General features: G+C 42.5%; 7 protein-coding genes across 8 annotated transcripts in view; 4 read left to right on the top strand and 3 right to left on the bottom strand.

Moving 5' to 3' along the window:
- LOC138971130 (arylsulfatase J-like) overlaps positions 1-344 on the top strand; it is a 12,971-nt gene extending 12,627 nt beyond the window's left edge. For both annotated transcript variants that reach the window (XM_070343758.1, XM_070343759.1), the window contains exon 14: positions 1-344. This exon is cut by the window's left edge and continues 368 nt beyond it. The gene's annotated coding sequence lies outside the window, so the exon portion shown is untranslated.
- A 20,998-nt stretch (positions 345-21,342) lies between these two features.
- On the bottom strand, positions 21,343-50,623 carry LOC138971129 (PAX-interacting protein 1-like). Its single transcript, XM_070343757.1, has 21 exons — positions 50,469-50,623; positions 48,610-48,747; positions 46,751-46,794; positions 46,225-46,285; positions 45,620-45,733; positions 44,720-44,908; positions 44,015-44,147; positions 41,036-41,620; positions 39,633-40,165; positions 39,013-39,172; positions 37,443-37,630; positions 36,772-36,909; positions 36,021-36,142; positions 35,501-35,685; positions 34,954-35,089; positions 33,924-34,017; positions 31,185-31,353; positions 29,730-29,830; positions 28,620-28,754; positions 25,325-25,400; positions 21,343-24,024 (listed from the first exon to the last, which is right to left on the bottom strand). Exons 1-21 carry the CDS (start codon positions 50,568-50,570, stop codon positions 23,930-23,932), a joined length of 3,498 nt encoding a protein of 1,165 aa, XP_070199858.1. The 5' UTR covers positions 50,571-50,623; the 3' UTR covers positions 21,343-23,929.
- A 2,477-nt stretch (positions 50,624-53,100) lies between these two features.
- Positions 53,101-60,382, top strand: LOC138971128 (DDB1- and CUL4-associated factor 7). The gene is made up of 9 exons (XM_070343756.1): positions 53,101-53,138; positions 55,281-55,448; positions 55,923-56,024; positions 56,504-56,602; positions 57,403-57,516; positions 58,064-58,196; positions 58,716-58,867; positions 59,629-59,746; positions 60,181-60,382. The coding sequence occupies exons 2-9, from the start codon at positions 55,299-55,301 to the stop codon at positions 60,351-60,353; spliced, it is 1,041 nt and encodes a 346-aa protein (XP_070199857.1). The 5' UTR covers positions 53,101-53,138; positions 55,281-55,298; the 3' UTR covers positions 60,354-60,382.
- Positions 60,383-68,553: 8,171 nt separating this feature from the next.
- Positions 68,554-83,372, bottom strand: LOC138971139 (MYG1 exonuclease-like). Its single transcript, XM_070343770.1, has 8 exons — positions 83,258-83,372; positions 82,110-82,310; positions 80,783-80,878; positions 78,763-78,993; positions 77,403-77,481; positions 76,449-76,571; positions 69,611-69,792; positions 68,554-68,825 (listed from the first exon to the last, which is right to left on the bottom strand). The coding sequence occupies exons 1-8, from the start codon at positions 83,263-83,265 to the stop codon at positions 68,648-68,650; spliced, it is 1,098 nt and encodes a 365-aa protein (XP_070199871.1). The 5' UTR covers positions 83,266-83,372; the 3' UTR covers positions 68,554-68,647.
- A 227-nt stretch (positions 83,373-83,599) lies between these two features.
- LOC138971136 (uncharacterized) lies at positions 83,600-102,450 on the top strand. Its single transcript, XM_070343767.1, has 9 exons — positions 83,600-83,715; positions 89,263-90,977; positions 92,374-92,653; positions 94,592-94,675; positions 95,296-95,494; positions 96,099-96,350; positions 97,754-97,893; positions 99,016-99,205; positions 100,520-102,450. Exons 2-9 carry the CDS (start codon positions 89,288-89,290, stop codon positions 101,171-101,173), a joined length of 3,489 nt encoding a protein of 1,162 aa, XP_070199868.1. The 5' UTR covers positions 83,600-83,715; positions 89,263-89,287; the 3' UTR covers positions 101,174-102,450.
- Positions 83,725-89,249, top strand: LOC138971137 (piggyBac transposable element-derived protein 4-like). Its single transcript, XM_070343768.1, has 2 exons — positions 83,725-86,375; positions 87,094-89,249. The coding sequence occupies exons 1-2, from the start codon at positions 85,963-85,965 to the stop codon at positions 88,520-88,522; spliced, it is 1,842 nt and encodes a 613-aa protein (XP_070199869.1). The 5' UTR covers positions 83,725-85,962; the 3' UTR covers positions 88,523-89,249.
- Positions 102,451-108,223: 5,773 nt separating the features above from the next.
- LOC138970332 (uncharacterized) overlaps positions 108,224-112,500 on the bottom strand; it is a 21,090-nt gene continuing 16,813 nt past the window's right edge. The window contains exon 5 of the mRNA XM_070342806.1: positions 108,224-108,440. Coding sequence (XP_070198907.1) covers positions 108,391-108,440 — 50 coding nt within the window. The 3' untranslated portion in view covers positions 108,224-108,390. The remainder of the gene's footprint in view (positions 108,441-112,500) is intronic.

The following is a 112,500-nucleotide window of genomic DNA, read 5'->3' as shown; positions in this document are numbered from 1 at the left end:
ATTAATGTCATTATAGTATAGAGCAGCCCAACAACATTGTGTTATGAGGTGCGTCAGCTACAGTAAAGACACAAAATGAACAGCCTGCCTGGGTGCTCTCTATTACTAAACACTGAGATTGCATTTATTAATTTTTTTTAGTTCAACTAAAACCTTTCTAAGAATAATTCACCAGCAAATTCCAACTTACCACCACAGCAAGCAGTCAGGATGTTGATTTTTGGAATGTGACCATATGGTGGGATGGTCCTTTGCCATGTAAAAAGCCTGGCCAGACTTGAGCTGCTGTGTGTCCATCCAAACACAGAGAGACTGCTAATTTTCCAAAAATCCTAAATAAAAATTTTAAAAAACTGAGAAAGGTAAGTATATTTAGAACGTTCACTTTTTGAGATAAATAAGGCCAAACAAAAATATATGTTGGTTTAGGGAAACCCGACCAACACTATTTTTTCCCCGCCGACCCTACAAATTTCTTTTCATTTCTCAAAAAAACTCAAATCTTTTGGCACATTTGGCGAACCATACCGAGACTAAGGGAAGTAACCTTCTTTAAAATCGACTAAATTAAAATTTTGAAAAAAGAAGAAAAAAGAAAAGAAAGAAAAGCCGACCTACCGACCCTATCTTTTTTGGTCACGTTACCCTAAACCAACATTTATTTTTGTTTGGCCTAAAACAACAAGATATTCCAAAAAATATGTTTTGGGTCCGATCTCTGGCAAGGAGATGCCGTCGTTGCCAGAGATCGGACACAAAACATAATCAGATAAGTTTGTGTCATTAATTTCATTTGTCTCATAATTATTTGTTTATCTGTTCGCCATGGAGACCAATGGGTCGATGTTCTTGTGAATGTCTTGTTTCGTCCAAAAATAAAAACGTTCTCAATACTTACGTTCCTTGCTGTTTTTGAGAGAGAGAGGGAGAGAGAATTGAATTTTGAAATTTATTTTACGAGGGTGACAGAATAAGCAATGTATACATGCTTTTTTTCATCCGGCCCTCGTCCATTGAGGGGTAACAACTTCCACACACACACACACACACACACGTGTCAATGCATTTTTTTGAAGGTCTGTAAATATCTCAACATTTAAAACAACAACAACAACGATGACGACGACAACAACAACAACAAAAACAACGATTCTCACGGTAAATACCTCAACAATGGCAACAACGACAGCACACAAACAAACAAGTCGCGTAAGGCGAAATTACTACATTTAGTCAAGCTGTGGAGCTCACACAATGAAACTGAACGCACTGCATTTTTTCACAATGACCGTAGTCCGCCGCTTGTGCATAACGGAGTGAAACTGACGAGCCTGTTCAGCGCGGTAGTGGTTTCGCTGTGCTGCTTAGCACGCTTTTCTGTACCTCTCTTCGTTTTAACTTTCTGAGCGTGTTTTTAATCCAAACATATCATATCTGTATGTTTTTGGAATCAGGAACCGACAAGGAATAAGATGAAATTGTTTTTAAATCGATTTCGAAAATTTAATTTTGATCATAATTTGTATATTTTTAATTTTCAGAGCTTGTTTTAAATCCAAATATAACATATTTATATGTTTTTGGAATCAGGAAATGATGTAGAATAAGATGAACGTAAATTTGGATCGTTTTATATAAAAACAAAATTTATTACAATTTTCAGATTTTTAATGACCAAAGTCATTAATTAATTTTTAAGCCACCAAGCTGAAATGCAATACCGAAGTCCGGCCTTTGTCGAAGATTGCTTTACAAAAATTTCAATCAATTTGATTGAAAAATGAGGGTGTGACAGTGCCGCCTTAACTTTTACAAAAAGCCGGATATGACGTCATCAAAAGTATTTATCGAAAAAAAGAAAAAAACATCCGGGGATATCATTCCCAGGAACTCTCATGTCAAATTTCATAAAGATCGGTCCAGTAGTTTGGTCTGAATCGCTCTACACACACACACACGCACAGACAGACAGACACACACACACACACACACACACACACACACACACACACACACACACACACACACACACACACACACACACACACATACACCACGACCCTCGTCTCGATTCCCCCTCTATGTTAAAAAATTTAGTTAAAACTTGACTAAATGTAAAAACGAAAGAAAAAAATACGCGCCCGAACTGGGATTCGAACCACGTACTCTCCAGATCCACCTAGCTTCGCTTCATCCAAGAATGAAGACAGAAAGCCCATTGCTATTACCTCCCATATGGTCTGGGTGGCCGAGTGGTAACGCACTTGCGCTCGGAAGCGAGAGGTTGCGAGTTCGACCCTGTGTCAGGGCGTTAGCTATTTTCTCCCCCCTTTCCTAACCTAGGTGGTGGGTTCAAGTGCTAGTCTTTCGGATGAGACGATAAACCGAGGTCCCTTCGTGTACACTACATTGGGGTATGCACGTTAAAGATCCCACGATTGACAAAAGGGTATTTCCTGGCAAAATTGTATAGGCGTAGATAAAAATGTCCACCAAAATACCCGTGTGACCTGGAATAATAGGCCGTGAAAGGTGGATGCAGCGCCTAAAGGCAGTCGATCTACTGGCCGATGTGAATGCGTGATATATTGTGTAAAAAATTCCATCTCACACGGCATTATTAATAAATAGGTAACATGCGCCTTGAGTCGCCTTGTGTGGTGAGATACGTGCGCGATATAAATCCTCGTAAATAAAAAATAAATAAAAAAAAATAGTTGATTTGCACAAAATGAAACCTTAGCTGTTTGCGGATAAAAATGGGAAGCGGATTGCGTCAGGGGAAGATTGTGTCGCCACAGGTTAATTCCATTGGAAGTTTCGAGAAAACGAAGAATCCCCACGACTGAGCCGTACCACAGTCGACTAAGAAGAATAGCGCCTTATGAACGCCAGCCTATTGATCATTTTGCTGTGACCTTGACACAAGGTGGTCCGCTGCGGCAAACACATTCGCCGTCCAATACTGCAATAGTTGTATCAGAGACTGTAGAGAGGCACAGTGCTTGCTGACGAGCGAGCCAAGAAAATGTTCCCTCTTTATCTATGCTCCGCTGGCTGCAAAACCCCTCCGCGCGGACTGGGTGTTTTCAGACACATCGGACTACGTCTATCCTTGGCACAAAGGGTCAAAAATCCAAAAAATAAGCCCTTACAAAAATAAGGCCTTATTTTTGAAAATAGGCCCATATATTTGAAAATAAGCCCTTATTTCTAAAATAAGGCCTTATTTTCCATGATTAAGGCCTTAAATCTTTAAGCCCTTAACAAAATATGGGCATAAAAAAATAAGCCCTTATTTAAAAATAAGGCCTTACGAAAAATAAGGCCTTATTTCTGTAAGGCCTTAATAAAAATAAGGGCATAAAAAATAAGGACATAAAGAATAAGGGCATAAAAAAATAAGGGCATAAAAAAATAAGGGCTTAAAAAAATAAGGCCTTATTTTTTTGACCAATCAATGAAGCTGAATAGAAGTCGACTGCGCCGCACATGCGCAGAGATCTCATAACATACATGACGAATGGGTTCAGTGATCGTGATGAACTTTTGAGAAGAATTTGTGCTGAATTTGGAAATTGCGAGAGAATTGGGGTTTCCGATGAGGTGTATGCGCGCTCAAGGTAAGCATTGTTTACAGGAAATGACTGTTTCATTTATATCAGTGTAACATCTTGATCGCTTTCGAATGTCCGGATGCGCAGTAGCGATGCGCAGAAAAATAAGGGCATATTTTTTTTAAGGGCTTATTATTTTATGCCCTTATTTTTTATGCCCTTATTTTTTTAAGGTCATAACAGAAATAAGGCCTTATTTCAGTAAGGCCTTAACAGAAATAAGGCCTTATTTCATTAATAATATGCCCTTATTTCCTTATGGCTGTAAATATTTAAGGGCTTATTTTAGAAAATAAGGCCTTATTTTAAAAATAAGGGCTTATTTTCAAAAATATGGGCATATTTTCAAAAATATGGGCATATTTTCAAAAATAAGGCCTTACTTTTTTAAGGGCTTATTTTTTGGATTTTTGACCCTTTGTGCCAAGGATAGTAGACGTAGGACGTGCAGCCTACGAACGAGGTGCCTGGGACACACTGTTAACGGCAAACCCAATCGCCGCCCAAACATTGAATGGGTGTTTTGTGACAAGGCGTAAGGCTAGCTGAGAGAACAGGCACAACACTTACTTTTTATTTTTTATTTTTTTTATTTCTTTTGCATGAAGTCACTGTTGATGATGGCTGATCTCGGGTTTGCAGTGTTGACTTTATTCAATGTATGCCGAAAGATTGACTCAATGCGGTTGACACACACACACACACACACACACACACCTACTCACACACACACACACACACACATAAACACACACACACACACCGTCACACACACAGAGACGCACACGCACACACACACACACACACACACACATAAACACACACACACACCGTCACACACACACACACACAGACGCACACGCACACACACACACACACACACACACATACACACACACACACACACCGTCACACACACACACACACACACACACACACACACATAAACACACACACACACCGTCACACACACACAAACGGGAGAGGGTGGGGCAGGGGAAGGGTCTTTTTGCAGTAAACACCCAAACAGTACTGGCTTGGTCAGGGTTTTTTTTGTATGTCAGTTTCCTTCCCCTTTGTTTTTTTAAATGTCTAGTCAAGTTATTAACGAATTTGATTTGAGGGGACGGGATTTCTCATGTCAGCCATAAAACAATGAAAACACTTTTCGACGACAATTTCTTAGTCCACTCGCGACTCATTTCAATGAACAGTAATTCTTATGACAATGTTTTATACTACCAAGGCAGCCATTATCCGTGTTGGTGGGGCCGCTATGCATGGTAGACACAATGTGTACAAGAAAGGCATGCTGGCACATCTCTAGCACTGGAAAGGTCGAAAAAATGCAAATCCGGCCACCCTTCCCCAATTAGTCCTACCTGGATTCGAACCATGAACCTCAAGTTTCGCTGTACGGTTGGTGGAACTATAACCACTGCACTTACGTACACACCAAACAAACAATACAACATATACTAGAAACTGCAACAAAGATAAAACATATTTTGATATGATGTTAATTAAAAGCAAAAACTCATTGAGAGACGGATAGCGCCAGGGGATTCTGTACACATCCGTGTACGGTTTTTCCAAGTGAGAGAAATGTTTCATTAAACGAAGTATCCCCACGGCAAGGCCGTTCCCACTCAACCGGCGAGACTTCTAACACTATAAACCTCCTTCCTTGTGGTGCAATACTACCGGGCTATGTTTAGAATATAATCATGGCTATATCGAGATTTGAGTTGTCCTTATAATCGATAGCGGCTTATCTCTCTCTCTATCTCTCTCTCTCTCTCTCTCTCTCTCTCTCTCACTCTAGCTCTTTGTACTCGCATCAAACCTATCATATTGACGTAAAGCTAAACATCCGGTTATCTCGAGTTTTCTCCGTAATACATGTCCGTGGGTTTTTCAATGTTCGGTTATTTCCGTGGCTTCGTGCGGAAAGGGAACCGTCGTCTGCAATCAACGACATGGACCATTCTGGTACTTGTTGCTGACAAAAACATGATTTTAACACAGAATTTAATGTCAGAATAGCTATATAAACGCTATTGTGTTTTCATCGTAGCAATAGGGTCCGATATTTAGACTCGAACAAGTATCGAACTCGTCTTCGACTCGTCGGCATTATACTTGTCTCGTCTAAATATCGGGCCCTATTGCTACGCTGAAAACACAATAGCTGTTAATATTAGCGTGATTTAATCTAAAGAATGACACTTCAAATGCTGTCAGGTAATACTCTCTTTATCTGAAAAAAATACCGAAAAGCGAGTTTTGTCGGTGGGTGCGTAACGGAACAGCAAGGCACCGCCCATCGTCTGAGTGTGCAATGCCGACCGCTCACTTGAAATCTAAATGATCAAAGTTCGGAAAAATCAAGTGAAATTGTGCTACTCGCTTTACATCAAATGTATCTTTACGTCATTTCCCATACATCTGGAGTCGGTTCTAAATCTGTCGCTCTCTGTTCAACGAGAAAAAGCGAAGCAGCCGAAACGCATGTTCAACATCATGGTTTATCTTGTGAGATTGTTGTGTGTCAAAGGCATTTGACCTGTGAATAGCCTATTCATCACGTCAGGTGTGTTACTCTGATTGGCTGACTCAGGTCACGAGAATTCTTTGACTGACAGGCATAATCAGGTAGAAGCGCTCAAGTTCCCATTGTGGCTGTTCTGTCTAATTCGCGGGGTTGCTTCGAAATTTCTTTTGGTCGAATTAAATGGTAATAAAACCGTTATTTCTAACATGCTGACTGTTTGCAAATGATAACAGACATGTCTCACAAACGATATCAGCATTCGCCTAAAAGGCTCATGCTTGATATCTTTTTTCTCGACATGTCTTGTTATCATTTGCTAACAGTCAGCATATTAGAAATAACTCATAATAAATGTGCCCTTAAAGACAAAATAACAAAGCGGCGGACGATATTAAAAATTCATAATATTTAAACCAATCAAAATAACAACAATAACAACAACTACAACAAAAACTATATCAACATAAGCACAGAAACACACACAAATGGAGTATTGCAATCATACAGAGAGAGACAGGAGGGGGAGAGAGAAAAAGAGAGGGAGTGAAAGAGAAAGAGTGAGAGATAGAAAGATAGAGAGAGACAGAGAGAGAGAAAGAGAGACAGAGAGAGAGATAGAGAGAGAAAGAGAGAGAAAGAGAGAGAGACTTAGACTTAGACTTAGACTTAGAACATTTTATTCACATAAAGGGTAGACATTTTAGGCCATAGGCTTAATCTTACAATGTGCCCTTTACATTCACACAAACACATATTCACGCGTGCGCCCGACTAGAATCATAGAAACATCAAGCATACAGTAATAATAAATGAGAAAAGTAGTAGAAAATACATGAATGGAACATCAATAAAGCAATTACAGAATGGAACATAGAGAGAGAGAGAGAGAGAGAGAACAGAGAGAGAGAGAGAGAGAAAGATATAGAGAGAGATATATATAGAGAGAGAGATGGAGAGAGAGAGATGGAGAGAGAGAGAGAGAAAGAGGGAGATGGAGAGAGAGAGAAAGAGAGAGAGAGAGAAAGAGAGAGAGAGAGAGAGAGAGAGAGAGAGAGAGAGAGAGAGAGAGAGAGAGAGAGAGAGAGAGAGAGAGAGAGAGAGAGAGAGAGAGAGAGAGAGAGATGGAGAGAATGCATTCACTACAGATCAGTTTAATGTTCTGAAAAAATATCATTAATCATACAATCGTAACAAAAACGTTTGCTATCTAATATAAATCTGTGAATCTGATCAAACATCGATATGCTTCATCTAGGGACAAACAAATGTTATTTCATCGTAATCTGGCAAAACGTTCATAGTTGGGAATTCTTATACAATCGATAGGAGGGTATAACAAGTCGCGTAAGGCGAAAATACAATATTTAGTCAAGTAGCTGTCGAACTCACAGAATGAAACTGAACGCAATGCCATTTTTCAGCAAGACCGTATACTCGTAGCATCGTCAGTCCACCGCTCATGGTAAAGGCAGTGAAATTGACAAGAAGAGCGGGGTAGTAGTTGCGCTAAGAAGGATAGCACGCTTTTCTGTACCTCTCTTTGTTTTAACTTTCTGAGCGTGTTTTTAATCCAAACATATCATATCTATATGTTTTTGGAATCAGGAACCGACAAGGAATAAGATGAAAGTGTTTTTAAATTGATTTCGACAATTTAATTTTGATAATAATTTTTATATATTTAATTTTCAGAGCTTGTTTTTAATCCGAATATAACATATTTATATGTTTTTGGAATCAGCAAATGATGGAGAATAAGATAAACGTAAATTTGGATCGTTTTATAAATTTTTATTTTTTTTTACAATTTTCAGATTTTTAATGACCAAAGTCATTAATTAATTTTTAAGCCACCAAGCTGAAATGCAATACCGAAGTCCGGGCTTTGTCGAAGATTACTTGACCAAAATTTCAACCAATTTGGTTGAAAAATGAGGGCGTGACAGTGCCGCCTCAACTTTCACGAAAAGCCGGATATGACGTCATCAAAGACATTTATCAAAAAAATGAAAAAAACGTTCGGGGATTTCATACCCAGGAACTCTCATGTCAAATTTCATAAAGATCGGTCCAGTAGTTTAGTCTGAATCGCTCTACACACACACACACACACACAGACACACAGACACACACACACACACCCGCACATACACCACGACCCTCGTTTCGATTCCCCCTCGATGTTAAAATATTTAGTCAAAACTTGACTAAATATAAAAAATGCGGACCTTACTAAAATGTGCTACCTTGATACCTTATCCGTGTTTTGAATACAACCTTTTGATGCAGTTTACTACAAAGAACTTGCGTCAAAATGGTGGCACGTTTCGTCTGCCAAAAACTCCACAAAGCAAATATACTATGGTCTTCCCCGATCTCTGAACAAAACATTCTATGAGCTAATTTCGAGATTTAGTGGTTGCCAGTTTTGACAGGTTTATAAACTAAGGAAGGCAGCTATATTGCTTGACTCGGCTTCCCTGATTTTGTGTACGAGGTAGGATCTAAACAAAATGATCAATCCGCTTTCATGAATACCTCAGTTCACTATAATCATAACAAGTCGCGTGAGGCGAAATTACTACATTTAGTCAAGCTGTCTAACTCACAGAATGAAACTGAACGCACTGCATTTTTTCACGAAGACAGGACAGGCTCGTCAATCCCTGCGAGAAGAAAATCGCTCACTTTTCACGTGTTAAACGAAGTAAAAGCGACAAGTCAGAATAGCACGGTAGCGTATTGCGCTGAGCAGGAAAGCGCGCTTTTCTGTATTCTTTTTAATTTTCTGAGCATGTTTTGAATAAAACATATCCTATATATATGTTTTTTTGAATCAGAAAATGATAAAGGATCAGATAAAATAATTTTTGAATCGATTTCTGAAATTTTAACCGTAGTACTAATTAACATATTTTCGTTAATTGTGATCACATTTTAAGTGTAAACATGACATATGTATATATTTTCGGAGTCAGAATTTGATGAAGAATACGATGCAATCAATTTTGACTCTGTTTGCAAAAAATTGATTTTAATGACAACTTTAATGAGCAAACTCATTAATTAAATTTTAAGCCTTCAAGCTGAAATACAATACTAAAGTCCGGGCTTCGTCGAAGATTACTTTACCAAACTTTCAACACAATTGGTTGGTTAATGAGAGCGTGACAGTGCCGCCTCAACTGACACGCGCGCGCATGCACCCACGCACGCACTCACACACACACACACACACACACATAAACAAAAACACACACACACCACACACACACACCGGCACACACGCATACACACACACACACACATACACATACACTCTCTCTCTCTTTCTTTCAGTCTCTCACTGTGTCTCCAGTCTGTCTGTCTGTCTCTCTCTTTCTTTCAGTCTCTCTCTGTCTCTCTGTCTGTCTCTCTCTCTCTTTCTTTCAGTCTCTCTCTGTCTCTCTGTCTGTCTGTCTCTCTTTTTTCTTTCAGTCTCTCTCTGTCTCTCTGTCTGTCTCTCTCTCTCTCTCTTTCTTTCAGTCTCTCTCTGTCTCTCTGTCTGTCTCTCTCTCTCTCTCTTTCTTTCAGTCTCTCTGTGTCTGTCTTCTTTGTACGGCTTTAAACAAACGTCCAGTAACATTGAAAAGACACAAACACTCAATTAAACAATCAAAAACCAAACAGTAATCAAACAAAGAAAAGAGGGAAACAATATATGATAATCATTTCGAGAGAAAAAATGTGCCCACAGGACTGGAGATGATAATCATAATTTTAACTGTACTTGTCTCGTATGACAAAAAGAAGGGGAAAAGTTGTGTCGGGTGTGTTTGTGTGTGTGTGTATTTGTGTGTGCATTTGGTGGTGAGTTCTTGTGAAAAACCAGTTTTTGATGAATAAAGCGCTTTGAACTTCGGATAAGGCGCTATATAAATAAAGAGAATAATAAAATAAATGAATACGTTTAACAGTGCAGACACATGCAGTGTTTCAGAACACTCGCAGCAGAAGTTTTTATCTCCCTATTGGGGTTTTTTTCCGCGCTCTACCTAGATTCCAGGGCGCGCGCGCGTTAAAAATTGTTCTTGATATTACAAATTCGATTTTAGATAACCGACCTAGATAATACCTGCACTTGATATTCGGGTTAAATATTACTTTAAACATATGCAGCAAAACTAAGTTTTTTTTTGCACACAATGATCCCTTCAAAGTAGGTATTACAAATTTGTGCATTTGAAACTCATCTTTGTTCTTTAAATTTATTGCAAACCTTTTTTTTTATCTGGACATGCCTTCTGTATTCTAATCGTGTCCGCGATACTCTCTGTCGATTTGTACAAGAGAGATTACTCCATCCTTGTGGTCAGTCTTTGTAACTCATGGTTCAAACCTTTGGCTACTGTACAGTCCCCGGCGGCGAAAGAAACGCAACTCATTCGCGCCCGCTGTTGCGAGTGATTTTTCGTCATTTTCAAATTGTCGTAAAATATGAACCAGATAAGATAAATCAAAAAGAAAAACAGATTCGTAGAGGATAATTTACTGGCTGTACGACAAATGCATAGTATTTAATCATTTTTATCGTTTACTTGTTCATAAATTGTGTTAAACAGGGTAGGGTTCAAGCGAATCGTGATTGCAGGCAAACGTGTCCCTTCAACATGCTGAGAAAATCGTAAAAATGCAAAATAAATTACAAAAAAATAACAGTTTTGGAGGAAATTCATTTCTCAACAGCACCATTTAATTAGAATTATTCGCCAAAGCGTATAAGACTAAAATAAATGAGCAAAGATCACTTAGACAGTGTTAAAAAGGGTTGTTTGGCAAAAGCTTATTCGCACGGAATCGACGTGATGATTTCTTTAAAAACAACAGGTGTTATTTGTGGCCAAGTGTCTGATCTACTCGATCAAACTATAACTAGAAACAAAAAAGTGCGGATTTTTAAATATATTTTTTTTTACATCGATCGATTAGCGATAGTGATTCGTATGGAAATACTAGTGAAGCCAAACGCAAATGAAGCCCTCCCTCAACACATATTTACACACACATGCACACAAATACACACACGCATATGCATACACACACACAGACACGCACATTCATACATACAGAAAAACGAAAAGACAGATAAACGAACATAGTCGCGATGTGCAGGAGCGCTACGCAGTGCTAAAATGGACACCAACTGTCACTTTGATGATCGCTGTCCCAAGCAGTTTGTCTGTCACTATTTCTCCAAAGTTATATTTCTCACATTTAAAACAACGGACACAGACACACTGAAAGACACACGCACACACAAACACTCATGCACGCACGCACAAACATACACGGACAGACGCACGGACACACATGCACACGTCGGCCCGCCCGCCTGAAGGCACAACCACAACTCACACACACGCTTGATAGTATTTTCATACGAATCACTATCGCTATTCAATCGATGTAAAAAAAAAAAAACATTTTAAAAACCACACTTTTTTGTTTCTAGTTATAGTTTGATCGTGTAGATCAGACACTTGGTCGCAAATAACACCTGGTTTTTTTTAAAGAAATCATCACGTCGATTCCGTGCGAATAAGCTTTTGCCAAACAACTCTTTTTAACACTGTCTAAGTGATCTTTGCTCATTTATTTTAGTCTTATACGCTTTGGCGAATAATTCTAATTAAATGGTGCTGTTGAGAAATGAATTTCCTCCAAAAATATTATTTTTTTGTAATTTATTTTGCATTTTTTACGATTTTCTCAGCATGTTGAAGAGACACGTTTGCCTGCAATCACGACTCGCTTGACCCCTACCCTGTTTAACACAATTTATGAACAAGTAAACGATAAAAACGATTAAATACTATGCACTTGTCGTACAGCCAGTAAATTATCCTCTACGAATCTGTTTTTCTTTTTGATTTATCTTATCTGGTTCATATTTTACGACAATTTGAAAATGACGAAAAATCACTCGCAACAGCGGGCGCGAATGAGTTGCGTTTCTTTTGCCGGGGACTGTACGCTGTTAGTTAGTGACCGCCAGTGACCAACAAGATACAGGCGATCACAGCACAGGCGATCCACCCAGCGTCAGTATCAGTATTTTTAGCGCAGTTGTTGTGCCACGCTTTGTTCCTAAGGCAATTGACGATGTTCGGAAATACCTCTGTCAGGATTTCCAAGCATTGTTGACGAGTTACGGCTCTGCTTTAGAGACCCAGCCAATAACACGCGCTTGACCAGTAAATTTCAACAATCGAATAACTGACTACGAGGATTCCTTCGCAGGAACCTCAAGATAGGAGCAGTCCACACCAAGGAGCTGGCCTACAAGTCCCTTGTGCGACCTTTGCTGGAGTACGCATGCACGGCCTGGGACCCCTCCTCACAGAAGAACATCGCCAAGATCGAAGCCGTCCAGCGCAGGGCAGCGCGCTACGTTCTCCACCGACATCGCAACACCTCAAGTGTCGGAGAGATGCTGCAGACCCTTCAGTGGCCCTCTCTTGAGCAACGCAGACGGACGTCCAGACTGTGCATGCTGTACAAGATCACCAACAACCTCGTCATGGTCAACTGCGACGAGCTCAAACACCTCCCATGCAGAACAAGAAGAAGCTCAAGAACCAACACCAGAGCCTTCAACACTGAGGATCCCAAGCAAGACCGATGCCAGACTGAACAGCTTCCTCCCAAGAACCATCAGGGAGTGGAACGAGCTTCCGGAGGACGTTGTCAGCGCGGTGACAGCAGCCGCCTTCACTTCCAGAGCATCCCACCACCACCTGCACCTGTAAACAAAACCCCAACTAACCCTAGGCCACCAGTAAGTAGGGTCGATGATGAAGGCCAGGGCAGTACCGGTAAGGGTTTAACCCCTGCAACCGCTACGGCCGCCGGCTTGGTCTAGCCCGAGACTTGAAAATGCTGTGTGGTCTGCCCTTCTCCTGCAAGATTAGTATTTTCTTTCTTTTCTTTCTTTCGTTCTTCTTTGTATTTTATTTTTTATTTTTTTACAAAAAATTTTAAATCTTTTCCTCGCAACCCTCCAAAGCGCCATTAATAGTCAGAACGTTGACCCTGGGCGTCTAATGGAAGAAGAAGAAGAAGAAGAGGTGTATTGTACAGAGATAATGATGATGCCTTTTTCTTTCGGAATCTGCACATAGGAACTACGATTCACTGGCGATGGCCTGCAGTAATAGCTGAGCACACGTGTTTCCCAAATTCACGTGACCTCAAGCGAAACTCATGTGTTTTCATCAGCAAAACACGTCGTCGGCGGCGATCTCTCGGAACAAACGGTCATTGCCTCAACAAATTGTAAACTCCGATGTGTCTAATTTTTTTTTAAAGAAAAGGGGTCATATGAAGCGGACAATGCACCACATACACATCGGAGTGAGATATTAGCTGCGATTGCTGGGCAGTTTTACGCTGGCTAACTTGGTTTTTCTGTCCCCAGAACCAGTGTCTATTTAGGACATGACGTGGTTATATGCTAAGATGGACGGTATTAACTGGTCGACCACGTGTTAATGGCTGGGTCACTGAAGCAGCGGGGACGCACCTCTTCCACAAGGCTTGAAAATCCTGACAAGAGTTATTTTTTCCCGAAAACGTCTATCTAAGGTCAGAGATGGCACGACAATTTTTTCTCCGAAAAAGGTGTTTTGTTTTCTCAGCATTTTCAGGTACTTTGAACACCATAGAAACATTGTGCGATGTAATGTTGTCATTGTCAACCTTTTTCTTGCAGAAAAACGATCATTTTCAAAGTGTTTTATCAACATCTCACATCATTTTGAAAACTTCGTCAAATGGACATTCCAGTCTCTGCGATGAAGGTGGCAGTGCGCCGCAGGTCCTCCAGACTGCCGTAGAGTTTTCTGGCCACTGGGGTGGGGTCTGGCCAGCTCCTCTTCCTGTTGGTTTTGTTGAAATCGGCGATCTGTAAGCACCGTCGCGGGACAGCGACCACCATCAGGCACTGCCGTAGAACGACAGGCATTCAACACGGCCGTGCGGAGAGCTATCACCAGCAGGCCGTTTCGCAACAAAGTCGTTCCAGAACGTTTTACCGTCGCGCCAATGAAACGCGGTTCTCACGGCGGGCGCTGTGAAGCGCCCTGCGGCGGCTCTGTAAGCTAGTACACTGGAAAACAAAAATGGTGGCCGTAGTGTTTGGGTTTCTTTTCGACGACGAAACGTTCTTTAATATGGCGGTTCTAGTGCATGAACAGCAATAATTTAGGGATGTTGAACAAGTATTTCAATTCTACACTATATACTCGTCATAAAAAAACTTTACAGATGCGTTTGAGGGCAGATCTTTCTGATGAGGCCGTTTATCGTAAAACCAATTATATGACTGGAAAGGCCGTTTATTCCCCTAACTTATTCAGAGAAAAAGAGTGAGTTTACATGACGTAGTGTCGATACAGTGGTACCTACAACACAGACACCCCCCAAAATCAACGATTCGCAAAATCAAGGTTCCCGCGTTGACATTGAGTCTCACCCAGTCACATTATTCTGACACCGGTGTAACACGAAATTTTTACTCCACGAAAAATTTACTCCGGAGTAAATATTTCGTACGAAATTCTTACTCCGAGTACACTTTTCGTACGAGAAAAGAACTCCCCAAGGCACGAAAAAATTACTCCCTCCACGAAATTTTTACTCCCCATTTTTTTTACTTCCAGTAAAAATTTCGTACGCAAAAATGGGATGCGGGCGAAGGGATAATGCCAATAAGTGATCTCGCACACACAAATGTCGCGCTACCCTCCTTCCACCCCTTCCACCACCAAAACTAACAGGGGACAAGGGAGTAAAAATGTCGTACACCTGGCATGGGAAGTTAAATTGCTTGTGTTGGGGTGAAGTAATTTATTCGTTATTTATTCGTCAGGGGAGTAACATTTTTGTACGAAATGTTTACTCGGAACTCACCTGTCTTGGGGAGTAATTTTCTCGTGTAATGGGGGAGTGCTTTTTTCGTGAAGGGAGTAACTTTTTCGTACGAAATGTTTACTCCGGAGTAAAAATCTCGTGGGAGTAATTTTCTCGTGTTACACCGGACCAACCAGTCCTAGCACTAACCCCATAATGCCAGACGCCAGGCGGAGCAGCCACTAGATTGTCAATTTTGAGTAAAGTCTTAGGTATGACCCGGCCGGGGTTCGAACCGCCCCACGACCGTCCCGACTCACGGGGCGGACGCCTTACCATTAGGCCAACCGTGCCGGTCTATGTGCGTATGAGTGTGTGTTTTGTGTGTATGAGATTTGTGTGAGTCAATGTGTGTGTGGGTGTGCCTGCGTGCGGCATGCGTGCGTATGTGCATGTGTGTGTGTGTGTGGGTGTGGGTGTGTGTGTGTTTGGGTGTGTATCCGTTTGTATAAGAGAGAGAGAGAGAGAGAGTGGGTGGATGTGTGTATGTGCGTGTGCGTAAGTGTATGTGTGTGTGTGTGGAGGCTGCTAAAACGACACATGTTTAGCATGTCCTCAGACAGAACTTGTGACAATCAAATCTGCATCCAAATCAGTCAGTTTTGTTCACATATCTTGTCTAACATGGACGCTATGGCATGCTGAGCGGTGTAGGTGTCAATCCTCTCAGCAGGCATATAAGGCAGTTTTTGAAGCCGTTTTAGGGGGTAATGAGACAAAAAATGGTACATTTGAGTAACTCGCTAACGCATTGCCTTCAAACTTTTGGAGATTTGTGCTAACACATGTTGTAATAAAGTACATACAGAATGTCCAGTTTGATTGATTGGTTGATTGATTTTGCAGACACACAGTCAAGCGTGTAATTTCTCTTTTAGAGATGAATAAAGATTATTGTATTGTATTGTATTGTATTGTATTGTATTCCTCAGACACTCACAGGCTATTTTCAAAGAGACAGAACGCGCTTTTTCGTTTTCAAGTTTATTTCTCATGTAAATCACTCGCATGCATACCTCTGCATACACACTTACATGCACACGCACACATTCTATCGTGATAGTATCGAACCCCTTCCACACTACCATAAGTGCAGATGGCTGATACCACCTAAACACGCATACATCAAAAGCCGTGAGGGCGTAACGCTCGAAAATGGGTTGCTAGGAACACGGTTTTTCAGCTTCCCCTTCAATCAAAGGCGTAATAAGACCTGTTAAGACAGAAGGCCTATGCATTCTCTCTTTCCTTTTTTTTAAAGCATGCTTTGAGCTTCGATGTGCTCCGTCAGCTTGCTGATGGTGCATACTCGGGTTGAGGTACAGCAGGCAGTTGTATACTGTTTGTGACCATTTTGTCAGGTAGTGATATTCGTAGCACAACTTGTTGCTTGTGGTGTATGTCGCGGTGCCCTTAATTCTACGAAGGACGCCACCTTGGCGGCAGAACTTGGTTTTAAACCAAAGCTGACATTCTTGGGCAGAAACTTTGGTGCTCTGAGTTCGGGGCACCCTGTTGTCAATCTTCTGGCCCCAGAAATCCATACGTGACCACAGGTTCGTTGTCTGCAGTTCACAAGATGAGCCGCTTGTTCCTGCCGAGCCGCGGGTACTCGCGTCAGCCAGCAGGAGTACAAGTACTGGCACAAATGCAGTCCTGTGCGGTCGTCCTTCTGTCATTTCTACGTTTCTATACATTGTTATTTTTTAATTGTATCTCTTTTGGGTTTTGTTGTTGTCAAGTTCTAGTTTTACTTTAATATAATTATGTTTAAATACTTGTTTAAATATGTTTTGTCTGTTTGTTTTGAAATCGGTAATCTGTAAGCAACTTTGTGGGGCTGCTACCACTACAACAGAGGCCCAAACTAAGTTTCAGCCTACGAATGCAGCTTTGGTGCACAAACAAGTACTACCGCCGTGGTGACGAGCCCAGAGCCCAGAGTGTAAAGCGCTCTGGGCTCGTCACCACGAGGTTTACGCGCTATATAAGTAATCGTTATTATTATTATTATTATTATTCCTGGGACCAGCCGGCTACTTCAATACCAGGTACTGAGATGCGAGAAAGAACGTCAGAAGTCACTAGAGGATAACCGTGTGTGTATCTAAGATACCGCTTTTATAATAATGAGAAGTCAGCGTGGGGTCCGATGATATGTTTGATTAAAATGTGCATGCTCTTTCATACTACTGTTTGTTCTTCTTCGTCAGTTCCCAGGAGGTTAGAATGTCCGCTATCCGCTTTAATGACCCTAGCAGCTAGGGTAGCAGCTATAAGGGGTTGAAGATGGGAGACGAATACTAATGCAGTAATGATTTTTGAGTTACAAGGGTTAACACCAATGATGTTGGAACCAAGCTCGATCAACTTAAACTTTGCCTTTGCTGCGGCGCTCTTCGTGTCACCCATTCTAGTTGGGACCAAGCTCGACAAAAGTTAACCGTGCCTCTGACCTGCGGTGCTTTCCCACTTACGCCACTTACCCCCCTACGGCGATTAGGGAAATAATGCATATATAAACTTCATCAAAATTGTTGCAGTATTTTCTGAGTGTTTATGTTTATGTTTGCTAATGTTACATTTGTTTGTTTGTATGTTTGGTGAAGTTTTTTTAATTTGTTATGTTTCAGTTACATAACACGGATCTCGATTTTTCATTTAAGGAATGAAACCGCCCACCTGTGTGACGTCATCACTTCGTGCGCTTCTCGCGAGTTACTCTCGTGTTCTTTCGGTTTTGCACAGTCGATTGCAGTTAACTTCTGAAGTTTACAAACATTTCAGTCGTTGATTGCTTTTGGGGGTAATGTTGAACTATATGCATTAAATGATGCCTGTATGCAAACTTCTTTACTGATCGTGTTGTGAATAAATGGAACAATTTGCCACCCAACATTGTGTCGGGAGCAGGTGTCACGATTTCATCTTTCGCCTGTGTACATATTTCCCCCTCGACATATGATATACTCAAGACTGAAATGTTGTTTCCTGGTAAAATTAAGAAGTGAAATTATTTATGGACGAAAAGCATGTCAGTTTCTTGCATGTGAAGAAAATTGGTGGTAAAATGTAATAGATTTCACCCCCAAAATCGAATTCTTTTAAAACGTGTACTGAGTGGTTACGTCCCTTGAGTAAGAAGGAAAACATTTTAGGATGAATCAAATTTCTAAGTTAAATAAAACAAATTGGTTGGACAAAGTTGGCCCCATGAATGTAAGGTACACAAGGTCGCTCATCAGTACTATCGAAGGGTGGTTTTTTGTTCAGTGTAGAGTTTATACTAGATCAACGAGGCCGAGAAGCGAAATATCAACACGGCGAAAGATGAAAACGTCACACGTGTCCTAAAAACGTTCAATAACTTACTTGACAAGCACTGGAGACAATTTATGTTCTCTACAAAACTGATCGATTGCAGTTACTTGTCTAATGTGTTCATTCTGTTTGACAATAAAGTGGTTGATATTGTTATAGTTCACTTTAACCTTCACCGAGAGAAAAAAATGGACGGATATCATAGTTAAAATGTGTTGCCGCGTGACAGTATGTCCGTTTCAGTACAACCTAGAGGATTGATGCTTTTGGATTAGAACGCAACTAAATGCTTCTGTATTTTCTGTGAGAGCTCAACATGATATATATATATACTAGAGGAATACCCGGCTTCGCCGGGGTGAATCGCGAGACAGACAGACAGCGTGGCGGTTCACCACAATCACCTTTGAAGGCGAAGTCCTGTCAAACGGGATTGAGAATTTTAGAGCTTATTTCTTAGCCCTACATTATCTGTTGTGGCTTCTCAAATGCCAGAACTTACAGACAGACAAAAGCCGCTATAGACCCCATCACAAACAGAACTCTAAAATCCACAGGTGTTGCTCACACACACACACACAAACACACAGAGAAGCCGTATATATATATGTATATGTATATCTATAAATATATAGAGATAGGTGACAGTGTATTTTTCGCGTGGCTATAAATTGATTCGACCTTTTCACTTTGACAGTAAGAACAACTTACGGGTGCAAGGGAAGCGTTCTGGACAGCGCAGTGACATTCTAAAAATAGTAACGTAGAAACGGGACTATGGATTGAAGCCACACGAAGGAAGGGAGATAAACGCAAAACACTGGAGAAGATAAGGAAGAGTTACTGGGAATGGTGAAATGAACAGAAAAACCAAAATCGGTTCAGCGCTGCGCGCATACAGACAGACAAAAGCCGCTAGACCCCATCACAAACAGAACTCTAAAATCCACAGGTGTTGCTCACACACACACACAAACACACACACACACAGAGAAGCCGTATATATATATATGTATATGTATATCTATAAATATATAGAGATAGGTGACAGTGTATTTTTCGCGTGGCTATAAATTGATTCGACCTTTTCACTTTGACAGTAAGAACAACTTACGGGTGCAAGGGAAGCGTTCTGGACAGCGCAGTGACATTCTAAAAATAGTAACGTAGAAACGGGAATATGGATTGAAGCCACACGAAGGAAGGGAGATAAACGCAAAACACTGGAGAAGATAAGGAAGAGTTACTGGGAATGGTGAAATGAACAGTAAAACCAAAATCGGCTGAAAGCATGTGTTGAAATATCTCATCGATGATATTGTGTCCGGGGTGTAGCTGAATACGGTGTCCAAATTTGAAAAAGATCCACCGAGAACTTTGGCTTTGGCGTGTCGGTATGGGGGCCCGGGTTGCTGAGGTGGAACCAAAATCGGTTCAGCGCTGCGCGCTGAGAGCACGTGTTGAAATATCGACCAGGTTGTGTCCTGTCCCGGGTGTACCTGAATATGCCCACCAAATTTGAAGCAGATCTATCGAGAACTTTGGCCATGCATCGCGCACACACACACACACAGACAGACAGACACTAGTCGTATATATATATATAGATATATATAGAGAGAGAGAGAGAAATGGATGGAGAGAGTAACACACATGTACACACACACCAGTGCTTCATTTTACATTGTTTGCAGCCGTTTACTGCTGTCTAGTGTATCCGCTCCCTAAGTCACCCACAGTCGTTGAATCGTAAAGTTCTTGACCCAGTAATGTGAAGGTTAAACAGACCTGGGAACCCATACGATTTCGCCGTACTCTGTACGTATGATTGTCGAGAATACGATCAGTACGGTCAGTGGGAAAAAAATACGATGAGAAAAATTCCTAGACTACTTTTATTCACAAGCCCATCTTGAAGCCGATCCAGTATTTTGACACATGATTACAGTTTTTGTCAGTAAAAATTGAAAAAAGGATTTGTTTTAAATGTACACAAGAATTTAACGGTTCGTCGGAAAGTGCAGTGAGCCTGTCAAACAGTTGAAGTTGACGGATTTCTTTCGTCCTGTGTGAATTCATAAACACTGCAATGGATTTTAAACACTGCAATGGATTTTAATCTTTTTTGTGGGGAATTAAAGTATACAACAAAATAATGAACTGTAGCAGACGACAAAACTGCCGACTCGGACTGAACCGTGTACTTCGTCCGCCGCGCACTATGGAGGCTTTTTGTTTTAGGTATGGCACTGTTTTATCTTCTTTATCTTGCTTTTAAAAAAAAAGTGATCAGTTTGATCATTTTCGTTATCGCAAAAAAATATTGGTCCCTTTCATTTCGTGTAAAGCGATCTCGACTGTGTATAGGTAAACTTAATTAACGATGTGGCGGACGCGTGTGAAGCATGTTTGAATCATGGATGTTCAAATGCTGTGTGGAGTACGCTCATTTTTCTGAAAATACACCAAGTTTGTTTGAGAATACTTAGTGCAAAACAGGGGTTCCCAGGTCTGGTTAAAGGTGCATGCAGTTTTTTTCCCCCCCCATTCATTTACCCATCTTGGTTTTACCGAGTCTTCATTTCAGAACTTTTATTGTCAATATGTTCCAGAATTCAGATTTAAAAGCAAAACTTGATTCATGCCTGTTTTCATCATGTGACAGCATCCTATAATGGCTAGCATGCTGTTGTCTCCCTTTGACCAGTTCATTGTATCTACGGTACCTATGTACCATCGGGGTTCAATGTTTGGTTCAGTCATGCGCACTGATACTTCCGTACAGAGAGCCTGCCATGTGGTCACCGAATAAACCGTTGCACCTCACCCTTCTTGTGTCCGTTGGTTTTGTCCGCATAACAACCCCGAGACATTACATTTGGCAAAAAGAGAACACACATCCCTGTTTCACACCAAATTTATTCAATCAAATTGAAAGTAAAATAAAAATGGTGGGGTTTAAACGTCTCTTCATGTATACTTATCATGGAACATTGTCATCCATAATAATAATTAAAACAAGAAGAGCAAACGCTCGATCGAGTCACTTTCGCAGTTCTGAATATTATATGAGGCATCAGATGGACAGGAAGAAATTGCTATTCACAACACAATGAGTCACGTTCACATAAAATTTGAGCCCGGTCACTTTTATAGTTTCCGAGAAAAGCCCAACGTTAAGTTGTGTGTTGCCGAACAGAAAAGGCTAGTTATCTCCCTTGTTTTTCTGATAACGTTCGTAAAAGGCTACAGATGTAAATACTTTGATGTAAAGAATAATCCTACAAAGTTTCAATCACATCCGATGAACTTTGTCAAAGATATAAAATGTCTAATTTTTCCTTTGACGCTGACCTGTGACCTTGAAAAAGGTCAAAGGTCAACGAAACCATCGTTAAAGTGTAGAGGTCATTGGAGGTCACGACTAAACAAAATATGAGCCCGATCGCTTTGATAGTTTCCGAGAAAAGTCCAACGTTAAGGTGGTGTCTACGGACGGCCGGCCGGCCGGACAGACTAACACTGACCGATTACATAGAGTCACTTTTTCTCAAGTGACTCAAAAATGATTTCAGCTGACACAAATGCTCCCCAAAACATTCTTTATATAAACACACACACATGCAAGCAAATAAGTAATTATGGAAAGTGTTAAAAAAAAGAGAGGTCAATACATCACTTAAAACATAAATCTAAACTAAAATGGCATAAAGACGTGAGCCACCCACATTTACTGTGATATCCTCATGTTTTGTCATCTTCCAGTAATATACATGTATATTTCTTGTCATAAAACTTTGTGGAAGACTTTCAGTTTAGAGTCTGGGTTCTAGCTTTCTCTCCATTTTTTTCTAATTAAAACATAAACTGATAGACAGTCAAAATAGAGAATGAAAATCCGGTCTTACCATAAGCAAAACATGAACACATGTGGTTAATACTTTTTTAATGAATACAGAGTGAGGGAAGGTTAAGAACAACGATGAATACTCTAATTTGTACAAATGTACATGTATTTACAGATAATGGATTGTGAAATCTCCATTTTTAGTGAAACTACGAATAGTGAGCGAAGCTGTGGTTTGAACCTAACAAGTAGTGCTGATATTGAATAATCATTAGCGCTGATATTGACTAACCTTCAGTGCTGATATTGACTAATAAAACCTCAAAAACCCTTTAAAATGTAGTTTGAAATGTACAGACATTTTTTACTTTACATAAAAATCTGATGTCTGATTTAGTTATGAATGCTTAGTGTTCACACACACACACACCACACATGTTCAACTTCAAGTCCATCTCATAAGAATAACCATCCACCAATGTGCTATGTGAACAAATTTAAGCAGACTATTTTTGTTGTTTTACCCAACTTTCACATACATGTCAGCATACTGTATCGCTAAGAAACGGTTGAATGATTCCTGTTATTTTAAAGCACCTCATTTTGGGGAATACCTTGACCTGTTGTGAAAGAGAAAAATCTTGACACATACACAACTTTATTAAGTAGGTATTTCTCTCTGACACTGTTTAAAATGTGTCTACGACTGTAGCTAACTGACTTGTCACCTTGTCACCGTTAGGGTTTAATGTGTGGGTTGACTGACTCTTACATTGAAACAAAAATCAATCTGAAGGGGGGGGGGGGGGGGGTAGGGGTTAAGTCACAAGGGTCAAAACAAGATGGAAAAGTAGTGAGAACATCCATGTCTTTTTTCAAATTCCTGGATCAAGATGTTCTTTTTTGTTCTCTAATTTTGCTTAGCTAGTCACTCAATATAGCAATAATTTTGCAATAAACCAAATCAAAAACCAAACTTAAAAAATATTTATCATGCAGGCTCTGGACACAGGAATATAAAGACCATGGTGGAAACCCATGCAATTGTGACACTAATTTTCACCATATGGAAAACAAAGGCAAACAAGAAGTATTTGTACACATGCTAACCGTCTTGAAAAGACTCACACAAAAAAAAGGGTGGGGCATATCTGTTTGTCCTTTCTTTATTTGGTGTTTAACGTCGTTTTCAACCACGAAGGTTATATCGCGACGGGGAAAGAGGGGAGATGGGATAGAGCCACTTGTCAATTGTTTTTTGTTCACAAAAGCATATCTGTTTGTGAAGCACACCTTTTAACCATTGTAAAACTTGAAAAGGAAACTAAAACCTAGACTCTATTCTGTCCTAATCAACCATTTCAATATAAATCCAAAAATTGCACACAAGCTCTCCTTTTCTCAAAAAGGGAACACAAATAAAATCTGACTTTTTTCTTCTTCTTAAAATTCATGCATCATTGCATCCGGTTACCAAATCTCTCCTCTCCTCAATGCAGAAGTACACGTAAAATTCAATCCACATCTTAAAATTCATGCAACACTGCATTATGTTACACATCCACACAGTTTCTGGTCTGGAGATGGAAGCGCTGCTGATTTGTCTTTTTCAAATATGTCATAAAATGTGCGAACAATGCCCTACACTGCATGAAGCCTGTAATCCAGACGATACATTTGCCAGTCCAGTTCTTGTCTCAGCACTCCAGTCAGGGCCATTTCTGCACTGTACACATCTGGTGAAAAGGAGAAGTGTTATTAATCAACCACTCAATCAATTATTTCATCTGCCAATCTATCAATCAATCAATTACTTCATCTGTCAATTTATCAATCAATCAATTACTTTATCTGTCAATCAATCAATCAGTTACTATGGCAATGGGCGGGGATGTAGCTCAGTCGGTAGCGCGCTGGATTTGTATCCAGTTGGCCGCTGTCAGCGTGAGTTCGTCCCCACGTTCGGCGAGAGATTTATTTCTCAGAGTCAACTTTGTGTGCAGACTCTCCTCGGTGTCCGAACACCCCCGTGTGTACACGCAAGCACAAGACCAAGTGCGCACGAAAAAGATCCTGTAATCCATGTCAGAGTTCGGTGGGTTATAGAAACACGAAAATACCCAGCATGCTTCCTCCGAAAGTGGCGTATGGCTGCCTAAATGGCGGGGTAAAAACGGTCATACACGTAAAAGCCGTGGGAGTTTCACCCAATGAACGAACAAACAAACAAACCAACTATGGCAATCTATCAGTCAGTAAAATAGTAACATGAAAACAGGAATAAAATCCTGTATTATTTCTTCCACAGTTGCAAAACGCACATGCAAGCAGCATGGTTTCTTCTTTTACAGCTCTGCACATGTCCGTTTTAATTCAAGGATCCAACTGTCAGAGTTTTGTTGTTGTAAACTAGCGTTATCACTAAAACAGTTTCTGCTGGTGTACTTGACGTTCCCATTTATTCTGTTTCTGAACAACCACTACAATTCTTGGAGACTTCTTCTTCTTCTCCTACGTTCATAGGCTGAAAACCCCACGTGCTCTCGTGTGTTTTGCACGAGTGGATTTTTACGTGTTTTTAGTTTTACCCTGCCATTTAGGCAGCCATATGACGATTTCAGGGGATGCATGCTTGGTATTTGCATGTTTCTATAGCCCATCGTCTATAACGGTTATTAACCCATTGAACTCTGACATAGATTACTCCTCCGAAAACGGCGTATGGCTGCCTAAATGGCGGGGTAAAAAACGGTCATACACGTAAAATTCCACTCGTGCAAAAAACACGAGTGTACGTGGGAGTTTCAGCCCACGAACGCAGAAGAAGAAGACATAGATTACAGGATCTTTTCTGTGCGCACTTGATCTTGTGCTTGCGTGTACACATGAAGAGGGAACGGGCACTAGCAGGTCTGCACAAAGCCACCAGGTGCAGCCAGGATTCGAACACTCAACCTGCCACAAGGGAGGCCTACGTCTTATCCACTAGGCCATTTGGCCCGTCCACTATTGCAGACAAAAATAGTTAAGACTTACCAATTTTCTGTGCCATCAAGTCTCTGCAGAGGTGGAGATCATTGGGACAGGTGATCACAACGAAAGTTGACCTTCCCTGGAATAAACAACATGACAATTTCATATTCTACCTCTTTCTCTCTCACTCTTATGCAGCAAGAAACAAACATACTAAAGACTTCTGGTACTAAGAAATTTGCCTCCAGTTCCCAAATTAAAAAGGTGTATTGTTCTCATGAATGGGTTGTGATTTCCAATGTTACACTTAAGAGGTCTGAGCTATTCAAAGCATTGAAAAGATAAAAAAAACAAGTCGCGTAAGGCGAAAATACAACATTTAGTCAAGTAGCTGTCGAACTCACAGAATGAAACGGAACGCAATGCAATTTTTCAGCAAGACCGTATACTCGTAGCATCGTCAGTCCACCGCTCATGGCAAAGGCAGTGAAATTGACAAGAAGAGCGGTTTAGTAGTTGCGCTGAGAAGGATAGCACGCTTTTCTGTACCTCTCTTCGTTTTAACTTCCTGAGCGTGTTTTTAATCCAAACATATCATATCTATATGTTTTTGGAATCAGGAACCGACAAGGAATAAGATGATTTTTTGATAATAATTTTTATATTTTTAATTTTCAGAGCTTGTTTTTAATCCAAATATAACATATTTATATGTTTTTGGAATCAGAAAATGATGGAGAATAAGATGATTGTAAATTTGAATCGTTTTATAAAAAAAATATTTTTTTTTACAATTTTCCGATTTGTAATGACCAAAGTCATTAATTAATTTTTAAGCCACCAAGCTGAAATGCAATACCGAAGTCCGGGCTTCGTCGAAGACTACTTGACGAAAATTTCAACCAATTTGGTTGAAAAATGAGAGCGTGACAGTGCCGCCTCAACTTTCACGAAAAGCCGGATATGACGTCATCAAAGACATTTATCAAAAAAAGGAAAAAAACATTCGGGGATATCAATTCCAGAAACTCTCATGGAAAATTTCATAAAGATCGGTCCAGTAGTTTAGTCTGAATCGCTCTACACACACACACACAGACAGACACACACACACACACACACACACACACACACACACACACACGCACGCACATACACCACGACCCTCGTCTCGATTCCCCCTCTACGTTAAAACATTTAGTCAAAACTTGACTAAATGTAAAAAGACCATTCAAATGGTATGGTGGCTGTATTCAAAGCTCACAGTTTGCCCAAATCATGACTTTTTGAAGGTAGCAAATGAAATGGATTTGAGTTTATCTTCGTCACATGTTTTCTGCTCTTGTGTGATTTTACATGGCCTCCTTTTTTATCCCAGCGAAGCTGGAGGTATCCCGTGAACGCTATACTGTAATCGACTTGAGAAATGTGCATACCGAATAATACATGATAAAGAAGGATTCTTTGTGCCCGGCTACGTGCTACAGGTGGAGATGGAAGTTCACCAAAAATTGGGACCATACTAACAAAAATACGGTGGGTGCAATAGTCGCCCCCATTTTTTCAGCAAACGCCACCCAAGGCCGTTTTGGACGGGTAGAAATTCCGTAGTTTCCAAGTCTATGGATAAAGCTCGCGTAAGAAGAATACGTCACGGTCGAAAGTCTTTGACGTCAATTAATGCATCATGACGTCATGCCTCCCTGAAGTCTTTCTCTCTCGCGCAGTGTGTGTGAGTTTGTGTTCATTTTGTGCACATGTGTTAGTGTTACTGTTTGTGTGTGTGTGTGTGTGTGTGTGTGTGTGTGTGTGTGTGTGTGTGTGTGTGCGCGCACGCGTGCATGAGTCTGTACTCGTATGTGTGTGGTACGGTGTGTGTGTATTTGTGTGTGTGTGTGTGTGTGTGTGTGTGTGTGTGTGTGTGTGCGCACGCGTGCATGAGTCTGTACTCGTGTGTGTGTGTGTGTGTGTAAATGTGTGTGTGGGTATAAGTGTATGTGTGTGCGTGTATGTGTGTTTGTTTGTAAAGGTGTGTATGTCCGTCTGTCCATATGTGCGTATGGGTGTGTGTTTTGTGTGTATGAAGTTTTTTGTGAGAGTGAGTGAGTGCGTGTTAGTGAGTGTGTGTATGTGTGTCTGTGTGACTTGGGGTGTGTGTGTGTGTGCGTGGGTGTGGGTGTGTGTGTGTGTGTTTGAGAGAGAGAGAGAGTGTGTGTGAATGTGTGTGTGTATGTTTGTGTGTCAGTGTATGAGTGCGTATAATTTGTTTGTAAAGGTGTGTGTGTGTCCGACTGTCTATGTGCGTATTTGTTGGTGCGTATGTACAGTGTGAGTGTGTGTGTGTGTGTGTGTGTGTGTCTGTTTGTATAAGAGAGAAAGAGAGAGAGAGAGAGAGTGGGTGGGTGTGTGTATGTGTGTGTGTGCGTAAGTGTATGTGTGTGTGTATGTGTGTTTGTTTGTAAAGGTGTTTATGTCCGTCTGTCTATATGTGCGTATGGGGGTGTGTTTTGTGTGTATGAAGTGTGTGTGAGAGAGTGAGTGCGTGTGAGTGAGTGTGTATGTGTGTGTGTACGTGTGTGACTTGGGGTGTGTGTGTGTGTGTGTGTGTGTGCGTGTGTGTGTGTGTGTCAGTGTGTGTGTGTGTTCGTGTGTGTGTGTGTTTGAGAGAGAGAAAGAGAGAGTAAGAGAGAGGTTTGTCTTTCGCTGGGGTATGCAGTGCCTTGGCGTTGCACATCTACTTAATTTATTTATTATTTTTTAGAACTACATGTAGTTACAGTTTAGAGATTCCTTCCTTCCCATGGAAACCTTCAGGTAACCCATTACCAATACATCTAGGTTTTCACATGTGCTCACGGTATCCACCTCACCAAAACTTTGAATCACTATGGAAAGTTACTTTGAGGAGGAAGGTGGCTTTATCGCCACCAGGGATGTTGCAAGAATTTATTTTCTGACAAATGTTTTGCAGAAAAGCCATAAAAGTTTCAGCAATTTTCAGAAAATAGACCAATCACTAGCGAGGAGTCTGTCGGAAACACGTGGACCAAAGCAAGTGTTTTTAACAGACATCTTGCTAGTGATTGGTCCATCCTTTGTTTGTTCTGAGGTTTTGCAAGAACAGGTCACTCTCCCACAACCAATACAAATCCGACAGAGTTATGTTCGGAATTTGTCTCTTAAGACAGATCTTTAATAACAGCTTTCTCCCACCATGAAAAAGTTTGGCAGCTGTGCCAAAATGAGGAGAAATTGTCTGCATGTTTAAACCAGTCTGCGTTTTTCCGCCTGCTGACACTAAACGACATCCCTGCCCAACTGTGGTAGTTGCCAGCATTCCTTTGAAACCATGTCTCACCTTGCTGTCTCTCATTTTGGACGTGGTTTTGGCGGACGGGCGTCGCTTCAAGACGGCTCCCCCGGCACTCTCTATGACTTTCTTCAGCTCCTCCACAGGGGGCGTGACACCAGGAGTGATGTAGAATATCAACCCCTGAAACACGGATTGTAAAACGTAACTTGAGGGCTTCTCCCCACAGTTCAACCCTTTGAGACTAGAGAAACGATTTCTAGCTTCTGGTTGTGAAAAATGAGATCATACGAATGTCATGCTTATATGTTTGTGGAGACTTTTGATTACTTTCTTCAGCACCACTGCTTATGAGCCATGATTTCACACACACACAGAGTTGCACATAGAGACAGTCTCTTTGTTCTCTTAATTAATATTACCGTGCATTTATCATGGGCATGGCAGACATGTCTTATGACGCAGAACTCACATTCTTTCAAAATGCACGAACATATCCCCTGGCACACAACCACATTTTAAATAAGAAATCATGGAAGTCAATTGCCTACGTTGGCTTGCTTAGAAACTAAGATACGCTGAGGGTGAACTTATTGAGAGAAAAAAAACCCACCCAATCTTCCTGGCCACGGCTGTTCACAGGGCTTCATTTCTGCTACTTTAGCTGCAGGCTATTTTTGGCACCCATCCTTTCCCTACTGCAGAGGTAACACAGCAGCTAGCAGCTCTCTCGGTGCTATGCACTGGGCAGGCCAATTTTCCAGTATAACGCGCAAGCAGTTGTGTTTAACTGGCAAGCGAGCTTAACGGTGTGCTGGCTGCAGCTGTTGGTAGCCAAACTATTCTCCAAACTATTCTCTCTGCTGGGCTATTTTAACTCAACTAAAACACAAGCTAGAAACAGCCGTGTGGCACAAGAATCTTAAACAAATGAGGCAGTGCGTTATTTAGAGGTCAAATAAACTAAGGGAAGCAAGCGGTCTCAATGCATACGACATGTGTAATGGAGTAAGCGAGAGTTATACGGAACCATTCTCCTGGCACCTGAGAGAATAACAAGCATTGAAATGAACAAGCGACTTTAATCCGCAAGTCAAGCACACTTATTCTGGAAAGCAGGTAAATGGTTCTGTCTGAGAGGCAGGTGAAGGGACTTACCTGGAAAATGGGGGAAGTCTTTGCCTTCTGAAGACTTTCCTGAAGGTTGCATCCAACCTCACGCTCTCCTGCTTCGTCTTTCAGCTGGTATTTCTCCTCCTCTGAAAACATGCAGTGAAAGAAATTATGTTTATTTTTAGGATTGATTGTCAAGAGCAAAACCTATTGTGTCTGAATTTTGTTGAACTTTTACTCTTGCATACAGTGCAATTTTTCTCAGTATATTTATTACTAGATGAATACCCGCTTCGCCGGATAACCGTCTTCGCCGGGAAGAAGTAGAGCCGAATACCCGGCTGCGCCGGGGACCCGGCTTTGCCAGGTTCGCCGGGATGAAAGCGTTGTGGACAGTGACCTTCTAAAAATAGTAACGGGAATATGGATTGAGCGTTGTGGACAGTGACCTAAAAATAGTAACGGGAATATGGATTGATGCCACACGAAGGAAGGGAGATAAATGCTGAAAACACTGGAGAAGATAAGGAAGAGTTACTGGGAATGGATCTGGGAAGATGAACAGAAAAACCAAAATCGGTTCAGCGCTGCGCGCTGAGAGCACGTGTTCAAAATTCTCATCGACCAGGTTGTGTCCGGGGTCTACCTGAATATGCCCACCAAATTTGAAGCAGATCCATCGAGAACTTTGGCCGTGCATCGCGAACACACACACACACAGACAGACACAAGCCGTATATATATATAGATTAACAACATTAGAAAGAAAGAAAGCAAGGAAGGAAACAGCAGAGGGACTGATTAAAAACTCTCTTTCTAGACAGGCGGTCGCTGTTTAAGGTGAATCATATGGAAAAAACAACTCATTGACGATCATTTGGGGTGGTCATTATCAAGAAGTGGTCGCAAGAGCAGATTTGCTGTACTGTGGTTTCAAGCCACACCCCCCCCCCCCCCCCCCACCCCCCTAATTTAAGACTTCCTCCTTTTTAAGACCTTGTTTTAATGATTTTTTGGGTCATAACCTCTGCAAATTTACCTCCATTTTAAGAAACCCTCCTTTCAAAGATAGCCCTGAAAGTCCAACAAATGGTGTACTCGCCTTTGGCTAGTAATTCTGAAAATTTACTTGCCAGAGAGCAAACTTTACTAGCCAAACCAATAAATTGTTTCCACAACTTTACTCGCATTTGGCGAGTAGATGAACATTTCTACTCGCCAGTTACATGTTTCTACTCGCCATGGTGAGTAAAATACTCGCCACTTTCAGCCCTGAAAGACCTCAGTTTCTTAGATTTTAGGTCTTAAAAGAGTAATACCACTATAATCACCAGGCATGGGAACTGGGAAGTGTGAAATAGTCTGAAAATGACCTTTAATGAAATAGTGATTAAATTCGAGGACTGTTTCTCAAAATTTGTTCCCCGGACCACAAAAAAAAGTCTGATTTCAGAAAAAAGTCTGAAGATTCTCATGAGTGATTCACTAGCCGAAACTGACCCAGAAAGCGTCCCTGTAAGGACGACTCCTCCAGCCACTCCTTGGTAATGATGTGGCCGCAGACGTTGATGGCGTGGAAGAACTTGATGGTGCGCGTCAGTTTCTGGGCCACCAGGTGGCTGCAGTGCGCCGGGTTTTCCGTCACCCGCCCTCCCAGCTTCTCCGCAATCTGACAATCAAATGTTTCATCATACATATTGTTTTGATAAATTATTACAAATGTACTAATAAATAATGGTATTTCACCAGCTTTTCTTTGTTTTTGTGTATGTGGTGGTGGTGGTGGGTGGGTGGGGTTGGAGGTAAATCTGAGGAGCTGTCCAATTCAGATTTGCAAGCACCGCTAAAACAATTAGAATGAAATCTCAGAAAATGTAAGAATCAACAAAACAAAGCAAAATTGTAATAAGTCATGTCTTATGACTACTAGCTCTAAACTATTCTGTTGTCCGTCTGTTTGTTCACTGACTATTTCTTGTCTACTTGCACACCTGTCTGCCTCGCCATTTCTCTGTTTGTTCTCTATTTTCTGTTTACTTTCACACCTGTCTAACTGACCATTTCCATGTTTGTTCTCTATTTTCTGTTTACTTTCACACCTGTCTAACTGACCATTTCCATGTTTAATCTCTATTTTCTGTTTACTTTCACACCTGTCTAACTGACCATTTCCATGTTTTATCTCTATTTTCTGTTTACTTTCACACCTGTCTAACTGACCATTTCCATGTTTGTTCTCTATTTTCTGTTTACTTTCACACCTGTCTAACTGACCATTTCCATGTTTAATCTCTATTTTCTGTTTATTTTCACACCTGTCTAACTGACCATTTCCATGTTTAATCTCTATTTTCTGTTTACTTTCACACCTGTCAAACTGACCATTTCCATGTTTAATCTCTATTTTCTGTTTACTTTCACACCTGTCTAACTGACCATTTCCATGTTTGTTCTCTATTTTCTGTTTACTTTCACATCTGTCTAACTGACCATTTCCATGTTTAATCTCTATTTTCTGTTTACTTTCACACCTGTCTAACTGACCATTTCCATGTTTAATCTCTATTTTTTGTTTACTTTCACACCTGTCTAACTGACCATTTCCATGTTTAATCTCTATTTTCTGTTTACTTTCACACCTGTCTAACTGACCATTTCCATGTTTAATCTCTATTTTCTGTTTACTTTCACACCTGTCTAACTGACCATTTCCATGTTTAATCTCTATTTTCTGTTTACTTTCACACCTGTCTAACTGACCATTTCCATGTTTAATCTCTATTTTCTGTTTACTTTCACACCTGTCTAACTGACCATTTCCATGTTTAATCTCTATTTTCTGTTTACTTTCACACCTGTCTAACCGACCATTTCCATGTTTGTTCTCTATTTTCTGTTTACTTTCACACCTGTCTAATTGACCATTTCCATGTTTAATCTCTATTTTCTGTTTACTTTCACACCTGTCTAACTGACCATTTCCATGTTTGTTCTCTATTTTCTGTTTACTTTCACACCTGTCTAACTGACCATTTCCATGTTTAATCTCTATTTTCTGTTTACTTTCACACCTGTCTAACTGACCACTTCCATGTTTAATCTCTATTTTCTGTTTACTTTCACACCTGTCTAACTGACCATTTCCATGTTTAATCTCTATTTTCTGTTTACTTTCACACCTGTCTAACTGACCATTTCCATGTTTAATCTCTATTTTCTGTTTACTTTCACACCTGTCTAACTGACCATTTCCATGTTTAATCTCTATTTTCTGTTTACTTTCACACCTGTCTAACTGACCATTTCCATGTTTGTTCTCTATTTTCTGTTTACTTTCACACCTGTCTAACTGACCATTTCCATGTTTAATCTCTATTTTCTGTTTACTTTCACACCTGTCTAACTGACCATTTCCATGTTTGTTCTCTATTTTCTGTTTACTTTCACACCTGTCTAACTGACCATTTCCATGTTTAATCTCTATTTTCTGTTTACTTTCACACCTGTCTAACTGACCACTTCCATGTTTAATCTCTATTTTCTGTTTACTTTCACACCTGTCTAACTGACCATTTCCATGTTAAATCTCTATTTTCTGTTTACTTTCACACCTGTCTAACTGACCATTTCCATGTTTAATCTCTATTTTCTGTTTACTTTCACACCTGTCTAACTGACCATTTCCATGTTTAATCTCTATTTTCTGTTTACTTTCACACCTGTCTAACTGACCATTTCCATGTTAAATCTCTATTTTCTGTTTACTTTCACACCTGTCTAACTGACCATTTCCATGTTTGTTCTCTATTTTCTGTTTACTTTCACATCTGTCTAACTGACCACTTCCATGTTTAATCTCTATTTTCTGTTTATTTTCACACCTGTCCAACTGACCATTTCCATGTTTGTTCTCTATTTTCTGTTTACTTTCACACCTGTCTAACTGACCATTTCCATGTTTGTTCTCTATTTTCTGTTTACTTTCACACCTGTCTAACTGAACATTTCCATGTTTAATCTCTATGTTCTGTTTACTTTCACACCTGTCTAACTGACCCTTTCCATGTTTAATCTCTATTTTCTGTTTATTTTCAAACCTATCTAACTGACCATTTCCATGTTTAATCTCTATTTTCTGTTGAATTGCACACCTGCCTCACTGACCATTTGTCTGTTTGTTTGTATAGCCACATTAAAACTGTTAAGTTTTACAGCGAGAGAAAATCAAACTGAACTGACTGCAGTGAGACGCTTGACCACAGTGCGAGGATAGCCGGTGAAAATGATGCAGGGAAGAGAGCTGTCGGTCGGAGGTGGACTCTCTTCTTCCACCCTGTAATATAGAAAACAGAACTCATTTTCACACAAAAAGATGACTTTTCTTGCCAACTACCAGGCATGACATTTTGAAATTGGAACAGCAAAAGAGAAAAATAACTAACAGACAAAAATCTGACAACGTTCCCCACTCTCCCCCAAGGCTTAGTTTAATAAAACAGCTTACGGTATTACCTAGGCCTATCATAACTGATATATTTTGTTTCTGAGGCTTTGCTTTACATTAATTACAATGCATCCACCCTTTATTTAGTTTAAGCTTCGAACTGCTACATACTTGCAAGCACACACATATCTACACCAATGCCCACACAGATCAGCACATTTGCTGAACCTAATATCACTCACACACACAAATGAAGGGAAAAAAACACACAAACATAAATGTGCACACGCATGCACAGACATATATTCACACACACACACACAAACACTCACATACACGAAAACAAGCATGCACAGACACAGTTATACAATCAATCAATCAATCAATGAGGCTTATATCGTGCATATTCCGTGGGTACAGTTCTAGGCGCTCTGCAGTGATGCTGTGTGAGATGAAATTTTATATGGCCAGTAATTGCAGCCATTTCGGCGCATATTTACCTTTCACGGCCTATTATTCCAAGTCACACGGGTATAGGTAGACAATTATTAACTGTGCCTAAGCAATTTTGCCAGGAAAGACCCTTTTGTCAATCGTGGGATCTTTAACGTGCACACCCAATGTAGTGTACACGGGGGGGAGTTCGGACACCGAAGAGAGTCTGCACACAAAGTTGACTCTGAAATAAATTTCCGCCGAACCTGGGATCGAACTCACGCTGACAGCGGCCAACTGAACACAAATCCAGCGCGCTACCAACTGAGCTATATCCCCGCACTCACTCGAACACAAACATATACACGCATGAACAGACACATACTGTACCTTCTCTTCTTAGCAGGCGGTGAGTCAGGGTTGGTAGGGATTGTGTCTGGCGCCTCAGTTTTCACTGTTATCTTGGGGACCAGCGCCGCTTTCTGCAAGGCTTCTTTGGACACCTTTATGGGCTTCCTCCAACCCACTGCATCACAGGTAAGTTAAATTACACAACTTTCATTTACCCAGAAATTAAAAAAAAAATTTTTTTGTACAAAGACAGGTGAAAATATTGCAAAGTCAAAACACTGTCACACAACTGTGTTATAGGAGAGATTTGGAAACACTTTCTTCTTCTTCTTGTGGATCACACGTCTATACTGTTAGACCAGACAGCGAGACAAACGAAACGCAATAACAAAATATGACAGAAAATAAATCTCACTGACACATACATCACTCATAAGTAAAATCAGAAGTGCTTCCTTACATTAAGCCAGGCTCTCTATCTCTCTCTCTCTCTCACACACACACACACACGCCCACATACACACACAAATAACATAATAACAAATAAAACAGCAAAACACACACAAATAAAGGTGACAATACTTACTCATCCACTGCCACACCTTGCTGAGGTCAGCGTTGAAGTCTCGCACATGACCGACCTGCAGGTAGCGCATCTGTACAGGCAGTCGCAGCGCGTCCATTTGACCCAACACCAGGTCCGACAGCCACTGAACGTTCACCACAGGCACACGCCACTCCTTCGCTTTCTCAAATTTCATACCTCCTGGCCTGGATGAAAAAGAAATCAGATATTACTTCTTTTTCTAAAAACTTTTTGTTTAAACATAAGTTAGCAAAACAGAAAAAGGAAGCAACAATACAAAGGAAACAAAAACATAGCTTGATATTTTTTTACTCCGATTTTGTTGTGGTTATCCTTGTTTTTAATAAAAACAAAACTAAAGACTAAAAATATAAACAGTTTGGTAAAATAATTATAGATGTGTACATTTGAACATGTCGATAACTGACTTTAACATGTGTTTACTTGAAGATGGCACTAATGTAGAGCTAACATTAGTATTACCATCTCTATTTTTTGTTGTTGTTTCCTATTGTCTTACCTCTTACAGACAAGAACGGAGTTACTGCGTGACATGTAGCCTGTGTACTTGGCACCGATAGCACTGATCATCTGCTTCACACGCTTCCTTTCTTCTCCCGAGAAATTTGTGATGCTGATAATCTGTTTCAAACAAATGTTGAAATCTTATCGTTTACACATTTCTCAGAAAAATACATGTACCGTACAAATAAAAAATACAAATATAAATAAATAACAAAAACAAATATCAGCAAGCTCAAGCTATGAAAGGGGCAGGGGTGAGGTGCACGAAGCAAAACTGGATGCCACCCAAATGGGTGGTATGCTGCCGCGGGGTATAATTGGTTGAAATTGAGATTCGTTGTGATTTCAACCAATCACAGGCAGACCCTGCGGCTTGTTTCCACCCAGTTGGGTTGCACCCTGCTTTGCTCCGTGCGCTTCAGCCCTGGTGTCTTGAACAATATCAAATTAATAACCAACCTGAAGTACATGTAATGAGAAAGAACAATCCTTTTGATTTAGTTCCACAACATGAACAAAGGTTACATATGTTACCATCCCAAGGGTGAATACGCAGAGAGAGAGAATCGCTAGAGATTTCTTCATGCCAAAGCACAGTCTTACATAAGAAAATTGCAGGTGATTTTAAATGAACTAGACCTACAAACTGAAGGGGGAAAAAACATGACTTAGTATTTAGGACAAGTAGGCAAATCTGAAGACGGTCTAACACAGAACAGAAACCAAACCATGCGGAAATGGCCTACCTGGTTCCTGCATGGTTTCTCTCCAGTGAACATGAGAGGTATGTGCAGAGCCTGCCACGGTGGCTGCATCTTCTTCTGCATCAAGCAATCGTTCAACCAGAACGCAGTCACCATCCGCTTCTCATCCTCTAAGGCTTTCTGCACGCATCAGTGATTTTTTTTTTTAGACAATTGAACACAAAAATGAGGTAAAACTGTAAAAAATGTATCAAACACAACCGTAAACAAATTATCAAATCAGGCTTTATCTCTTTGAACAGCACATTTTAATATGGTTAAAAAAAACAGATCCTGAGACAGGGAACAAGAGAAAGACAAACAGAGAAAGATTTTGGTATTCAGCATATAAAAAGTTCACAATAACCCTGAAAAACACAGACTGACAGAGTTTATAGCTCAAAATCAAGTCGATTCATTATCCAAATCTTCTGTCATATTTTGTGGCTGCTCATGAGCCTACATGTTTAAAAAAAAAAAGGAAAAAAAAGAAGCAATTCCCTTGAAGCAAATTACTAGTACACTGTGCCCGTGTGACTTATAATTTTGTTTTACAAAACCACACAGACAAATAACAGCATCAGAAACCACCAAAATCTGACACAGACCATTCTCTTGGCCTTATTTATTCTCTTATTTGCTATTTGTGAAAGAAAACTCTACTGTTCACCCACCAGTTTCACATTATCCAGTCTCTGGTCTGAACACAGAAAGTGTGTGACAGCCTCAATGTAGACGGGGCTAACTTTGCCTCCGTACTGTTCAATGATCTTGATCCAAGTGCTCGTTTCGTCAGACCCCACACTTTTCTGATAGTCAGCGATGTAGAATACACACCCCAGCAAGCACTGGTCAGGTGGGACTGCAATAAAAAGTGAGTCATTCATAACGTATTGCTCATTTTCCTCTTCTAGCCCAGAACCATTTCAGAAGTCGATGTACATATGTCATTAATGAAGTGACCGAGGCAGCAAAAGCGCAATGAAAGAAATTTGAACAAGTTAACACATACATTTCTTACAGTTGAAACAGAATGACCTGTGCACCCAGTGACCACATAAGTAACACACCAACTTGAAAAAAACAAAACCCACATGATTCAAATTATTATTTCTCAATGTTCATTGTTACACATCCCACTATATTGCCTCCTAAATTGATGACATTGAATACATTTTAAATGGGAAAAAAGTTTACATACTTTATGGATGAACAAAAAAAATACATCTATATATATATACGACTAGTGTCTGTCTGTCTGTCTGTCTGTCTGTCTGTTCGCGATGCACGGCCAAAGTTCTCGGTGGATCTTTTTCAAATTTGGACACCGTATTCAGCTACACCCCGGACACAACCTCATCGATGAGATATTTCAACACGTGCTCTCAGCGCGCAGCGCTGTGCGCGCTGAACCGATTTTTTGTTGTTGTTGTCGGGATCCACTACCAGTAACTCTTCCTTATCTTCTCCAGTGTTTTCAGCCGCGATTATCTCCCTTCCTCCGTGTGGCGTCAATCCATATTCCCGTTACTACGTTACTATTTTTAGAAGGTCTCCAGTGTTTTGCGCGTTTATCTCCTTTCCTTCGTGCGCCGGCAAAGCCGGCGTCCCAGGCACAGCCTGGTATTCAGCTCTACTTCTTCCCGGCGAAGCCGGTAATCATCTAGTCTAACATAAGTCTTTCCTTGCTTACAAAAAAAACTTCAGATAAAACTTTTCTTAATCAAAAGGTAACCAAAGTATTTCATCATATCACATCCATAACAAGAGGCGAAGCCATCAAGGCTCACGTAAGAAATCGACAAACAGTAACACAAACTCGATCACTCCGTCACACAGACACACAGACACACACACACACACACACACACACACACACACACACACACACACACACACAGAAAGAGCATAGGTGAAACTGTGCAAAAAAGCGAGACACTAGATCTAGATCTGTCTGTCTGCATGTAGCCTACTTACAAGGACACGACTGCCAACTAGTCTCGGCGCGCTCAAAATAATAATAATGACCGAGACTTTCAGTACTTCCTTCGCGTGACGTCTAACCCTCTTACGTCATAATGTGACGTCAATGTAATGTGACGTCTTCAAATGTTAGAGTTTCTACCACAGACATACACACGCACAGACGCACGCACGCACGCACGCACAGACAGACAAAGTTACGATCGCATAGGCTACACTTACGTGAGCCAATAAAACAGCCAAACCAGGCAACAAACTTACTGCTCTCTGGCACTTCATGTCCGAAATAATCAAACTGCGGTGGAGGTTGTGGTGGTTGTTGTTGCGGTGGTTGTTGCTGTGATCCTGGCGACTGAGGGGGGTAGGGGTACGCAGGAGGAGGGGGGCGAGCCTGCCCACCAAGACCGAACATCTGGTTGATCTGAAAAAAAAGGGTAAAACTTTGTATGTTTAAAAAAACGCTAACATAAATGAAAAACAATCGTGCACATCTCTGTACAATAGACGATTTTTGGAAATAACTCCGTCGGGTTGGTATGGGGTGTGGAAAAGTGACCTTTTCTTGCAAAACCTTGTACAAATATTGAATGGGCCAATCACTAGTGAGGGGTGTGAAGAAAATATGTGCGTGTTTCCGACAGACCCCTCGCTAGGCACTGGCCCTTCCAATATTTGTACAAGGTTTTGCAAGAAAAGGACACTCTCCCACAACCTATACAAACCCCAAGAGTTATTTCCAGAATCGGTCTATTACAAGCTTGAACAAGTCGCGTAAGGCGAAATAACAACATTTAGTCAAGATGTCGAACTCACAGAATGAAACTGAACGCACTGCTTTTAAATTGACAACCATATCATGTGAAAGCAAACAATGACACTACCTTGGAGGGAGGAGAGGGCCGGGCTGCTGGAGGACTTCCGCTGTTGTTGGTGATGTTTCTCAGGGTTCGATTCCCGTTCATCTCCTCTCTCCCCGGCCCACCCTGGTTGTTGGGCATCTGCTGCTGGCCTTGCAGTGGTAGCGGTGGTTGTTGAGGGGGGAGAGAGGGCGGGGGGAGCGGTGTTGTTTGTTGCTGACTTTGCTTGGACTGTCGTTTTTTGGGCTGATGAGGTGGTGGGTGATGGTGCTGCTGTTGTTGTTGCTGCAGCTGTAACTGTTGCTGCTGTTGCAAATGTTGCTGCATTTGTTGCTGGTGAAGTTGTTGTTGCATTTGTTGTTGCTGGGCTTGATGTTGCTGCTGCAGCTGCTGTTGGTGTTGCAGCTGCTGCTGGTGTTGTTGCTGTAGTTGTTGCTGATGTTGCTGCATTTGTTGCTGGTGAAGTTGTTGCTGTTGCATTTGTTGTTGAAGTTGCATCTGATGTTGTCGTTGCTGCAGCTGATGAGGGTGCTGCTGATGAGGCGGCTGGGTGAAACCTGCAAAAAAAATGTAATCATGTCTGCGTTACTTACACGTTTTTTGAAATAGTTATCACTTTCAGTTAGTGTTTGTTTGTTTGTTTGCTTAACGCCCAGCCTACCACGAAGGGCCATATCAGGGCGGTGTTGCTTTGACATTTAACGTGCGCCACACACAAGACAGAAGTCGCAGCACAGGCTTCATGTCTCACCCAGTCACATTATTCTGACACCGGACCAACCAGTCCTAGCACTAACCCCATAATGCCAGACGCCAGGCGGAGCAGCCACTAGATTGCCAATTTTAAAAGTCTTAGTTATGACCCTGCCGGGGTTCGAACCCACGACCTCCCGATCACGGGGCGGACGCCTTACCACTAGGCCAACCGTGCCGGTTTTCAGTTAGTGCGGACGAAGGTAAAAACAAGTGGATGATGAACAGGCTACACATGTTTGCAAAGGAAACTATATAAAATCTTGAGCTAATCTGATTCTGATGCATTCTCACAATATTTATGGTTCTAAAAATAAAAGCTTTATTGCTTGTCCTACTGTTCACCAGACACTGGAACTGACCTACGACATACCTAATTCAAGGCATGAACCACAAACACATTATCCCTGCAGCACATGGTCACACAAAAAGTCTTATTTCAGCCAAACAACTGTGTTTACCCATTTAATATGCAGATAATTCTTTAAAATCAACATCCTGATGAGAACTTTAGTTTCACTGCCCTTTACAAAATACAGTGGAACCCCCTCTTAAGACCTCTAAATATATGAGAAAATCAGAAAAGGAGTGAGTCTCAAAATTGGGGGGGGGGGGGGGTTGTTCCACTGTACTCATGTATTCTAAAGCATTGCCCAAAACGGAATTGCACACACCTGGTGGGTACGGTCCCTGACCATGTTGGGGAGGAGGATGATGAGGGCTCATTCCTGGTCCAGACATTTGCATATGCATGGAACTGGGAACAGACGGAGGCCCAATTCCAGACGTGACCATCACCTGGCTGGGCATACCACTTCCGGGCATTCCTCCGCTGGGCATGCCGGCAGTATCAAGTCCGGGGTGAGGGACAGTGCCAGGATGAGGCATTCCCGGATGGGGCATTCCCGTACTGCTCATGGTATGGTGGGGACTCTGCATACCGGGATGGACCATTCCCATACTGGAATGTCCTGGACTAGACATTCCTGGAAGACCGGGCCCCATACTGGCGTGTCCTGAACCAGGACCAGGCATACCCATACCAGGGGGCATTCCTGGATGGGCTGCCGCTGGCATGGGCGGGATAGGCCCCCCTTGGCTTCCTGGGGATAACGAGCGAGGCCCCTGGTGCATGATGGGAGAAAGACCGGTGCGAGGAATAGGAATGTCGGGCATGTCAGATTTGCCGTTTCCATAGAGACGACTGCTAACCATGCGGGCCAGAGCTTCCTTCGCGCTTGGAGTGTCTGGTCTGCTCCCTGTCAGGAACAAAACTCACCAGATTTAAACAAGAAAAAGATAAGCAAGAAAAAAAATCAGACCCACTAATTTAAGACTCCCTGCTTTTAAAGACCCTGTTTTCTCAGACTTTCTGTTCATAACCTCTGTAAATGTACCCCCATTTTAAGACTCCCTCCTTTTTAAGACCTGATTTTTTTCAGATTTGTGGAGGCCTTAAAAGGGGGGTTCCACTGTAATTTACGAATCTTTCGAGATGCAAGATTTGTAAATGCTGTAACCAGCCATATTCACTCACTATCTTGATGTAAAGGTCAAAATCAACGCCTACTCGTCTAAGTTCCTTGTTAGACTCCGAATTATTTTCAAGTCCCTCCATCATTAAGACCATCAGATTAATGTTCTTGTGAATATTTTGTTTTGTCAATAATTAAACTTCCCATGAACTAACCTTTCTTGGGTTTTTTCATCAAACATACCCCCCGCGGGTTAGGGGGAGTCCCATATTGGTTTGGACGAGAAAGAATTTACCCGATGCTACCCAGCATGTCGTAAGAGGCGACTAACGGTTCTGTTTCTCCTTTTACCCTTGTTAAGTGTTTCTTGTATAGAATATAGTCAATGTTTGTAAAGATTTTAGTCAAGCAGTATGTAAGAAATGTTAAGTCCTTTGTACTGGAAACTTGCATTCTCCCAGTAAGGTCATATATTGTACTACGTTGCAAGCCCCTGGAGCAATATTTTGATTAGTGCTTTTGTGAACAAGAAACAATTAACAAGTGGCTCTATCCCATCTCCCCCCTTTCCCCTATCCCATCTCCCCCCTTTCCCCGTCGCGATATAACCTTGAATGGTTGAAAACGACGTTAAACACCAAATAAAGAAATTCATCAAACATATACAGTGGATCCCCCAACCCACCCTCCCTCTAAGAAAATCAGGTCTTAAAATGGAGCTCCCGAGGGAGTCTTAAAATGGGGGTAAATTTACAGAGGTTATGAATAAAAAGTCGTAGAAAATGGCGTCTGAAAAGGTGTGTGTGTGTGTTCCATTGTATTCACAACCATTCAAAATCCCTTCAGAGATTCACTTTGTACATAGACATAAGTGAAATGTTTTCACTATACACAGAACATAACCAGGCTATCAAATGTGTGGTATATGTTCAAGTCAGAATGATGCCCTCATTTGTTTTTTAATTTTTAATCAACACAATTTTATCACACCAGCATCAAAATGAAGATGTTTTCTTTTCATCTTAACGTATCACTATGCATCAGGGTTTTTGCCATGATTTCTTTCCTTTCAAAAATGTGACCATAAAAGTGTCGGCAATTTGTCTACAGGGGAGGCAGCCCCAGGCGTTTCTTTTCTCTTTCCGGAAAAACGTTTGGAAAAAAACGGACAAAATTACTGCAAAAGTGCCTGCCAAACGGTTGTGTGACGTGTCTAGTGTGTTGGAGAAGTGTCTTGTGCTTGTCACTTCTCGCTTTCAGCCCTCACCGCTGGCTAGCACCGTCTGTCCTTTTTAGGACAATGCGAAAAGAGAGCAGAATGCGTCAGTCTCTCCTGCCAGTACAATAACCTCTCCACAACAAGCCCTATGTAGTGCCTCCATCGCGGCGACAGGCGTAAACTGGGTACCGCAAGGCCCCAGGCTAGACTACAAGGACTCGGAGGAGGTTGGCCCCTAGACGTGCGGCATGCGGGCCCACCGGTGTGTGGAAACGCCCAGGTGCCCACGAACCAACCTCCAGCTATGGGTCAAATAGCGGGGCAGGATAGGCTCGTCAACCCTGGCAGGCAGCTATCCTAAGAGAAGACCACCCTGAATTCAAAACGAGGGTAGAGGAGGCTCATCATCCATGGAAGGAAACTCGTCTAGGAGAAGGAAAACTCCGAAATGAAACCCACGCAGTCCCTCGAAGACGGAACGGCACTGGCCTTTTTTAGGCGGGGAGCAGACCGGGTGCCTACGCTACCCTCCACAAATGGTTGTGTCATCAACGAATCAACGTGATGGTGTCGTCTTCATGAGTCGCAGCCAGGTGAAGACGGTGCCGGGCCCTCAGCCTCAAAGGGGCCCACCCAATGCGACTGGCGACTCCCACCCATCTGACGTGGCCGGGGATGGGCGGAGTAGAGCTACCGGCTACCAGATCAAACTGCAAAAGTTTTCATTGGTTTAAAAGACGTTCAGGTTGCTAGAGTTTTACAGTGGAACCTCCCTTTTAAGACCCCCCATTTAAGACTTCCCCCTTCTTAAGACCTTGATATTTTGGATTTTCTGTTCATAACGTCTGTAAATATACCCCCATTTTAAGACTCCATCCTTTTTAAGACCTGATTGTATCAGAAACTTGAAGGTCTTAAAATGGAGGTTCCACCGTGCTGTCAAACAAGACGGCCATTACCATTAGTTTTGTACATCTCCTCAGAAGAGGAGGACTTGCACCTGGACGACCCAGGGCTGAAACCAGGGGGGTAGGGGAGAGACCCTGGGAGGGGGCTGACGTCCATCGGCTCCATCTCTCTCCTCGCATCAGACTGAAAATGAAGGACACATTGTGTAACAGGCGGAACCTCGCGGCAAGATCAGAGGAGTCGTCTCGCGTTATCACTCCAGAAGCGCTCATTCAAGACTCCCAGTCCCTCCCCCTGCCCCACCGGTGACCTTTAATAAATGATTTATCAAGGTTTCGGTTCATATATAACCTCTGCAAACTTTACTCAATTTTAAGACTTTTAATTTTTAACGTCAAGCGCTATATAAATCTCCCCATACAATATAAGACTCACCCTGTTTTCTTAATTTTCTCAGTATTTTCGTCACTCTTATACGGAGATTCCATTTTACAGAAAAAAAAAAAAAAAAGGAGAGAGATAGGTTCAATCTCTGCTGACTTAAAATACATGAATGTAATTGTAAAGTCAAAAAGCTATAACTTAAACAATCCTTTACCAAAATACAGGATTGTTATATGTACGCAAAATACCACCCAAAATTCTCTGACAAAATGAAAAGGAGAAAAACAACAGCTGCCATCACCCTGGCTTCTCTCATTATAAAAGAAAACAGAAAGAGGAAGAAAAGACAAATCCTCCACAATTGCACTCACAAGCATAGAGAGATCAGAGATGGGCGGTAGTTCAAGTTTGGGCGGCGTTTCTGGTTTGGGTGGGAGGATCAGCTTCGGGTGATAGATCTTCTCGTCCAAGCGAGACTTGTTCCTGACGCTGTCGGAGAACCAGTCAGGCGTGACGACCTTGACAGTGTCCTCATGTTGCAGCGCCACTTCATATTTCTCCTGTTTGTGCAAGAATTCAAACAGCAAATGAGCATAACCAAAATCTAAACTCAAAGGGAAAACTGCAATCTAAACTGAATTTAGCACTGAAGAATTTTATGACTGAGCCAAATGTACAGATTCCTAGCAGACATTTCTCATAAAACACATTGTTAACACAAATTTTAAAATGTATTAAACAGTAGCCTTCGTCTTCTTTGTTCATAGGCTGTAACTCCCACGTTCACTCATGTTTTTGCGCGAGTGGGTTTTTACGTGTGTGATCGTTTTTACCCCGCCATTCAGGCAGCATACGCCGATTTCAGGGGAAGCATGCTGGGTATTTTTGTGTTTTTATAACCCACCAAACTCTGACGTGGATTACAGGATCTTTTTCGTGCGCACTTGGTCTTGTGCTTGCGTGTACACACGAAGGGGGATAAGGCACACGCAGGTCTGCACATAAATTGACCTGGGAGATGGGAAAAATCTCCACCCTTAACCCACCAGGCGGCCACGGCAGGGATCACGACCTTCCGAATAGGAGGCCGATGTCTTATCCACTGCACCATTCCACCCGTCAGACAGTAGCCAACAAAGGAACATAGAAATAAACAAAATAGCTTACTTGGATGGCAAGTTTTCTCAAACTAAAATGCAGAGATTGAGAGTAAGAAACACATGCATACGCAAAATAAATGAGGTACCATCTAAATTGAAACGCTGACTTACGCTGCAGGTTGAAGTAGTGACCAGATGCGTGACAGTATTGTCCAGCTTCATCTGACACTGACCACCGTTGTACATCACCATCGCCCATAGATTCTTTGCATCATCGGGATCCAGCTACACATAACACATTGTTACTGTTATTCCGTGCTACTATTCTCCATGTGTGTCGAGTTTAAAGTAAGAAGACAAAAGGATCAAGCTTAAAATTTGATTTGTTTTCTCAAAGAACCAATGTCAAAAAGACCACACAAAAGGTAAATAAACACTAAGCAAACTGAGCAAAGCATGTCAATATTATTAAACACACTAACCAACCAATGAAAATTCAACATGTACTTGTGAACAATTTACAAACCCATTTCTCCCATCTATCCTGAAGTTTTCAGTATTGGGCATTTCGTTCGAGTACAGACAGCTGAAGTTCTTTCATGAGTAACAGAAGACAATACAATACAAAACAGTATCTACTCAATACTCATAGCTTTATTCACACATTGATCCCTACCTTCCCCTGAAAAAAAGAATTTCAAATGCACGGTTCATCTTCACTCCTGTAAAACCAATCCCCAGTTGTATCAAAAACTGTTTTGTGATTAATACCATACCTGATGTGGGCAAACTTTTACTCCAGAAAACAACCTGCCTTCCAGTGCAAACAGTTCTTTTCTGGTATGTTGTTAAGAAAAAAAGACTAAACCTTCACCCATATAAATGTATGTTAAATGTATGTTTATTGTATATATGTGCCAATGTATATTTGTAAACTTGTCTTTATATAAAAAAATATTAAAAAAAGAAGAAAAAAAGAAGAAAAAAAGAAGAAAAAAAAAGAAAGAAAAAAAGAAAAAGAAAAAAAGACTTAAACATTTATAAGCCAACAGTGTCCTTTGCATTTCAGCACACCCACACACACAGTGTCTCACACTGCCTCTTTCTCAACAAGGTAAATGTGCAAAGTCATAAATAAAATAAATAATGAAAATGTGACCATTTTATAGAAAAGTAATAATGTTTTCAAACTCAAATTATACACAGCACCAGTGAACAGATATAACTGCATTTTCAAATGGCACAACAAGCAGAGACAATAAAATCTTCTAGCTGTTAGTGTTAGACTAGACCCAAGGATACGGTAGCTGCTTTCCACATTTCACAGACAGAATAACCCACTGGCTCTGGAAAAGAAAAACATAAAATATATTAAACATCATTTTGTGATTCTATTTTACAAATGAAAAAAAGGATCGATGTAAGATGCTTATTATAACAAACAAGTTGCCAAGGGACACAAGTCGCGTAAGGCGAAATTACTACATTTAGTCAAGCTGTCGAACTCACAGAATAAAACTGAACGCACTGCATTTTATCACCAAGACCGCATACTCGTAGTTTCGTCAGTCCACCGCTCGTGGCGAAGGCAGTGAAATCGACAAGCCAGAATAGTGCGGTGGTCGCGCTGAGCGGGATAGCAAAGTTTTCTGTACCTCTCTTCATTTTAACTTTCTAAGCGTGTTTTTAATCCAAACATATCATATCTATATGTTTTTGGAATCAGGAACCGACAAGGAATAAGATGATATTGTTTTTAAATCGATTTCGGAGATTTTATTTTAATCATAATTTTTATATTTAATAATAATAATAATAATAATGGTGATTTCTATAGCGCTTTCGAACACACAAAGCGCTTTACAAAAGCAATAACAACATCATTACCAGAATGACGCCATTGACGGAATAGAACACAATCATAAACACTTTACAACAAAACCAAAAACAAAACATAAATGTTACAAAAATCCAGAGGCTCTTACAGGAACGAACTCTCAGTATACACAACAATTATAATGCACACACACACACACACACACACACACACACCCACCCACACATGCCCACACACACGCACACACACACACACACACACACACACACACAGTAAACATTGTTCATCCGAAAGTGCACCTTCAATTTTCAGAGCTTGTTTTTAATCCGAATATAACATATTTATATGTTTTTGGAATCAGAAAATGATGAACAATAAGATGAACGTAATTTTGGATCGTTTTGTAAAAAAAATAATTATAATTACAATTTTCCGATTTTTAATGACCAAAGTCATTAATTAATTTTTAAGCCTCCAAGCTCAAATGCAATACCGAAGTCCGGCCTTCGTCGAAGATTGCTTGGCCAAAATTTCAATCAATTTGATTGAAAAATGAGGGTGTGACAGTGCCGCCTCAACATTTACAAAAAGCCGGATATGACGTCATTAAAAACATTTATCAACAAAATGAAAAAAACGTCTGGGGATATCATACCCAGAAACTCTCATGTCAAATTTCATAAAGATCGGTCCAGTAGTTTACTCTGAATCTCTCTACACACACACAGACACACATACACCACGACCCTCGTCTCGATTCCCCCTCTATGTTAAAACATTTAGTCAAAACTTGACTAAATGTAAAAAGAACAAAAAAGTCTGAAGTTCTATAAATCTACTGCTGTACAAAGTGCTAACTTGGATCAGCAGAATACAACTAGCTGATATTGATAAGCTGATCAGGAAAAAGGTTGTGGTGGGTCTAGACGATCCATTTTTCTGACACTATGTTAAAGACAAACTTCACTCAGACGCCAGCATGTGGTTTGCTTCCATCTTTATTAAGCTAAAGTTCTCCTCCCCTTTCATACCAATTAAGGATAGGCCATTTACCGATAACGGTCAAAGGGAGGTAATCTACAACTGCAACACTTCTGTCAACAGTTTTAGTTTGAAATCCAATAAAAGATCAGGTAATTTGCAAATTAATTAAATAACTACCACAAACTCATCTTCTTACTGAGCACTTTTTCTCATGCAAACAACCAGAAAAATGACATTTTAATTTGTTTTTCATAATAAAGCAATACAAAACTAGTGTTTCCTTAATTTATTTGAAGTTGAACAGAGAAGGTACACAAAGACAGCAAAACTTCAAACTTACAGAAACGACAGGTCGTTCAAAGAGTTCCTTGGCCTCTGAGTATTCGTCAGGTGCGGTGCTGTCTGCGATGACATGGCTGACAATGTCGCTCAGGTAGGAGTCTCGCTTTGCTCCATGCGAATCAAGCAGTTTTATCACCTGCAACACACAAGATATTTGACTTACATGTTTAATGAGCGCTTCTGGGGTGATAACGCAAGACAACTCCTGTGATCTTGCCGCCAGTTACCAGCCGAAAGAAGGAAGAGGCATAACCTCACCAGAACCGACCATTGTCTGTTTACCGTATAAAATGCACGACTTACACACGAACTGTTACCAAACCGATATGCTATTTGGGACCAATGCAAGTATTTTTTCCTTTCTCGTGTGATCTTGCCGCGAGGTGGCGCCAGGGGCGGGGACATAGCTCAGTTGGTAGCGCGGTGGATTTGTATTCAGTTGGCCGCTGTCAGCGTGAGTTCAAACCCACGTTCGGCGGAAATTTATTTCTCAGAGTCAACTTTGTGTGCAGACTCTTTTCGGTGTCCGAACACCCCCCGTGTACACTACATTGGGGTGTGCACGTTAAAGATCCCACGATTGACAAAAGGGTCTTTCCTGGCAAAATTGCTTAGGCACAGTTAATAATTGTCTACCTATAACCGTGTGACTTGGAATAATAGGCCGTGAAAGGTAAATATGCGCCAAAATGGCTGCAATCTACTGGCCGTATAAAATTTCATCTCACACAGCATCATTGCAGAGCGCCTAGAACTGTACCCATGGAATATGCGCTATATAAGCGTCCTATTGATTACCAGCCGAAAGAAAGAGGGGGCATAACCTCACCAGAACCGACCATTGCTATTGGATTTGAACAGCTGGCTTTGGTTTACAAGCACTTGGCATGATTATGCAAATTCTGCAGTTATGTAAATAAACTTTTAATATTATTTCAGGGGCTGTGGTTATAACTTACAGGTCATTTACCAGGCAGTGCAATTCGCAAATCACTTAATCATGAATTCCCCATTGTCTTCAAGGCGAGAATTGGCAAGAGGGGCGACCGCGAGGAAGTACCGTTTCTTGGGCAATTCTCCCCGCAAGGGACGCTGGGATTTCGCAAGCGAAGGCGAGGGTGCCTTAATGGTGGCCGCGCAGCTGCCAATCTGAATGGCTGTCCACCGACCAGTGCAGACGATCTTTTTGGTATCAATCAATGGTACTTGCTTAGCTAGCCATCAAAACGTACTTTTATACGTGTACTCTCACATCCTAGCTCCGCGAGCAAGTTTCGCCTGAATGAAACATAAGTCAATATAATAATAAGACTAAAAGGTTGTTTATAGTGCTGGTTTCTTTCAAGAATACTTGTATTATTTGCAGATCCATCAATCAAAGGAAGTTTGTGTGTGTGTGTGTGTGTGTGTGTGTCACTGTGTGTGTGTGTGTGTGTGTGTGTGAGTGCTTGCACATGCCTTATCATTATGCGCTGGATGATGAAGAATCTTTATTTTTGATAATATTTCAGAGTGGGGTAATAACAATGAATATAACAGGCACCAATTAATCCATCGAAAAGCCATCACTGCTGACCTTGACTGCTTGAGCATCCATTTCACTGATCAATGAATGAGTCACCCACCCAATGTTAATTGTTATCCCTCCCTCACTGCTCTTTGAAACGAAGATCCAAAATTACTAACTGCTTATATTCTTCACAAATCAAATCGAGCAACACATACATATTGTTCTTTGCAGTTGTGAATGATTGTGAAAGTAAACTGAGCTTTGTAAGTACTAGTAAGCCGACTGTAGCAGAAGGCGTTCCACAGTGATCGGTCTGTGATTAACAGAAGTGTGCAAATTTGGCTTACGTCTTGGCTCACATCTCCAACAATGTAATAAGTAACATCTTTGAAGACGTCTTTGGGTGCATCTGGTGTGCTTTCCTCTTTTATTTTTGGGTCTGCAACCATTTTTAACGTCACGTCGTTACCGTAAGCGCCGAAAACGCGCTCCAGCAAGAACGATCTTTGTTTCCCGCTACAAAGATTTCCTTCCGTCTCGGTGACCCTAAACATATCGCCTCATTACTATGTTGTTGAACTTGAAGGGTTTAAAAAGAACTGCTATCAAACAAGAAAACCACAATAAACATCCCTGCTGTGTTTTATTTAATTTCATGCAATACATTTTAGTCCTTATGTGCAATAAATCACTCAATATCGACTGAAACGAGGACAAAGCTAATGAGAACTGAAACTTTAGTTTTGCGGCCTCGAATATATTCGTACCTTGGAAACAACTCAGTCATATTCTAAGATTAGTCTCAGCATCAGTTACCATATTGTTTTTCCTTCTTGTTTTTGTGTGTCTCTTGTTTGTCCACATTAAGACCGACAGGTCAAAGTTCTTGTCAATGTTTTGCTTTCTCCTGAACTATACGTTCCAATGATATAGAAGAATAAAAAATTAAAAATATTTTAAAAAAAGGTAAAATTAATGGTCTTTAGAATGAACAGACAGACAAACACTTACGGTACATGTAATGAACTTAGCTTAGAAAGCGTTGCTGTTTATATAGCAATCTCGCCAGAGACTGAGAACATGATCTCCTTCTTCTTCCCTTTCCAGCACTATTCTTCTTCTCTCAAGTAACTTTATGTATCCAATAATTTATTTATTTATTTATGACTGTTTTTCCGTCTTCAGAATGCATGTGCCTGTAGTTGGTATGAGTGAGTGCGTTGCGTTCTCGCTGTGCGTCTGTCTGCGAGTGTATGAGTCCGAGTGTCTTGGTCCTTGTCGATTTGTGTTTCGTATAATGTTCACTATGTATTGTATATTTTGTAAGCGCCTAGGGCTATATTTAGATTAGGCGCACAAATGTTCATAATAATAATAATAATAATAATAATGACCCTGACCATCATTCGGCTGGGCCGGCCAGACTGAGACTGCAGTTGTTTGTTCAAGTCGTTCATGGGCTGAAACTCCCACGGCTTTTACGTGTATGACCGTTTTTACCCCGCCATTTAGGCAGCCATACGCCGCTTTCGGAGGAAGCATGCTGGGTATTTTCGTGTTTCTATAACTCACCGAACTCTGTGACATGGTCGGATTACAGGATCTTTTTTGTGCGCACTTGGTCTTGTGCTTGCGTTTACACACGGGGGGGGAGGGGGGGGGGTGTTCTGACACCGAGGAGAGTCTGCACACAAAGGTTGACTCTGAGAAATAAATCTCTCGCCGAACGTGGGGACGAACTCACGCTGACAGCGGCCAACCGCCGGGCTGGATACAAATCCAGCGCGCTACCGACTGAGCTACATCCCCGCCCAGACTGAGACTGCAGTGAGAACACTGAGCAACGCTTTTTAAGCGTAGTTCAATATCTGTGTCAGAAGTGTTTGTCTGCTACCTGTCCAATTTGAAGACCATTCATTGGGTCGACGCACTTGTTGATGTAATGTCATATTTTGTTTTGTTATAAATCAAAATCAAATGTTCCAAAAAGTTACCATTTTTGTTTTTTCATTCTTAATTTGGGAACCGGCTTTGGAAGTCTTTCCATTTGGGGAGTTTCTGAATAAGAGTATGCTGACCTTTTCAAAAGTTTTTTTTTGGGGGGGGGGGGGGGAAGGCCCGCTTACACATGATAGGCCGCAAACATTCAAGAGAAGCCGTGTTGCAAACTTGAATAGAGGACTCGTGAAAACACACACACACACACAAACACACATACACACACATACGCACACACACACACATACGCACACACACACATACACACACACACACACACACACACACACACCAGGGCCGGATCTGGGGGGGGGGGGTTCCTGGGTTTCGGACCCCCCCCCCCCCCCCCCCCCCGGCCATCCGATGTACCTCTCAGAGAAAAGAAAAAAAATATCATCAGACTTATTTACTAGGCATATATGTCTTTGGGATTATTCCACTGAACCACTATGATAAATGAATATCTGAAGTATTTTGTTACTGTTGAAAATGTGTAATTTTGATTCCCAGTTGCAAGGAAAGACCAAAAAATGACCTCAAAAATGCAAAATTTTCTCAGCTTCTGGGAGGCTTTGCCCCCCAGACCCCCCAGCGGGGTGTTGCCCCTGCACCCCACCGGTGCCTCGGCGGCCCCTGGACCCCTGCCTTCAGTTGGACCCCCCCCCCCCCCCCTCCATCAAACGAACTTGGTCCGGCCCTGCACACACACACTGCAAAAGCAAAGAAAGGGGCAGAGCGCACAGTACGGGGAGTAATCTTTACCCGTTCGGCCACGTACATTTAACTCTTGGCTCACCAAGTCTACAACATACCGATTGCGGCAAGTCGCATTAATTTACACATTAGTGGATAAATCAAGAAATGATACCCCAAACATTCAGATAGTTCATATTTTAGTAAGTGTAAATCAACTCCTTCAACCTACTGTGAAAACCGTCATAATTATTTCTCTGTCTGCATTGTCGCAATACATTTCCAACAATCGTTCTGTGGTGGACGATAAATTTGCTGCGCTGGAGGTAGATCATGTTTATTTACTTAAAAAAGATCGTGCTTTTCACTCTTGATCAATTATTTATGAAGATTTATATGTGTGCGAGGATTGTTTCAATGTAGCTACTTAATATCAAAAAAAGATGAGTTTGTAATTCACAAGATGACACGTTAGAAAATGAAGACACTGTGATCCATCATCTAGACTAGAGAGTAGAGTCCAGTGTTTTCTCTGTGTCTGAGATTGCGAGAAGGTGCTTGCGCTGTAATTTCAAGCAATTATCGAGGCAAATCGTCCCTTCCATTGTTTCTGAACGTAAATACTACTCAATCTCGATTCGTAGGTGCAAAAGATAATAACAGACTGGTCAAAATCATTGGTGAAAGTGTGTCAAACATGTTTTGATGAACAACAGTTCTAAGCTCTTCCTCAAATCCGTGCAAGTTCCATTCTGAACTCTCGGTTCTTCCACTTTTGTACAGGCTTGAAATTAAATAAGGATAAAAGCCGTTTGTTTATTTCAGTGCTCTCTATTATTATTCTCTCGTGTACCAGGGTTCTTGTTCTGTATAACTCGCACCAGTGTTGATTATTTTAATGGTCACTCTACATAGGGTTGACTGTATTTAGTCACATAGCACTTACTTCCCTTTGTGGTTTGTAATTACTAACATAGCATGACTTCCCTTCTTTGTCTCTGTTATTCTAGTGAGAAAATATCCAGCGATATTTCTCCGTAGGCCTAAAGTTCGGCCATGACCTAGGCAAAATAACTTGCAGAAACAAGAAAAAGGAAATCTTTTATGAAATGATTGGGAGCCACGCAAATTTGACCTCTTGATTCCGACCATGAACCCGCTGTTGTTAATCTGGAAGGTCGTACCAGAAATGCAGATCTATCTCTGGCCGATTCATAGATTCAACCTACAAACTGCGACCTCATCTGTGATCAGATGGCCAAGCAATGCGTGAAATCTTTTATTCAAAAGCCTTATGGGTCGTTTCGACAAGCATTAAACGTATGAAATTAACCACATGCAGTTTATTTCTTCAGAAAATTGCAAACGCATCAATACAGTTGGGTTCGGTGTTTTGTGCAGAAATGTCTTCTACATGATAGATTCGCTGATTTGTCTTACGAAGCCGTCATCAACACGAACACAACGATTGCAGAAGCAAACTCTGTACCTACACGACCGAGACACAAGACTGATTATTTCACAGCTGCAATGCGAACAGAGAACTAAAAGACGTTTTGGGTAAGCTTACTCGCGTCAAGTCTTCACTGACAAGCTAGGAACAGACGGAAAAGTCAGAACAAAAGTAAATGACATCAAAGTCTCTTTCGTTTTGCGTGTAACTTTGTCATGACGTCTTTTTGTGACAGTATGCGCGACAATTTTTTCGCTTCCGGTGTCATTTTAGACTGAAAAGCAACTTAAAAGAAGTAGCTGAGCCTGTGTCTTAAAACAGCTGAAACACTCTTTTGGGTTGCCGTTTCAATGTTAACCAAAAAGTTAAAGAAAAAAACCAATGTTCAGTTGCGAAATGACAACGGACTGAGCATTTATTCTGGTTGATGAAGGTACGATTGAAGCTTTTGGTCACTCCGTCAACCAACAAGACTAGATTTGTAGCAGACGACAAACAAAGTATGCGTTTTTCCTGTCTTGTGATGACGATTATGCCGTTATAAATTACCTGTACGTTGTGAAGACATTTCAAAACAAAATTTAGCTTTGATGCGTCACGGGATACGTTTTCATCCATGGAATTGGTATTTTGTCTCGGCAGGGTGAATGAATTCATGATGTCTTTTCCGGCCAAAACTGACCTTGCCAAGACTGAAACAAAATATAGTTCTACAACTTCTAGGCTTGCGTTGATTATTCTGCCCATGGTGAATTTCCCATGCTTTGTTTCCACATCCCATGACAAATTCTCCTTACTTCGGTCATGCCATATATACTTTACAGCTCAGATTCATTCATGGCATAGCGTGATATTTTGTCTCGACGGGGTGAAAGAATATAATGACGTCACTCTCGGCAGAGCCTCAAGTGACGTCATCATATTCATTGACCCAGTCTCGACAAAATATCACGCGATACCATGGATGGACGGAGCTGTAACTTATACGTACATGCTTTCATGTCCTTTTTTTCAGTCGTTAAAAGAAGGCAGGATGGCTGGTCACACAGCTGCTCCAGCCAAGAGAAAAGAAATCTACAAGTACGAGGCACCATGGACGGTGTACAGTATGAACTGGAGCATTCGGCCAGACAAACGCTTCCGTCTTGCCCTCGGAAGCTTTGTAGAAGAATACAACAACAAGGTTTGTTGATTTTGATGGAGTGCTATCTTTGACATATATGTGTAGCAAATGCAGTACATCTAAAGCACAAATGAATGCATGGGCTAGATCCATGGACAACGTACATTACAATTTTACGGGGTAATGTTTTGTTCAGAAATGATTTGAAACTTTGAAGGTGACCTGTCTATGTGCCGCTTTTCAGCACATCTTTTAAGCACAGACAGGTTTGCTTGGTGCATTTTTAAAGTGCGAGAGCAAGGCAGAAGGGTTTGAAAACATTTCTTTACAGGTAACATATGTTTGTTTAGTGCTAGCCAACAATTAACTTGAGTTAACACATCCGGTTTTGTATTGTGGTTACTCAGATAATCACTTTGTGTATTGCTGTCTTGTACACATTTTTAGTTCTTTCTGTAAAATATAGGCAGTTTTGCTGGAGTCCTGCACATTTTGATTTAGTGATCTTCATTTACTTTTACATTTCTTTTACAGGTTCAGATTGTATCTCTCGATGAAGAAAGTGCAGAGTTTACATCCAAGAGCACCTTCGACCATCCGTATCCAACCACAAAAATCATGTGGATTCCAGATTCAGTGAGTGAAGTATACTGTTTTAGTCTGCCAAAAACATGTTTTACTGTTTTAGATATATATTTTCTGAGTTTTCCTTTGGAGAAAATGTGAACAAATGTTGGAGAAGTTGAATAGCCTGGTCTAATCATGAGCAAAAGTTAATCAAGTTTATGGTTTGGTTTACCTTTGAAATATGATTAGTCTATGTCCTTGTGGTGAAATGGAAATGGAAAGGGTTGAATCAGACGCTGACGGCGCTGCGAAAAAATGTGAATCTTTGTATTTTATGGAAGCATGTATATAATGTGCTCTTTGATGAGTATTTTCCTTTTTATCTGAGACAAATTGTATTAGTTGTATATATCGTGTTGTGTTTTTGATTGAACTTGTAAATTGAACTTGTAAAGCGCTTCGAGCTGTGGAGAAGCGCTATATAAATGTCCATTATTATTATTATTATTATTTATTTAGCAACACTATGTTGTTGTTTTTTCTTGCAGAAAGGAGTATTTCCGGATCTGATGGCCACGAGTGGTGACTACTTGCGAGTCTGGAGAGTGGGCGACTCTGAAACAAGGCTCGAGTGCTTGCTCAACAATGTGAGTTAAGGGCGAGCTGCAAGATTGTTTCCCTTTTTTTGTGGGAGAGCTTGTATTTATATCAGTTTTGATGCATAATCCCATGTTGCTGTCTTTGTCTATCAGTCTGTCTGTCTTTGTGCATCTCACTCTTTCTCTCTCTCTCTCTCTCTCTCTCTCTCTCTCTCTCTCCGTTGAAAATACATGGAGGTGGAATTGGAAAACAAATATTGAGTCAAATAAAACAATTATGCAGTCATGAATCGATGAACATTAATGTACTGGAAGTGCAAGGCAGGGTTACATTTTCTTGTGTTTAAGTTAACCTTATATAACGTACATTCAGACCGGCACGGTTGGCCTAGTGGTAAGGCGTCCGCCCCGTGATCGGGAGGTCGTGGGTTCGAACCCCGGCCGGGTCATACCTAAGACTTTAAAATTGGCAATCTAGTGGCTGCTCCGCCTGGCGTCTGGCATTATGGGGTTAGTGCTAGGACTGGTTGGTCCGGTGTCAGAATAATGTGACTGGGTGAGACACGAAGCCTGTGCTGCGACTTCTGTCTTGTGTGAGGCGCACGTTATATGTCAAAGCAACACCGCCCTGATATGGCACTTCGTGGTCGGCTGGGCGTTAAACAAACAAACAAACAAACAAACAAACGTACATTCAGAATTGGTATGAAAATCGGTTTGGTAACCTTTTCTGCTACATACTTGGTGGCATCGGAAGTTTCAGGCTGCCTTACTGGGTGTTTTTGTTGTTATTATTTTCTTCATTTTGAGTAGCCTCTTACTGAATTTTGCTCTTTTTTTTTTTCCAGAATAAAAATTCAGATTTCTGTGCCCCGTTGACCTCCTTTGACTGGAACGAGGTGGATCCTAACTTGCTTGGCACATCTTCCATCGACACAACCTGCACAATTTGGGGCCTGGAGGTATGCTATTTTATTGTGATTTGAAGATTTTTTTTTTCTTGTCTGTGCTTGCACAATAGATGATTTTCCAAAATATTTCTGTCGGGTTTGTATAGGTTGTGAAAGAGCGAGTAGCCTTGCTTTTGCTCAGACAAATATTGACATGTGCTTCCTGTACACATGGTTGAGACAGACACCCTTGCTAGATGGCACAATGAGAGACAGACAGTATTTGTGTTACACCAACAGTATTTGTTCTAATTTGAAAAATAAATCCATACTCATTTCACACATACAAGTATTTTTCGACTTGCAACCCAACATATTATGTCAACTGAGCTTTACACTCTGATAATATTTTGCTGAAGTTTTTATTTACGTTGAATGACTTTTTTTTTTTCTACGCCTATTTTTTCATTGAAAACATATTTTTCGACTTGCAACCCAACATAAGTCAACTGATCTATACACTCTAATCATATTTTGCAGAACTTTTTATTTATGTTTTATTTTTTTTTTAATTTTTTTTTATGCATGAATGTGAGTGGGTTGTTTTCGTTTAAAACAGACAGGCCAAGTACTGGGACGGGTGAACATGGTGTCGGGCCATGTGAAGACACAGCTGATCGCCCACGACAAGGAAGTCTACGACATTGCCTTCAGTCGGGCGGGAGGAGGCCGCGACATGTTTGCCAGTGTTGGTAAGGGCTAGTGTTTGAATCAACTTCAATAACATTTTAAAGGTGGGGAGGGGGGGTGGATGCGGTGAGTAGATGGTGCGGTAGCTAGAGGAATTGCAGTTTGTAATCGATGGAGTATAACCTGGTGTCATTTTTGTTTGGCGTGTGTGTTTTTCTAGTCATTGCTGGTTCTCTTAGTATTCATTGATGGTATAGTTCGGCTGAATTACCATTTCTCCCAAGTGTCTAAATCTCACAAAATAGAACACAATTTCCCTTCTTGTTTTTTTTTCTTTCTCAGTTCAGTACCTCGGTGTCTTTTCTTTACTTTGGTGTATTATGTGCACTAAGAATGGTTTGTTTGACAGATAATATTCATGACTGGCTTTAGAATAATTGTCTGATGTATTAAAATCAAAAACCAAGAAAGGTATGTTAAATTGTTATAGGAATGTTTAATTGTGACAAAACGTTGCGTTACGTTTTTTTGTTTTTGAATGTCTGATGTATTAATTACACTTCATGCATAATTTCTTTCAGGCGCTGATGGCTCAGTTCGAATGTTTGACCTCCGTCACCTGGAACACTCCACTATCATTTATGAGGATCCTACCCACGTACCACTGCTGAGGCTGGCCTGGAACAAGCAGGATCCAAACTACCTTTCTACCATGGCCATGGACGCCTCTGAAGTGAGTATTGATGCAAAAAGAACCCACAACCAAAAAAAACACCCCACTGTTTTAGATGACATCTGGGGGTGTCTTTCTTTCTTTATTTGGTGTTTAACGTCGTTTTCAACCGTTCAAGGTTATATCGCGACGGGGAAAGGGGGAGGATGGGATAGAGCCACTTGTTAATTGTTTCTTGTTCACAAAAGCACTAATCAAAAAATGGCTCCAGGGGCTTGCAACGTAGTACAATATATGACCTTACTGGGAGAATGCAAGTTTCCAGTACAAAGGACTTCACATTTCTTACATACTGCTTGACTAAAATCTTTACAAACATTGACTATATTCTATACAAGAAACACTTAACAAGGGTAAAAGGAGAAACAGAATCCGTTAGTCGCCTCTTACGACATGCTGGGGAGCATCGGGTAAATTCTTCCCCCTAACCCGCGGGGGGATCTGGGGGTGTCATGGTGCATAAAAATGCTGCCTAGAAATAGTTGGCGCCTGGGTTGATTGTTGCTCTTTCTTGGTTAAGACATTTAATTTCTTGTGGAAAGCTCGTGACTGCTTGCCAGAACACTAAAGAAATTGCCAGAATGCTGGCTTCTGCCATAGCCACATGGACTCAATTGCATGTGCAAAGATGTGTGTGTATATCACTATACCATGTGTGATTGAGCAAGGTGCGTGTCTGATGTACTCATCAACCTGTCTGTGTGTGATTTGCATGCTTTCCATGATGAGATGAAACAATTTTGTCTCCAAACTCGTTCCAGGTGATCATTCTGGATGTGCGAGTGCCGTGCACACCTGTGGCGAGACTGAACAATCATAGAGCCTGTGTCAATGGTATTGGCTGGGCTCCTCATTCAAGCTGCCATATCTGCACTGCTGGTTAGTCTGCTTAGTCTGCTTATTTTCATCCCGATTTCTTCTTTTTGTTTTTCTCTCTCTCTCTTTATTTATTGCATTTGTCTGTGAATGTCTTGCAAAGTTTGGTAAAGTTTGTGTGTGTGAAATGTCAAACTGTGCTATGTGATGAATCTTATCACACTGACAGTGACACGAGAAGGAACATTTTAGCTGCGTTTGTTTAAATGCCATGTCTAAGCAAAATTCAGAAAGGGACATTTTAGCAAATCTTCTCATATAGCCAATCAAACAGAAGGTGGCAGGCACTCTTCCGTTTGTAACTTTAATCGCATGCTCTACTACAATAATTAATACATTGTAATCCAGATTTTTCTTTGCATTTGACAAGTTTTGAACAACTCAGGACAGCCTTATTGTGAGTAACAAATGTAAATAATCTAACTGTCTTGTTCAAGGTGACGACCATCAGGCCTTAATATGGGACATCCAGCAGATGCCTCGAGCTATAGAGGATCCAATCCTGGCCTACACAGCGGGCGGGGAGATCAACCAGATCCAGTGGTCGTCGACACAACCCGACTGGATCTCCATCTGCTACAACAACTGCATGGAGATCCTCAGGGTCTAGATGCAACAATGACACTTTGTGTGTATGGGGGGGGGGGGGGGGGGGGGAGGGGTATGATAGGGAATGGGGGGGGGGGGGGGGTCAAGATGATTTGGGACTATGTGGTCAATTTTTTGCAACTGCAGGGAGATCCTTAGGATCTGACACAACAATGACACTTTTTTCTTTCTTTAGTCACGAACAGTTACTTTATTGGGGGGGGGGGGGGGGGGGTGGGGTAGGGTAGTCGAGATGATATGGAACTATGTGGTCGATTTGTTTACAACTGTTGCAACAACTGCATAGAGATCCTCAGGGTCTAGACACGACAATGACACTTTTTTTTTATCGTGAACAATTACTTTATTGAATGGGGGGAAGGGGGTCGAGATGATTTGGAACTATGTGGTCTCTTTTTTACAACTGTTACGATAACTGCATAGAGAGTTTGGACGGAACAACTAAACTTTTGACTCCAGGGTGGTGACTTTTTTGATGGGTGGGGTGAATGGGGTGGGGGAAGAGGATTTGAGACCAGGGGTTGTGTTCTTTTGGCCTAATAATAATAATGAATATTATCATGAAAATAACAATATACATTCTTGTACAGTTTTAGAAATAAGACCATTGTTGGTAAGGGGGATAACTCTCAACTGCAAAGTTTAGTCACTTCCAAGTTTTTCAAATAAAACGGCTCCTGGTATACGAGTTTATCCTTTCTTTTACAAGGCGCAGAAGGACAAAAATTGCAAGGGAGGGGTGTAAGGGAATGGCTGAAGTTTTGTGAATGTTTTCTTATAATAATAATAATAATAATAATAATAACGGGTATTTATATAGCGCCTTATCCGAAGTTCAAAGCGCGTATGCCATGTGAGATGGAATTTTTTAACACAATATATCACGCATTCACATCGGCCAGTAGATCAACAGCCTATAGGCGCTGCATCCACCTTTCACGGCCTATTATTCCAAGTCACATGGGTATTTTGGTGGACATTTTTATCTACGCCTATACAGGGATGAAAATCTCCGTTTTTTCCGACTTTTCCGATTATTTTCAATGGGCCATCCGATTTATTTGTGCGATTCCGTTTTTTGGCTCACGAAGTGTAGCCTATGCGATCGTAACTTTGTCTGTCTGTGCGTTTGTGCGTGTGTTTGTGCGTGTGTTTGTGCGTGTGTATGTCTGTGGTAGAAACTTTAACATTTCGTCATTTGAAGACATCACATTATGGCGTAAGAGGGTTAGACGTCACGCGAAGGAATTACTGAAAGTCTCGGTCATTGTTTTTTGAGCGGGCCGAGACTAGTTGGCAGTCGTGTCGTAGATTGTTGACACTCTCTCTCTCTCTCTCTCTTTATTTTGCACCCACTGACATTTTTTTCCCGGGGCAGCATGCCCCTGGACCCCCCCCCCCCCCCCAGTAGTCTGAAAGTGATATAAAATTCTATATATATATATAGATATATATTTCATGACAATACCAGCTTGTTGTAATCCCTTTTTAATGCCTGAAAAAGAAGTAGATTTGCTTTCAAATGAGCACCAGATTGCTTCATTTTGTATGTATTTTGGGGCCATGTTTGAATCCAATTTTAAGGCTCAGATTGCACCAAATTGCACCCTTGAAAAAAAAAATTTCCCCCGGACCCCCCTAGAAGTCTTGGCGCTTTGCGCTTGCGAAACTTGGCGCTATGCGCCTTCGAATTTTTTTTTCAGTTTTTTTTTTTTTCAGTTTTCATGCCTGCTATACAATTTTGCCAGGAAAGACCCTTTTGTCAATCATGGGATCTTTAACGTGCATACCCCAATGTAGTGTACACGAAGGGACCTCGGTTTATCGTCTGATCCGAAAGACTAGCAATTGAACCCACCACCTAGGTTAGAAAAGGGGGGAGAAAATTGCTAACGCCCTAACCCAGGGTCGAACTCGCAACCTCTCGCAAGTGTGTTACCACTCGGCCACCCAGACCATTATGCAGTAAATGGATTGTGGTTTTTGTTTGCTTCTGGCATTTTTTACAAACCAAGTCTTTTTTGTGTGTGCGGGAGAATGCGTTGTAAATGTACGTTTTCATTTCATAGGGAGTTTTTCTGCTTTGCGAGTTATTAATTTGTGAAAATTGTGCTCCCAGTGGAGAGCTGTATGCGGTTGCTGATTGACGTAATGGAGGGATTTGTCAGAATGAAAGGAGTGTGGAGTATAGAGTGTGAGTGCGAGAGGGGGAGATAAGTCTTTTGGAAATTTCCTTTTACTTTTTCACGTCTTTTCATATCATGTGCAGCTATATATTTCAGACTTGATAGGTAAATTAACACATGGCTGTTCAGTCAAGATGATATTCTGAAGGTAAATTATGTAGCCTTTGTTTGTTGTAAAGAAATTAACATGAGCCTATAATCTACATTGAAATAAAACTGAATAATTGATTTTCTACAGATAACATTTTTCATGCAAATGATTTGATGTAATTTTCTTTGAAATGTTCCCACCTTTTTGCTTGTGGTTTGTAAATATATACGTACACCTGATTTTTGTGAGTTCTGTTTGATTCATCCTTTTCCAATGTTTGGCGTGCAACAATGCAACTCATTATGGTTCCTCTATTAGGTATGAGATGACAACTTTTTAGAAACTGTTTTATGCATGAAAATAAGGTTTTGAAATCATGTATGGAGAGTTCATGTGATTACTGGAGCTATATGGAAAAGTTGTTTCTAATCATACAATAGCTAGAGAAGTAAACTTGATTCTTATCACTGAAAAAAAAGACATTCTTATCATAGACAAGCTTGAGATCAAAAGTTGTTTTCAATCAAAGCTAAATTAGAAATGAAAATTTGTTTCTGGTCATGTAAAAGCTAGACATCAAAAGCTTTTTCCCCCATAATGGAAAAGCGTTTTTGTCAGGGCATAGTATAAAGATAGATTTTGTTCTGAGAACATTCATTTCTTTCACAGTTCAGACACACATTGCAAGGATAATGATAAAAGTACTGATCCTATCATTTGATGATTAGTCAAAAGGTGCAAGTGAAATGAATCGATGCCATTCCGATCTCGTATCATCACTTCTTTCAGTTTCTGGGTTGCATGTGCTTTGTATCGTTTTCATTCATCCCACATAATGTTAGTGCTGTATCAATGCCTATTCATTGCAGTCAGTCGCCATAGTCATTCGCTAAATGTTTATGTGCTTTGTCAGTTTGTGTGTGTATGTGTGTACAACGAAAAAAAATAAAAACTTACGTCCATACATTGTGTACATGTAGTTGCACGAGTGTGTCTGCATGAATGCTTTGCCAAAGACTACATATATCATCAGAGTATCATCAAACAATCACAGAATTGAGAAACAACAAACAAACTGTTAAAAAAATTTTTTTACTTTGATGCAGCTTTAATCAAAAATTTTAGTGTAAATTTTCATTTGATTAATATACTTACCCAAATCTCATAAATAGCAATTTACTTCCGTTAAGTGCTTAAACGTTGAACACGCTTCCCTGGTAACACAAGGGAAGCCACTCCCCTAAAGAAAAATCACATAAACAGTCACTAGACCACGTGATACCTCAGGGTAGGCTCCCCTTATCGCCACGTGACACGCGGCCGCCATCTTCAATTCACTTCTTGACAAGCCTGAGCAAGTCTGAAAGCGGGGTAGGTGGGAGGGCATTTGATATGAGATTTGGGTAAGTATATTAATCAAATGAAAATTTACACTAAAATTTTTGATTAAATTACATATTACTTCCCCAAATCTCATAAATAGCAGATTGCTACTTAAGGAGGTGGGATCATAAAACATGAATATAAGCAGACAGACAACTCACCCTAAGTTCTGGGTAGAGCCTGCCCGGCAACCACGACCGCAGGTAGGACGTTGCATCCATAAGGACGAGTGCCAGAGACGTCCCTCAAATAGTAATTCAGGAAGACGTCTTCTGATCTCCAGTAAGCGGCGCCCAAGACCTCAGATAGACGCCTGGATTTGAAGACAGCGAGAGATGAGGCCCAAGCACGGGTCTCATGAGTCCTCGCCGAGGAGAGAGGAAGGATGAACTGAGAAGAACGCCCACCATCATTCTGCTGCCACCACACATAGGCTTGTCTAATGAGAGTGGAAGCCCATTTTGCTAAAGTGACTTTGGCAATGTCTTTGTGTCTAGCTGTGTTCGTGGAGATGAATAACAGCTTCTGACTACTAGCCCGAATGGGGCTTGTACGAGATAAGTAAGTCGTTAGCGCACGAACCGGACAGTTCATAAGATCTGGATCGTTTGGAGCTAATATATTAGACAGTGGATGAACTGTGATCACTGGTGATTGCTGATCTGGTCTCTGATTTAGAAAATCTGGTCGAAAATTAAGCGAGACGAAACCGTCTGCTTGAAACGAAATGTCTTTCTGCAGGCCAGATAAAGAATGTACCTCGCTACCGCGTCTGGCTGAAGCTAACAACAGTAACATTAATGTCTTGCGGGTTAGATTTGGTAAGCTTGCAGCATGCAAAGGCTCAAAGTCTGACGATCTCAAAAATTCAAGAACAAGAAAGAGATCCCAAGCCGGTACTGGTTGTTTGTTTTAATATCTGCAATCGAGGCGCCTTTCAGCACTGAAGCTATTGGACCGCCAAGATTGATAACATGCCCTAACTGTCGTAATGTTGAAGATATAACTGATCTTCTAACCTTAAGGGAGGATGCAGAACAACCTTGTGAAGACAACCAAGCCAAATGATTAGCGACTTGCATGGACCTAGGCGCTACTGGGTTGACGTTGTTTAACTGACACCAAGTATTCCAAGCTTTCTAGTGAGAGGAATAAACCGAATTTGTGGAAGCTCTGTGAGCTTTCTGAATCAACGAAACAGTGATGTCTGAAGCACCTGCGTGCAGAAGAGAATTTCTCACAACATCCACCCGTGAAGAAGCAGAGACTGCGGATTTCCGTGAGGAATGCCTGTTCTTGGTTGTAGAAGCTCTCCCTTTACGAGATTGAGAGGGACGGGAGAGCCCCGAGACAGACGTAGTAGGTCCGGATCCAGTGTTGGCTTGTCCATTTCTGATTAAGTCTTGGAGTTTGTCCACTCTCCTGAGAGAGGGCCGAACGGTCCAGGCTACTGTGTTGAATCTCATGCCCAGGTAAGAAAACTCCTGAGCGGGAGTGAGATCCGACTTGGTCTGATTGACTGCAAAACCCATATCCAATGCGAGGCGCAGGACGACATGAGTGTGAGAAAGGCAAAGATCTCGAGCCTGATGCAGAATCAGCCAATCGTCGAGGTACGCCCAAAGACGTACCCCCTTCTGCCGAATAAGAGCACAAATCTATCGAACACCCATTGTGAAGATCCATGGTGCTAAGGATAGGCCGAAGGGCAGGGCCCGAAACTAGTATGCCTTGTTTCTCCACCGAAACCTCAACCACTTCCTGTCGCAAGGATGGATGAGAAGATGAAATACGCGTCTAAGAGGTCGATGGAGGTGACCCAATCGCCCGGGCGAAAGGTGTCCCTGACCGTAGCTGGTGTTTTCATGGTAAAGCGTATGTCCCTTAGGCGTTCAGAGAGGAAAGTTCCAGAACTGGGCGCCACCCCCCTGAGGCCTTGGGTACCACGAAAATCCGGTTGAAAAATCCGGGGGAGGAATGATCTAATACTACCTCCACCGCTTGCTTCCGTAAAAGGGCCAGAATCTCGGCATCTATGACCATGACTGATTCCTTGTTGGCCGGAAAAGAAAAGTGAGGGAGAACTCTGGTAAGAGGAGCCTTTTCCTCTTTCCAGAGAAGCCGGAACCCCGATCTGACTATCCCTACGATCCAATTGTTGGTTACGTTCTGCATCCAAAATACGATCGCCCGAGACGGACCGCCCACCATCACGGGGATGGCGGCTGCAGGGATAATCAGATCAGGGGGGAATCACTGAGGGTTGGGATTTCGCCCAGACCCCCGAGACTTGCCAAAGGAAGGCTTCTTATTGCCAGAAGAAGCACCCCTTCCACGACCTCGAGAGGAACCAGAGTTTTGCTTAAAGCTACCTTTAACCGCAGGGGCCATGTAGGTAGCAGAGTCGGATTGTATGGTATGACTAGCGGAGCGTTGAGTGTATCTGGCAAACTCCAAATCCTTTGCCTCTTGGGTCTCTTTGTGAAGAGCATCAAGAGCCAAAGGACCAAAGAGCGCCTCCTCCGTGAAGGGAGATGTGCGCAAAGAGTCAATAGTTCGCCGATCCTGCAGTCTGGACTCGGAGAGGAAGTTATCCCTTCGAGTAAAAACTGCATGAGCGTAGAGCCGTGCTGATGACGCCATTTGTTGCGCCGAAACTTTAGCCAATGCCGACAAAAGAGCCGCCACATCCTGTTCGCTTGCATCTTGCCTGAACTCAAATGGTTCTAGGGAAGAAGTAAGCGCCCGCGTCAAAGAACGCAGCAGCGTATCCGAGAGGGATGCAAGTTCCAGTGCAGATCTGCCTGTTTCCTCTAACCCCAGAAGAGAAGATTCAGTGTAAGGAAACGCTTTATCCTTCTTGAAATGCTCAAAACGCAGGAAGTCAACAGCTGGAGTCACCGGAAGTGGAGCCCGAGGTAGGGCAAAAGTTTGAATCAACCCGCGATTGGACTGTTTCAACACTAACTTCCTGTGTGTGGCATGGCGAAACACAGAAGCCTGCTGCTCTGTGGCCAGCCATGAATCCACTGAAGGAGGAACCGGTCCATGCGCCACCAGAAGTGGCACTGGGCGAAGAGGAATGTTACTACCCAGCGGTGGGTGAGTAGCCAAAACTTTCGCCATTTCATAAGCCACCAAGGGAGATTCTGAGAAACGAAACCCCGAGGCGACAGGTTGCGATGGTAAAAAATCGTCAACCGCTGATTTAGGAGGAGCAGAATCGTCTACAGCTGCGACCACTCCCTCCGGAAAATACCGTGAGGTCACCTCTGCTGCAAGAGCAAGAGCCTGGATAAACCTTGCCGGTAACCGGAAAACTTCCTCATCCTGTTCGGAATTAGTACTTCCGTAAACAGACGAAGAGTCTTGCGCAAAAGCGCTTCCTTCCGGTAAGAAACCGCGTTCAGTACACTCAGTATTACTGGCAGCGGTAACCGGAACCGAGCGAGGTCGATCACCGGAAGTGACCGCCTCTCGAGACATCTGGCCAATGTCCTCTTCCGGTTCCGCACGCGGACCGGAAGATGCCTGTGCTATCGACGAAGCGTTATGTAGAATACGCTCGCGACGCACCCCCAGTGGGGTGGCACAAGAAACGTCCGCAAGAAAGGAAGGTGTACCCGCTATTGGACGCTCTTGTAAGACACGATTGTCACCCACTGTCGCGGAACGACAGCTGACTTCCTGTGCCTGACCAGACATACCTTGAAGGTGAGGGACACCTGAAGCCAGTTCCGGATACGAGCATGGCCACTCGTACCGACCGGAAGCTGGAGACTCAACCGAGACGTCGGCCGACGTAACGGTAGCTGAAGGTGTACGCAATTTAGCCAAAGATTGCACACCACCAACTCTAGAAGGAAGAATGGACGTAACACGACTAGCCGCTCTCCTTTCCTCAGCAAAAATGTCTTTAAGCTGACCAGCAAAGGAATGAAAAATATCCATCATTTGCTCCTTGTCTAACGGAGCTTTGTCTGCCGGTTCAATGCTAAGTACAGGAGCGGCAGAATCAACAAGAGACTCAGCAGGAGGATCAATAACAACACTAAATGAAGTATCATTGATAGGGTCCGTGACATGAACAGTAGGATTGGCTTTCGTTTTCTTAGCTGACCGCTTTGAAGAAGAATCTGAACTCGCTGATGCAGACGCACGTTTCTTATGTTCTTTGTCAGACATGTTGACCGAAAAAGTTGTAACAAACAATTTCTACAACAGAAAACGCTAGCCACAATACGAATAGAAAGGTCTCACCCGACCGTAGAGAAAACCAGGGAAAAACTCAGCTTCAAAAAAGCTGAAACGGCCACAAAAGGCCGGAGCGTGAACCAACACGTCTGAGCAGCTCAGGCGTTGGAAGAGAAGTGAATTGAAGATGGCGGCCGCGTGTCACGTGGCGATAAGGGGAGCCTACCCTGAGGTATCACGTGGTCTAGTGACTGTTTATGTGATTTTTCTTTAGGGGAGTGGCTTCCCTTGTGTTACCAGGGAAGCGTGTTCAACGTTTAAGCACTTAACGGAAGTAAATTGCTATTTATGAGATTTGGGGAAGTAATATGTAATTTAATGTCACTTTGTCATGAGATTACTCCTTGCACTTATCAACAATGTGTCTTGGAATGCCAGTTTTCAAATCTCATTCTTGGCAGCTTTTTTCAGCGCTGTCCTGGCCATGGTTATTGCACCGTCATATGTCTTGTTCCCTCCAATGAATCCTGAAGCGTGCACAAAAATGCAGTCTGGGATACCACTCTTGGTGGACAGCTCTTCGTCTCTCACTCCTTGCCATTCCTCTGGCAAGGATAGTCTGTGAAAGAATTCAGACACACACAAATGGATATGTTAGACATGAATCAATTTACCGCTTAAAATGCATACAACACGCATGTGAAACCGCGTAATAATCATATGTAAAACACAACCATCTTACAACACGGGCATAAAAGCCCAGGACCATCTTAGTTAATGAACAGACCATTTTTTCTTTCACCATGATGTACATTTTGCCTCGGTGCACGCTGTAGGTTTAAAGAAAATAACTTTTATGAATTATGAAAATCCGCTTTCAGTCTAATTTTATCTCCCACAATTCTGAGAGGAATGGGTCACGTGAGATAGAACGCGGGAATACGTCACTGAACGAATGGTTTTCGTCCTGTGAAGACGTGTTGGTGCACTGTCTCTCTTGCTTTGCTTTCATTTTTCTCTAACCTTTCTCTGTACAAGTTTTAGTTGTAGGTTAGTTGAAGTGTATTGACTTTTTTGATTGTTTATCATTGTGTCAACTTGCAAGGTAAGGAAACAGTTTGGAGTTTTCGGTGTTTGTTGGCTTTTGAACCGGGAACTTGTCGTTTCGCGTATGAATTTTATTTGTCGAAGCTAACACATGGAAATGTTACTGGCGTCAGTCGGCGCGTTCATTGTTTTTGCAGGCTGTTTATAGATTGAAAGTGTCATATAATACACTTCTGTACAAAACCCATAGATTGTTGCCATATGATAATCAAATTCTTCATGTGATTACTCTCTGCAGAAGTTTCACCTGCAGTATGACACAAGTGAACAAAGACGCAAACAGATGAATGCCCTGACCTGTTTTCAAACGAGCCCAATTTGAGAGGAACACACTGCACTCTCCATGCTCCGTTGCTGTCTGAGTAGAGCACGTATTTGATTGGTGGAGAGATTTTAAGCTCCTCCTCTATGCTAAAGAGGTGGTCCTTCCAGGGAGCTCCGCCCTCGGCCAAGGACATGATCTCGCCACTACTGTCAATCTGAAAGGCACGCAAAACACAAAATCAGAATACACGAGAAACAAATCATTACAAGCCAAATCTAAAGCTAGAATATAAAAGGCATGCTTCTTTGCACAAATGTTGGGTCTGTAATGTGGAGATAATAGTGTAGACTGAAATCGAAAATTTCAAAACTAAATTTTCATTTAATTAATATACTTACTCAACTCACATAAATGGCATTAACTTCAGTTCATTGCTAAGATATTGAAGTAGTACTCGACCCTGGTAAGGGGGGAAGTAACTCCCTAAGAAAAACAATCCGTAGTCAAGGACGGGAGTCACCTCCCCTACCGGTAACCCGCACATGCGCGGTCCTGCTACCGGCCTTCATTCCCCCACGGAAACACACACCTGTAACACATATAATGTTAGCGGGGATGGATGGGAGGGTATAAACGATGTGAGTTGAGTAAGTATATTAATTAAATGAAAATTTAGTTTTGAAATTTTCGATTCAATCACATATTCTTACCTCAACTCACATAAATGGCAGATTGCACATAAAGGCGGTGGGATACTCACATTAAACTCTTGGAAGTATCTGGCCTGCGGCAACCATGGCTGGGAGGCAGTTGGTACCGTCCGGGTGAGTGCTGGCAATGTCCCGGAGGTAGTAGCTGAGGAAGACATCTTGAGACGTCCAGTATGCAGCTTTGAGGACGTCTGACATCCTACCAGACTTGAGGACAGCTAAGGAAGTTGCCCACGCTCGAGCCTCGTGAGTCCGAGGTGATCGAAGAGGAAGGACTGACTGCCCCCCCCCTTGTGTCTGCCACCACTGATAGGCATGCCTTATAAGTGTGGAAGACCATCTGGTAAGCGTGGTTTTTGCAATGTCTTTATTTCGGGCTGTATTAATCGAAATAAACAACAACTTCTGAGCTGATGCTCGAATCGGAGCGGTACGCAACAAGTAAGCCTTAAGCGCACGTACCGGACAGTTAGAAAGATCCGGATCGCCGGGGGCTAAAATGTCCCGAAGAGGCCGAATGGAAATGATCGGTGAAAGTTGGTCCGGTTTTTGATTTTTGGCGAGAAAATCGGGACGGAAACGCAGTGAAACCGAGCCGTCTCTTTCAAAAGTGATATCACGGTCTAAACCTGAGAGGCCGTGGATCTCGCTGCCCCTTCGCGCGGAAGCGAGCAGTATGAGCATGAGAGTTTTGCGCGTAAGGTCAGAAAGACTAGCGTCTTGTAAAGGTTCGAAAGCACTAGAACGGAGAAATTCGAGTACTAGCAGAACGTCCCAAGCCGGGACAGAAGTTCTCTCCGTTGCAGAACTGAGGGCCGCGCCCTTTAGCACACTCGCGATGACTCCCCCGAGGGAGATGGAGCGACCAAGTTGCTTAAGAGTAACTGAGATGGCTGAGCGGCGAACGCGCAAAGTGGACGCGGCGCGTCCCTGAGCGGAGAGCCATGCCAAGTGGTTTGCGACCTGCATTGATCGCGGGGCAACCGGGACAACATTGTTGGCCGCACACCATCGAGTCCAAGCCAGCCAGTGCGACGAATAAACGGAGGAGGTGGAACGCCTGTGAGCCTTCTGGACTAAGTCCAGAGTAAGGTCTGAGGCGCCTGAGCGCTTCAGTGATCGCCGAACAGTCGCCAGGCGTGAAGATCCAGGAACTCGGGGCGATCGTGAAGAATGCCCGTCCTGGGCTGTAGAAGCTCCCCTCGCCGAAGGCTGAGCGGAATTGGCGGGCCGCTGGCGAGCCGCAGGAGGTCCGGGAACCAATGCTGACTGGGCCAGCGCGGTGCCACGAGAAGAAGACGAGGCCGCTCTAAGTCGGCTTTTCGCAGGACCCTTCCGATGAGTGGAGTGGGAGGGAAGGCGTAAGCCACTAGCCCTGTCCAGCTTATCGTCATCGCGTCGATCTTCCACGCTTCCGGGTCCGGAAACGGGGAAACAAAGATCGGAAGGCGACGCAAAAACCTCGTGGCGAAGAGGTCGACCATCGGTCGCTCTACCTGCGCCCAAAGGCGGAGGAGCGCCTGATGCGTGATGGTCCACTCTGTGTGGAGGATCTGAGAGGACCGGCTGAGGGCGTCGGCCAGGACGTTCAGGCAGCCGGGCAGGTAGCGAGCCGAGACCAGAATCTGATGGCGAGCGCACCAAGAAAGGATCTCGCATGCTCGGCTGGACAACAGTTGAGATCGGGAACCGCCCTGTTTGTTGAGGTAGGCAGCAACTGTCGTGTTGTCGGTATGAATCAACACATGGGTGCCCTGGAGGGCGGAGAGAAAATGCTGAAGCCCCAGAAAGACCGCCTCGAGCTCGAGGCGATTGATGTGCCAAAGCCGCTGCTCTTGTGACCACCGACCGGACGTCGTGTGTGTGTCTACATGAGCCCCCCAACCCTTCTGAGACGCGTCCGAAAAGAGATGCGTGGAGGGAGGAGGAAGCGCTATGGGCACTCCCTGCAGAAGCCAAGGGGTGTTCATCCACTGAAGCGTGGTCTGCTGAAACCAGACCCCGAGAGGAACCAAAACGTCCCAGCCTTGTGAAGTCGGATTCCAGACTGAACTGAGAGCCGCCTGAAACGGGCGCTTGTGGGATCTGCCTAGCGGAATAAGGGACGACATGGACTCCATCTGGCCCTGTACAGACGCAAGCGTCCGGGCTGGAGCTGACTGAAGCCCTAAAAGGGAAGACAGGAGAGCTTGCAGTTTGTCCACCCGGCGTTGAGTGGGACGAACTGTCCACTCCCGTGAATCGAAAACCATGCCGAGGTAAGTAAAGGTCTGCGACGGAGTCAACTCGGACTTGGTGTGGTTGACTTGGAAGCCGAGATCCTGAGCCTGGGCAAGGACAAACTGGGTATGCTGAAGGCATAGCGCTTCCCGCTGATGAAGGATCAGCCAGTCGTCCAAGTATGCCCTGAGCCGAACCCCGTGCTGCCGAACAAGGGCACAAAGCTGGCGCACCACCATGGTGAACGCCCAGGGAGCAAGTGACAGCCCGAAGGGTAGGGCCCGAAACTGGAAGATTCGGTCCCCCCACAGAAAACGCAACCACTTCCGGTCCGCCTCGTGCATGAGGATGTGGAAGTAGGCGTCCGTCAGGTCGACGGACGTCACCCAGTCGCCCGGGCGAAGCGCCTCCCTGACGGTCGCCGGCGTTTCCATGGTGAACCGAATTTTGCGCAAAAAGCGGTTCAGTGGAGAGAGGTCCAAGACTGGCCGCCACCCCCCGGAAGCCTTGGGGACAACGAAGATTCTTCCGTAAAAACCCAAGGAGGAGTGGTCGAGAACCTCCTCTATAGCCTGCTTCTGCAGCAAGAGAAGGATTTCTGCCTGAATTGCCTCCCGAGCGTCGGGGCTGGCCGGAAACCGGAAGTTGGCCGGCGCTCTGGACAAAGGGGCCTTGCCTTCCTGCCAAGGAAGGCGGAACCCCGATCGAATCACCCCCATGATCCATAGGCTGCTTGTCCGAGACAGCCAAGCTGGAAGGGCCCGGGAGAGGCCGCCTGCTACCAAAAGGGTAGAGGCTGGGGGGGTGACTGGATCGGGGGGGTCTCATTGGGGGTTGGGCTTGCGCCCAGACCCCCGCTTCCCAAAGGAAGGTTTACGCTGGTAAGGGCGGGAACGTGAACCACCCCTACCTGCCTGAGACGACTTCTGCCCCGAGGACTTGCCTGCAGCTGGTGCAGAACTCCGTGGTTTGTTACCGTGCTGCTTAAGAGCGAGTTCCGTCAGTTGCACCACATGATGGTCACGAGCCTCCTCCGTTTGCTGCCGGAGGGCATCCAAAGAGCGTGATCCCAGCAACGCACCCTCTGAGAAGGGAGAGACTCTCAAAGAGTCTATGGTGGCCTTATCCGTCAGGCGTGAGCCGTTAAGAAAAGCCTCGCGCCTCCAAAACACAACCTGAGAGTAGAGCCGAGCAGCAAGAGTCATCTGACTGTCAGTGACCTTCGCGAGGGCCGCCAAGAGCATGGCAGCATCAGCCTCAATGGCATCGTCACGGAACCTAAAAGGTTCGATGGACGAAGCGATGGCTCTCGTGAGAGACCGGATGAGCGTTTCCGCTAAAGAGGTCAGTTCGAGGGAAGAACGCCCGCTCTCCTCCAGCCCGAGTAGGCTCTGTTCCGTACACACGGCAGTCCTATCTCGGCTATAACCGTCCTGCCGTAAGCGAGCCAGTTCCGGAGTCACCGGAAGTGGAGCTGTGGGCAGTGAAAACGAGGAGAGAAGAGAATGTGGTCTGCTAGGCAGCCGCGATCTTCTTGAATTAGCTGGGAGGCCGCCGCCTGCCTGAGCCGAGGCTAACCAAGGCTGAGCAGACGGGGGGGCTTCCCCATGAGCAGCCAGGAGAGGGTAGGGTGTGTTAGCGTCCGCCAACACCTGAGCCATCACAAAAGGGACGGAAGGAGATTCCATGAACCGGAACTTCACCTTCGTGTCCCCCGCGCCCGCAAAATCTGCCAAAGCAGAAGGAGGGGGTGCGACCACAGTAGAATCGGCGGAGACACCCTCAGGGAAATACCGTGAGGTTATCTCCGCAGCCAACTCCAGAGTAGGGCCCAGTTTATTGGGAATCCGTAAGGGGGTAGCAGATTCAGAGCAATCCTCATCCCCTTCCTGTTCCTCTCCAAAACCTTCCTGATCTCCATCAGAAGGAGGGTCCGGCAAACCGGAAACCCACCCGTCCACGGAAGCGGAAGTGGCTAGAGTCGGTTGAACAATAGACGGAAGCGCCGCAAACTGTCCACCAACAGCACCGCCGACAACCGGAACCGCCGCGGCGGAACCGGAAGTCGGGGCCGGAAGTCGATGCGTAACCAGTGACGGGATAGCAGGGACACTGCCACCGGAACCACTAGCCCGCTGTCCTCCACCGGAAGTGCCTGCCACAGCACAACCGGAAGTCGAGGACGACAATCCGCGGGCAGGCCCGACCGGAAGCCCCGAGGGGCAACCAGAGGAGCCTACCCCCTGCGAACTCCAACCAGGAACGGCGGCAGCCGAACCAAGAGCTACAGGTCGATGACCGCCGACAGAATCTTGTAGGCCAGAGCTGGGCAAACAAGACGCTGCTGCCTGCCCCCCAGAGGCCGGGACAGCCGAAACTGATCCCAGGGGGGCAGGCTGGCGCGCTACGCCGCTCCCTAGCGCACCCGCCACGTGATGGACGGTGTACTGCCGGGGAGGAGCCGTCTGCGAACCCGGCGACGCCAGAGCGTAACCCGGGCCCGCAGGCAAGTGTGAGCCCCCAAAAAGATGGGGACTCCCACAAACGCCGCCCAACGCCGAAGCGCTGGAACCGGGCGGCGCTAAGGACGCGAACCCCCCTGAAAAGGCAGGGGAATCCGCGACCGAACCAGAAAAATCCGGCCCGAGATCAGCCGACGTGATCGTCGCGGACGGCCGCAGCCTAGAAAGAGAAGCCACCCCCCCCACGCCAGGCGGGAGGGGAGCGACAGGCCTTTCTGCCGAATGCAAGGCAACTAGGTCATGTTTCAGAGTTGCAAACATAGCCAGAATTTCTTCCCGCGACACGGACTCGCTAGACCGTGGCGTCTGCGAGCGCGAGAGAGGAGAAGTAGAACGTTCCCGCGTAGGGAAAACCGGTGACGGTGACGTAGAGTTGAGCGACACCCGTTCTGTCTTCTTAGTCGCCGGGTCAGTGACCAAAATTAAAGAAGTAGGCTGTGAAGAAGACACAGAGGCACGCGCCTTTGATTTAGACTTGGGCTTGTCTTTATCCTTCTCTTTTCCCGGTGAAGAGAGTAGGGAAACAAGTTTGCCCTTGCTTTTTGAGTTTTTGTCCGCCATTTGCAATATCGAACACGCGCACGTGGAGATGAATTACAACAGCGAAAATACTCAAATGAACGAAAATACTCGAACGAAAGCAGCGAAGTGATTGAAACGATCTTACCTAAAGATAGCAACGCAAAAACCAGGGTCAAATGGCCTTCCACGAAGGCCAAGGCAAAAAATATGCCGGAGTACAACAACACGTCTGTGCAGTAGTGTTGAAGTGGGTGGAATGAAGGCCGGTAGCAGGACCGCGCATGTGCGGGTTACCGGTAGGGGAGGTGACTCCCGTCCTTGACTACGGATTGTTTTTCTTAGGGAGTTACTTCCCCCCTTACCAGGGTCGAGTACTACTTCAATATCTTAGCAATGAACTGAAGTTAATGCCATTTATGTGAGTTGAGGTAAGAATATGTGATTGAATCTCTGTTTCAAGTCTATTTTAAGACTCCCTTTGCATTAAGATGAAGACGTCACTTTCTCAGAGTTCTCAGAAAAGTGTACATAAGTGTACCTTTTTTATACGACTCTCTGGTAAGACCTACATGTTTCAGATTTCTGGATGTCTTAAAATACAAGTTCTATCGTATAAAAATAGGATTCTTTCTTCGATAACGTGTGTGTGTGTGTGAGAGAGAGAGTCTTAACAACAAAGTTGACAAAGTGCTTCAAAGAAAGTGAAACATTCTCAAGAACAGGAACATCATAAGAGAGGGTCTTAACAAAAAAGTGAGAATGAGCTTAAGAAAAGAGAAACAATCTGGAAAAACGTAAATGCCACACTTTTCACATTCACATCGTAATTCTTACCAATTACTCAAGGTTTACCATGATTCAGCATAAAATAAAGATGTCAAGGAAACTGTTCTCACCTCTTTTCTAGCATTGACAGCCTTGAGCACAATGTCCCGTGCTGGCAGCCAAGACGTCTTGTAGTAGTTGACACGATCCAAAAACTCAGCGCCAACCATCTTCAGTGCTTGCTGGAATCTCTCCTTCAACACAGGAGAAAAAGAAAGTGTCATTAGGAGACAATTTGCATTAATGATTATTTCTGTGTCACAAAGGACACTATCATTCCTGGGTAGACTTTCTTTGAAAAGACTCATTATACTTCAAACTTCCTTCATTACTTTGAAACACAGGCTTCTGAGCTAGTCCTGAAAGCAACAACTGCAATGTCTCTAAAAATCTGCCTTTCCTTTGAATAAAAGATATAAACACCCCTCTGCAATCACACACACACAAGAAAACCATTGTTTTTGATCGCTTGTAAAAAAAAGTCAAAGTCCAGTATTGGCGTTAACCGGTAATTACCGGTTGAAATGAGAAAATACCGGAAAATAATTGGCTGCCGGTATAACCTACCGGTTGATTTTTAAAACTACCGTTATTTTCGTTGTTAAAACAACAAAACCAGTACTCTGAGTTGGACTCTTACTGGTTCCAATGACCAGCCTACCTTTTTTTCTGGATAGTTTTCATCATAAAAGTTTGTGTACCAGTTTGACAAAATATTAGCGCCATCACTGAAAGTCTAGTTTGGGGCTTGGAACCCATACAATGAGAAATTTTAAATTTGCAAAATTCAAGTCAGGAGACAGACTCTCAATTCATCCCCTAATAAAGCAAGACTCCAGACACCTGCAATAAAGAATTTTTTTAACATTATTTCCTATCATGCATAAAATGAGTTTTGAGTAAAGAATAAGTGAGAGCTAACTGAAGTATAAATGTTGTCTCATACTTTAGGTCAAAATACAAAGAAATAGGTTCAACAACAAAAACAGGAAAACTGCTTTGAAAAAATATCTAACTAAACAAACCATTTCATCCACATTTTCTTCATTCCATTTTGGATTGCATCCTCCAATTCTGCTGCTCAGATTGGTTGAGATCCTGTACCTGAGGAATACAAACAAAAACAAGTCGCGTAAGGCGAAATTACTACATTTAGTCAACCTGTGGAACTCACAGAATGAAACTGAACGTAGTCCGCCGCTAGTGCAAAAGGCAGTGAAAGTGATGAGCCTGTTTGGCGCGGTAGCGAGTGCGCTGTGCTTCATAGCACGCTTTACTGTACCTCTCTTCGTTTTAACTTTCTGAGCGTGTTTTTAATCCAAACATATCATATCTATATGTTTTTGGAATCAGGAACCGACAAGGAATAAGATGAAAGTGTTTTTAAATTGATTTCAAAAATTTAATTTTGATCATAATTTTTATATTTTTAATTTTCAGAGCTTGTTTTTTATCCAAATATAACATATTTATATGTTTTTGGAATCAGGAAATGATGAAGAATAAGATGAACGTAAATTTGGATCGTTTTATAAAAAATTAATTTTTTTACAATTTTCAGATTTTTAATGACCAAAGTCATTAATTAATTTTTAAGCCACCAAGCTGAAATGCAATACCAAAGTCCGGCCTTCGTCAAAAATTGGTTGGCAAAAATTTCAATCAATTTGATTGAAAAATGAGGGTGTGACAGTGCCGCCTCAACTTTTACAAAAAGCCGGATATATATAACGTCATCAAAACCGCCCTGATATGGCTCTTCGTGGTCGGCTGGGCGTTAAGCAAACAAACAAACAAACAAACAAACGTCATCAAAGACATTTATCGAAAAAAAGAAAAAAACGTCCGGGGATATCATTCCCAGGAACTCTCATGTGAAATTTCATAAAGATCGGTCCAGTAGTTTAGTCTGAATCGCTCTACACACACACACACGCACAGACAGACAGACAGACACACACACACACACACATACACCACGACCCTCATCTCGATTCCCCCTCTACGTTAAAACATTTAGTCAAAACTTGACTAAATGTAACAAAATCAGCCACTGAACAGACATAACTACATGTACTGAGAATAAAATAACAAACCAAAGAGATATTTCCATGGTCTGAAAAGAAAATAAAAGGAAGGAAAAAAAAGATTTTTTTAACGTTTTTAACTGTAGAGTTGCATCCAGAGTGCCTTCCAGTTATAAGATAGATGTAAAGACCCTGAATTTCATGTTTATTCATTCAGTTCTCCACATCAGAAAACAAGGCCCTCTACCATTCCCCACTCCCCAAAGAGCAAAGACATGAAGTTGAGTTTTCTAATTCAGCACTTTAACTACTTGATCATTACACAAAAATAAAACATGTCCAATGGCCATCACTTTACCTTGGCTCTTCGTCAGTCTGATTGATTCCATTATCAATAGCATCCACCTCTTCCACAAAGTTTTCATAAACTTTGTCGTAAATCAGACCAGTGACGGGATCAGAGGGGGGCAGCCCTAGAAGATGAGAGACAATCTCCTGACCAAAATGCAGGTAGACCAAACCAGCCGAGCTCAGTTTTGTCACCCATTTTTTCTCTGGGCGTAAACTGCTCATTGTCTCTGTGAAGGATCTGCAACATGGAACGAACAGTTTACATCTGCTGTAATGTGTATAGATTTTCTTAAAATGACTTGAGATAGCTTAAGGCACGGACATTTCTGCTTACTGTAGAATGTTTTTCTTTCTTTATTTTCTGTTTATGCCTGTTTATTATTCACTTATCCACAAAACTTCAACACATAAAAAGATATCGGTGTGGTTTGCAAAAACTGAAAAGGGTCCCTCCTGGTAAAATTGGTATGATGAAAAACAGAAGGTTTTTTTCTCCTCCATATTCTCAGTTTAAATCCCTCAAGAAAAAGCTCAAAATGAACCACATGATCAAAGACACTTTTTTCTATGAATTCCTTTCACTTTGCTCAACACTACAGACATGTATCTCAGTTAGTTTACATCCAGGACTTTCAAAGACATAAAAGTACCACCTTCGCCAGCTATGTTGTACAGCAGTCCCTCTCATGAACGGACACCCTTGGGCCATAGCAAAACTGTCCGTACATTGCAGGTGTCCGGTCACGGGAGGGGTGACCACACCACCCCCTCCCCCATACACTCACACAGAGACACACAAACAACAGGATTGAGTCTACGCTAATCACTTCTTGTGGCTACTAAACAATAACAATAAACTCCTAATACTTCTTTAAACGTTCTGTAAAAATGATTGTATGAAAAGTGTTGAAAAGAAGAGATAAAATAAATCCTCAAGGCAGTGAACACACTCACCATGCACTGACATACGAAAGCAGCCACACAAACACAGCACAGAGGAGCGTGTGCAGATGCTTTGCAAGAATAAGCTTGAAAACCAGTTTGAATAAATAGCAGTGCAGAGCTGCATGTCATAATCATGTAATTTATTTTCTTCTTGTCTGGCTTTATTGACTGCATGCCGATCATGTGGCATGGCAGTGACGTTTCACTCTTCAGTCGGAAATACACTGTACATAACACAGCTCCCACTCTCCCTCACTACTGCCTACCCCGTGACAACTGATGCTCGGAAATTGTGTGGAAGAGTACACCTCTCTATTTCTCTCCAATGCTCTTCCTGCTGACATGCAGTGACACCGGACACCCCACAGAGTTTAGCCAGCTACCCCTCCACCCCCCCCCCCCCTCCCTCTCACTCCCTCCAGCCATGTACTGTTTGGGGCTGTGGCCAGAGAGGCCAGCTGCACTGTTCACTCGGAGCAAAACCAGTTGACTGAAGGGTTCACTGATTAGGCAACCGACTCACTGGTCAAGGCTGAGGGGAAACAAGAGTATCTTGTCAATGAAAGAGGTTACACACAGACACACGATGCTGAGAACTGTGCCCGGTTTTTCACTCTCTTACGCTCAGGACCTTCATCGACTGTGGTTTCTGTTGTTTACGTCCAACAGACAAGAATAAAGAGCACAGTGCAGTTTCATGTTGGCATCTTCGCATGTACTCCACTCCTGACCAAAACTACCCCCCTCCTGATGGGTACACGTGCACTCAAGTTATCAGTGACTGTCATCACGCCATTGCGGCTGTGATCTTTGTACCAAGAGCCGGACTGCTCTGTTATCGATTTTGTTGTGGTGAAAATTTGACGATGGTCTGTCCGTACATTGGAGGTATGACCTGCTGTTGGGACCGAAAATGAGTGTCCGCGTCCACGTTTTGCAGGTGTCCGTTTAAGGGGGGGCAAATATAGAAGGAAAACACTCCGTGCCGAGCAAATGAGTCCGTACATGTCAGGTGTCCGCTCACGCCGGGGGCCGTACATTGCAGGGACTGCTGTACAGACAAAGTGAAGTGTGAGACATACCTCTGATGGTGGTCATAGCGATGACTCTCTGGGCTGTACACACCCCCCACATCCACCACCACGTCACACTGCTCCAGCAGTTTGGGGTCTCGTGTTCTGCACATCAATGTTGGCAACGATAGAAGTATAGTGAAACCTGTCCTGGCCAGCACCTCTTGATAAAGACCACCTGCCCATTACGATCACCCCAAAGAAACCCGAACGAGATTCTTTCCTATACAATTTACCTTTTCATAACCACCACCTGGTTGGTCCCTTGGGTGATGTTATGGACAGGTTCAACTGTACAAGTCTATCAGCAGATGAAAATGTCAATGCAGTTAACCCTTAGGCTGGTTGTCGCGACATATGTCGCGCTACTTTACGTATACTGTCACCTGGTTGTCACGACATATGTCGCGCTACTGGCTCAGTCTGTTTGGTCGGTTCCGATTACCTCCCATGGATGCGAAAACCGATATGACCGTTTTTCTTTATTTTTCTCTCTGTTAATTCACCAGTGGCTATATAACCTGTGTTACAGAATTGTACCAGTGTAAGGGTTAATGATTTTTGTACAGCTGAACCTGCCTTTGCAACCACTTCTTGAAAGCAACCACCTGCCGACAAACACCATCCCAAGGATCCCAGACAAGGTTATCTTTTTTACGTAATTCACCTTTCCACAGCGACCACATCATATTCAAGTTAACGACCACTTTTGGTCTGTCCCTTGACGGGCGCAGTGGCGTGGTGGTAAGACGTCGGCCTCCTAATCGGTGGGTCGTGAGTTCGAACCCCGGTCGCTGCCGCCTGGGGGGTTAAGAGTGGAGATTTTTCCGATCTCCCAGGTCAACTTATGTGCAGACCTGCTTGTGACTTAACCCCCTTCGTGTGTACACGCAAGCACAAGACCAAGTGCGCACGGAAAAGATCCTGTAATCCATGTCCGAGTACGGTGGGTTATGGAAACACGAAAATACCCAGCATGCCTACTCAACGAAAGCGGAGTGAGCTGACTATGCTCTCAGAGTATAGTGTGGGGAACCCAAATGGGCAAACGAGCTCACACGTAACCCGAAAATTCTGGAACGCTGAAGAAGAAGAAGAAGAAGGTCTGTCCCTTGTGTGGTCCTTACAGACAGGTTGACTGTATTTAAATTTGAAATGATAAATAACCACGCTGTCAGTTTTCCACAGCCATTCTGTGTCAAAAAATTAACAAGGGGCTATCACAGACAGATCTTTTAGTTTTAGCATTCTGTTAACTCATAACAAAAGATCCACGATTCAGTTTGACAAGGTGGTAATTTTTGTTGTTGAGAAGAACATATGATGTTGTTCCAACCTGACAATCTCTGCATCCTTGTAGCGGGGGAGCTGTTTGAGCATAAAGCAAGCCAGCACCTCGTCACAGTGAAAAGTACCGTTGTGGGTGCCGATCTTCACCATCGTATGTGCTTTTTTGGCTGCCGGTTCACCGCTCATGTCACAAGTCACAAAGTAAATCAACTGCCGTGTGGATTTTGTCAAAAATCTTGTAAACAACCTGCAACAAACATTTAAAAACAAAATTTTATGACACTTACGCGTAACATTTTTTTAAAAGAGTTTCCAGTTCCTTGACTTACCCAATTTTTTCCTCCCAACCCCAGAACATTTGTGACCCTCCACCACGAAATGAGTCGCATGTCATCTCGCGCGGTTCTGCGCTGGGCTTAATATAAGTCCGGGGGGTGTCTGGTAACAGTGTGAGGGTCACCTTAGTCACAGACTTATAACTCAAACAGTTTTTGCTCTTTTCTAAAACGGTTTTCACCACTGGATAGAGCATAAAACACTCTTTAGGAAAATGTAAAAATATGAAAATCATGCAAAGGTGACATGCGACTCATACCGTCGTGGAGGGTCACATTTTTGATCCTTCAAAAACAAAACAAAACTATTCAAAGAGAGAAAAAAAAAGTGACACTTGCAGACCTACCTATCCCAAATTTGTTGCCTTCTCGCTGGAATCCCAACAATTTTGTGTGTGGCCTTATTTCAAAATGACAGCTGTCAGTATCAACAGGTATTAAAAACAGATTTGCCAGCATTTTATATATATATATATACACACATATAATGATATATGATTTAAATGGCATACATTTTCACTCATTAATTAAATCCATCAAAATTGAATTAAAGCTAGCTCCCACTCCGGATTTAATACTTTGCCTTTGATGCAACAATGCCTAATTTACTTCATGTCACACTTATTTCTAGTCATCATTTTTGTTCTTTTGACATTTAACAACAAAAACTGCGAAGTACTACATACCGGCTGCACGTGCAAACAATGCATAGGGATAGATAAAACAAAAAGAAAGAGAGAGTGTGTCACTGTGTCAGTGTGTGTGTGTGTGACAGTGTGTATGTGTGTGTGTGTGTGTGTGTTTGCGCGCTGATGTAGTTCGGTAGTAAGTCTGCATCAAAGTACGAGAATGCCAGTACCTTGACATACAACCTAAGCTGTTTCACAGCTAGAACCTGAATAAGCTGCCTTCTTTACTACAGCAGACCATGAAATCTTCAAATGGCACGAGCGTGCTTTCACATTGGTATTTAGAAAAACAAAAATGAATGATAATAAATAGATATTTTGTACTTTACAAGACATTTACAAAATGATTATATTAACAACTAACTTTATTTTCATCTTGTATCAAGCTAAGTATTATTAAAAGAAAAAAATTGTTTCAATACATTTTTACTAATATTAACATCAATAGTTAAGACTCTTTGTTTCGTTTATTCTTTCCAATACAAGTTTTGTCTACAGCGTAACCAGAAGCCAAAGCTAAATGAGTGAAACGGATCGCTAAAGCGTCGATATGGTGTGGCAGAAATTTGCAGACAAAACGTTAACCCTGAGGCATTGTTGAAGTGATCGACTCTGATAAGAATACACGGTATTTTCTGTCGTTTACACTGTAATGGTGTACTGTCTCTTTTGAGTATTGACTAATATAAATCCCCAATGAATGTCTGTAAACTGTTTGCACAGGTCGGCGGCGTCTTCTTGGCCATTTGCAAATTAAAGTAGGGATCTGATTTCTGCGTTGCAGAATTAATGCTTTTTATTTTAACTGCTTTAAGTCAAATAAAATCTGTCTTCATGTGTTTGACGAATGAGATTACGATTTGGGTTGCCCCCTAAAAATTGGAAACGGTACATCGGTGGCTTCTCCTTCAAATGTAGCCAAGTGAGAACTTTATCAAATGAGAATACCCCTCGGGGGGATTTTTGTTTGTTTGTTTGTTTGCTTAACGCCCAGTCGACCACGAAGGGCCATATCAGGGCGGTGCTGCTTTGACATATAACGTGCGCCACACACAAGACAGAAGTCGCAGCACAGGCTTCATGTCTCACCCAGTCACATTATTCTGACACCGGACCAACCAGTCCTAGCACTAACCCCGTCCTCCGAAAGCGGCGTATGGCTGCCTAAATGGCGGGGTAAAAACGGTCATACACGTAAAAAACCCACTCGTGCAAAAAAACCGAGTGTACGTGGGAGTTTCAGCCCATGAATGCAGAAGAAGAAGAAGAAGAAGCACTAACCCCATAATGCCAGACGCCAGGGGGAACAGCCACTAGATTGCCAATTTTAAAGTCTTAGGTATGACCCGGCCGGGGTTCGAACCCACGACCTCCCGATCACGGGGCGGACGCCTTACCACTAGGCCAACCATGCCGGTCCCCTCGGGGGGATTGGGAGGCGGGATCAGGATGGTTTAGTGCATAACGAGAGCGTTGGCTAGAAAAACTATCAGAGCCCAATTCTTCAAATGTGAAAAGCAATAGAGCTCTTTTCTTTTGCATCAGACACCTGCAGGATCCCAGGAAGGCCAAGAAAAAAAATTCAATGGTTCTGATTCCCCAATCCACCCTACTTTTACCTCCCCACTCCAGAACTTTTTGTGACCCTTCGAAAAAACTATTAATTTACAATGACAAAACTCAAATGACAATTATGCATACTTTGCAAGGAAAGTTGCCCATCTCTGACATCCAGAGGAGACAGTTGGCCATTAAAAAACGACATGTGCCTGTGTAAATAAATGGGAAAAAAGCTTCATTCATCAACAAAGAGTAACCGTACTATAATGGGCCCTAATTTTTTGGGCCTTGTCGAATACAAACTTTCTTCTTTTTTTGTGGCCTAATGTGAAACTTGTTTTGTTCTTTGTGTGAAGCTCTGTATCAAAACATGTAAAGTCCATCAGCTTCAAAATAAAAGTATAAGATCAACACTAAAAACCCACGATCAGTTGGGGGAGTTAGTTACTTCTCATTTCCATTTAACTAACAAGAATGCAAACAAAGCATATATATGTATCCTGCTTGCATTGTGTTAGTTACAAGACTCACTCAGCAAGAACAACAATAATTTATAAAAATATAAAGTGAGACTTGGCTAGTCAAAACCCAAGCAGCAAGACTGTTTGCGCTGTTCTCCGCAAAGCATGTGAACATAGGACCAGTTTTCTTTAACTTTGAGTGCATTTTCAGAGTTAACATGGCTTCAGGAAATGGCAAAAATACAATGGAATCATTTTTGAATCTGTTGTGAGCATTTCAATTTTTGTTGGAATTTTTACTTTGGTCTGAACTACTCCACTAGATCAGGCTGATTCAGAGATTGTTTGACCAAAACTTCAATCAATTTGATTGAAAAATACTGTTGCCACAGTTCTGGCTCAACTTTTTCAAAGCCGGATATGACATCATCAAAGATATTTAATGATTTATTGAAAAAAAGTTGAACACATTTTCAGGGTATTATATCTAGAAGAATTCACCTGTAAAGTTTCATAACATTTCTCGGGTACTTTTGTGGGAATTGCTGTGCACACCCACCGTATACACCCACACACCCTTATCTTAACCCTTACGCTGGTTGTCGCGACATATGTCGCGCTACTTTACGTATACCGTCACCTGGTTGTCGCGACATATGTCGTGGGGCTGTGTCAGTCTGTTTGGTCGGTTCCGATTACCTCCCATGGATGCGAAAACCTATCCTTAGATCTGTATTCACTAGAAATAAGGTCAGTTGGGCCCTGAACCTGTAGATCCAAGTTCTGAAGCACATTTGAGTAGGCGAGTGTCAAAAATACAGGGCACCCAGCTGAGCTGTTGCACATGCTCCAAAATGGCTGCTCCCATAGATCCACGGCGTGATCGCAATGTTTTTCAAGACTTTTTTGATGATTTCTTCGCCGATCCCGATCTTGACGAAGTAGGGGAAGAAGCCTTTTACATTGATTTACAAGATGTAATGCTCGTTGGGGACATTATGGACCTAGATCAGGCCCCAAACAACAGAGACTTCGAAGCAGACGTTCAAGAAGGTTGGAGTAGTGAGAGGGGGGAAGGGGCTACTGTCAACATGCCGTTTGATCGTGAAACTGTTTTGAATGTCGGCGAAGATTTTCCAGAAAACCCACAGCCCTTGGATTTTTTCCGACTGTTTGTTGGTGATGAAATGATCGATCTGTTAGTCGAACAAACGAATGACTACGCTCAACGAAAAATTGACGCTGGAAATCTAAAGCCACACTCACGGTAAGCCTTTCGTCATCGATTTTTGCTCTCTCTCTGTGTCTCTTGCAAACATGTTTTCTTCCGTTTCTTTCTTCTTCCTTTTTGTCCAGGTGAAAAGTTTGTTTTTACTGAAAAACGATATTAGACTATTGATATGAAAGTAGTTTCTGTTCATGTGTGAGTGCTCAAGCAGAAGTGTGTGTCTGGGTTGGCGTGTCAGTGTGTGTGTAGATCTGTGTTCGGGTCGGGCCCGGCCACGAGTTGTTTGTGTGGGGCAACAGAATAATAGACTGTGACTGTGGTTATTATTGGAAGAAGAAGAAGAATGAACTATGACTGGTTACTATTAGAAGAAGAAGATTGACAAGCGGAATGCAGTCGTCAACTGGGTCAGGGATCTATAGTTAGATCTATGACTGGGTGAAGTGTTTATAAGTGTGTTATGTTTGTTTGTTGGTGTGTGTGTGTGTGTGTGTGTGTGTGAGGGGTAAGGGGGTTGTATGTGTCTTTGCACATGCATGTGGATGACTGTGTGCACTGTATGTGGGATAGTTGTGTACGAGTGTGTATGGGGGGAGGGGGGGGGTTGGGGGGTTGTTGGTGTTTATATGTATGTGGGTGAGTGTGTGCACTGTATGTATGATGCCCATGTATGAGAGAGAGAGAGTGAGTGTGTTTGTGTGTGTTTTTAAAAAACAATATGAAATAGAACATTTATTATTTCATCTCCATTTTTCAGGCTACACCGCTGGTTACCTGTCACTCTCGACGAGATGAAGGTTTTCCTGTCGCTGGTTATTGCAACAGGCCTGGTCATCAAGCCTACTATTGAAGAGTACTGGAGCCAGGATGAGATCACCTCCACTCCTTTTTTCACAAAGAACATGTCCCTTGTGAGGTTCCAGGCTATTCTCAGCCACTTCCACCTTGTGGACAACACACGGGCCAACCGCGCAGACCCCCTGTACAAGCTACGGCCATTCTTCACACATCTTCGCACGCAATTCGTCGAGGTGTACACCCCAGAGCAAGACATCAGCTTTGACGAGGCGACATGTCCATGGAAGGGTAGACTGCGATTCCGTGTCTACAACCCAGCAAAGCCAGATAAATTTGGCATCAAGCTTTATGAAGCCTGTGAGGCGAAGTCGGGTTATGTCATTTCCATGGACGTCTATCAGGGTTCCACGCCTCGCACAAACTTGTGTGAGGCTCTTCAACTTGATGAAGACTTGGGCACTACCACTCAAGTCGTGCTGGGTCTTCTTGCCTTTGGCGGTCTTTTGGACAAAGGTCACAGAATTTTCATGGACAACTACTACACCAGTCCTGAATTATTCAACGAACTGTACCTGCTCAACACTTACGCCTGTGGTACAGTTCGAACATCCAGACGCGGCATGCCTGAGGCTTTCAAGAAGCAGAAACGAGGAGCTGACACCATCAAGCTGACGCAAGGACAGACCATCTTCCGGCAAGCTGAGCACCTTCTTGCTGTGAAACACCACGACAAGCGTGATGTGCACATGCTGTCTACAGTGCACCTGCCTCAACATTCCAAGCTCGACAAAGTAAATGACAATGGTGACCCCATCTGGAAACCACTCTGCATTGTTGACTACATCAAGAACATGGGCGGGGTGGACACATCTGATCAGGTCATCAAGAACTATTCTGTGTTAAGGAAGACCGTCAAGTGGTGGAGAAAGCTCTTCTTCTATTTATTCACAGTTGCCATGTGCAATGCCTACTTTCTCCACCGCAAGTTTGCTGGTGTGTCCCTGTCGCATCATGAGTTCCGGAAGCTGCTAGTCCGACAGCTGATCTCATCTTCTCCAGAAGCTCCGAAGCCAGTACCAAGAGGAAGGAAAGCAGTCAACCCCCCCAGACGCATGATTGGTACGCACCGGCCAACCTACAACACCGCCACAGTCAGTGCCAAGAGACAGCGTCCACAACGTGACTGTGTGGCTTGCAACCCAGTAAGGCAGAACAGAGCTGGCTTCAAGAGAAAGCAGTCTGCCTATCAGTGTGAACAATGCCAAGTCACTCTGTGTATTCCCCACTGTTTTGAGGTGTACCACACCAGAAGTGACTACCAAAGAGTCCTCGGGCAGCAGATGGGAGCAGCAGAAGGTGGTCCGCGTGATGGTGCTGGTGACAACTGAACTGCTATAATGACATCACCTGTACTCTGCCATTCTGTCGTGCTATGCAGTCTTTCTTGGGACATTGCAAAGATTTAGTTGTTTCTATTTGTTTTTTTGTTGTACGTGTACCTGCAGTTACATGGACAACCAATTGAAACGTTTCTGATGTGAAGGCGATTTTCACCTGGATTCTTACCTGGATAACTCATACCTACAGTTACCAATGAAGATACTGATACTTGTGACTCCTAGTCTGAGATACTGTACTAGTGTGTGATGACTGAATATCCTTTTGTTGGTGACTGTGGAGTAATTTATGATCAACTGCAGCTTCATTCTGAAAAAAATACCTGTCATCCTTCATTTTCTCCAGGTGCGTCAATTACAGTTTGCTACTGACCCTCCAAAATTGTGTTTGTGTTGTTCCTTGTTCATTTCTGTACAATCTTTATTCAACATGTATTTTTCAAATATGCACACACAAAAAGATAACACATTCTTTAAAATATGACCGATTTTCTTTATTTTTCTCTCTGTTAATTCACCAGTGGCTATGTAACATGTGTTCCGGAATTGCACCAGTGTAAGGGTTAATTCCCTGTCTATCTGAATACATTTAGTCAAATTTTGACGAAAACTTCCAAAAAATTACAATGTGAGGGGTGTCCCCTGTTTTGCACAAGCAGAAAACCAGTAGTCCGTCCAAAAAGAACTCAACTTTAATAATTCAAAACTCACACATGTGTTTTCTTCTTCAGAACACGAATAAGACGACAAAGTACCATGGCTAATAAGTCACCCTCCAAGCAAAAAGCAGCGGAGAGCATGGCTGAACACAAGAAGGATGCTCAGATGATTGTTGTGAGAGTAGAAGGGAACACCACCACAGTCCAGAGCGAAGCCAGTCTTGAAGAGAACAAACTCACAGGAAGCCAAAAAACAGCAGAAAAGCCTCCATCAGTAATGACGTGTAGGTCTGCCCAGAAAGCAGGTACAGATACAGGGCCACCTCCACCTAAGGGTAATGAAGGTAAGGACCCTGGAGTCCCAGCTCCTGTGTCTAAAGAACTATCTTCACCACCTAGAAGAGGAACTCGTAAAAGACCAGTGAGTTCTCCGCATCAACCCGCTGACAATCCTGCTGAGGTGCCTGTGGAGGAAAATGTCGGTGAGAAGACTGACGGCATCATCCAATCTGAAACTAAGACGCCCAGTCATGAAAAGATTTCTAGACGCCCGCGAGGCCCTGCAAGTTCTCCGCATCAACCCGCTGACAATCCTGCAGAGGTGTCGGTGCAGGAAAATGTCAGTGAGAAGCCTGACGGCATCATCGAATCTGAGTCTAAGATGTCCAGTCCTGAAAAAATGTCTAGAGGCCCGCGAGGGGCGTTTGTTCCTAAGTATGAACCCATCCAGACGAGAAAGAGAACCAAGATCCCCATGGAAGCTCTGTCTACACCTAGTCTTGTTTCTCACAGCAGGAAAGACTCACCCACCAAACCACCAAGGTCACGTTTGTCAAAGGTTGAGGTCATGACCCCAGATACCAGTCCGAGACCAAGGGCAGTTCCTAGAAGCATGCTGATCTTGGAACCAGAGCTGCTTCCTCGCAAGTTTAAGAAGAAACGTTCACAACTGGCATCAGCCCTTCAGATCCATACGTCAGCAAGAGTGGAAAAAGACTCATCCATTTCATGGCCTTCAGCATCTGAAGGGGTGAAAACAGTCACGTCATCATCTTTCGAAGTTTCATCTCTGTTGCTGGCGGCGGCAGAAAGTGAGAGTGCAGTCCAGGAGATACAGGTGGAGCAGGGAGAGGACGGCACTTCCTACATTCTCACGTCGGTCCCTGGCGTCCACGGTTCTGCTGGTGCAGCTGCTAGTCAGATCGTGAGGGTTGACCCTGTTCCAGTGACAGAGGGAGGGGCTGACAGTGACACTGTGGTCTCTGAGGCAAACAGCACTTCCAAAGGTGACACTCCAACTAGCCTCCTCCTGCTGGCTGAGGCAGCCTATCCCACAACCGCTGCTACTCCCTCCTCCACACTCCCAACATCAGCAACACAGTCAACGGCCAAAAATCTCAACGCCTCCACAGCCACAAGCCAGAGGCAAAAACCCAACGTCATTCAGGCCAAAGCGGTCTCCTCACCAACTGTTGTGAACGTCACCAGAAAAAGCTCTCCCATCAGTTCGACATCCGCTGCCAAGACGCAGACTCAGAAACCATCAGCTACGACCACCTATCCTTCGAGTCAGTGGACATGCACAGTGTGCGGAGAATTAATGCCAGAGAAGGATCGCGCTCAGCATGTGGCACAACACTTGTATAACGAAGAAGAGGAGGAGGAGTTTGTGTGCGATGCTTGCGGTGAACAGTGCAGGGATGAAGAGGACCTGGAACTGCACATGGCTGTGGAGCACGATGAGGAAGAGGGAGATGAGGAGGATATGAACTTTGATGAAAATGAAGGTGGGCTTTGCAAGTTGGTTGAAACGTTCAACTCTTTTAAGTGCTAAAAATGAAGGTGGATTTTGCAAGTTGGTTGAAACGTTCAACTCTTTTAAGTGCTAAAAATGAAGGTGGGTTTTGCAAGTTGGTTGAAACGTTCAACTCTTTCAAGTGCTAATAGATGGACTCTGGAATATAAACTCTGTCCGGTGTGTATGAGTTGTGAAAGATTAAATACCCTTACGTTAAGTGAGACAAACAATCCACGGGTCAGTCTTCTTCTTCTTCTTCTTCTGCGTTCGTGGGCTGAAACTCCCACGTACACTCGTGTTTTTTGCACGAGTGGAATTTTATATCTATGACCGTTTTTTACCCCGCCATTTAGGCAGCCATACGCCGTTTTCGGAGGAAGCATGCTGGGTATTTTCGTGTTTCTATAACCCACCGAACTCTGACATGGATTACAGGATCTTTTTCGTGCGCACTTGGTCTTGTGCTTGCGTGTACACACGGGGGTGTTCGGACACCGAGGAGAGTCCGCACACAAAGTTGACTCTGAGAAATAAATCTCTCGCCGAACATGGGGACGAACTCACGCTGACAGCGGCCAACTGGATACAAATCCAGCGCGCTACCGACTGAGCTACATCCCCGCCCTTCCACGGGTCAGTCACTAGCAGGGGGTGTGTCTGAAACACGTGGACAAGGAGCACATGTGGATTGTTTGACTCACTAAAACTAACAGCAAGGGTATTCACTCTTTCACAACCCATACAAAGCTATTTCTGAACATTGTCTATTACAAGCAATTGGTGGTTCTGTGGAACCACCCTTTTACGACCTCCAAAAATCTGAGTCTTAAAAAGGATCGGGGAGCCTTCATAAAATGGAGGTAAATGTGTAGCGGTTATGAACAAAAAATCTGAACAAGCAAGGTCTTAAAAGGGAGGAGGTCTACTCTTACAATTCATTGGGGGGGGGGGGGGGGGGGGGGTCTGTCTTTGAAGGGGACTTCCACTGTACATTATCAGTAAGAAAATGGCAGTGACCTAGAAGTTTCAACTTAAAGTTTAGTTTTACAGAGTGATATGTTGCAGTAAAAGATGCCTTCCAGTGCCGTTGAAATTAAAAATGAAAAGACTTTTTACAAAGTAAGTATGTATTATGATAAAAAATGCTGGTGTGTGTAAGTTAGGGTGGGAGATTCTTCAATTTTAAAACGTCTGCGCAGATCTTGAGCTTGACAAAATTAACTGCCTTTCAGCTTCATAAGTTGTGCGTTTTTCTGAATATATTTGTATTGTAAATTATTATGCTAAATGGTAATTTGCGAATTTGGACAGGAAAAGTGGGAGGAGGGTATGTCATCATACACATAGACCTTGGCTAAGGTTTTACACAGATGTTGAAATTGCAGAAAACAACGATACAGAGCAAACAGAAGCTACACAGAGCATCATCAGCACACCAGTAACCACCCCAACACCTGCTTTGTTGAGCACAGCCTCAGGTACACCTGTTCACACCTGCGGGCTGTGCGGCGAGACGTTCCCCTTTGCTGCCTACCTGCGTCAGCACATGAAGAAGAGTCACAGTGAGGCAGGTGCTGTCTTTACCTGTACTGTCTGCTCCAAGAATTTCTCTTCCAAGACAGCACTGGAAAACCACAGTCGCCTGCATCAGGCACCAGGTGGCAGGTAAGTAGTTTGGACACACACACACACACACAGTTGGTTTCTTGACACATGTACATAGCCTTTTATCTGTATTTAAATTCACTTTTTTTTTACAGAATTCTTTGGCTCAGTGTTTTTATTATTCAAAATGAATATATATGAGAGACTTGGTTTTCGTCATTTCACAGTTCCATTTTTGACATGTGTATACACATGTAATGCCCAAAAGTAGCTTACTTTGAGTCACATATATATATATGACGCTGTGCCAAAACGTGCTTTGACGGTCACCCCCTGAGTTTGATTACATTTTTTTTTTTTATCTGTTCGCATCTTTCATGGCAAACCAATGTTTTTTAATGACAAACATAACCCATAGAGATAATAATCATAACCGTGCTAGATATGGTCATTTCTGTTTGAAAATAAAAAAAGAAAGAAACGAGATGCGTGGGTTGAAACGAGTGAGTGTGAATGGGACACTTCAAGGGAACTCAGGATTTTGCTTGTTTGCTTGTTTACCATCAACTTACCTATAACTTACTGTGTGTGTTTGTAGATTAAGTATAAGTCTTCAAATCTGTCCCACAATAAATAAAAATTTCAAACTATTTCTTAAAAAAAAAAGGATTGAAAAGGAACGGTTTCGGTCGTTACACATAATGTCAAATGTGCCTGTGAACGAAAAGTTCGTCTGCTACTCCACTGTGAGCCGTCGTCAACATTCACGTTAATGGCGACTACAAATTGCACTCTTTGAACGTAATTTACCACACAAAAAGCATTAGACCGTGTGCTAGACAGTCTTTCAGCTCTGAAAAGGTCAGTACTTTTTTTTTTGTCAAACGGTAACGTACGAAAATATCCAGATTCGAAAAAAGGTATTCTACATTTTCACGGTAGAAAGATTATTTCGGGAAGCCATCTTTACCCAGAATGCACTCTGTGTTTGATTTCCCAAGATGGCGGCAAAGAAGAGAGAAGGCGAGTGTTTATAATTTTTTGTCAGGCACATCGTACTGGTAACGTTCGCAATAATGTAACGACTGAATTGCAAGTGTTTAGTGTTTTTAAAGCTTTTTAATGCACACTACAACGGCAAAAACGGACTGAAGCGGCAACACCATGTGTTTGCGTCCACACGTGTCTATGTACCGGGCATGAGTGACCTCGGCTTTCAGTCGTTACGTGGACACAGCACAAACTCCATTCAGTTCTACATCTACCAAGTGTAACATCTGACATGCTCAACAGCCTGCAGACTATATTTACAAACTGTTTGTCACTTTGTTTCTGGTTTTAGATGTATTAAATAAGATTATTTTTGTTCTGACAAGATTTCTGTGTTTGTTGCATTTTTAATGAAATGTGTGTGTACTGCTTGCTGTCGGACGTTACACAGGACACAGTGAGCAGATGAATTTATGGGACAATAAAATTGAATTTTGGTTTGGATTTGATGTGAATGTCAATTTCAGCATCTAAGTCAATGATAAAGATTAGATTCAGAAATATCTGGCAAGTAATTATCATACTGTGGCTAGTTGTACTGTGTCCAGTGTAACATCCAACATCAGTCAGGTGCCCGTCTTTATTGATCAATATCTAAAAAACGCTGCTTTCATTTATCTTTTTAAAACTTGAAACATATTCAGGAAACCTCAGTCTTTAATGCTGCAACATCCAACAACAAATATAAACAGTTTTATTTTTGCCTCAAGTGTCCCATTGTAAGGAGGCAGGTTCTGGCACAGCATCATATATATGATATTGGAGAGACTATTAAACAGTTTGTAAAAGAGGTTAGGTATCTTGGAAGCATTCTTGAAATTATCATCTTTAAGGGATTCATCTATTTAGCAAATGAGTTTGTATTGTAACACTTAAACTACTTGTGCATGTGTTTACATCAATTGTATAACTGATAGTAACAAAGGTTTCAACTGTCGTTTATTGCAGCATCACCTTCAAATGCATACGATGTATGGAGCACTTCTATTCCGCAGCTGCCCTCAGTAGCCATGCTCTAAGTTGTGTGAAGAGGTACAGAACTTTAAATACTTAGTTTACATTCAAACAAAACAAAAAGAAAACAAAAAAGAAATCTTTTTTCTCCCAGGTATTTTCATCATGTTTATTTCACTCTTCCTTTTATAAATGACCAGCTTTTTGTTGTTGTTGATGTTTTTGTAATAGACAGAACATTCTTCAGATTCATTCCAGCAAAGAGGGAGAAAGATCATGAGCGTTGTAACTTTGCGTGAAGCTCTGTTCTCGCTAAACTGGTGGTTAACTCATTGTCTCCCAGGTACGGATATATCCGTACCCAGTTATATGGCTCTATCTGACCGGGTATAGATATATCTGCTCAGACTGTTAGCTTCAGTCGCTTCCTGTAACGTCCATCTAACGCCTGCATTCCAGCATATTGATACACAGTTTCTACAATTCTGAGTGACCTGCTGCAGCACAGCTTGTCTCGGCTAAAAAAAAACTCAGTATATGTGGGGTAGAAAGTGTTAAGAAATAATTTAATGAAGGAGTAAAAAGCAATGTCAGTGCTTCTTTTTTGTGAACTTTTCATGTGCATTTTATTTTAATTGATGCCAAACGTACATAATATGGGCTTTGAGTATAAAAAAAACTTCCTCCAACTTTTGCAGAGCTGAACCCGACACTCCTAAGAGAGGGCGTGGCCGGCCCAGAGGGCAGGGTGCGACGCGAACTCATATGACAGACGCTGTGTGCAAAGTTTGCAACAAATCCTTCTCCTCAGACGTGTATCTCCAGGCTCATCAGCTGTCTCACTCATGTACCACAGTGCAGTCTGATGTCCCGAAGACCTATCAGGGCATTCCTGGTGTAAGTAAACCATCTCAGTGACTTGTTAGATTTGGGATTCAGGGAGGTCGTTTGGTGATGATGTAATTCTCAAACTCATTTCAAATCTCCTCCGAAAGCGGTGTATGGCTGTCTGAATGGCGGTGTAAAAACGGTCATACAGGTAAAAACCCACTCGTGGAAAAACATGAGTGAACGTGGGAGTTTCAGCTCATGAATGAAGAAGAAGAAGAAATCGCTGAAAACTTTGCTGTCATTTCGACCAACATTTTTTTCACAGTGGGAGAAAGGTTGAAACCAAAGAATGCATGAAACTGCCACAAATTTGTTGAGATTTGTTACCATTTAAACAAAGTTTTCTCTCAGTAAAGGTTTCAATCATTTTTTATCATAACTAAGTCTTTGGTGGGTTTTGTTGATGATAAACTCTGTGTTATAGAAAGGTGATAACAAAGCTATGGATTAGGACCCATTTACATGGTTTACTTCCTTTTGCTTCTTAGACCTTGTCATTGGCGCTTTGTTTCACTTGGTTATGATTCTCATTCTGACACGACTTATTCAAACCGACAAACAGGAAGGCAAGGACGAGGTTGAGATTATGAAGAATTTTATGGCTTTGCAGTTGCAGTGCCTCTATTGCACAGACAAGTTCCGTCACATTGGTTCTCTGAAGGAACACATCCTTGACAAACATCCGACGGCGTTCCCATTCAGGTGTCGGATTTGCCACCGAGGTTTCTCCCGAGATAACTCGCGCATTGCACACGAGCAAACTCACCAGACGGAGAAACTGTTCTCCTGCTCGCAATGCGGAGAGGGCTTCACACTGCAGTCTTATCTCAACAGGCACATGAAATACAGGCACTTGAAACTGGTGAGTTTGTGTGTATCATTGTATGTGACTTTGTGAGTGTGGTTTGCTTTGCACAGTGTGCTGAAAGAAAACTGAAAAGTGGCAGAAAGAAAATTCTATCATGAGATTTTTGGTCTTTAAATCATTTCTTGCATAACAAAGTGTAAGAAAGTAAATTGTACCATGAGATTTGTGTCTCTTTCTTTCCCATTATCTGTTCAATATTCCAAAGAATGTTTCTTTTTTTTGTTTCGGGGGTGGTCTTGTCTTGCTTTGCACGGGTTTGTATGGGTAGAACAGTGGATAAATGTCCCATTTTCCAATTCATATGCTGGGCTTTTCAGACAATTTTTGACTCACATGCGAAGCAAAAGTGAGTCTATGTACTCACCCGAGTCGTCCGTCCGGACGTCCGTCCGTCCGTCCGTCCGGAAAACTTTAACGTTGGATATTTCTTGGACACTATTCAGTCTATCAGTACCAAATTTGGCAAGATGGTGTATGATGACAAGGCCCCAAAAAACATACATAGCATCTTGACCTTGCTTCAAGGTCAAGGTCGCAGGGGCCATAAATGTTGCCTAAAAAACAGCTATTTTTCATATTTTTCCCATTTTCTCTGAAGTTTTTGAGATTCAATACCTCACCTATATATGATATATAGGGCAAAGTAAGCCCCATCTTTTGATACCAGTTTGGTTTACCTTGCTTCAAGGTCAAGGTCACAGGAGCTCTTCAAAGTTGGATTGTATACATATTTTGAAGTGACCTTGACCCTGAACTATGGAAGATAACTGTTTCAAACTTAAAAATTATGTGGGGCACATGTTATGCTTTCATCATGAGACACATTCGGTCACATATGATCAAGGTCAAGGTCACTTTGACCCTTATGAAATGTGACCAAAATAAGGTAGTGAACCACTAAAAGTGACCATATCTCATGGTAGAAAGAGCCAATAAGCACCATTGTACTTCCTATGTCTTGAATTAACAGCTTTGTGTTGCATGACCTTGGATGACCTGGTCAAGGTCACATGTATTTTGGTAGGAAAAATGTGTAAAGCATGTGAGTCGTATGGGCTTTGCCCTTCTTGTTTCTTGCTCAGTGTCACATTTTCCAATTCATATGCTGGGCTTTTCAGACAAGATTTCCTTGCTCAATGTGTCACATTTTCCAATTCATATGCTGGGCTTTTCAGACAAGATTTCCTTGCTCAATGTGTCACATTTTCCAATTCATATGCTGGGCTTTTCAGACAAGATTTTCTTGCTCAATGTGTCACATTTTCCAATTCATATGCTGGGCTTTTCAGACAAGATTCCCTTGCTCATTGTGTCATGTTTTCCAATTCATATGCTGGGCTTTTCAGACCTGGTTTCCTTGCTCAGTGTGTCACAGTTTCCAATTCTTGGCTTTTCAGACCAGATTTCCTTGCTCGATGTGTCACAAGGACTTTGTACGGCAAGCTGACCTCATCAAACACCATCGTGTACACACTGGAGAGAAGCCCTACGTGTGTGAGGAGTGTGGACATGGCTTTGGGCAGCAGTCTAACTACAAGTGAGTGGCCACATTTCACTTCTGCTTGAGGACAAGATTGCACTAAGAAAACATGGTTTGGGACATGTATTGATGTAGCTATTGTAAAAACATGGTTTGGGACATGTATTGTAGCTATTGTAAAAACATGGTTTGGGACATGTATTGATGTAGCTATTGTAAAAACATGGTTTGGGACATGTATTGATGTAGCTATTGTAAAACCATGGTTTGGGACATGTATTGATGTAGCTATTGTAAAAACATGGTTTGGGACATGTATTGATGTAGCTATTGTAAATACATGTTTTGGGACATGTATTGATGTAGCTATTGTAAAAACATGGTTTGGGACATGTATTGATGTAGCTATTGTAAAACCATGGTTTGGGACATGTATTGATGTAGCTATTGTAAAAACATGGTTTGGGACATGTATTGATGTAGCTATTGTAAAAACATGGTTTGGGACATGTATTGATGTAGCTATTGTAAAAACATGGTTTGGGACATGTATTGATGTAGCTATTGTAAAAACATGGTTTGGGACACATAGTTGTTTAACATACTGCTTTTTTCACCAAGATTAGTAAAATCAGGCTTGTCGAAACCCTGAGGCCGAGACAGTGCTAAAGCATTGTCATGGTAACACAAGCTTTGATTTTATAGCTTGTTTTCAATTCAAACACAACATATCCATGACAACGTGGAATTTTGGTGTAAGTTGATTCTTGGCGATTTTGATGTTTTTGAGCTTTAGACTAAGTTACGATTGAAAATGCACGATTAGACATTCATTTATCTTTCATCTATACGAGGAACGAATATAAACACTATTTTATTGTCCTTCTCCTAAAAAAAAAAATTAAACGAGTTACGCCAAATTCTTTTTATGACGTTGGTATGTAAGTTGAGAAGTATGGCATGATAATCTTTCTTTTTTGTTGTTGGTGTGCCTGTCCCGACTCTTGTTTCTTGTCCCAGTATAATCTCACACTGCCCCGTCCCAGGATTCACTGCTCCATCCACATCTGAATTTCGTTCCGCTGCCAGACTTGTCGATTTTACAGACACTCCATGATAACCTTGACCGTTTTGTAAGTCAACCAGACGGGTCGGTTTTACATTTATTTGTAACTGCAGGTATCACATGATGCGACACCGAGGGGAGAAGCCTCACGTCTGCCCCATGTGCGACAAAGGTTTCCGTGTGCCGTCTCACCTGAAGATGCACATGCAACAACACCTTAACGAGCGATTCACCTGTTACATCTGTGACAAGGTCTTCTCTCAGAGTCGCTACCTGCAGAGGCACATGAGGATACATGATGCGGTATATATTTGATTTGATTTTGTACTCCAGAGCTATTTACTTCAAAAGACACGTCAAGCGTTTCAGTGTTTGATATGTCTGTCAAGCAAAAGTGAAGATTTTCTGTTTGAACTCTTTCCTCCTCATAAAGGGTCTGTCATCATTTGTATGTGTTAGGGCGGGGATGTAGCTCAGTCGGTAGCGCGCTGGATTTGTATCCAGTTGGCCGCTGTCAGCGTGAGTTCGTCCCCACGTTCGGCGAGAGATTTATTTCTCAGAGTCAACTTTGTGTGCAGACTCTCCTCGGTGTCCGAACACCCCCGTGTGTACACGCAAGCACAAGACCAAGTGCGCACGAAAAAGATCCTGTAATCCATGTCAGAGTTCAGTGGGTTATAGAAACACGAAAATACCCAGCATGCTTCCTCCGAAAGCGGCGTATGGCTGCCTAAATGGCGGGGTAAAAACGGTCATACACGTAAAATTCCACTCGTGCAAAACACGAGTGTACGTGGGAGTTTCAGCCCACGAACGCAGAAGAAGATTTGTATGTGTTTTCTGGACTGGCAGCTTGCAGCTCCCTTTAATGATGGAGTACACCACCAAAGACCTGTCCTGGCTTTTACATGGGATGAGAGCGGCCTTCTGCTTTGACACATACCAAAAATCAACAACCTGAATGTTTCCCAGAGTGGTCATGTTTTGCTGAACTTATTTCTTAACTCACACTTTTGTCAATCTGTGAAATTAATTCAGCAAAAAATACCTTAGGCATGTGTCCAAGTGAAGGGATGCCCCTATTCCCTGTAAAAGCCCGGACAGGCGAGAATGGAGGTTTGAACAAACAGAGAGTAGCGACCCTTGCAAAGTATTGGTGGGTTTAAACGATTTTCAGGCAGTCTTCATACCCCACATGCAACAAAATGCCACTCATCTCCTATTTGTTTATATACAGTAAGATAAACTGGTCTTTGTTAACATGTTTAGTTTAGTGCCCCCACCACAGCCAACACCCCTTTTTTGTTGCGGAGAAAATAAGATTTGTAACACTTCTTCTGTTTCTCTGTTCATGGGCTGAAACTCCCACGTTCACTCGTGTTTTTTTGGCACGAGTGGATGTTTACGTGTATAACTTGTTTTCACCCCGTCATTCAGGCAGCATACGCCGATTTCAGGGGGACAATAGTGGTTAAGTTGAAAGACTTGAACAGAAAACCCGAGCAAGCCGAGTGATAAAAGGAGGGAAGTCTGAGTTAGTGGGGTCTTAAATGAAGGATTCCACTGTTTTTCTATAGAGTTTGTTACACTGCTCATCGTTGTCTTGTTATGTTCCAGCGGTCCAGACAGTATAGAGAGAGTCTCTTGCCATCGTCCTCCATCACGAACACCAGCAACAACAGCGGCATCGGCGAATCCGTCACGGTGTACACCACGACCTCCAACACCCAGCCACCTAGGACAGAACAACAAGTCATCCTTGACGGGGAGGGCACCGACGTCTCAGAGCACGTCGTCGTTCAGGACTTGAACGGGGAGGTGGAACCCGTCATCGAATTCATCATCGACAAAGGGGAGGATGGCGAGCACGGCAAGAGAGTGGAGGAGGTGGACTCGGACGGCAACATCGTCGTCAGGACAAGCAGTCACCCGGAGGGCACCCCGGGCCTGCTGAAAGTGGAAATCGAAGGGAGGACGGCCTCCGGGGAGGGGACAGAAGAACAGGCGTACGTGAACCCCGACGAAGGGACGAGCGTGGTGGTGGGGGACTTCTCGGAAGGGGAGGGGGGGAGCATGGAGGACGGGAACGTGACGATCCCCTTCAAAGACCTGACGCAGCTGATTGGAGGGAAGCACTACAACTGTGACGTGTGCTGCCAGAGCTTCAGCATCCAGCCCAACTCCACCTACAACATGATCCACACGGGCCAGAGCCACATCCTGGTCATCAGTCTCAACGACCACAGTCATCACGCACAGGCAGATTCCTAGTGCAGTCTCAATGACCACAGCCATCACCAACAGGCAGATTCCTAGTGCAGTCTCAATGACCACAGCCATCACCAACAGGCAGATTCCTAGTGCAGTCTCAATGACCACAGTCATCGCCAACAGGCAGATTCCTAGTGCAGTATGGTGATTGCCATGTGAAGAGAAAGAGAAATTCAAGTTTTATGCCCTCAGGGCAAATCCATTAGGGGCATGTTCCCGGGTTTTACCCTGACTTAAGATGAGATACACAAGTGTATGCGTGATTAGGTGGTATTGGCTAATTATGGCAGAATGACCAAAGTCTTTTTCGTGCCACTGTGGTGACTCAAGGGTGGAAAATGGATACCGTCTCTGGGTCTGCACATAAAGTTGACCCGTGTCTGGCGCGGCCAGGATTTAAACCCGCGACCCTAGGAACATAAGTCCAGTGCTCTACCACCTGAGCAACCCAGGTCCCCATGTGAAGAAGGAGCCGTTGTTGTAATATTGCAACTGCTGTTTGATGTACTGTGAATTTGGATTACAATTGAATCCCCTTTTAAAAATTATAAAGCTTACCCTGTTTTACTATCCTGCTTTCTTTGGTTTTATGTTAATAATAGGGGAGGGGGGGGGAGGGAGTTCCTCTGTTCCAGGAAAGCTAATCGGGTCCATAGATTTCACCTGTTTGACATAGAAACAGCTCCTATGGAGCCCACATACCTATGTTCTGAAAGAGCTTCCATACGTCTACAGGGATTTCAAAACCTCATGAGCCACAAGTCTAAACAATTTGTTTCTCATTTCTTCTAAATCCATAAATCACTGTCTCATTCTTTGTTGTTTTATGTTTTTATATGACAATAGTTTGTGTTATGTTATATGAAGTCTTATATCGCGCGCGTATCTCCAGACTCGGACTCAAGGCGCAGGGATCTATTTATGCCATGTGAGATGGAATTTTTTTACACAATACATCACGCATTCACATCGACCAGCAGATCGCAGCCATTTTGTCAATCGTGGAATCTGTAACGTGCACACCCCAATGTAGTGTACACGAAGGGACCTCGGTTTTTCGTCTCATCCGAAAGACTATAGTTTGTGTGTGTGTTTGTGTCCTTAAACACATATTTCTTTTTCAGAATTACTGTTTTGTGTAGGACACTGTGTTTGCACAGTAACATGAGACTTAAATTTTCTTGCAGTTATAAGTCAAAGTTTTGAACTTCAATAAATGTACAGTTAAACTTTTCAGAAAATCTTTTAAACGCTGAAAGAGAGCATATGGTGGTGGTGAATGAGACATTGTACGTGTGTAAGTGTGTGTGTAAGTGTGTGTGTAAGTGTGTGTGACCGTGATCATTCTCTCAAACTACATGGATTACCTCTTCATACTCTCAAGTGCTCTTGTGGCCACAGATAAACATGATACATGTACACATGTGTCACAATACAAAATTGAAAAGCAAATAAAATATACCAAAGAAAACCCTAGGCACATGAAATACCTTTCTGGTGATTTAAAAACATAAACAATGCCACAAGATGAATTGAAATTTGTAAACACAGACACCAGCACACGCTGCCGCACACACAGATGATCCGCACAGCCTCTTTGTAAGTTTAATACATGTTCTATATGATATGAGTGTATAATACAAATACAAACTGTACTGACTTCCATGCTTTTAACAAGCACAAAATGTTAGAGGAAAAAAAGTATTTACTGAACACAAAATGCACTGATTGTACAGTAGTTCTATTTTATGAACCAAAGGTAACTGCTGGCACATCATTTTGTGATATTATCAGTGATAAGAAAAAATGTGATAGAAGGCGAGGACACACAACATTATTTTTTTTTCTCAACAAATGGCACAATTACATCTTGCAAGAGGCTGAACATGTCGTATTGGAGCACAGTGGAAATCCCCTTTTGAAACCACAGATTTAGGACATTTTCCAGTTTTAAGACTTAAGATTTTTTTGTTTCATAACATCTGTCAATTTATCCCCAGTTCAGGGGCGGGGATGTAGCTCAGTCGATAGCGCGCTGGATTTGTATCCAGTTGGCCGCTGTCAGCGTGAGTTCGTCCCCACGTTCGGCGAGAGATTTATTTCTCAGAGTCTCCTCGGTGTCCGAACTCCCCCCGTGTGTACACGCAAGCACAAGACCAAGTGCGCACGGAAAAGATCCTGCAATCCATGTCAGAGTTCGGTGGGTTATAGAAACACGAAAATACCCAGCATGCTTCCTCCGAAAGCGGCGTATGGCTGCCTAAATGGCAGGGTAAAAACGGTCATACCTGTAAAAGCCGTGCGAGTTTCAGCCCATGAACGAACAAACAAACAAACAAACAAACATCCCCAGTTCAATTTGAGATTCGCTCCTTTTGTCATTGTAGACTTGATTTTCTCACATTTGTGGAGGTCTTAAAAGGGTGGTGTGGGGGGTCCACTGTAACAGAATTTATTCGCACATGCCTGGATATTCGTTGGAAATAAACTATGACCAGACAGAATTGCAACTCAAAATTCTGCCAGTACATTGTGACAAAAACAACAGAATAATGGTGGTCATCATCTTTTCTGAGATTGATTTCCTTCCTTGACTGTAAACGACTGTGTTAGAAATCAAAATCGTTCAGAAAGTCTTGTGAGTGAGTACTGGGTACTAATATGAATCAAGTTAATATACTAAAAATAGTGCTTGAAACAGATATACAATGTATTCCTAATGTGCCAAAAATAAGAATAAGACAAGTCGCGTAAGGCGACAATACTACATTTAGTCAAGCTGTGGAACTCACAGAATGAAACTGAACGCACTGCATTTTTTTCACAATGACCGTAGTCCGCCGCTAGTGCAAAAGGCAGTGAAAGTGACGAGCCTGTACATGTTAAGCGCGGTAGCGGTTGCGCTGTGCTGCATAGCATGCTTTACTGTACCTCTCTTCGTTTTAACTTTCTGAGCGTGTTTTTAATCCAAACATATCGTATCTATATGTTTTTGGAATCAGGAACCGACATGGAAAAAGATGAAATTGTTTTTAAAACATTGCGGTCAAGTTTTGACTAAATGTTTTAACATAGAGGGTGAATCGAGACGAGGATCGTGGTGTGTGTGTCTGTGTGTGTGTGTTGAGCGATTCAGACTAAACTACTGGACCGATCTTTATGAAATTTGACATGAGAGTTCCTGGGAATGATATCCCCAGACATTTTTTTTCTTCATTTTTTGATAAATACCTTTGATGACGTCATATCCGGCTTTTTGTAAAAGTTGAGGCGGCACTGTCACACCATCATTTTTCAATCAAATTGATTGACATTTTGGCAAAGCAATCTTCGACGAAGGCCGGACTTCGGTATTGCATTTCAGCTTGGTGGCTTAAAAACTAATGAATGAGTTTGATCATTAAAAATCAGAAACTTTTGATTAAAATTATTTTTTTATTAAACGATCTAAAAACAATTTCATCTTATTCTTCGTCATTTTCTGATTCCAAAAACATATACATGTTATATGTGGATTACAAACAAGCTCTGAAAATTAAAAATATGAAAATTATGATTAAAATTAATTTTCCCAAATCGATTTAAAAACAATTTCATCTTATTCCTTGTCTGTCCCTGATTCCAAAAAACATATAGATATGATATGTTTGGATTAAAAACAAACTCAGTAAGCTAAAAAGAATAGAGATACAGAAAAGCGTGTTATCCTGCTCAGCGCAACCTCTACCGCACTATACTGGCTTGTCGATTTCACTGCCTTTGCCACGAGCGGTGGACTGACGAAACTACGAGAGTGCGTTCAGTTTCATTCTGTGAGTTTGACAGCTTGACTAAATGTTGTTATTTTGCCTTACGCGACTTGTTTTGTATTAATATCAGAGACAAACTAAGGCCAAAAAAAAAAAATTGTCTGTTTAGGGTAACATGACCAAAAAAAGTAGGGTCGGTAGGTAGGTAAAGTTTTTTTTTTTTTTTTTTTTTTTTTTTTTTTTTTTGTAAATGCTATGTTGGCTGAACATTCACTTCTTATATTTGATGAATACATGTTTCAAAACTAACGTATAAATAAAACAGAGAGAAAGGGAGAGAAAGAAACGCCAAATGTCTCTTTTTAGCATTTTTACCTCTTTTTTTATTTTTTTATTTTGAAATCAAAAAAAAGTTTTTGGGTCGGCGCCAAATCGATAGGGTCGGTCGGGTTACTCTAAACAGACAATTTTTTTTTTTTTGGCCTAAGAGTGAAATCATTAAATCATTACATCCCATCAACTGTTTTTTTAATTTTTTTAATATTCCAAATGGCGTCACCATGCAGTTTTAAACTCCTGCAGGAATCTGACTCTGTGAAAGATGATTTCAGGAGCATTGATAAACGACTTGTCAACGAGAAGTCTGAGCTCTCAACATGTTTGACTCTACTGAACTTTTTGATGTCTTTGATTCTTCCATAGATGTGTCAAGGGATATCTATGATTCTTCCTACAGTGGTTGAACTAAACCTTGCTATTAACTTAATTAAGTGCACACACACACAAAAATAAGAAGAGCAAGTCGTTCATACGACTAAATTTGTCAATAATCACTATCAGAAAACAAATTATCTGATGTGATATATATCGTCATGTGAACCAGAAACATGTTATTTGCTATAAAATAATTAAATACTATTCACAATACTCACAAAGTGTGACAGATCTAGTTTTAAAATAATGTCAAAGAAAAAGATACTACTAGTTCCCTTTTTTTTTTTTTAAACTGGTGGTTATAACACCCACAAAAACGGCGAGGAGTTTCAAATTTCCAATTAAAACAAAATCAATTTTACATTGTTTGACTCATACGTACATGACCCCATCAATCGCATCTAAATTGAATTTTGACGAGCGTCAACCAGACTCACGTTATTTCTGGAGGTCACCAAACGGCCGTAGAAGGAGAGTGTGGAGTTTAAAGGGTTACGCGGCATCTGAGTCTACCTTTGATTTTTTTTTTATTGACACATCTGATTACTAAAAGTTTTACAGTAGTAAAAGCATTCTCTGTACCACAATCAAAAAAGAAATACTCATTCCCTAAAGACTGCTGAACACCATGCATTTTTCATATAACCACCGTTTTGCCCAAAATTCGCACAAAATTGCTAAAATAAGGGCCTGAAAGCAACACACAAAAAAACTAAAATGGTAACCCTATTCTTTTTTACATTAAATGAATGTGAATAGTGTCTATATCTTGCCCAGAAAATATTAGAGCACTCGCATATTCCTTATAATACCTATGATTTTTATTCCAAAAAGTAGGGGGTAGGGGTATAAAAGATGCTGCCACTCGAAAAAAAGCACGTTGACCTACAGTTTTCTTGTGTTTATTTTGAAGGTAAGATATCAAATATCCTGCTGCAAGAAAATCAGAGTGCTGTCATATTTTCTTTTGTCATTATGGTTGTTTGAACAACAAGATTCACTGATTTTTGTAATTATTTCAACACAGGATGTCGTTATCGGTTTGAGTTTACTTTAATTTTTTGTGTCAATTGACATATTTTGTTACTAAAAAGCATATTCTACCTACCACAATACAAAAAAGTACCCATTCACTAATGACTGCTGAACACCATGCATATCATATAACCACTGTTTTGGTCAAAATGTTCAGAAACTGCCGAAAAGAGGGCCTCGTAGCAAAAAAACTAAAACGTTGACCCTACTTTTTTTTTTACACTAAATTAATGTGGATGGTGTCTATATCTTGCCCAGAAAATATCATTAGAGCACTGTCATATTTTTGGTCAAATGCCGCGTATCCCTTTAAAAGCTTTAGCTTCAACAATGACAGTCGCCGAAGAAAACCTCGACATTACAGTTTTCGTTTGAACAACTGACAAAAAAAGCATTATCAGACACACGCCTAGACATCAAAACGACCACTGCAGAAAACTGTGATTCGCTAATCACTGTGGTATTTTCATCCCGTCTTACTTCCATCCCTGCGAATCCCTCTCTCCCTTCCCTCCCCCTTCCCCCCGCCGCTTCCCCCACCCCTCGCCCCGACGGATCGATTAAACTGCACTTGGAAAGCGAAATCATGTCATAAATGAATGCTAATGATAATGTTCATCCCAATGCTACAATGTACTGCAATAACCTTGCGACAATCACACCGAGAGATCAGTCATATTGTATTTTGAGCGGGCCATAAAGCGCTGTTGCGATATAATAATAGAGGTTGCGGGAAGAACGACCGATACCAGAAACGGAGACTACACTGCCAAAGATGACTTATTTTTTGTCTTTTTTCTTTTTCTTTGTTTGTTTGATTTTGTTTGTCACAGAATCCTGGTGTAACATCCTGTTTGGTGATAACCCCACCCCCTACCCCATACCCCTGCACCCCCGCCGGCGACGCCAGTTCATGGATAACAACGTCAATTTGGAAATGGCGCAATTCCGTGTATATTTTATCATCAAAAAATAATAAAAACACCAGCCTGTGTTGGCGTATAGAAAAAAAAACTAAGAAAAGAGAGAGAAGAATGAAAAAAAAAAGAATTACAGAAAAGGAAGGAAGAAGAACAAAGGAAAAGCATCAGCAATTTATCTCACGTCGAGAGATACATTTTGCAGCAGGGTCATCAGTATCATCTTTAAAACAATAGAATCCTCGTGGTCTGAGCAAAACGAAAGCCACGTGTGTGTGTGTGTGTGTTCTTTAACACACCTTTCATGTCTAGCATCGTTACACACTCTATGGAATAAAACTTTCTCGCTGTGTCAGAGGCGGAGCAGTTAAGCCAGAGGGGGGGGGGGGGGGGGTTACAACTTGGGGTCCAGGGGTAGACCCCTTGTGTGGTACTTGGGCAAGAAGCTGAAGAGTTTTAGCTATTTTATGAACAATTTATGGCTTATCCTTGATTTTAAACATGATCAACTGGTGTCAGCACCCACTCATTATTTCTTTTAAAGTTAGTATTTTTTTTTTGACAGCCGGGGGGGGGGGGGTGTTCCGGAACCCCTGTAACCCCCCCCCCCTAATCCGCCCCTGTGTGTCCATCCTTTCTGTTGACAGTGAGTGCCAGTTCCAAGGAGCATATCTTTTATTATTCAAAATAATCCAAAGAGTCCGAACAAAGCGATGGTCACGCTTTGTTCCAGTAAATCTTTCATATTCAACATCGTTACATAATCTCTGGAATAAACCTTCCTCCTTGCGGTCATCATTTAGAGAAGCGTGATGAAAATTGCCATCACGTCAGCCTGTGCGTATGTTTCTGCAATGAAAGACACAAAATAAAGTTAAACCAGATCAATCCATTTATCAAATAAGCGGTTAGTCAATTATTGAAACATATGTTGGAAGTGAAGGGATTGGAACATGTCTGAGTGAGGACATTGTTAACGGCAACGGCATAGAAATAATAAAATAGTGATAACATGCACGGGAAACTACTCTCCCCTTTTGATAGAGAATATCTCTCTCAACACACACACACACACACACACACACACACACATACACACACACGCACGAACGCACGCAAACACACAAACACTCACACACACACACACACACACACACACACACACACATATACACACACACACACACACACACACATCATCATCATCATCATCATCATCATCATCATCATCATCCACAAGAACATACACACACACGCACACACACACACACACACGCACGCACGCACGCACATACACAAACACACACACACGCACGCACACACACACACACACACACACACACTCATACACATACACACACACACACGCGGCACGCGCGCGCGCGCGCGCGACTGCAAGAATACAAGCATGCTTAAAGTACCAACAGATTTTTTTTTTAAACTGACGTGGTTTTGATTTTGGCTACATGACGGCAAGTGGCTTACTGTTCAACATGATATGTCCTCTATTTTAGTCACTATTCCAGAAAACCCGTGAGCGTGCATAAATTAATGTCATCCAAATTTGTACCTTCATAAGTTTCAGGGTCTCTTCTAAACTTGTAGTAAAAGTTAGTTGAAATTAGGTCAAACAACCACTGTTAAGTGAAAAAAAATAAGCTGCCAAATAAAACTTGATTTGACAACGTTCGACCCCCCCTCCCCCAGCTCTTTCCGGGATTCCACTGAATACGTACACAAATCATGATATCGATGTGAGAACTTTTAACATACGTTTTTTTTAACAGAGAGACAGGCAGGCAGGCATGCATACACAGACAGACACAGTTTATATACTAGATGAATACCCGCTTCGCCGGGTACGGCTTCGCCGGGAAGAAGGTGAGCCGAATACCCGGCTGCGCCGGGGACCCGGCTTTGCCGGGTGTACGCCGGCTTTGCCAGCGCACCGCACGAAGGAAGGGAGATAAACGCGCAAAACACTGGAGAAGAGTAATACCCGGCTTCGCCGGGACAGTGACCTTCTAAAAATAGTATAACGGGAATATGGATTGAGCGTTGTCGACAGTGACCTTCTAAAAATAGAAACGGGAATATGGATTGACACCACACGAAGGAAGGGAGATAAACGCTGAAAACACTGGAGAAGATAAGGAAGAGTTACTGGGAATGGATCCAGAGAAAAATCAAAATCGGTTCAGCGCTGCGCGCTGAGAGCACGTGTTGAAATATCTCATCGACCAGGTCGTGTCCGGGGTGTACCTGAATATGGCCACCAAATTTGAAAGAGATCCATCGAGAACTTTGGCCGTGCATCGCGGACACACACAAACACACACACACACACACACACACACACACACACACACACACACACACACACACACAAGTCGTATATATATATAGACTAGATGAATACCCGCTTCGCCGGGTACGGCTTCGCCGGGTACGGCTTCGCCGGGAAGAAATTGAGCCGAATACCCGGCGTCGGCTTTGCCGTCGCACCGCACGAAGGAAGGGAGATAAACGCGCAAAACACTGGAGAAGAGTAATACCCGGCTTCGTCGGGACAGTGACCTTCTAAAAATAGTATAACGGGAATATGGATTGAGTGTTGTCGACAGTGACCTTCTAAAAATAGAAACGGGAATATGGATTGACGCCACACGAAGGAAGGGAGATAAACGCTAAAAACACTGGAGAAGATAAGGAAGAGTTACTGGGAATGGATCCAGAGAAAAATCAAAATCGGTTCAGCGCTGCGCGCTGAGAGCACGTGTTGAAATATCTCATCGACCAGGTTGTGTCCGGGGTGTACCTGAATATGGCCACCAAAATTGAAAGATATCCATCGAGAACTTTGGCCGTGTATCGCGGACACACACACACACACACACACACACACAGAGACACAAGTCGTATATATAGATGGTGGTTGGTATCTCAAAGTTATGACCAAATCTTCTGTTAGATGATTTTGATGATGATTATCATTATTATCGTTATTTTGGACAGGAAACGATTACGTGTTCAGCATTGCCAATCATCGTTTTTAGTTCAACTTCAAACACAAAGATTTTTATTTTAACCATAAATGACTCGAGTGCTACTTGCTAAATGTGTTCCCCGAGACATTGTACGATTAAGGTGTTTTGTTAAACAAATTTGGAGGAGGCACTTAAAGCCTTGATGGAACCGAAGTTCCCGGCCACACAAAGCAAGGCGGAAATGGTCTTTTATGTGGCTTGCATGCAAAAATGGTCAATATTCATGATTCATAATTGCAGGAAGTACTCGAAAAGCGCTTATTTGGCAAACTATTCCTTTCCCGGCGTCGCAGAATGCAGGATTGAAGTATCTGTGAAATGTGAAGATTAGGTCGTATGTCGACATGCACTTATGCGTGAAACGCAGGTTTTCTGGCCGACGAAACCGTGGAACGATGCAAAAGTAAAGACAGTCGGGGTACATAGAAAATCGCGATCTGTGCAGATTACTTTAACACAGCGTTTTTACCTGGAGTACTTGAACGCACCAATTCTAAAGTAGGGTTGGTGTGTGATTCGATCGTTAATCTTCTTCTTCGTCCATGGGCTGAAACTCCCACGTTCACTCATGATTTTCACGAGTGGGTTTTTACGTGTATGGCCGTTTTTACCCTGCCATTCAGGCAGCCACACGCCGCTTTCGGGGGAAAGCATGCAGGATATTTTCGTGTTTCTATAACTCACCGAACTCTGACATGAATTAAAGGATCTTTTCCGTGCGCACTTGGTCTTGTGCTTGCGTGTACACTGACACGAAGGGGGATAAGGCACTAGCAGGACTGCACATAAGTTGACCTGGGAGATCGGAAAAATCTCCACCCGTTACTCACCAGGCGCGGCCGGGATTCGAACCCGCGACCTTCCGCATACGAGGCCGATGTCTTATCCACTCGGCCAGTGCGCCCGTCCTGGTGTGTGATTCAATCGTTATTCCAAACCACATCCAAGCTGAGACCCACCGACCGATTTGAGACAGGTTTTTTTTCAGGGAAGGGGGCTTTTTAAGAAATGTCACAACAAAGCATGAACAAAGTTCGTAAAACACATCGGTTCTTAAAAGATCAAACGAACAACAGCAGTGCCACAATCAATCAATCAATATGAGGCTTATATCGTGCGTATTCCGTGGGTACAGTTCTAAGCGCAGGGATTTTTTATTTTTTATTTTTTTATTTTATGCAATTTATATCGCGCACATATTCAAGGCGCAGGGATTTATTTATGCCGTGTGAGATGGAATTTTTTTACACAATACATCACGCATTCACATCGGCCAGCAGATCGCAGCCATTTCGGCGCATATCCTACTTTTCACGGCCTATTATTCCAAGTCACACGGGTATTTTGGTGGACATTTTTATCTATGCCTATTCAATTTTGCCAGGAAAGACCCTTTTGTCAATCGTGGGATCTTTAACGTGCACACCCCAATGTAGTGTACACGAAGGGACCTCGGTTTTTCGTCTCATCCGAAAGACTAGCACTTGAACCCACCACCTAGGTTAGGAAAGGGGGGAGAAAATTGCTAACGCCCTGACCCAAGGTCGAACTCGCAACCTCTCGCTTCCGAGCGCAAATGCGTTACCACTCGGCCACCCAGGCGACTGCACTGCATCACACAACCACAATTTACGGTTCACAGAAAAAAAAAGTGAAAACAGTCTCAGATTATCACATAACAATTATTGCTCTGTAAAAAAAATTCCTTCAAATCATTTGAAACGCTTGGGCGACTTAAACCCTATTGCACCAACCAATGTTGCTATGAAAATAAATTACTTCCTCCGATCATTTTAACCGTTTAGGATACAGCGGGAACCCCCTCAGTTGAGACCCCCCAATTTAAGACCCCCCCCCCCAAT

Source organism: Littorina saxatilis, linkage group LG7 (assembly GCF_037325665.1).
Source record: "Littorina saxatilis isolate snail1 linkage group LG7, US_GU_Lsax_2.0, whole genome shotgun sequence".
In the NCBI taxonomy this organism is placed as follows: Eukaryota; Metazoa; Mollusca; class Gastropoda; order Littorinimorpha; family Littorinidae; genus Littorina; species Littorina saxatilis.
Note: the sequence above shows the minus strand (reverse complement) of the source record. Positions and strands in the feature narration are given on the sequence as shown.

Excerpts from the sequence above, each read along its gene's own strand:
- LOC138971128 (XM_070343756.1), top strand. The coding sequence starts at position 55,299 with ATGGCTGGTCACACAGCTGCTCCAGCCAAGAGAAAAGAAATCTACAAG. Across the intron at positions 57,517-58,063 it reads GCACAATTTGGGGCCTGGAG|ACAGGCCAAGTACTGGGACG; the intron begins GTATGCTATTTT and ends CGTTTAAAACAG. Across the intron at positions 59,747-60,180 it reads CTGCCATATCTGCACTGCTG|GTGACGACCATCAGGCCTTA; the intron begins GTTAGTCTGCTT and ends GTCTTGTTCAAG.
- LOC138971136 (XM_070343767.1), top strand. The coding sequence starts at position 89,288 with ATGGCTAATAAGTCACCCTCCAAGCAAAAAGCAGCGGAGAGCATGGCT. Across the intron at positions 95,495-96,098 it reads CCTATCAGGGCATTCCTGGT|TTGCAGTGCCTCTATTGCAC; the intron begins GTAAGTAAACCA and ends ATGGCTTTGCAG. Across the intron at positions 97,894-99,015 it reads GGGCAGCAGTCTAACTACAA|GTATCACATGATGCGACACC; the intron begins GTGAGTGGCCAC and ends TTGTAACTGCAG.
- LOC138971129 (XM_070343757.1), bottom strand. The coding sequence starts at position 50,570 with ATGGTTGCAGACCCAAAAATAAAAGAGGAAAGCACACCAGATGCACCC. Across the intron at positions 41,621-44,014 it reads GGAGATGTACAAAACTAATG|GGAGCAGACCAGACACTCCA; the intron begins GTAATGGCCGTC and ends TGTTCCTGACAG. Across the intron at positions 36,910-37,442 it reads GACTGGATAATGTGAAACTG|AAAGCCTTAGAGGATGAGAA; the intron begins GTGGGTGAACAG and ends TGATGCGTGCAG.
- LOC138971137 (XM_070343768.1), top strand. The coding sequence starts at position 85,963 with ATGGCTGCTCCCATAGATCCACGGCGTGATCGCAATGTTTTTCAAGAC. Across the intron at positions 86,376-87,093 it reads AATCTAAAGCCACACTCACG|GCTACACCGCTGGTTACCTG; the intron begins GTAAGCCTTTCG and ends TCCATTTTTCAG.
- LOC138971139 (XM_070343770.1), bottom strand. Across the intron at positions 78,994-80,782 it reads CGCTATGACCACCATCAGAG|ATCCTTCACAGAGACAATGA; the intron begins GTATGTCTCACA and ends TCCATGTTGCAG. Across the intron at positions 68,826-69,610 it reads TTGGGCTCGTTTGAAAACAG|ACTATCCTTGCCAGAGGAAT; the intron begins GTCAGGGCATTC and ends ATTCTTTCACAG.